The sequence below is a fragment of the Lontra canadensis genome, unplaced genomic scaffold (genome assembly GCF_010015895.1).
Source record: "Lontra canadensis isolate GAN:19392208 unplaced genomic scaffold, GSC_riverotter_1.0 scaffold16, whole genome shotgun sequence".
Taxonomy (NCBI): domain Eukaryota; kingdom Metazoa; phylum Chordata; class Mammalia; order Carnivora; family Mustelidae; genus Lontra; species Lontra canadensis.
In genome coordinates, this window is record NW_022631010.1 from 8,805,250 (window position 1) to 8,947,794 (window position 142,545).

Genomic DNA, 142,545 nt, shown 5'->3' on the forward strand with positions numbered 1-142,545 from the left:
GCCTGCCTGGGAGTTGATGTACTCTAATATTCCCCATAAATAATTAAAAATTCACCATCAGCAGAAGAAAGCCTCCTCCTAAAGCAAAGAGGGTTTTATTCAGTCTGCCAGACCGCTCAGAATCACAGAGGCAGAACCAACTTACATTTCATGACTCCTGAGGATGAGCTGCAGAGAGAAGGGCCAGGGGAATTCAGCAGGCAGCACAAGAGGGAGACCTTAGAACACCCTGTGCAGGACTGGACCAGTGACAGCCATGCTGGCCTGAAGCTGGTGTGACTTCAAGGTTATGACCACCATGCCTGGCTTGGTGCTGAAAATTCCACAAATGGAAATATATGTTTTGGAATGAGACCAAATTTCACAAATCCCTATGAAGAGTACCATAGAGAGAAGGCTTTTTAATCGGAAAAGGACAAAGAGGCTGTGGGCATCAAGGGGAGTTGGCACTAAGATGGGAAGGACCCAACAAAACAGGGTGTGGGTCCCGGCATCTCTGCTACCACTGCCTGACACAAGTGCTGGAGGGAGGGCCATACAACCCAAGTGCTTCTCCAGGGGCACCCCTTAATACCCTTAGGGGTGACCTACATATTCCCTCTTGTTTCTGGGCTTGGAGGAATTCTAAAACTCATCCAATCTTTCCCATTAGTTCTGTCTTAGGGACTGTGAATCTTCTCCTTCACTCGGAACCCATCTGCTTTTATTTTGGGAAGATTCCTCATGATCTCTGGTCCAGTTGGAGCATTCCCTCTTATACCACAGCACTCATATAGGTAAGCAACGTGGAAGCATTTTTCAATCTTATGTTACACATATATCATTTTGAACAAGCTGAACTTGGAAGGTACACTCAGGAAACAGCTTCAATCTTCTCTCACAACTGCCTTCAGGCATGCTCTGTCAAATCTCCTTTCCCGATCCTTGAACACTATCAGGCAGGAACAACAGCTTTTCATTAACTCTGGACCGTTATAACAGTCCAGACTTCTATTTTTCACCCACTTCAAAGCTCCTCCAGCACCCAGCTGCTGCCTGACTCAGAACCAATCATGGAAAAGAGGAAAAGGCTGGCTCATTCTTTTGTTCTCCTTGTTTCTTTCTTTCCTATCATAACCAGCCCCTCTCCCAACCCCCTCCACCCAGCTCCTTCTGGTTTGGAACAAGGCAGAAGATCAAAGAAGACTGAGATGGGATCAGAGTTCGCCAGTGTTCTCTGTAGTTCTCCAGGGGACCTCCAGATGCTGGCTTGCCCTTTCACAAAAGATCTTTCTCGATTCTTTAGTCTTCCATGGTAACCTCCTCACTCCACCAATCCCTGACAGGCATGATGCTCCCTGTCTGATCTTTCACAACGCCTCTCAGCTACCATCATGAGTACATCCCTGGGTTCCCTTGCTCCATCAAGCAGGAGCCTTTTTTGGGTGACTCAAGACGAGTAACATTTCATGCAGTCCACTTGGCCCAGGGAAGCTCTCTAGATACACAGATGCTCCAGCCACTGTCCTTCTCCCTAATTTGCAAGCTGCTCCAAGGGACTTGCCACTGTCTCCATCTTCATTTAACTCCTGAACTATTGACTAAAATTGCCCTTTGGTCTCCTTCCCTTTCTCCTCAGAGCTTTATAGGAAGTCTTTGTTATCTGCAGCTTAGCAAGCTTCCAGCCAGGAAATGAGATGTCAGTCTCCCTTCCTGCAAACAACCCCACTTTTTGTGAACTTCTCTCGAGGGGCCTCTCACTTGGCAGAGGTAGGAAGCAGCATCATGACACAGTACAGGGCTCCCTATCAACTAGATTCTTTCTCCAACCAGTCCCCTTTGCATTTCTAAGTTCTGACAGCCACTGCGCCTGGGTTAGTGAGTCTCATAGAGAAGGGCCTGACTCCTCTCTTTGGAACATGTGGGCACTTAAAACCCATGTTCTCTAGTTGTGAGGCTTCAGCCAAAAGTCAGACATAATAAGAAAAATTCTATTTAACAGCTAGTAATAGGTTTGTGAATATATGTGTCATCATTCAATTTCCTCCAGGAGCCAACCCTGAGACAAAAATCTGACTGGAAATAATTTATTCTGGAGATAATGCTAAGAAGCAGAGACAAGGGGTGGAGAAGCAAACAGGAAGGAAAGGCAGGTCCAAGGAGCTTGGTATCAGGAACGTTCCATTGTGGGTCACTAAAGCTTAGTCCCATTGGAAACCTCTCAGAGCCTCTGTGGAACACACACCTCAGAGGGATCTGGGAATCTGGGGGAAGTCTCAGCACTCTGTAGAGGTACATTTGCAGGGCAGCAGTTTCCATGGTATTACCATTTTCCTGACATGCCATGTTTTCTCACCCTCCTCTGCAGACCTGGAGTCTACCCCACGCCGCTCCTACCTTTCCTCCCTGGCTGGCTGATGAACTCTGCTAGAGTAGATGGGGTATAATTCCTTTCACCATTAATGTTGGGATTGACTGTGTAATTTGTTGTAGGCAAATATGCATGAACCACGGTGCTTGATATGTAGTGAGCATTTATATATGCAAATGAAATTGATGAGTTTTGAGAGAAAAGCTAAATTCAGTACCTGTACTGCTAGGTGGTTTTGACCTATATGCCCTTCATTTGTTTGCTCTCCGGTTCCTTGCTCTATTCTGTATCATTAGAGGGGCTGTTCCTTGCAAACCATATTGCTCTGGCTTCCCTGCTGGTCATACCCAGGTATGTTAGTCAATAAGAGGCACAGGCACTGAAAGAAAAGAGAAGCCAAGAGAGGTCTCCCCCTTTTTCTCCTTGGGAAGTAGAGGATGCATTGGTAGAAGTGGCTGCTTCTCTTCTGTGTTTCCGGCTCTTACCAGACAATTCTCCCTCCATGGCCCCAAATTCTGCCTTTCTAGCCTGCGGAATTTCCCACTCTTACCAAGTGGCTCATGTTTCTAGGCTCCAGTGAGGATACAACATTTCTTTATCCTTCCATTCCCTAGAGGTACAGCAGCTGCCTGCATTTACTAATCTCTGCGTTTCCTCTTGTTCCCCTATTTGCTCTTTCAGCTTTTCTAATCCCTGTGTATTATTTCCTTTATTAAATTCCTTATAGTGGTTTCACTTTCCTGGCTGGACGCTCATGGATAATCTATTTCAGGAGCCATGTACAAAACCATGCTTTTTTCTAGACCCTGGTTCCTAAAAGAGACCTGCTTTCCTTCTTAATTTTTTTTTTTTTGAGAACATTCCCGACAAATGCTCTTCGCCGTGGCTTCTCTTCTTTTCCTATGGTAATAGTATTTTATACTACTTGAAAAAAGATTATATCCAAAACATTATCAGTAATCAAAAAGCTAAGTCTTACCAATATTGTAAAGACGTCAGCTGCCCGCAAATTGATCCATAGATTTGATGCAATTCTTCTCAAAATCCTAACAGATTTGTCACGTGGCAATTGGCAACAAATTCTAAAATTTATATGAAAATGCAAAGGTCAAGAATAACCAATGCCTTCCAGAAGAAAAACATGTAAGTTGGTTTTAACCAGATAGCAAGGCTTATTAAAAAGCTGTGGTGAAGGGCACCTGGGTGGCTCAGTGGGTTAAGCCTCTGCCTTTGGCTCAGGTCATGATCTCAGGGTCCTGGGATCGAGCCCCAAATCATCGGGCTCTGCTCAGCAGGGAGCCTGCTTCCTCCTCTCTCTCTGCCTGTCTTTCTGCCTACTTGTAATTTCTCTCTCTGTCAAATAAATAAACAAATAAATCTTAAAAAATAAAAAAGCTGTGGTGATAGAGAAAATGTGGTGCTGCTCCAAGGATAAATAAATAGACAAATGAGACAGATCAGTATTATGGAAGAATCTAGAAACATACTTATGTGCATATGAACTCTAGGGTTGGTTTTTTTTTTCAGTGACACTATGCAGTAGGTAAGAAAGGATGATCACTTCAGTAAAAAATTCTCAGGACAATTAAGTAGCAATGTGGTAAAAAGTGTGACTGTACCCCTAACTCATACCAGGTTTATTCTAAGCTCTGGTTCCTAAGGAAAATATTGGTTTTCCTCTGTCATTCTGCTTTGAAAGAATTCCTTAGAAATGTTCTTTCCAAAAGCTTTTTTCCCCTGGTACATGAAGATCTAAATATGAAAGGCAAAATAATAAAAAGTTTGTAAAATAATGAGAACAAAGAAAGGTCAGTCTGAATATAGGAACTGGTTGTGAGCCAATTCACAATAATGAAAAGAATTTTCTTGATGAGTAATAAACTCAGCCTAAGTCCTATCTGAGAGACCATGAGATGACATTAACATTTTTAACCCTGTGCTTTACAAGACAGCAAGACTAAAGGGAAATTGCTGAAACACAGAATTTAGATTGTCCTGGAAGGTGCCAATTTCTAAGTATTACTGGCAATCAGTGTATTTTAAACAGCAGTTGGAACCCTTATACAATTTCAATAATAGCTAAAGAATTTCCCCCAGATCAGCATCCAAGGAAGGGCCTTCCCTTAACGTCTTCTTTGTCTGTAGCCACTTCTTTCTAGAGGTTTTATACAGACTCTTTTGTACAAGAACATTCTTTTCTGTTTGTTTTAAAATAATATCAGATTTCAGAAAAATGCAGAGTATTAAAAATTCCCATATACCTTTCACCCCAATTTCCAAATGTTGCCCTGTTTACCTTAATATTCCCTCATTTCCTCTCTCTATCTGTATTTTTTTCTAAAACATTTGGGGTAAGTTGTATATATGATACCCTTTTATCTCTAGCTACTTCAACATGCATTTCTTAAAAACAAAGATATTCTCTTACATAATCACAGTATAATCCTCAAGATTGGGAAATTAACATTGATACAATATTTATTATGTAATCTTTAGATATTGTTTAAATTTTACCAATTGTCCCACTAATATCCTTTTCAAGACTATTCTTTTAAATATTCTGTGGCCATGGTCTTGGTGAAATAATTCCCCGCCTTTTCAGGAAGAGGTACTGCATGCTTAAAGGATTTGAGCATCATTGATTTTCCAGAAAAAGACACTGAAATAGACATCTGCCTTCCCTAAAAAAGACCCCAAATGAAGGTTCACTCTATTCCCCAAAGCCTGTGTTATCAGAGAAGATTCTGGATGGCTTCTCTTTGTTGCAGGGCACTTGCCTGCTTCTTTTTCCTGATTCCTCATTAGACTGAGAGAGCTCATGTTAAAAATATCCTGGAAGATGTTTTTACTTTCCTCTCACACATAATAACCTTCCTATTTCAATTTTAAAGCAAGACAGGAGGCACAGTGCTTACGGGATGTACTAGATTCTACAAGCAGGTTATTCCATTACCTGCACCTGACACTAGGGCTCTGTTATAAAGGAGTAATTAAAGGCCAAAGGGTAACAACCTAAATAAATGCCAGTCAGAAAGGGGACTGGTTAAATGAATTCTATTAATACAGTCAATGTAATATAGTGCAGCCTTTCAAAAGAAGATGCAGCTATGTATGTTTCAAAATAAATTAAGCCGAAACAACAGAAAATGGTTAAGTATTGTGCAGAGGGCATAATTAGAAAACTTGAGGAAATAGAGGGAGATATTTATAGTAAACTCTTTTGTACCATCTGACTTAAAAACTGTTTACCATGTGTATATGTTATGTGTTCAGAGAGAGAAAGAGAGAAAATCACGAATAGCACATAGGTAGGTAGGTAGACACAGATAGAATAATGGGTAGGTAGACAAATAATAAGACTAAAAATTTGAAGGAACAGCAGGCTCCATATTCTCCAGCTGCACCTTTTTTTTTTTTTTAAGATTTTTATTTATTTATTTGACAGACAGAGATCACAAGGAGGCAGAGAGGCAGGCAGAGAGAGGGCGGGGGGCGGGGGGAAGCAGGCTCCCTGCTGAGCAGAGAGCCCCATTTGGGGCTCGATCCCAGGACCCTGAGATCATGACCCGAGCTGAAGGCAGAGGCTTTAACCCACTGAGCCACCCAGGCGCCCCGCACCTTTTATTTTTAAAGCCATCATTCCTTTTTCCACGTCCCCCTCCTCCCTTTAGTCCTCTTTAGTTATTAGCAGTTTTATCCTCCGCTGGATAATGAAGACACAAACCAGACTCAGTCCCAGATACCCTCTCACCAAAACCGCACACCATACACAGCCATACACACTAACACACGCTTTCAGATTTGGAGGTGGGGTGGAGGAGATGAGGAACAAGCTTGAGCAAACTCAGAGGGACCTCGGTCTCTCCCTTCGCGTCAGATTTGCACTACCCCCCGCTTAGCCCTTCATTCCTATGTCCGTCTTACTCCCCACCCCCGCTCCAGACCCCAAGCACCTAGGAGACTGGACTCGCGTAAATTTCCTCCTACTTGCGCTGCGGCCCCGGGGGCCGCCTCGTGACGTCAGGGCTGAGCGAGGGGGCGCCGCCTCCTGGGTTCCCACCCCTCCTGTCCCTGCGGCCCGGCTTGCCCTTTAAAAGAGAGGGGGCCTGCGCCAACCGCGCCACACCGTGGGGACCCGGACCCGCAGCTGCTTTCCCGGAGCACCTTTATCTCGCCTTGGGCCCGCATCTCACTCACCGGTCCAGCTCCCATCCTCTTCTCCGTGCAGATTCGGGCGAGCGGAGCCATGCAGCCGGCGGTGTTTCTCGGCCTCCTGGGAGCGGCGGTGGTGGCCGGTGAGTGGGCTCAGCCGGCTGTTCAGCACCGTGGACAGAGCTAGCCTCGGTCTTCCTGGCCCCTGGGAAAGCTTGGCTTGTGTATACACTGGGAGACAGGAAGGGTTGAGTGAAAGCGTTCTCCTTTTTGCTTGACAGTCTTAATTTCTGAAACTCCCTGCTTCATCGTCTGACTTGGAAAAAGCCAGAGGGCTTCCTAGCCCAACCAGAAGAGTCTCAGTCTTTTCATATCTGAGTCTTCCTGTAAATAGAGAGAAACGTGCCTGTACCTCTAAGGAAACCCCACATTTTGTGCTCACTTCTAATATGTCACGTTCTCTCTACCTTCTAAAACCTTAATATGTAACTGGAATTAAGTATTTGTTTGGTTTTTCAAAGCCAGAGGACTATGGAGACATAAGAGTACATGTATTATGGTATTACTTGGCACCTGCATAATTTCCTTTGTTATTATTTAAATATGATGAGATGAAAGTAAGTCTCATATGTATATCAGATATCTTTCTCTTAACATGTTCCTCTATGTGTTCACATATATGTATGTACAAGTTTAAAAATTTTTTTGTATTTTATAATTCCATTTCTGGGGAGAGGTAATTTCATACCCAAATTCATGCATTTTAAAGTTATGAATGGAAACTGCAGTAGATATTTTGACTTTTGTACTCCAGGAAAATAACAATTATAAAATAACCACAAAGATATCCTTGAAAAAGTTAAAAAAAAAACAACCAAAAACATCATTTCAGTCAATTTGGGAGAATGAAATTTTAAGTAGCAGGTATTTGACAGTGTTTCTTGATGTGTGGAAGACTATAGAATTAATCTTTCAAACTACTCTGAATCGTGAAGAAATAATCTCTGGAGATTTTAAAAAAGTGTGTGTCTGTGTGTGTGTGTGTGTGTGTGTGTGTCTGTGTGTTTTGAAGTAAAATCACTAGACCATTGGGAAGTAAATATGCTATCACCAGATTAAACTGGAGGTTTTCTGTGGCTGTTTTAATAATCTCATAGGATATTGTTCTTATCTGAGATTGCAATTCCTAACTGGAACTGAGGTATTGCCACCCATGAATATGAAGCTTTCATTGACAGCAAATGCTGGATCCCAAATATAAAGACACAAGATGAAAACCAATGATAATTTATCTTATTGCAAGCTACACACATTCAGAATTTTCTAACATTCTTGTCACTTTTATAAATTGTCTATAAATGTTCTTAATCTAAAGAAAACTAAATGAATATTTACAGTCTTTTCCAGTCAAAAATATTTTCAGAAAGAGATTGCTTAAAGTGCTATAGCTATGCTATACATTGACTTTGGACTACACAACAGTGTCATTTGTGGGTCTTATTTAACTATAGTGGTAAAATATTTATAGCTCCTTTATGCAAGAGAATATTTTAAGAAAGGTTCACATTTTAATATTGGCTAAAGTTGAGACATTATTTTTTGAGACCTTATATATTCTTTTAAAAAAATATTGGGCTATAATTCACACACGATAAAACCCATACTTTTAAAGTGTGTGACAGTATATTCACAGATTCTGTAATCACTATCAAATGTCAGAAGTTTTTCATTACCGCAGAAAGAAACCCCTATACCTGTTAGTAGTCATTTCCTGTTCCCACCTTCCACAAATGCCTGGAAAGGAAACATGGTAGCCTTCCTGAAAAGCTTGCTATTTAGCAAAATCACAGGGCTGAAGAAACCCTCAGGAAACCATCTGGTTCATATCCTACCCTTAAGAGATTCTGGAGGGAGATCCATACCTTTCTACAGTAGCTACTGGGCACTCTAAAAAATTAATATGAGTGAAGTAACTCTGTGATATCCACATTATACTGGGTAAAATAGTTTCTGCATTCAGATGAGGTTGCTTAACTTTTAAAATTATAGCTACATTTTTATTCTGGAATCAAACCTTAGTTTGATAGTCTTATGATATAGAATACTTTGGAAGTTATTCTCAGGTTTATCATACAATACAATTTGAAGATTTTCTACCATCTGAATACTTCACTTCTATTATAATCTTTGGGTTTTCTTTGGTGCCTCCTGAATCTTAATTTATACAAAAATAAGTCAAAACTACCTTAGGGGGATCAACACATCGTTGGTTATTACTGTGCTGTTACAGATTCTATTGGAAGAAATACAGTGGAACTTAGATGTCTCACCAAGATGCATAATGCACCTTTATAAGGAGACCTTAGCTCCTTTCCAACAGAAACAGGTCGGAAGAGCTTTAGTCATAGAAACAGGACTGTCCTGCAATAACAAACATCAGCTATAAATTGTTTAGAGTGATAAAAATATTTCTCTCCACCAAAATCTGATGACTGTAAATACTTTGGCAATGTCAGTAGTTAATAAAGCACCTATTTTTACATTTGTGGGGAAAAAAGTTATTAGCAAGAAAATACATTACAAAGAAGGTTTAGTAAAGGAAGATTTTTAAAAGGCACCTGCTAGTTCATTAGAGGAGTAATTCTCTCAGTTATTTCTTTCTGGGGAATTTTACAGATTTAGGTCCAAAGAATAAGTGCCAGAGTGGAAATGTTCCCAAATAACAGCCATTTGGGGGATAAAATAATGGCCTAGCATAATGGACCCTGGGTGCCAAAGGTAGGCCATCCGGATCTTCTCTGAACTACATTTCAGGAAGATTGGGGTCTTCTTACCTTGTTAACCACTTCTCAAACAGTTTACACATGAATTTAACATGCTGGATAGCTTTGGGCTTCTTGAAACAATTGAAGTAGATCGCAGGCCATGCTTGAAAAAGGAAAATTCAGTAAGGTGAGTGAAATAGGTGTTGTATTTTGAGATTGAGCCCTATGATCTGTAACTGATTAGAGGCAGGCAGTTTAAAAGACTTGGAGAGCAAACATTTTGTGAGAAGAGGTCAGGTCGCCAGTTAAAAATAAACTGCATTTGAGTAGCTTTCATCTCTGCTGTCTGAGAGTTTCACTCTTGCTGGTTTCATTTAAACTAAGTTTTAAACTTTTTATTGAAGTGTAATACACATTAAAAAACTGCATAGATCATAAGCACACAGCTTAATGAATTTTTCATTCATTGAGCACATCTGTGTAAGCACTACTCTGATCAAGAAACAGAATTTGCCAGGATACCTGGGTGGCTCAGTTGGCTGAGCATGAACCTCTTGGTTTTGGCTCAGTCATGATCTCAGAGTCTTAGGATCAAGCCCCACTTTAGGTTCCATCCTCAGTGGGGAGGCTGCTTGAGATTCTCTTCTTCTCCTTCTGCCCCTCCCCCAACTTCTTCCCTCTCTCTCTTTCCCTCAAATAAATAAATAAATAAATCTTGAAAGAAAGAAAGCAAACATAGCCAACATCTCAGAAGCTCTCTGTGTCTTGGTCTGGATCTGAATTATACTCTATATAAGACGGTATTCATTTCCAAATCATGTTTAAGACATTGCTAGGGAAAACAGCTGTGTCTGTGTCTGTGTGTGCGCGCGCGCGCACGCGCGCGCGCTCGTGCCTGCTGGGGCAATTATGGCTCCTGGACCAATTTTCTTCAACTATTTCCATTCTGCTCAGGTGTGACTCTGCCCCTCTCTTCAAATAACGTGCAAGGGGGGGGGGTGATTTTGTGAGTTTGGGGCTACACAGCTTCCAAAAATCAACTGAAGTCTTCCCATTTCTTTTTCTCCTTCAAAGCAGTCAGTTCTGTGCCAGTGGATAACAGGAACCACAATGAAGAAATGGTAAGTTTAATTGGACGTCCAGAATCTAGACTTTTACCTAGACTCTAGATTCTCCCACTCCTTATCATACCAAACCGAACCAAACAAACAAACAAACAAAAAAAAACAAAAACAAATACAGCAACAGGAAACCTACAATATAGTCTTATAAAGCCAGGTTTTTATCCCTGAGGGAATTGAAGGCAAAGAATGTCCCCCCTGCTCTGGGCTCTCACTTCCTTCCTGGTGTCTTCAGTGCCCCTAAGGATAGCTATGATCACCATTTTCCTTCCAACCTGCAAGAAATGGGTATTTATGTCTCTTCTCTGGTGTAATCTCGACCCATGCTATTTTGCATTGTTCTGTGGAGAAGCCTACGAAATTTCACTGTAGTCCTATAAATCTACATTTCTGCCCCAAGGATCCCACACCAATACAGGCCACAGAGCCAAGTCTCTTGCTATAGCAGCTCTGGGTTGAGTTAGTCTGTCATCCCAGTGACATCAGCTTTTGCCAACCTGCTCTTGGGTTTCCCCTCAGGTGACTCACTGCATCATTGAGGTTCTCTCAAATGCCTTGTCGAAGTCCAACGCTCCACCCATCACCCCTGAGTGTCGCCAAGTCCTGAAAAAGAGTAAGTGTCCTACACTGCAGGAAATCTTTGTCCTTCCTCCTGCTTCCATTACCTTCCAATTTACCTCCAAATGAAAGGGCAAGGGAAGGGCATAATGCAATGGGAAGAGTGCAGACTGGACTAGGATCTGGGGAGATCAAAGATAATGACTTCTAGTCCCACTCTGCCACTTCACAGCTATGTGGCTATGGGGAAGGACCTCTTGCCTTTCTGGGCTTATTTTCTCAAAGTAAAATGAGGGAGTTGAACTCAATGATAGCCTTTGAGTTACCTATCAGTTCTTAAATTCCTTGGTTCCAGAATGTGGATTTTTAGAACAGCTTTCACTTGGGTGGAACTGTTCTGGGAATGCTGGAGGATGAAAGGTTAGAAGGAGACCTTAAAATTATTCTTCTCTTTGCCTTCTGCTCTTCTGACAGTAAGATGTTAGGAGCTTGAAGAATGACTTGGGAACTTCTGGCCCTTTACATGACAGATTGTTGAAGCCATCTTAATTTAGAGCTGATTAGAATGGGAGGTACTCCCAAATGGCAGAGAACTAGAAGAGGGAGGGTAGAATTGGAGCAGCCAGTGAGTCAGAGCAATGACCTTCTGAATCTAGAGTGGGATGCATTCTCTATACAATCAACTTCTGTTCAAGACAAAACTTGAAGAGAAATGCAAGCAGTATCCATTGGGAGTTGATATTGAGATCAGTTGCCATCTCTAATTCATGAAATCAACCTGACTCAATCGAATCCAAAAACCACTGTTCTCTTCAACACCTTCTCTGCTTTTAAATTTTTAGTTAGGCTGGGAATAGCGGATTTGTTTTTCCTGTCATCTCCAAAATCTCTCATTGCAAGATAGTACTCTCCTGCTAGTGCCACACATGAGCCCTCGTGCATAAAATGGTAAAAGTAAGTATTGGCAATTGACCAAAAGAGTAACCTGGCAGGACTCAGTCCACCGCTGGGGGCTTCAGGGTAATCACAGATGTGGGGACCTGAAACTCTACAGACCCCATGAACAGTGGGAGGAAGCTTCCTTACCAATCCCAGCTTACACGTCTTTCCGAATTTCTCCCCAACTTTCTTTTCCAGCCATTACAGGGAATTATCACAGACAGAATGAGTCTTCAGGCAGAGACTAAAGGGAGCTCCTCTGGGCAAGCCTGTCTCACTATCTCCCTTCCCCTTCCTTCGTTTACCAGATGGATGCAGAAGTGTGGGGTCTGCCATAGTAGGTCACTGAAGAACTATGATTGCTTAGGAAGAGCTGTTGAATGCAGGGCTCTGCTTGCCTGCCAAGATCAGATTTAGCCTTTAGGTCGGTTGAGGCCATAGTGATTCTAGCCTCTGATTAACACTGACTGTGCCCTGGAGTCTTTTGATGTCTGTTCGGAGAGACCTGGGGAAACTGGTTAAAATCAAATGACTCCTGTCTTCAGGAAGGACCCTGGTGACACTCTACCCAGAGAATTATACAATGCTGAGATCGGGAGGGTTTAAGAGCTCCCCCTGGTGGCAGACTCAGAGAGCAGCCAAGGCCAGACAGACCGTATAGGGAGTAAGGCAGGACAGGAGGATAGGAAGTGACTCACAAACTGGAAGAATACATGTCCTGGGGCCGGGGGCCGGGGGAATGGGATTTCTCAGTTCTAGCCCCACTGTGGAGAAATACAGACTTTGTTATCAGATTTGGGATTTTTCAAAAGAAGTTAATATTTGGATTTGTAAGCAGTATCTCCTGGTATTTAAGCATTGCCTCTGAATTTGAAATGACTAATAATGCTATTTAGGCCATGCAGAACTCACCTCTGGATTACCAATTTGTGGCTTCTGCCCAGTTCTAGTTTTCTCTCCTGCTGATATGTCTTAAACTGACCCCAAGACTGGTGGAGCTTTTTGGCCAGCTGGAAGGAAAAATCTCCCTCCTGCCCCTGGGGCATCTTCATCTCTACTTCCCATCCTCTCCAGAGTGTCTGTGGAGCGAGCATACACTTGTTGAGTGAACGAGCATTTGGGGAATAGAGAATCATTGTTTTCTGGCTTGAAGAGACTTTAGGACATACATAACCCAATTTCCTAATGGGTGCAAGAATCTCTTTGTCCAGGTTAATCTGGTCATCCTGGCAACGGATAGTTAAGGATGGAAGGTACATTTCCCCCTTTTTTTACTTGAAAGTCAGGATGAGCTTCATTCAACACCTTGGTTTTACAGACTGACAATGACTATGTGTTGCTAATCACAGTCCTGGGACTTAAAGCTAAATTTAGGAAGAAGTGCTAAGACTCACGCACTAGCTGCTACAGGGAGCACACATTTAACTGGGAAAAAATAAAAATACTCTGTTCCTGACTAGTAGGCAGTAGGAAAGGGGTGTCACAGCCCCTACCCTGGAAAACTGAGATCCTGTATGATTAGGGCTATGTCAGATGCCTCTCAGAATGATGTCAGTATCTGCCCAAAGCCTCCTTGCTCACCTGTGCCTACCTGGATCGATGGCCCCACCTGCTTCAATGCTGCAATGGCTCTTAAAAGACAAAATCACTGGGGAGGGACCAGCTCTCAGGTGTCTGGGTGTGAGAGGTCAGAGATATTTCAGTTGATCTGTGAAACATGAGAATATTATCATGCTAGGCTACCCTTTAAGGAGAAAGGTACAGACCATCCACTATTTCTTGGACATTTTTACAATGACCAATTTTTTCCATTTTGCAAATGTCAGTTCAAAATGACTCATCAGTGCCATTCAGTAGAAACATAATGTGAGCCACAGATATAATTTCAGATTTCTTAGTGGCCACATTAAAAAAGTAAAGAGATAGGAGAATTTAATTTTAATAGTATTTGTATCCAATGTATTTTATTCAATATATAATACTTACATATTTACTTATATACTTATATACATACTTATCGATTTATTTATTTATTTATAAAGTTTATCTTTTTTTTTTTTTTTAGTAATCTCTACACCCAATGTGGGGCTTGAACTCACAACCCCAAGATCAAGAGTCACATGCTCCTCTGACTGAGCTAGCCAGGTGTACCCACAACCAATATATTTATAATATATATTATCTAATACATCCAAAATATTATTTCAATGTATAATCAATGTGAACAATTGAAGTATTTCCATTTTTTTCATACAAAGTCTTCAAAATCTAGTGGGTGTCTTGGACTTACAGCTCATCTCAGTTTGGACCAGCCACATTTCAAGTACTCAGTAGCCACAAAGGGCTGGCAGCTCCCACAACAGACAGTACAGATCTGCACCCAGAGCTATGAGAGACCTTGGCTTCAGGAGTTCTCTCTGAACTCAGTGACGTAAGTTGAAATCCAAGCCTTTCTGGCTAACAATCAGGCAATGCTAGCTGCATATTTCCTTTCATGAAACGCCCTTGAATTAAGGAGGGCTTAGTAAAGGAGCTATTGACATTTGGAAAAGATAGGAGAGAACACATTCAATTAAAGTATCAGTTATACCATCTACTGTTGGCTAATGAAACACAAAGATAACTCAGTATACTGATTGATCTTCATCCTCAGCACCTGAGATGCGTGGGCAGATGGGACCTGAGCGATGGAAGAAATGGTTCTTTCTACTGCTGTGCAGTTTTCTCAGGGAAGAAATACACATCCTTCTTATGACCAGTTACTAAATTATACTGCCACTGCTACATTGAGCCTACACAGTGGATTGGATTAAAAAGGCTGATAAACTAATAATTTAAAATTTAAAATCCTCCTTTGAATCCTGATACTTCCCATTTTGGCTATTTAACTTTATTTAGCTGGATTCTAGTTAGAACTATTCACGTAATGCTGATTTGTTTTGTCCTTACTTAGAGCAAATATGGAAAGAAGTGTCCCTAATTGTATTTCTCTAAGTCTCAATGTCTTTGTTTGTAAAAAGGGGAGGTTGAATTAGAGGAATTCTAAGGTTTCTTCCGATTCTTAATACTAACATTTCACAAATCTCTATTTGGATTTTAATCTGATCATTAATAGTACCAGTGAGAGGGGCACCTGAGTGCTCAGTCAGTTAAATTCAACCTTTGGCTCGGGTCAATACCAGGGTCTTGGGATTGAGCCCACATCAGGCTCCCTGCTCAGTGGAGAATCTGCTTCTTCCTTTCCCTCTGCCCCTCCCTGCTGCTTGTGCGCTCTCTCATTCTCTCTCTCTCAAATAAATAAGTAAAATCTTTTAAAAAAAATCGTACCAATGAGAAATGCTGTCTGGCTGTTATGACAAAAGTAAAAATAGAGGTTTGTTTTTTTTTATTATAGTTAAACAGAGCCAAGGAACTTTCATACCATTTTCTTTTAAAAGGAATCTGAGTATAATTTTTCTTAACTTAAAAAATTATCCAAGTAATTCAGGCCCTTTGGTTTTGTAGTGATCACTGACACTGGTGCTTGTTGAACCACAGGCAATTCTGAAGTTACACTTATATTTCTTTATTTTCATTATAGGTAGAAAAGAAGTCAAAGATGAAGAGAAAAGTGAAAATGAAAACACACGGTTTGAAGTAAGATTGTTAAGAGACCCAGCTGATGCCTCAGAAGCCCATAGACCTTCTGGGAGGGAGGAAGCAAGAGCCCTAGGAGAGGAGGACACCCAAGGCCCCACAGTGGCAGACACAGAGGGAGGTGGGCACAGCCGAGAAGGAGCGAGCGAACCCCAAGGGGACCTCTTCCCCTCTGACAGACAAGTCTCCAAAGAAGCAAAGCCACGCCATTCTGAGAAAACCGAGGAAGAAGACAGGAAGGAAGAAGAGGGGGAGAAATATCAGAAAAGGGAGCATGGGAAAGACAGCAGTGAAGAGAAAAACGTGGAAGATCTAGGAGAGACACAGAATGCCTTTCTCAACAAAAGAAACCAGGCTACAGCTAAGAAAAAAGAGGAGTTAGAGGCCAGATATGGTCTACACTCTGCTGGGCCCCCTGAGGAGAAGACACACAGCCGGGAGAGGAATAGCCAGGAGAGTGGAGAGGATACAAGGAGCCAGGAGAAACACACTCAAGAGTCTAAAAGCCAAGTTGGGAGCAAGGAAGAATCTGAGGAAAGTGAGGAAGATGCTGAGCCTGATGTGGACAAACGACGCTGGAAGCCAAGACACCACCACGGGAGGACCAGGCCTGACAGGTCCTCTCAAGAAGGGAAACCTCCCTCCGAGGAAAGGGGACACCTCCGTGAGGAATCTGAGGACTCAAACGTGGGCACAGTCAGTTTAGGGGAAAAGAGGGACCGCCATCCAGCCCACTATAGGGCTTCAGAGGAAGAACCCGAATATGGGGAAGAAGTGAGGAGTTACCAGGCTGTCCAGGCTCCCAAGGATCTGGAGCAGGGACGATATGGGGGCAGAGGAAGTGAGGAGTACAGGGCTCCAAGACCTCCCAGTGAGGAGAGCCAGGAGGAGGATAAGAGAAATCGCCCCAGCTCAGAGCTTGACAACATAGCACAGGGATATAACGAAGAAAGTGAGGGAGAGAGGGGCCGTGAGGGGGGACATCTCCACAGAGCCAGGGGAGGGGAACCAGGTGCATATTCCATTCTAGACAACAAAGAAGAAAAACGGTTCTTGGGTGAAGGACACCACCGTGTCCAAGACAACCAGATGGACAAGGCAAGGAGGCACCCACAAGGCGAGTGGAAGGAGCAGGACAGAAATTACCTCAACTATGACGAGGAAAGGGGTGAGGAAGAAGCCCAAGGGAAATGGCAACAGCAGGAGGACCTAGAAGATGCTACAGAGAGCAGGGAGGAAGCTAGGCTTCAAGGCAAACAGTATGGTCCCCATTACACCACTGACAAGAGGAAGAGATTAGGGGGGCTGCTCAACCCATACTATGACCCTTCTCAGTGGAAGACCAGCCGTTTTGAGAGGAAAGACAACATGGATGACAATTTTCTTGAGGGGGAAGAGGAAAATGGGCTGACCTTGAATGAGAAGAATTTCTTTCCAGAATACAACTACGACTTGTGGGAGAAAAAGCCCTTTGAGGAGGACGTGAACTGGGGATACGAGAAGAGAAATCTCTCCCCCAAAATGGATCTGAAAAGGCAGTATGACCGAGTGGCAGAACTAGACCAGCTTCTTCATTACCGGAAGAAGTCAGCCGAATTTCCAGACTTCTATGATTCTGAGGAGCAGATAACCCCACGCCATGCAGCGGAGAATGAAAAGGACAGGGCTGGCCAGGGAGTTCTGACAGAGGAAGAGGTACGGTGCGGGGCTTTTGTTTAAAATTAAAATGCTTAATGTTAATATCTTCAAGACTATCTGCAAGTAATGTGGAGAAACTGGTGGGAATTGATTACCATGAGGATACAGCCCTAGTAAGAGAATGCCGACCACCTCTGGGCTGGAGTTCCATTGTCTATATCCCTACCCACTTACCCTACTGCAGTGCTTCTCAACCTTGGCTGCATGTTGGAATCACCTGGAGGGCTTGAGTAATTAGTGACATTTAGGATCCACCTCCAGGGATTCTGTATCTTTGGTGCTGGGTGCTACTTGGGCCTCAGGATTTTTACAAGCTTACAGGTGGTTTCAGGGTTCAGCCAAGGTTGACAATCATTCTTTTGGTGCCTTCTTGGTCATTTAAATTTTCATCACTATTTCCCAGGGTAGGAAGGAACAGATGATATAGAAATTAGTTGCTGCTTTAGTCTATCTTTTTCAGCTACCAGACTATAAAAATTAGTTTACATCTCAGAAAGTTAACATGATCAGAACCATACCTGCCTAAACAATCATTTTTTCCTAATATTGAATTATGCTGATTGGCATTTCCCAAACTTGAATGTGTATCAGGATCTCAAGAGATTCCTAGCTTCCGAGTTTCTGATTGAGTAGATCCTGGGTGCGGCCCAAGAATATGCATTTCTGGTAAATTCCTTGGTGATGCTGATATCTCTGGTCAGGGGACCACACTTTGAGAACGACCAATGTAGGGTGTCTCGTATGGCTTCTAACATATCAAAAATCCCCTTCTGTTCATACTCCCTCAAACCACAATAAAATTAATCGATCTGGGACCTCATGCCTCCACTTTTCCATTTCTGTATTTTCTAGGAAAAGGAACTTGAGAACTTGGCTGCGATGGATCTGGAACTACAGAAAATAGCTGAGAAGTTCAGTGGTCATCGAAGGGGCTGATGGCCACTGGAGCAAAGGGCAGTTTTAAGAAGCAGTCCTCACATTATCTATTTTCCACCATTTCACCGAAAGACACCATTTATTTACCCAAAAGCAGAAAGTAGAATTTTCTGTTCATTCAGTGTTTGACACAATTGGAAATGCTTTAATTTTTGCCATAATGCTATTGAAAATATGAATAGCATGACTTGTAACATATCCTTTCTCGCAAAACAGACACATTAACATGCTCGTGACAATGACTGTGCTTTAATCCTTGAAAAAGAAATACATTTGTCTTGGTTTGAAATAATAAAAGATTCACCTAAGGCCAAAGTTTCATGTTCTTAGCTTCCTTTGTGCTAATAGGGAAGAGTGTGATTTTCAAACCCATTCTCTAAAGTAAATTTTAAAAGACAGCATTAGGATTTGTTGGTCTTTGGATGCAGAATAGGCAATAAAGAAAATAAAGCAACAACAAAAAAACTTTGAAGTAAAAAGAACGTCTGGGATATAAAGCAAGAGTACAGGAAAAGACATCTGTTCCCCCAGGGTAAAGAAAGATTATTAAATAGACTTGAAGAACCTATTTCAAAAATGACCATAAGACATTTACTTTTTTTTTTTTTAAGATTTTATTTATTTGTTTGACAGACAGAGACCACAAGTAGACAGAGGCAGGCAGAGAGCGAGGAGGAAGCAGGCTCCCTGCTGAGCAGAGAGCCTGATGTAGGGCTCGATCCCAGGACCCTGGGATCATGACCTGAGCTGAAGGCAGAGGCTTTAACCCACTGAGCCACCCAGGTGCCCCAACATTTACTTTTTAAAAATCCTGTTATCTGGAAAGCTCTGGGAGTAGCCAGCCACAGGTCATTTTTCAGGGCTAAGGAGGAGAGAGTCTGGACAACGGGAAAACCTCTAGACTGGGAATCAGAACAGGTAGGCTGATCCAGACAGATTCCTGGACCCTCAGGGCCGGTCTCTTATAAGTTTTCACCATGTCATTTCGGAGGACACAGATCAACCCACTATATGCCTTTCAGGACTACTTGATGTTTGACTTTGGACAAGTTGCTTTCCCTCTCTGGACCTCAGGTTCATCAGTAAAATAAGGATACCTGCCTTACTGGGTTGTTACAAGGATAATGAGTATGCAAAACACTTAGAATAGTGCCTGGCATATGGCATGGTGCAGGAAATGTTGGCTGCTACCATTACTAACACCGCAGCTAGCTTCCTATGGCAAGACAAGTGGAAAGTGTCCTCTTCTCCTTCCTTTTACCTGTCATCTCATCCCTCACCAGTGGTGCCTCTCAAGGGACTGAGCCCCAGGTGCCACAGCAGTGAGCTGCTATGGTAATATACCCTTTCTAGGCTGTCTTTGTCTCCCTGTACTACTTCTTACTGGTAATCTCAGCAGGTATTTCCTGGAATCAGATCCCAAATAAACAGCTTGTCCTCAACTTCTTATTTCAGGGTCTGCTTCTGGGGGACCCCAACCCAAGAAACCATCCAAAGCTAGGCTTGTATTATGGCAAATGTTTTTAATGTACTGCCATTATAACCCTTTGTGTTACCTCATCTTAATACACGTTACTAAGAAATGCTTAACACATGGCAGTAGACACATCTCTCCTTTTTTTCTATTGCAGCTCTGCAGAAAACAAAATCGCTTCCTAATAAAAAGGATTCAAGGGCCCAAGATGAATAGCGATTTACTCACGGGTTAAGGAAAGACAAAACAGTGCAATGCACCAATGCTAGCCTGGCAAACACACACACACACACACACACACACACACACACATACACACACAGGTGTGCACACATGCACACGGCCCTGCTCATGAGAAGCTGCTGGCTTCTGGCAGATGGAGCATAGCACTGCATGGTCCTGGCCTCCTGGTGATGTCCCGTGCACTAACACATCCTTTTGGTTTAGTTTGCAAACACTTCAGGATAGGGCAATGTGTAGACACAGATGACCTATCAAGGATACAGGAGATATTCAAGAAATCCCACCTGACCCATGGTGCCAGCAAAGTGCAATTAGGATCTCTGGGGATGCCATGCCACCATTTCTTTAAGATGAACTCAAGGACTACCCAGGCCATGGTTTTCTCCTCTTTTGATCAAAGTCATGTATGTTGATGGCAAAACATCAAGTAGTCCTGAAAGGCATATAGTGGGTTGGACTGTGTCCTCCAAAATGACATGGTGAAGACTTAACCCCGGCACCTGTGAGTGTGACCTTATTTGAAGATTTTCTGTAGATGCAATCAAGTTATGATGAAGTTGTTAGAGTGGGCCCATATCCAATATGACCAGTGTTCTTAAAAGAGGAGGGAAATGTGGATAGATACGGAGGACAATGTCATGTGAAGACATAGAGGGAAGATGGCCACGTGAAAATGGTGGCAGAGACTGAAGCTGGGCTGCCACCAGCCAATAAACATCTGGGGTCAGCAGAAGCTAGAAGAGCAAAGAAAGATTCTTCCCTAGAACTGCCAGGGGGAGAATGGCCCCACTGACACCTTGATTTGGAACTTCTGGCCTCCAGGACTGTGAGACAACACATTTAATTCTCCCTTTTGGGATACTAGCAGGTCTTGGCACACCCTCAATTACTGGGGATCACTAAGAACAAAGATGGTGGCTTAGACAATCACAAAGTTTTTTTTTTTTCTTTTTTGTGTGTGTATGGTGGGGGGTGGACAGAGGGAAATAGAGACTCTTAAGTATGCTCCATGCCCAGTGCAGAGCATGATGTGAGGCTCTATCTTACAACCCTGAGATAATGACCTGAGCTGAAATCAAGAGTTGGATGCTTAACCAACTGAGCCATCCAGGCACCCTGACAATCACAAAGGGTTGACAGACAACCAGGAGTTCAGAGTCAGCTGATTGGTGAGGCTTATCTCCTACACAAGACCAATTTGTCAAGACTGGGAGAGGTTGCTGTCATATCCAATATGTAAGCACCAACATACAGAGTGAAGAAAAAAATAAGGAAACAGAAGAATGTGTTCCAAACAAAAGAACAAGATAAATCTCCAGAAACAGATCTTAATGAAACAGAGGTAAGAGATTTATCTTATAGAGTTCAAAATCATGGTCATAAAAATGCTCACCATGGTCATGTCATGAACAAAGTAAGAATTTCAGAAGACAGAAAATAAAAGTAAGTACCATAAAGAAATCATAGAGCTAAATAACACAGTAAGTGAACTAAAATATTCAATGCAGGGGTTCAGCAGCAGATAGATCAAAGAGAAGAAGGGATCAATGAAATCAAAGACTGGGCAGTGGAATTCATCCAATGAGGGGTGCAAAAAATTTTTAAAAACTATAAAGAGTGAAGATAGCCTAAGGGACTTAATGAGACACCACTAAGTGGACAAACCTACACATTATCCGGGTCCCAGAAGGAATGATAAAGTAGAAGAAAATTATTTAAAGAAATGATGGCTAAAAACTTCCCTAACCTGGAAAAAGAAACAGACATCCACATCCAAGAAACCCAAAGAGTACGAAATAAGATGAAGCTACACTGAGACACTTTATAATTAAATTGTTAAAAATTAAAGATATGGAGACTCTTAAAAGGAGCCAGAGAAAAGCAACTTGTTACCTACAAAGGAACCCCTCTAAGACTACTGGTGGATTTTTCAGCACCAATTCTTGTCAGAAGAAAGTGGGATGATATATTCAAAGTGCTGAAAAAAAACAAAAACTGCCAATCAGGAATCCTCTAAGTTGTCCTTCAGAAATGGAGAAAATTTTCCAGACAAAAAGCTGAAGTTCATCAGCACTAGACTAGCCTGACAAGAAATGTTAAAGGGAATTCATTAAACTAAAATGGAAGCTACTAATCAGGTAACTGAAATGAAAACAGTATGGAACTCACTGATACATAGTTAAATTCACGATATTGTAATGGTGGTGGGTAAATCACGAATAATTCCAGTACAAAGGTTAAAAGACAAAAGGATTAAAAATAACTGTAAATACAAATATACACAGTATGAAAAAAATAAATTGTGCAATCAAAATAATAAAACACAGGGAGTGTAAACATATAGACCTTTTGTATATGGATTATATCTGAAGGAAACAAACTCAGTATCTCAAAGAGGTATCTGTATTCTCATGTTCACTGCAGCCTTATTCACAATAGGCAAGATATAGAAACAACCTAAGTGTCTGTTCATGAATGAATAAATATGTATCTATACACAATGCAACACTAATTAGCTCGATGAGAAGAAAATCCTGCCATTTGTAACAACTTGGATACCGTGAGGGCATGGTACTATATGAAATAAGTGAGACAGAGAAAGACAAATAATGTGTTAACTTACTTGTATGTGGAATCTAAAAAAAAAGAAAAAAAGAAAAAAAACTCATGAAAATGGAGAGTAGAATGGTGGTTACTGAGGAGATATTGATCAAAGACTATAAACTTCTAGTTATAAGATGAGTAAGTTCTGGAGATCTAATATACAGCATAGTGATTATAGTTAACAATACTGCATTATATACTGAAAGTTGCTAGCAGAGTAAATCTTAACCATTCTCACCACAAACAGAAATGGTAATTATGTGCTGGGATGGAGGTGTTAGCTAAGGCTACGGTGGTAATCACTTTGCAATATATAAATATAACAAGTCATACACCTTAAACTTACAAGATATTGTCTTTTTTAAAAGATTTATTTTAGAGAGGGACGAGGGCAGAGGGAGAGGAAGAATCTCAGACACCGCACTGAGTGCAGAGCCTGACGCAGGGCTCGATCTCAAGGCTCTTGAGATCGCAACTTGAGGCAAAACTAAGAATCAGATGCTTGACCAACTGAGCCACCGAGGTGTCCCAGCTTACCCAAGGTTATATGTCAATTCAATAAAGCTGGGGGGAGGGGTGTGCTTCACACAATTTTAGTGTACCTCTAAGCTAAAAAATCATCTAATTGGCACCACTGTATATTTCCAAGTATCCTAATCCAGTCAAGAAATAAGGTAGACATCATTGAATGACTTTTGTCTTTATTTTTTGACTGCCACTCATTAAAGTGTTATTTCACATAATTCTGGTGGCTAGATGTCCAGAAGTCATAGAATTATCCATTCATCTGCTCCAAAGGTGGATGTCCACTTTACAAACAGGACAACAGCATCATGTATTTTGCTGCATTCTTGACGTGAGTGCACACACAGGAGTGTTTCTCAAGCAGTGGTGCCTGGGCCAGCAGCATCACCTGGAAACTTCCTAGAAATGCAAATCTTCTGCCCACCCCAGACTACTGAATCAGAAACTTGGAGGTGTTAAACAATCCAGATTTAATAAGCCCACCAGGGAATTCTGGCACACACTAAGTTTTCAAGTTTTGAATTAAGCATCAGTCCTCAAAGATGAAGTACATTATATGCAAGAGAAAAAAAAATAACACACGTTAAGGTTAACTTTTGCTGCTGGCACATGACAGGAGTTCACAAGTCAGCTCCAGGGGTGGCTCCATGGGCACACGCCTTGATAGCGCTGACGTCCAGAATGGATGAAATGAGATGAGCCTTGAAAACTGGATGAATCCCGAGGAGAGGATTTAAACAAGAGCAACCAGTGGAGACCAGCCACTACAGAATCCAGTCTGTGCACACATGTTCTCCTGGACAAACCGGGACAGGTTGTATGTGGGTGGCAACTGTTTGCAAGGACATGTTCAGTGAGGTGTCGATTTGGGCCTGTTTTCTTATATAGACCACGTGTCACAATCAGCTGAAAGCCAGTGATTGCAGTGTCATTGACCCCATCATTAATGTCAATCAGACAACTCATAATAGGAAACACTTTTATTCTTTAAAAGCCATTGTTTTAAGAAAAAGGAATCAAAACTGTACTGGTTGGTGATCACATTGACCATTATCAGGATAGTACATGCTATTAGGAAAATGTTATTTCTTTTTGTCTGAGATGCTCCTTGCTGATCAGCATCTATGCTATAGCGATGTCAACGATACACATTACGAGCATATTTAGTGAGCAAGACAAGGGCCACGGCTTACTCTAAATACTTTCCTTGGCTGTAGCAGATGACCAAATTTGATTATACATTTTCAGAGCTTAGAAAGACTAACCACTTAATCATGCCAGAGCTTAACAGACCAGCATTAATAATCACCAAAAAAAGGCACTTTAAAATACACTTGATAAGGAGTGACGCTAATGCAATGAGAACTGGTCAAAGCCCTGTACTAAACTTTGTCATAGATCATATAAATAGTGCATTCTCTGTTTCCATACGTATATATAAATATATATATGTGTGTATAACCAACAACCATAAACACGAGTGTGTCTATCTCTGTAAGTCTCTGGATGGGGGAAAAAAACCTTTGCTGTTTCCTTTAACTTAATAAAACACAAAAATTCTAGGCATTTCACTCGGAACAAAGAATGAGGAGATGGGCAAATTAACGCAAAAAAGTACCCTACTACCCCTTTGTGTATTGACCCAAAAAAGCAGTACAATAAATACTCAGAACTTTCCTAAGTTGTCAACTATTAAAATAAAAAAATCTAGTGTTTTAAAAAAGTTTATTCCACTGGAGGGAACAGGGAGGGTATTTTTGGTGCTGTCAATCTCATACACTCACACATCCACATTGCTTCGACTGAAGAGAGTGGAATGAACACAAGAAATCTTTTCCACAAATTCTTTCTTTCAGTACCCAAGTTTTGGATACATTGTGTCATTCCACTTAGTTTAACGTATAAACGAAGTCTTGTATAAAGATATTTTTAGGATGTCTAAATTCTCAAGATATTTTCACAGAGTACTACAAGTACTTAGAGGATTTTGGTGAAATAAACAGAATTGGCCACATACACACTAGTCCCACTGTGTACACCCCAGGCTTGGGTGTTCTGGCTCGATGTTCTCATAGACCAAATTGATCTGTTCCAGAGGTGGACAAAAGGCTTACTCGTCCTTCCCAGGAACAACTGTATAGACTTACTTTTAGAAGATGAGAAAACAATTAGTGATGGCATTTAAAGTTTAATTACTAACTGTATAACGCCTGAGGAAAAAAATCAGAGCAATTTCTGAAAGGTTAAGAGTCAGACTCCGGGCATTTCCGTTTTTTAGCTGCTGGCTCTTCAGTCTTGTGTGATTCTAAAGTGCTTGCGTTGGATTTGAGACTGGGGTCGGCTTTAAGGTTATCCATGGCGACAGTGAAGCCTGAGAGAAGGTAACCCCCACCTCCGCTCATCAGTAGTTTGGGATGACTTCGATCTGGCAAAACCTAATCAAAACAGAAAGACATTCATGTTTTCCTAAGCAGATAAAGCACATGCTAACAATACACATGCCAGAAATCAGAATTCAAATGACAGAGATTCTCTTGAAGATTTAATCTGATCAATCTCTAAAGAGCGCCTTCCTTCACGTGCAGATTAAAGTGTAGAAACTGGTTTTTAAGGATTTTCTTCTGAAAAATAAAATTGAAGCCGCTGCTCTCAAACCTGAGGCAAGTTTCTAGTGGCGAACAAGCAAATGTCTGTGTTGTACTCTGGACCTGCACATAGCTTGCTTCCTACTGGCTCCAGGAAGCTTCACGGCCAAGAGTGGAGTGTGGGTCCATGGAGAAGTAGCTACTGGACATATCCAGAGCTTCCCTCCCCTGATACCTTGTTAACTCCGACACAATCTCTTCTCTGCTGTTACCATAGCTCAAGAAGATCACTGCCATGTAGGGCAGAGTCTGCTCAGGGCCTCGAGTATCCTGGATCAAAGCAGTAGCTGTGCAAGCAGCAGGGCAGGGCCTGTGGCGGCCATGGAGGTACTCCCTCAGTTCTCCCTTCGAGAGGGACCAGCTGTGAGGAGATCGCGGGGCACAAAGCCTCTAGCTGCTGCTTCTTTGGGATCCTGAGCAGCATGCATACACAGGGAGGCCATGGGCTGCTCCAAGTCGATTACTGAGCATGGGTACCCAGGACTGCAACACTTCTGCCCAAGACAGGGCTCCTTTACTGGGCAAGCTTTGCTCTGGGGTTCCCCATCATCCTGGCCGAGACTCTCTGGAGGCAGCTCTGCAGGCTCTTCCTCCCCATCTGCCTTTCTCCCCCTCCTTTTGCAGCAGTCAGACCTCCAACACGGTCTGAGGGCTTTCCTACCTGGCTCTGCTCCCTCTCCTTCTCCTCTTTCAGAGGCATCTTCCCCCATAAATCCCTTATACTTCTAATTCCATCTTAGCGTATGCCTTCCAGAGGACCTGAACTGATGTTGGACCCACCAGTAAATCCTGAAAATCTGCTGCAAAGACATCTCAGCTGAGAGGGCAGAGTCACTTTCTTGTTGGCCTAGGGATTTTGCTATCATCCGTTATTCCCTCCACAGTGATCTTGAGGCCTTGGAGAAACACGAATCCTAACTGTTTGCATTTTAAGTGGCTCTGGACTGGAGTTTCAGAGTAACAGACCCTGACATGAAGGAGGAAAGAGGGTCAGAAGAGCCAAGGCACTTTGTCTGAGTTACAAGCAGGAGATTCTTTCATCTGTAGATGGAGATACGGGCATCTACTTAACAGCTTCTGGCACCACTGCAGAGAGCCAGCGACTCAGGAGAGCAGCCCCCTGGAACCAGCTGGAAGAACACGTACCTGGTAATTCCTGAGCCAGGTTTCCGACAGCCTGAGGTTGATGACCCCTCCTCTTTCCCGCAGTTTTGTGTAGCATTCCAACAGGGGCTAAAGGCATAAACAGAATTCTGTTAAGAATGCCTGTGAGGGCTGTAATTTGAGTATTAACACACAGATGCAAGAACTCCCAGCTCTTCCATGTCAGCATTACCTCTTTATACTGACAGTAGACCACAAATGGTCTCGAAGGGGCCACGAAGTCCAGCAAAGACAGCAGGAGTGGAGTGGGATGGAAACGACTAGCAACAATTAAACTGCAAAGAAAACGTTAGACAAATTATTTCTCTCCTTGGCAAGGTAGAGCATAGATTTTAAAATGCATTTAAAATGACCATCTACTGGGACGCCTGGGTGGCTCAGTTGGTTGAGCGTCTGCCTTTGGCTCAGGTCATAATCCCAGGGCTCTGGAATTGAGTCCTGTGTCAAGCTCCCTGCTCTGAGGGGAGCCTGCTTCTTCCTCTTCCTCTGCCACTACCCCTGCTTGTAGTCACTCTCTCTCAAGTAAGTAAAATCTTCAGAAAAAATGATCATCTATTCACTTGCCATGACTCACGCAAGGAAGAGCTTTAAATACCACATTCTACAAATTCCCCCCCCAAAATAAAATCATGTGTTTCTAAGAAACACAAAATGAACTAAAAGCTCTCTTGGTGCTTGGCAACTCTAAATAGCATTTAATGACATTCTTGACTTTAAAAAATCATCTGGAAACAAATCTAACATTGTAATTCTGCCTTTGCAGATATCAGAATCTACGTCTCCTGTCAGGTTTTCCTTAGCCTTTACCATTAGCCAGAGTCGTATCAATTTGAATGTCCTACCCCCTGCATATAGCAGGACCACACAGACTCATCCGATACACTATCACTGGAGACACTTCAAATTTATTCTAGAACTCTGAAACCAACATAATTTCCCACATCCACCAGATACAGCCTCCTGTCTTAAAAAACTTAAGATAGATTCATCATCTCTGCTCTGACTATAATCAAAGCAGACACACGAAGAATTCTGTGTGAAGCACAGCCCACGGATCCCCAGGTATCTGTATTCCTTCATCAACGTACCCATCTGAGTTTCTTTCACTCAACAGAGCAGCAGCCTCTAAGTGTCTTTTCCTTTGCTCTTCTTGTCTCCTCTGCTTTTCCTGAATCTTCAAGAAGAAAAAGAAGAAATTAGCATACTGAAGTCATTCAATCAGGTTTATGGAAATGATGGTCTGTCAAAAATTTCAACAGTATTTATCAACCTGGACTAAAGCAACAGGAGGTCATTCATGAGGAAGCTGGAAACACACAAACCCGTTTGTTATAGAACCATCAGTAAGCTACCTACACAATGCTCCTGGATCCCAAAGCTCCGTCCCAAAGAATACATGACACACGTGTGCACACCCATGCACACATTTTCTCCGTCTGCTCTGATATTTATTATCTTGGGCACTGATGCTCCAAAGCCACACCAAATCTCAGTGCCAAATGAAACTCGAAGAGGAATATTACAAAGGTAGGGGGACTCTTAACACTTACATAATCCTTTTTGCTTCCTCTCTCTTTAGACTCCTTATAGTCTGGATCTTGCGAGACAATTTCCACTGTTTCCTGTTCTGGTGGGTGACGGCTCTCCTGCGTTTCTGCCACGTTGTCTTCATTCTCCTGTTCCGAAGTCTGTTTTTCCTCCAGGGTGCCATTACTTTCTTCAGCAGAAGCACCGTCTTTAGGCTCTGAAGATAACATCTCCGCAGAAAATGTTCCATTTAGGAGACTGTCCACTTTGTTGAGTGGGAAATCATAAAGACCACTGAGGAAAGATTTGGGGAATCCAAAACATGCTGTTGCTGCCCGAACAGGTCCACCTCCAGGGTACAGCTGAATAATGGAACCAAAACCTGAAGAGATTAAAAAAATAAAGGTCTGCTGGATGGAGGGGATTCTAGACTCAGGACACCCTTAGGGTCCTCCACTGTAAGAAGACTGAATGTCTCTACTCTTTGCAGGGGCTGTGGGATAATGCAGCTCCCCCTGGCGGTCGTTTAACCCATGAATATTCCCAATGAAGGAAATAACAATTCCAGAACACATGAACCTCCACGTGACGCTACGGTAAAACCGTATGATCTTGCAAATTTGGGTGTCACGTGATTGGCGATTGGCTCTCAGCTTTCCCCCAGTCTGAACCTCAATCAGGGCAGCTCAAAGTTCTTACCTGCCACAGGGTTAGAGGGAGGGCAGGCAAACCAGGCTGTGTGCGTTCCTCCAGGACAAAATATACCCCACGTAGTCTTCTCATCCAATCCCCTCAATTCTGACCAATAAAATGAGAACCAGCTATCCAAGAATTTACTGAAATCACTGTCCTGGAGGTCCAAGCCGGCCAAAGGCTTCTTAAACATCCCCACTGATACTGAAGTTGGGGAAAGGGCAACTGCCATCCAGCGGCACCGACACAGCACTGGCTGAGAGATGTGGACTCTACACGAAGGTTGCAGGGACTAGGGTGGTGTGGGCCCACCCAAGTCATTTCGTGAATCTTGCAGTAATTCAGCCTCACTTTCTGTACCCTCACATTTTTAAGCCCTTCTACTCACATCATGGTAGTGCTCTAATGAACTTAAAAATGGTAAATCTTACCTCCCATCCGTTCCATCATTGCACCCAGCACCAAGCCTGCACAGGTTTCCATTACAATCATTTTATTGCCAGCACGGACATTTCCCAAAGTCAACATCTGGGCTAGTGTATCATATCTCATGTGGCTAAGGAAAAAAGAATGATTTGTTTATTTTTAGCTAAGCAGAAGCAGCTATTTTAGTCTTTTTTTTTTAAGTTTTGTTTGTTTATTTCATAAAAATTATGTTGATAAGATTATAGATTGTTTTGGAGGCAACAGTAAAAAGAACTTACAATTCATGAGGTAGGAGGACACTTTATGCAGGTGAGCAAGTTTTTCATTTTACTTAAAATCATGACTGTTCTTAAAGATATATTTTCCCCCAATTATACTTTTGAAAGGAAACAAAGCGTACTTAATTTTTCCAGGTTCTCTTGCATAATACATAATTGAAAGAATGCGGGTGGATGGCTTCACAACAGTAATGATGGCTTCATACCTGGGGGAAGAAAAAAGAAGACATCAGTTTTTAAAAACTGGCTTAAAAATACTTTATTTTAATAATAAACATTTTATAAACCTATAAAGATATAATACTTTCATCCTTTTCGAACAAAATCCACTTACTTCTTTTTCTTCTTTTTTATATATTTATCTTGAGCAAATTCTGTCTTGTCCCGGAATGTTGTACTATTTTCAATTAACTGCTGAACTATTTCCTATAAGAAAAGGAGCAAGCAGATTTCCTGAAACTTTATTTCCATGGAAATGATAACTTCAAAGATTTGTTACCCTAGAATGTATCCAAAGGTCTGATTTTCCAGTCCCTTTTCCACAGAAGTCTAAATAAATAAACTGCATTTTTTTTACCTCTACCTAGAACTTGTATTAAAATACAAGTACTTTGTAACTGTACTTAAAACAGGATAAAAAAAAAAAAACAGAACTACATAATAAAGGGAGAAGAGATATAAAGGAAATTGTCCTTCCTGAAGACACTGGCTGAAAACATTACTGAAAATGAACCAAGTTAAGCTTTGATAGTCACTAGTTATTAAATTCTCTTTTGCTAATAATATCAGTTGTCACTCACTTACATTCCTGTATATAAGAAATGAAATCTTTCATCTACTGAATGGCATGTACAGGTCAAGCTGTTGCTAAGAGAAAAGCAGTATTTTTATATTTCACCTTAAGTAAATCCTGCTTTAAAATCCAAGCAATTTCCTCAATACCAAACAAAAACAAAACACAACATCCTTTGAATATTACCTCTCCTTTAATGCCTTTGTCCTTTAAAGCTTTTATGTCATCTTGAGTAAGTTTCTGGGATTTCCCATCATCAATTATATTTCGATTATCAGTGCCTGCTTCTTTGGTCTCTAAGGAAGGAAATTGCTTAATGACATTGATGATCTGAAATTATGTAAAATCTTTCTTCTTCTAAGTTCATGTCCACATCCAGCCCATCCTGTACACGCTCTGGCCCCCAACGACCTTTTCTGACCTCCTTTCTTGGCCCCTGTGCTTCAGCCATGCTGCTCTTCTGTTCCTTAAGCACACCAAGCACGGGCTCACTGCGGGGCTTTGGCACCTGCTGCTCCCTCCACTTGTGAGTGCCCTCATGACAGAGGTCTAGCTCCTTTCCAGCCCTTAGGACTGAGCTCATCCTCTCAACCACGTCTCACCCAGGCAGCCTCCAGTACACCTCCTGCTTTACCATCTTCACAGCACACATCCACTATCTGCAAGTGTGTGTTTGCTTTTCTACTTATTCTTGGTGTTCCCCACTGCTCTGTACACTTTATGAGATGATTTAGACAATGCCTAATCATGCCTGGCACAGATTTGGTGCTCAATAAAAATATGGAGGTTAGTTTAAAAGTAATTTTAATTAATTAAAATTAATAAAAATAAATTTATAAATTTATTTATTTAAAATTAATAAATAAATTTGAACCAAAACTTCAACAGCATTGTAGTTATTTGATTTTAAAAATGAATTATTTTATTTTTACTAATAAACTATTTTACATACATTTATTTCAACAAATATTGAAATATTTAATTTTAACTAACAATAACCACTAAAATTACGGGGTCTTTGCTATAGACAAGGCACTGTTAAGAACTTCCTATATGTTATGTGACTGAAACTGGCTACAGCCTAGGCATTAAATGTATTTATGGCTCCATTTTACAAATGCAGATAGAAGACCCAGAGAAACCAAGTAACCTGCCTAAGATTACAAGGCAAGTGATGAAACTGGAATTAAACCTAGTCAGTTAAATTCGAAGCCAGATTCTTAACTGCCTGCAGCTGTTATGGAACTTCGGGGCATTGAAAGGAGTCTACCTGCCCTTACACTGAAGTAGCAAGGATTCTTCTAGGATTAAAAACTTGTCCCAAAGTCAGAAAGCCAGTTAATGATGGGCTGGAGCCAGAATCCAGGTACCCAAAGCCAAAGGCAGACCTTTCTTCATTCCACTAAGCTCCAGTTCTTAGATTACAAGTTTAAAATTTCTTTGGGGATAGCCTGAGTTAGCATTTTAGAATTGGGGTCAACAGGTTTCTGACTAGCCAGCTCGAGAGCACCTATTTCATATACCCAAAGTAGTGTACCTGAAGCAGGCTCTTCCTTCTTCTTCTTAGGCTGAAGGCTTCCTCCATTGGTCACTTCAAATGTGGTTCCATAACTATGGCCAATGACGTTATCCAGATAGAACCACTGTTTTTCAAAAGTTACTTTTCTAGGGAAGAAAATGCAATTAGCTGAATCTCATTTGCATTCAGTATAGAAAAAAAAAGGTTTAATCAAGTTTATTTCAAAACTGGTCTTCATAAAGAATGATCAGCAGCATTACCTCTGAACATAAACTGACAAATGAACTAAAGAGAACTGGGTTGGGGCAGAGACATAAAATTAGTAAGAACATATAAAAACACTGAATTTGGAAGGAGAAACAAGGACAGAAGACCTTCTTCTGAGGCATTGGTCTGGCTCCAATTTTGCACTGACAGGATGTCCAGACTCGCAGCTTTGTGGATTTCCTGTACAGCATAAAGGGTCACCGAGACTGCCAGGCCACTGGACACACACCGTCACACTACTTGCAACTGTAACTAGAAAACTCTTGAAACTGAACTATCATTGGGAGGACAGGGATTCAACAAATTCCCTGGTCTAACTGGCTATTTTCTTTCAAAATTATCTAGTAAAAACAGAGTTGCCTAGTTGGCTTAGTCAGTAGAGAATGAGATTCTTGATTTCAGGGTCATGAGTTCAAGCCCCACACTGGGTATGGAGCCTACTTAACATACAAACAAATTATCTAGTAAAGGCAAACTATATTTACAAGTAAATATCATTGACAATCTATACATTTCGAAATGGTGCTTAACACTGACAATGCTCTACTGAGGATCGGGCAACATCAGCTTTCCCCATTACCTGGATTTTTATATTATCATTTAAAAGGAAAATCCCACAAAAGCAAAAAAAAATTTTTCTCAAAAAAGAAAACTAATATCCACTGAGTGTTGACCAGTGGCGAGGCAGTATGTGCCAGTGTGTTTCATACTTTTTTATTTAATTCTCACAGTAATCCTAGGACATAGCTCCTTCCAGAAGAGCAATCTGAGCTTAGGGAAAAGTATCTTGTCCAAGATTCACAGTTACAAAGTGGAAGCTGGGATTAAAATCTGGGTCTGCCTGACCCCAAAGCCTGCTTCCTTCTACCATACCACACAGTCTGCTCCAGAAAAGGCTAATGGATCTCAGGAAGCCCTGACTAATTTTAGGACATGACCCATGTCTACAGAACTCTGAATCCTGGAAGACACATACTGTTTAATTTTGTTTGTCCCCTACCTACACGTTCTTCTCCTTTCTCTGTGCCCCAGGAGTCTATGACAGATACACAGACCACATCACCCAGACTCCATTGCCAGAACTTTCCCACCATTACTAGACCCTGGGTGCGTCACCACTCTCTGCTGGTTCTCGAAACCTTCCCACCCACTGTATGCGTATGTGTCACATCTTCATTAAATCTCCTCACTTGAGTCATCCAAGCGAACTCCTGTGAGATCCTAAGTGATCCAGATAGAGTCAATTCTTATTCTTTGCTAGGTGCCCAGTTTCTATAACATAACAGAATATAACAGACTTTTAAAATATTTGCTGACATAAGTCCAGTCAATTCAGTTGAAACTCAGTTCAGCCCAGACGTGCACTCCATACGCTCACCCCTTGAGCACCCTGGTGCTAAGGAAACACTGAGCTGGGTGGGGTTTACCCTTCTCGAGTCTGGTCTGATATTCAAAGAAGGGTGGGTCGCTCAAACTGATGCGTGGCAAGAGGTCACTGCCCCATTCAGGAAAATGGGGCCGGCCGAAGAATGTGATGCCATGTCTTCACTGAGAAGGAGTGGGATTTGCAGAGTATTCTTCTCAAAAAGTCAGATTGCTTCTGCCCATCCAGATGCATACAGACCCAAAAAAAAGTGAAGGGAGAATCTGCCCTGGGATGTAGACGAGCTCAGAGGGTCATATACTAAATAAAATGGTAACTAATGCACTGGCTTCTGCCAAGAAAAGTAATGAAAAGTGTTTCCAAAGAAGTATGTCTCGAGTGCTTCCAGATAGCTTTTTGAAATGAAGATATTATTACCTGCCTTATTGTTAATGGAAAAGCTATGTCTTAAAAAAAAAACAAAAACACATTAACAACCACATTTTAAAATTAACCAACTTAAAAGTATGAGAAAGAAAAGGAAGAAAAACCAAAAGTTCACCTGCATGGTCATTATACAGCTGTGTAAACTTTGGTATCATTTCATCAAACTTACAAGGACTGTGCTGCACCGCTGTACTTCAATTAAATAGTTTAAATAATTAGCACTGGCTCTTTCCAAAAAGTATATACTTGAAGGCTGGCCCATATTTTTAATCAGAAATTCTAAAGAGAAAATGGTGCAGATATTATATTTGTGGACTAAAGGACCCCCCCATATTTCTTTGTCTTTACTAAACTGATTCTTCTTCTTCTTTTTTTTTTTTTTAAAGATTTTACTTATTTATTTGAGAGAAAGACAGTGAGAGACAGCATGAGAGGGGAGAAGATCAGAGGGAGAAGCAGACTCCCCGTGGAGCTGGGAGCCACATGTGGGACTCCATCCCAGGATTCCGGGATCATGACCTGAGCCGAAGACAGTTGCTTAACCAACTGAGCCACTCAGGCATCCTCCTAAACTGATTCTTATGCAATGGACTTGGCTGTTACCAGCATCCTGCTTTGGGGACTGTTACTTGACTATTTTCTAATGACACCTGTTTCACTTTAAATACCAATCAACAGTTTGATTCACAGAGGAGTAAAATAAGTCACCTCATGTGCGCACTTCGAAATTCCCAATCTACCACTACATGGCCTATGGTCTGCAGAAAGCTGTTCTCTTGACACTGAACTCAACTTATTTCATTGTCAAAAGTACTGTAATAACCTAACTCAAAAGAAAGTTTGGTTGTACTTTTCAGATAATTAACGGAAACACCTCAATATATTTCAGCATTAATGAGCTGTTAGGGTGTAACAACCTCACCACCCCTGCCAAGAAGCTACCAAAAATTTCCACTTTTCTAATATTAAAACAGAGCTGTAACTAATCAACAGGATCAAAAATCAAGCATAATTTCAAGTTTTGAGACCTTGAGCAAACTGCTTTTGAGAAATATAACTTTCCTAGACCTGGCATCCCTTCCTGTAAAGTGAAGGAACGCTAGAGTGATCCTATGGGCTATGAGAAGTTGTTCTCCAACATTATTACCTCTAACAGTTATTCCAGTTTGGACAGAGAGAAGAGCCTGAGGGACAGAAAAGGTTGGAGAGGTTTCATTTTTTGTGGGATTGATCCTGCTCAGGAAATAGGGAGAAAGGATGGTCTGTAGGGAAAAGGCAAGGGAGGGGAGGACCTTGAGAGGCAAGGATATCAGAGAATGATTGATGGGTTCTTTGAGTAACAGGAGAGAACATCTCACGGACTTGGAAGAACCCTAGGACAGAAGGAAATGTAAGCGTGGGGAGCGGGGAGGGCACCTGAGCACCCGAGGGGCAAGAATGGGAAAGAGACCCTGTGGAAAGATTGAGAGGGATGTTGAGGGCAGAAGGCCAGATTTGAAATCATGGAAGGAGTACTCTGCGGGAAGACAGGAGTGATAGATGAGACCCCAAGGGCCGAGAATGGGATGTTGTGGGAAAAGGCCTCTCTGTAGGAAGACTAAAAGGAAATAACGAAAGAGGAGGTTGGGAATCTACAGAATCAAGAATGGGACTCTGGTGGAAGGGGCTCTGTGGGAAGACCTGGGGGAAGGAGTAACGAGAAAATGGGGACGGGGACGCCTAAGGCCAGCGACCTGACTTACTTTCTCCGCTGGACTTGCACTGCTTTGAACACATCTTCCCGTTTCAGCACCACGAAGTCGCCGTCGCGGATGCGGTGGTCCCCGGGATGCGGTGGCTGTGGGCCCGGCAGTTCTCCTGAGCCCTCCATGGAGCTTAGCCGGTCTCGGGGTTCTGCAGCGTCTCTCCGGCCCCCAGCGCCCCGCCCCTCGTGCTCTGCTGTCGCCGCGGCCAGCCTCACTACCACAAGCCGAGTGGACGCAGAACCCTCCGACCGGCACCGCCCCCACGTGCTGCGCGCCTCTTCCGCTTTCCGGTCGGAACCTCCGGACGGCTTCCGGCAGCCACACGGTTTCCGCCTGGCCGAACTCCTGCATTGGCTGCACTCTGTTCCGCCCCTCTCATCTCGCCGTCCCTTAGACGGAAGTTGCGTCACAGGCGCGCCAAAAAAGAATTTGGAAGCCGACGAGTTCAGGTTGAGTAGCTAAACATCTTCCCGCGAGCCTCTGAGGTGTAGGGGGAAACAGGTCCCCGAGCTGCTCCAACAGATGAGACTTGGTCCCTGAGCGAGGACGTCAGGAGGACTGCGACCGAAGGGACTTCGGCAGGAGTCACCCGAGGAGCTCAGACCTCAGTGTCGTCTTGTCCCCGTCTGTCTCCCCCCACCCCTCTCCGGAACGAGGGGAGAGCCAGGCGGGGCGCACCAGCTGCCACCCAGGGCCCTGCCCAGCTGAGAACCGAGAAAGCTCTGGGACCTCTATTTTTTGCAAGTAAGAACGGCGTGAGGAGACCTAAATGAAGTAGGATAATTAACGAAGCACAGCAGACGCCGGGTGGCTCCTTTACTCAGTTCTGCAGTCGTATTTCTTGCATTTGTGTTGGGATTTTTACTAGTTGTGCTCACTGTTCTCATTTGGGAAAGATAACGGTGTGTAGCGTTCTGGAAGGGGCGCTTCGTCTCGAGTTTGTGAAGACGGAGTTGGGAGCTCACTACTGCCACCAAACAACTTGAATCTTGATCAGTTTCTTGGGGCTTCTGTTTCCTAACTTGCCATATGGTCTGGACGATTATCAGTTTTGTCTTGTCCCAACATCGTGAACTTGTTTGGGTATTAACTTATTTATTAATTAAATCCCTTCAGACAGATTTGGATACAGTCTTTTGTGAAGAATTGCACCCCAGTGTTCTGATATATTCTTCTTTTTTTTTTTTTAATCCTTGGGATAGGAACTGTTTTTAAAAAATAGGTTTTATTTTTTAGAACAGTTTTAGTTTACAGAAATAATGGCACAGAAATTGCAGAGAGTTCCTTATAATTTTCTCTTCTCTCCCCTCAGCCCGGGTTCCCCTTGTTAACACCCTGCAATAGTGTGCTACATTTGCTGCAATTAATGGACCAGTATTGGTGCATTATTACTAGCTAAAGTCCAGAGTTTATGTTAGGGTTCACTCTTTCTGTAGTGCAATTCCATGGGCTTTGACAAATGCATAATATTGTATATCCACCACTAAACGATCGTACAGAATCATCTCACTGCCCTAAATTTGCCCTTTGCTCCACCCATATGAGTTCTTTCAAAACCCATTTTATAGGTCACTTATATTTTGAATCTTTGATAGCCAGAACTATCTTTGAGTTAAAAAAAAAATGAGTATCTTGCTATGTACAAAACAAAATGTGAAGAGATAATTAGCAAAATAAAAAGGATTATATTAACAAATACAGATGTATTATCAAAAAAACTATTGCATTTCAGCAAATTTATCTAAAAACTAAATTTATCTAGTCAATATTCACCTAGAAGTGATCTTTCTTCTGTTGTCTTTTTAAGAAGTTAAGGTCCAGAAAATTAACTTCTCTCCCTACAGAGAGAAAAGATCGAAATGTGTATGTACCATGTCCCACTCCTATGCTTCTCCAGAAAGGTCTACATTAGTTGCCTATGTAAGAATACCCTTGTATCTCTGATAAAAGTGGATAGGACATGCAGGATTGACTATGTATAAGGGGCTGTGATGGCGATGTATTCCCAGTGTCACAGGTCAGGATATGTTCAGCCAGTGCTGCTCTTTAAAGTCTAAAACACTATAAACAAGTCATCTCAGTGTTATTGTGTTATTTTCATTTCTATAGTAGGCACTCCTTGCAAACAGGTACAGTACTTTGTTTTTATACCATGAACATTCAGTATACTTGGTGAAGCACCATGGATATACCTTAAAAAGAGATGGGGCCATTTGCAATGATATGAATAGAGTTAGTATAATGGTAAGCAAAGCAAGTCAGAGAAAGACAAATATCATTTCACTCATATGTGTAATTAGAAACAAATGAGCGAAGGTTGGGGGGGGGAGAAAAACCAAGAAACAGACTCATATTAACTAGAGAGAACAAACTGATGGTTACCTCAGGAATGTGGGTCGGGGGATGGGTGAAATAGGTGATAATGGGATTAAGGAGTACACTTGTTGTGGTGAGCACCAGGCTTGTATGGAAGTGTTGAATCACTTTGTGGTACATCTGAAACATATTACACTGCATGTTAACTTATTGGAATTAAAAAGAAGGAAAAAAAGAGAGATGGGAATTAGACGGATATCCGCGGATTGTTTGAAGCTACATCTCATATTACCATAGTGTACACCGTTGCAGGCCTGTTTGCTAATCTCAAACTAGAATACATTAATTTTTGGGGCGCATGGGTTGCTCAGTGGGTTGAGCCTCTGCCTTCTGCTCAAGTCATGATCTTAGGGTCCTGGGATCGACCACCGCTTCTGGCTCTCTGCTCAGCGGGGAGCCTGCTTCCCCCTCTCTCTCTCTCTCTGCCTGCCTCTCAGCCTGCGTGTGATCTCTGCCTGTCGAATAAATAAATAAAATCTTTTTGAAAAAAAAAGATTTTAGAATACATTAGTTTTCTCTTATTTACTATGTTAATACATTTTGAGCACTGTTTTCACTGTTATTTTGATGAAGATTTTTTTCTTCGTCTTAGAAAATATGAATGGAGACTATAGAGGCAGAGGATTTGGACGAGGAAGATTTCAAAGCTGGAAAAGAGGAAGAGGTGGTGGGAGTTTCACAGGAAAATGGAGAGAGAGAGAACGTAGACCTGACCTGAATAAAACCACAAGAAAACATACTTCTGGTAGGGGAGGTTAAATATTGTTCAACTTTTTTTTTCCCTCAAGAGGGAAACTATGCCTGTCCTACAAAGTAGTTTAACTTAAATTTCAGTTTTATTTGATGTTACTCATTAAAGTAACATTTAACCGTTAAGATAAAATGTTTTTACTGAAACGTGTAACTTAACCTGTAACTACTATATATTTTGTCAGCTTTTCATTGCTGGAAGGAGAAGCAAATTGGAAAAAAATGTAATGTATTTCTACTGACATAGCGCTTGCTTCGACAGCACATATACTATTTCTGCTAACATAGTATTCTGAGGGTTTTTTGTTTGTTTGTTTGTTTTTCAGAACAAACCCCACAGTCTTTGCTACTGCAATCAACATTGGACCAATTAATACCATATAAAGGCTGGAAGCTTTATTTCTCTGAAGGTAGAGTTAAAAGTGCAAAAAGTACCATAAATTCTATTTTCATAACTTGTCTTTGGACAGCTCATATTATTATAATTCATTTGGCTTACTGATAGGTACCACCTTCTTTAATTTTAGTTCACCCAAACAAATCATGTTTATTTCAAGAATATTTTTAGGTTTTATATGAGGAAAGCAGAAACCACTCTAAGTATTTCAGAAAGAGGATGTAATACAGGGAATTGAATATACAGATGGAAGTCTAAAAGAGCAAAAGGGAACACTGAGGTAAGCCCCCAGATAATAGTAGCTTCTGGAAGCAGCAATCATCCTTATGGCTGAGGGTACAAAAGGTAAGAAGTTCTGAGGTTGCCAGGACCTAGGAATTCAAAGACAGGGCTGTTACTTCATCCTCTGAGGGCACCCTGCAAAGCTGTGTTTGGACCTCTGAAGGTTACCCTTCACACCTGTGCTCAGACCACCGCAGTGAATGAAGCTGCTTGTGGCTGGTAGCTCTGGTGGGAGGACTACATGGCTGATGTGCAGAGCTGGAGGCTGGAACTACAGCTATTTTCTGCAGCTGGAGAGATGCTGAAAAGAATTAGAAACAAAAATAGAATCCTTTTTTGTTGCAATCTTCCAGTCTTTAAAGTGCCTTCAGTTGGCAAAACCTAGAGGAAATCTGGGAAATGCACTGTGCAGATCTCGATCATAGCATCACAGAGCAGAAAATAGAACAGCAGGCTTGGAATGGAGAGACCATCAACAGTGGTTTGTGTAGAAACACACTTAAGGGATCTCCCTTTTAATAATCAAGAACATCAGCTAACATCATATACCTGTTTTTTTGGTTTGGAGACTAGCCTTTTCTGCATTCTTACAGTTTCTATGTTATATCTTTTATTAGTTATGGGTTACATGGTCATATATATTTGTGGGTTATTTTCCCACTAGGTTGTGTATTTCTTTAAGGCAAGGATCTTGGCCCATAGCAAGCATTCAGTATTCATTTGGTGAATGAATAAAGCACTTTACAAATGTTTTCTGTATTGAGAGTCAAGGTTTTTTGTTTTTTTTTTCTATTATATACACACATGTGTTTCATAAGTAGTCTGTCTTTTGTTGCTTTAGAATGCATTAGCTACCAGCACCTGCAATATGTGCCTAGCAGTTAGCCCAGAACATTAGAAGTGATCTCTAGACTGGTCCTAAAGATGAGTTCAGGGGCTGCCTTAGGTTTAATCATCTGTACTTACAAACTGCTTCACAGTATTATTTCTCTGTGGAAGACCAATTTGAAAATGTTCTAGAACTTTACCCTGTAAAGGTTTTAGGAACAGGGTGAAGTGTAGTGATCTCTCTCCCTGATTTCAGGATGTGGCAGTTTGGACTAGTAGAATTTACTTTGTAAAGACTTACTGTCTTTATCTCTGTTTCTGAGTAAGAATTTATTAATCATGTGTCTAGCTTTGGCTTTGTTATAATTATATATATATATAATTATAAAATAATTTGTTATAATTGTTATAAAATTTTAATTTTAAGCTTTATTATGTAACCTATTTGAACTACTAGGTCCTATTAAGTGTCAAAGGTTCAGTACAAAGGTTCCCAGTTGTTGGTGCTTTTAGAGAGGGTCACTTCCTATCTGCATTTAAGATTATACAGATCTAAACTTGTTTTAGAATCTTAACTATTCACTCAGTACTTACCTATATTCTTACGAAAATGTAATCAGAATGCAAAGTAATTGGAAAAAGTCTTTTAGCATGTATACACGTTTCTTCCATCTCATGAAAAATACATCTGTACACGTGATGATTAGCGCTAATGCCATTTTGTTTGGATTAGTTTACAGCAGTAGCTCTCCTTTGATTCAGAAGATTCAAGCGTTTGAACATTTTTTCACAAGTCGTATTGATCTATATGATAAGGTAAGATTCCTGTACAGCAAATCTACTAGTCCACATTTATGTGTTGTTTCCCTGAACAATGTATTTGAGGTGCTATGATCAGTAGATGCTGCAGCCAGACTGCCTTGATCCAGATCCCCAGCTCTGCCACTTACTTGCAGTGTGGACTTGAGTGTATTTCTTATGTTCTTTGTACCTTGGTTTTCTCATGTGTCAGTTGGGTATAATAGTATTAATACCACCAAGGGCTGTTAAGAGGCATAAATAAGGGACGCCTGGGTGGCTCAGTGGGTTAAAGCCTCTGCCTTCAGCTCAGGTCATGATCCCAGGGTCCTGGGATCGAGCCCCAAATTGGGCTTTCTGCTCAGCAGGGAGCCTGCTTCCCTTCCTCTCTCTCTCTCTCTGCCTGCCTCTCTGCCTACTTGTGATCTCTGTCTGTCAAATAAATAAATAAAATCTTAAAAAAAGAAAAAGAGGCATAAATAAGTTAATATATTTTAAATACTTTAAGTGGTACAAAGCTTACTGTACTTACTCATTGTTATCACTGTATAAACATGCTTTTTCAAAGTATGTAATTGAATGTTTAGTTATGATAGTTAACTTAAAAAAACCATCATTGCTTTCATGCCTTAATATTTTCTAGGATGAAATAGAAAGAAAGGGAAGTATTTTGGTGGATTTTAAAGAACTGACAGAAGACAATGAAATGGCTGACTTGATACCAAATATAGCAAATGAGTTGAGGGATACACCTGAGAAAACCTTGGCTTGCATGGGTCTGGCAATACATCAGGTAAAGACTTATCTTGTCCGGACTCTGTCAAAATTTTAAAGGAAGATTTTACAATAACAGTACACTTTCTGAAAGATACCATTCATTCTGTATACAACAGCTTATCTAAATACAACATTTATTTTATTTGATTTAGTTTAGTCTATTGAAGATAATACAGAAATTAAAGAGCTCCTTGGGGGGCGCCTGGGTGGCTCAGTGGGTTGAAGCCTCTGCCTTTGGCTCAGGTCATGGTCTCGGTGTCCTGGGATCGAGCCCGGCGTAGGGTTCTCTGCTCAGCAGAGAACCTGCTTCCTCCTCTCTCTCTGCCTGCCTCTCCGACTACTTGTAATCTCTATCAAATAAATAAATAAAATCTTTAAAAAAAAATAAAAAAGAGCTCCTTGGAAACAGTCTCATAGGGAAGATAAGACAAGGATTGTGTTATCAGTTATGAACTTGGAAAGCAACCTCAGATTTAGGTTCTATGACATGAGGCAAGTCACTTATTCTCCCTGAGAGTCTCCATATATAAACTGAAAATGATAGTATGTGCTGTGTTTGCCTGACTTTTTCCCAGGCTAGGTGACAAAACACATGTGAAAGTATTTAGGCTGCCAAAGAGGTAAATGCTTCAAAGTAAAGAGTAGTAGATCTCAGAACAGGCACGGATAAAGTATTGTCTGTGGATAAAGTACTGGCTAAATTCAGAGATAAAGATAAGACCCTCAGTGAGTGGGGAGGAATGGGGAAAGCTCAGAGGAAGACTTTGTAGAGATGGTACAGTTATGATGGGTCTTAAAGGTGTACTGAGAAGTGCACATAGAGCAGAGGAGGTAATGGTAGCGAGGTGCAAGGAATAGTTCATTACAAAGATGTGTACACTGCTGCTACCGGAGACCAGAAACCTTGGTGTTGTCTTCAGAGTCCTCTCATTAGTTTTCTATGTCCAAGTCACCACATTCTTTCATTTCTATTTCTGAAACATCTCTTAAAATCCCCCTCTTTCCACCTTTACTGCGTCAGTCTTAAACCTTCATTATGTTTCCTAAACTTGCTGGACCTGGTAGAACATGATCTGTCTTTGGAAACTGGTGACTTTTCTGCAAAGTGAAATCTAAATCCACTCTGTGGCATTGAAGGCCTTCCATGATCTAGTTCAACTTCCTCCTCCACTTTCACTCACTACCATTCAGCTAAGCTGAGTTCTCCCCAGGATTCTTTCAGTAGTCTGATCTCTTACACATGCTGTCCCTTAACCATGGAATGCCCCTTGCATTGCATGTCCAAATTTGGGGGGTGTGATGCTATTGTCTCTCCATGAAACCTTTCTCATGGCCTTTTCTTCAAAATTTGCATAGTATTTTGTCTCTAAATCTTTATGGTCTTTGTAACAATCAGAGCTATGTATGTGCATCTCATTTTCACTCTTAGATTGTCAGCATACTGCTTTATATACAAGAGATTATTAAATACTTATTTAATGTCAATGCCAAGGGAGCAGTTATTGAGTATTTCAAAAGTCATCTTTATCTTCTCTGTCTTAATAAATCACTGAATATGGAGAAATAGAAAAATGTTTTCACCAGAGCCTGTCCAGGAGGTAATAATAGCTTTAGGGCCCACTGTAACGACTTTTACTGTTAAGCTTAGTTTGGACAGAAAGTAGTAGATAAGGATGCTGGAGTTTTCCAGTCCAGGGACCACAAAATCCCAGGTAAAACAATCCACTATAAAGTAAGTAGTCATAATTAAGTATCAGAGTTTTAGAGGGCTGTTAGCGTTCTGTTAATATTCTGCTCTGAACTGTTTATATTCATAAACTTTGTATTTTCTGTAAAAGAGTTCTGCTTCAAGAGGATGTTTTGTTTTCCAACTTTTAAGTAAATACTTATCCTGTTTAGGTGTTAACAAGGGACCTTGAAAGGCATGCAGCTGAATTACAAGCCCAAGAAGGATTGTCTAGGGATGGGGAAACAATAGTAAATGTGCCACATATTCATGCAAGGTGAGGATTTGCTAGTATTGAATTATTATTTAGAATCTCAAATTTAAGACTTTTAAGAATGAGAACCTTGTTTTATAAAGCTAAAGAAATTGGTAAAAAGTATATGAGTTCTTTGCTGTCTCATTGGTTATAACACCCAAGTGAACCCCCTGAGCATTCTTAAGAGATCATGACAAAAATAAACTTTTCCTTTCTAAATAAGGTGTTTTCCCAACCTTCATATCTTTATAAACATTGATTTTGGGTGTATACTTATCAAGTCCCTGCTATTTAATACTCTATATAATACACTAAATGGTGTGATTGTATTTTGTTGCATTTACTAGGTTTCTGTTAGACACAGAGCAAATTGCATTTTGTTTTTCTTTAATTCATTTTTATTTTAAGATTTTAAATTCTCATTAGAAGAATAAGATAATTACCAGGGTTTTTTTCTTTTCCGGAATTTATAGAAGACATTGTGTTAACAGTTTTTGAAAAAGAAGTTAGAAACTGAAAAGTCACTTTTTTGTTGCCAAAATTTTTCTGTTATTATTTTTTTCCTTTTTTCCCTTAGAGAACAGCCAATGAAATAAGAAAAGGGAAGATTTAGCATTTTTTAATCTTTAAGAATGATTTAATTCTTGTGAAATTTCTGATGTGAAGGGATAATACGGTTGGAGTACTCCAGTTGCTCCTGAAAGGAAGTTGTGAAGATAGAGATAATGTCCACTGTTGGTTCATTTGTAAATTCACAGATAAATACATTCTTATTTTTGTTTCTAGGGTCTATAACTATGAGCCATTGACACAGCTCAAGAATGTCCGGGCAAATTACTATGGAAAATACATTGCTCTGAGAGGGACAGTGGTTCGAGTCAGTAATATAAAGCCTCTTTGCACCAAGATGGCTTTTCTTTGTGCTGCATGTGGAGAAGTTCAAGGTTTTTCTCTTCCAGATGGAAAATATAATCTTCCCACAAAGGTAATATGTTCTTTAACTTAATTATTTATTTTGGCAAAGAAGGCAAATCAGTTCACAGAAAACATTTTCCAGTGTTTCTGAACACAGAGTTTATTTTTATTTTTAACTTTCAGTTTTTAAACTATGAAATACTTCAGGGTATAGAAAATAAAGAAATAAAACATTAATCACTACCCAGAAATTACATTTTGCCAGTTCCAGATATATTTTTAAAGATATAAATAAAGCATTACTGGTGGTGATTAGTGTCTCTTGTAGCCCCTTGCTTATACCATTCCCAGAGATAATCATTATCCTGAAGTTAATGTGTATTCTTTCTATTCATATTTTTATATTTTGACTTTAATAGGTATACACATCAAGTTTTCTTTACTCTGCTGTCTGAAAGTGAGGTGTTCCCTTTTTATTAATTTTTTTAGACTATAGATCTTAAAACCATAGAAAAGTGAAGAGAATATCTGTATACCCATTTTGAATTGACAAATATTAATATTTTGTAATTTTAGCTTAAATTTTTAAACATAAAATACCAAGTATTAGAGTTAAAGTTGAAGTTTCTTCTTTGTTGCCCTCACCAGTTCCACGCACTTTTTTCCATCCTCAAAGGGAGCCACTTTCTGAAATTAGCATGAGTTCTTCCAGTTTGCATTCTCATACCTGACTATATACCTGGAGGGTTTGTTTTGTTGTGTTTGTTTTTACAAAAATGATAGACTGAATGTAACATTCTGCCAATTTTTTTTCACTTGGTTATCTTGGACTTTACCTATCTTAATACACACCTAGTTCTTTCATCTTTACTATTGTGGAATATTCCGTTGAATGAATAGTCACTATTTATCCATTCTCCTGGTGGACATTTGTGTTGTTTCCAGTTTTTTACAGTTATATGATGCTGCAGAGACATTCTTGGACATGTCTCCTTAGCAGAAGACTTTCTCGGTAGTGGGATATACTTATTGTTAACTATGAGATGTTGCCAAAAAACTTTCCAGAGTTGTTGGTCCCAGCTTACACCCCTCTTGGTAGTGTTAAACAATTGCCATTTCTCTGTATTCTCATCAACACTTGGTATTGTTAGACTCTTTAGATTTTGGCGGGCTGATTGGTATAAGTAGTATTTATACCAATTTCTGTTGTAGTTGAACATCTTTTCACATCTTTATTGGCATTGAATTTCCTTCTTTCTTGAATTTTCTGTTTAATATCTTATTTTTCTGTTTATACTATTCATGGGAGTTCCTTATGAATTCTAGATACTAACCATGGATTATATATATTACGGATGTCTTCTTCCAGTATTTGCTTTATCTTTTAACCTTGTGGTGTATTTTTTGTTCTATACTTTTATATTTTGATGTGGTTAAATTGATCATATTTTTTTTCCCTTGTAACTTTTATGTTTTAAAAAGCCTTGCTTAAAAAGCCTTCTTCACTTGAGCATTATAAACATATCTCTTATATTTTCTTTTAATATTTTTAGGTTTCATATTTATTTTTATTATTATTTTTAAAGGTTTTATCCATTTATTTAAGAGGGAGTGAGTGAGTGAGAGCACACACATGAGCAGGGGTAGGGGCAGAGGGAGAGGGAGAAGAAGGCTCTCTGCTGAGCAGGGAGCCTGACTTGGGGCTCGATCCTAAGACCCCAGTATCATGACCTGAGCCAAAGGCAGATGCTTAACTAACTGAGCCACCCAGGTGCCCCAAGTTTCATTTTTGTATTTAGATTTTTGTCCATCAGGAATTTAATCTTAGGAATGGCATAAAGCTGAGGATCTAATTTTGTTCTTGTAAGTGAAAAGCCAGTTGTCATCATTTATTTATTAATTAAGCCCTGTATTCCTACAGACGTGTATTATTTCCTCTATGGCACACTGTCTTGTAGACATGTGAATGCATTTCATTTCACTGGTCCTATACTAGCTCTATACAGTCCTATTTACATTGATCTCATTAAAACTTTTGAAATGGCAGGGAGATTTACTGTATCTATTCTTCTTTTCCAGAGTTGCCTTTATCATCCTTGGACTTTAAACAAGCCTAAATATTTTTTTTTAATTTATTTTTATTTATTTGACAGACAGAGATCACAAGTAGGCAGAGAGGCAGGCAGAGAGAGAGGAGGGGAAGCAGGCTCCCTGACAAGCAGAGAGCCCGATGCGGGGCTTGATCCCAGGACCCTGGGATCATGACCTGAGCTGAAGGCAGAGGCTTTAACCCACTGAGCCACCCAGGTGCCCCCATCCTTGGACTTTAATCAATTTTACATTTATTACATTTTTACACAAATTGAAATTTTTAAGGGTTCCTTCTCTTACAGGAAGAACAGGGTATGTGAGATTTGGCTATTGTTTCCAGTAATCAGTGGTATTGGTAAATGAGTGTCATCTACTATTTGTCTGGGCTTAAGGTTCAGGCTCTGCCTTTAGTTCAGAGGCCAGAATTTCAATCCTGACTTACTGGGTAATTTCTGTTAACTGTATTTGATCAAGGTATTTCCAGGCCTCCCAATATAATGGGTAGTAATGCTGACTGGGAAGATGAGTGCTAGTGTGAAAAGGGTTCTGCATGTGTCTGAACTTCCGTGAATTGAAGTGACCAGAAAGATGGTTGTTTAGGTGATCCATGTTTTAGTCCCTATTACTGTATAACAAATCAGCCTAAAACCTAGTGGCTTAAAATAACAACAGTCATTTAATTATTTCTCATGGTTTCTGTTAGTCTGAAGTTTGGAAGAACTGCTTGGCTGGTTAGTTCTGCATCTAGGTCTCTTACAGAGTTGTAGTCAAACGGCGGATAAAGCAGAACAGCGAGAGGCGGGGGGCTAGCTGGGCATCTCTTCTCCATGAGTCTCTCTGGGCTGGTTTTGGCTTCTGGTACACAGTACAGCAACTTAGTCTGCTCACATGGCTGCTGAGAGCTTCAAGAAATGGGTCCAGCTCTCATGAAAAAATGGCTTTGCCTCTTTTGACCTAGCCTCAGAAATCAGGTGACATCACTTCTGTTGGTTACAAAGTGAGTCATAAGCCTGTCCAGATCCCAGAAGAGGGAAATTAGACTCTATTTCTTGATGGGGGAGTGGGAGTTCTAGAAAGGCTCATGGGGAGATACTGTTGCAACCATATTTGGAAAATACAGTCAACCACAGTCTCTGAATTTGTAAATGCATCTTGAGGTCCAAATAGCAAACAAGTGACTTTTAAAAACTTGAACACAATTCACTTGCTTTTTGAGGATCATCTCTGTGTGCAGTAAATATTACACAAACAGTGCAAAAGGAAGTGAGATAGGAGAGCTAGGGATTAAAGGAGACCCAGGAAGACTTTGGAAGAGGTGAGGATTGGGCTGGATATGTGGGACTGGATGCAAGAGGGCATTCAAGGATCAGGAGACTGCACACAAAGGAAGGAATATGTGCTCAGTGTGAGAGGCTTGTGAGGAGCCTTGCACACCCACAGCCGAAAGAGTAAGAGCAGTGATCAAGAGGGACCAGCTGAAAAAATGCTTCAAAAGCTTATAATTCAGAATTGGTGCAGGTGGAAATAGAAAGTCATTAAGCTTGTAGTGCATTTTATTATAACACCCTTCTGGGACCAACTTAAAACAATATTAAATGAAGCATTTTAATTTGCATTTTCCTGAGATGTAATTGTAGTTTATCAAAATCTGGATGTGAATTAATCTTGTTGCAGTGTCCTGTGCCCACATGTCGAGGGAGGTCATTCACTGCTCTCCGTAGCTCACCTCTTACGGTTACAATGGACTGGCAGTCAATCAAGTAAGTAATCAGACTAAATAAGACACAGGTTTTAGATCTCTCATACTGCCAAGTAAATCTAGAATATTCCTGTATTATACAGTGAGTCTTATCTATAGACAATGATAAAGTATATAATAATGGATTTATTTGGTTAAGGGTTTATATGTTGAAATTAATGCCTTTATTTGAAATTTGTTCTATATTAGATTCCAGAAAAGATTTTAAGTACAAGTATCACGTCCTTTTACTACTGAGGGATAGTTCATTTTATTTCTCACTTATGTGATTCATTGAACTGGATGTATACCAACAAAGTTGTATGATTCTCTTTCCATGCTGTGATAGAAATGTTGTTTAGAAGTTTTAAAATAAAGAATCCTTTAGAAACGGGCATGTGTTTTATTTCATGTTCTCACTATCTGTGAGGCATTTTACTATAGGTTTGTTTTTTTTTTTAAGCTATTTTTTGCAGATTATATGGTTGTGTGTGTGTCTATTTTTTTTTTAAAGATTTTATTTATTTATTTGACAGAGATTACAAGTAGACAGAGAGGCAGTCAGAGAGAGAGGAAAGGAAGCCGACTCCCTACTAAGCAGAGAGCCTGATGCGGGGCTCAATCCCAGCACCCTGGGATCATGACCTGAGCCGAAGGCAGAGGCTCTAACCCACTGAGCCACCCAGGTGCCCCGTGTGTGTCTATTTTTAACCCAATAATTTATTCCATTTTATCTGGCTATAGTCCCATAACTCATCCCTGAATATGAAATAATGGGTAGTTTTTGTTTTTAAGATTTTATTTATTTATTTGACAGAGAGACAGAGATTACAAGTAGGCAGAGAGGCAGGCAGAGAGAGAGGAAGGGAAGCAGGCTTCCTGCTGAGCAGAGAACCCAGTGTGGGGCTCTATCCCAGGACCCCGGGATCATGACCTGAGCTGAAGGCAGAGGCTTTAACCTGCTGAGCCACCCAGCCCCGATAATGGGTAGTTTTGAAGTCAGAGTGCTACCAAGAAACCTAGCTAAAACAGGTGATGGTGTTAAAAAAACTAAGAACCTAGAGAAAAAGTAAGATGGATTGCTACAAAGCCCCGTCCTACCTCCCTTCACCTCTTTCTGTTCTGTAAAAACTAAAACCAACATATGTAATTCTACAGTATGCTGAGATCTTCACAAATTCTCCATTTTATAAAAGAAATGTTTGAAAATTTTTTTTACATTTTATTTTAAAAAATTTTAGTTCCAGCATAGATAAGTGTTATATTTAGTTTCAGACGTACGATATAGTGATGCTCAGTGCTCTTCACAGTAAGTGTATTCTTAATCCCCTTCACCTGTTTCACCCATCTCCCACCCACATCTCCTCTGGTAATCAACAGTTTGTTCCCTCAGTTATGAGTCTGTTTCTTGGTTTGTTTCTTTTTTTTTTTTCCTTTGTTCATTTGTTTTGTTTCTAAAATTCCACATATGAGTGAAATCGTATGGTATTTGTCTTTCTCTGATTGACTTATCTCACTTAGCATTATACCAGATAGCTCCATCCATGTTGTTGCAAATGGAAAGGTTTCATTCTTTTTTAGGGCTACGTTTAAGACTCTTGAGCGTGATTTGTGCCCTTTTAGTTCACGAGGGTCTGCAAAGACTGTAGGGCTTTCACCACTGAAGGGGGTGATAAGGGCCTCAAAGGAGCTATGGCTCACAATAGGTTAGGTGCATAGAAGGTCCATGGTAATTCATTTATTTGAACAAAATCTTTTTGCTTTTTGGTAAAAATAGCAGACAAGAAAATAGGCTTAAATATTTTAATTGGATTTGAATGATGATCTCTTGACATTAGATCAGATTTAGAAAGGGAGGCCATTTAGGGGTGCATAATGGCACAGTTGGTTAAGCTGGTTTTGGCTCAGGTCACGATCTCAGGGTCATGAGAATGAGCCCCAAGTCAGGTTCCACACCCACTGGGAAGTCTGTTAGAGATTCTCTCTCTCCTATTTCCCTTGGTCTCTCCCCACCTTGTAAAATAATAAACTTTAAAGAAAAATGGAGGCCATTTAAATCCTTTTCTGGAATCTTTAAATCATTTTCTTTTTAAAATATTTATTTGTTTGAGAGAGAGCATTAGCAGGGTGAAGGTAGCGGGAGAAGCATATTTCCCACTGAGTGGGGAGCCCGACACTGGGCTCAATCCTGGGTCTCCGGGATCATTGCCCGAGTTGAAAGCAGACGCCCAACCAACTGACCCACCCAGGCACCCCTTTTCTTGAATCTTTAAATGTAAGGTATTGCTAAAGTTCATTTTGATTGAGTTATAGTAACACTTTGTTAGTATAGTATTAGCTTACATTATGGTTTTATTCTACTAATGTATAGATATATAAAATGACTCCATACCCTAGGTGAAAGGTCTTCCTGCACTTAGAGTAAATTCAGTTTCATTTTTTTCTGAGGCTTAGTTTGGAATGGTCATAAAGAATTATCGTTTCTCGGGGCGCCTGGGGGGCTCAGTGGGTTATTGCCTCTGCCTTCGGCTCAGGTCATGATCCCAGGGTCCTGGGATCGAGCCCTGCATTGGGCTCTCTGTTCGGCAGGGATCCTGCTTCCCCCTCTCTCTCTGCCTGCCTCTCTGCCTACTTGTGATCTCTGTCTGTCAAATAAATGAATAAAATCTTAAAAAAAAAAAAATTATTGTTTCTCAGCTAGTGCATTGAAATATTTGAATGCATCAAAGTGAAAGCTTTGCATTTGAAGCAATCCCAGTTCTAAAGGTTTACCTGGTAAAAACAGTCACAGTATGTGAAGAAATAGTTGCCGAAAGTGTACGTTTTCACTGTGTGTGTGTATGTATGAATGGGGAACAGCCTAAACATCTGAAGAAAATGTTTTAAGTAGGATGGTACAAGAGTATTGTGTAGCCATTAAATATGATGTTGCAGGAGAATATTTTGAAATGACATTAAAAACGTGTACAGTGTTTTCAGTGATAAAACTGGCAAGAAATACAAAAATATGTTGAGAAGATACTCTCGGAAATGAGATTAGAGTAATTGTTAATTTTTCTTTCTGTTTATCTGTTTTAGTAAGAAAAGTCTAAATTGGGAGGTTAATCCAGATGTATAATGAATGTATTCCAAAGTTATTATTTTAACATTCAGGGTTTTTACTTACATTCATTATTTAAAGAAGTTTTAAAGACTTCTGGAGAAGATGGCAGAGTATGAGGATCCTAAGCTCACTTGGTCTCATAGATACAAGTAGGTAACACCCACATCAGTGTAAATAATCCCAAAAGCAACATGAAGACTGGCAGAAGAGACTCTCCACAGCTAAATATAGAGAAGAGGACACAAGAGTGTGGGAAGGGTGAAGTGGTGATCAGGAGCCGAACGGATCCACGGGACTATGTGGGGGAGAGACTCAGCAGCAGTTGTAGGGAGGGGAGAGAAGCAGACCTCCACAGCAGGCACCCAGGCACAGGGAAGTTGCATGGGGAAGGCAAACACCCATAACCAGAAAACCAGAGGGGCCTCATTTTGTGAGTTCTTACAATCAGCTGGGCTTAACACCTGAACTTTAAAAATCAGTGGCTCAGCTCTGGGAGAGCTGGATGGTGAGAGGAAGTGGAGTCCCTGCCTTTAAACAGCACAACAAACAGCCCTGCTAAGATGCAGCATAGAAGCAACAGTTTAAAAAATTCCTGGTTATCCCTGGGGCTAATAATACATTATATGTTAATAAAAAAATAAAAAATTTTTAAAAATTATTGAAAAAAAACCTAGACAAAAAGGCGCTTCATAAAAAAGTTCCTTGTTATACAGGAGGGAGATTTGTTTACTAATCAGAGCATGTACTGGAGGGGCAGGCGTATTTGGGAGACTTATCGAAGAACAAAAGAGCTGGTGGGTGCTATTTCCCCTCCCTGATCCCCAGCCTAGATACAGACACACCTGTGGGAACCAGGACAGTGCAGTACTCTCCACCTTCCACCTAGCTTGCTAATGGCACGCCCCACCCCTATACTTTTCTGTGGACTCAGCCCCTCCAAGTAGAGCAGGAGTTTTCCCAGTGACTACAGCTCCCCTCGTGCAGCCAGCTGGTGTGGCCCTTGCTGGCACTGTGCACATAACTCCTGCATTCTCCTGCCGGAGAGCATCCAGAGTGGCACCACGGTGTGGCAGTGAGCAAGCAGCCCTGACAAAGGCCAGCACCACTCCAAAGTGACTCCTACCCCAGGGAGAGGGGAAGATAACCATTCGTATCAATCCAGCGGTGTCCCCAGCCGTGGGCTGGGACAGACATCTGATCTGACTGTAGGCCCTGCCCACCAAGAGAAGCTTCTCGGGGGATAATACAGGGAGAGCACCCTGCAGTTTGGTGTTCCTGCAGCTCTGGCAAACACCTAGCCTCAGTCAACTCAAGCCTGGGGTGGCCCAGACTGGCCCACTAACAACAGGGACCAAACCCTGCCCACAACAGGCAAAGAGAACCATTATAGACTACTGGACTGAAGACAATATGTGTCTCAGCCATAATAGGGCACATGGAACACACATAGAAGATACCCCTGAAGGGCCAAGTTCTTAAGAACAGGCGCCATTGCCCTGCAGGGCATCACAGGACCCCTTCTTCAGAAAGCCACTACTTTCAAGAGCGGGAGACATAGCTGACTTTTCTAACACAGAAACAGAGTCAGTCAAAATAAGGAAGCAGAGGACTATGTCCCAAGTGAAAAACCTGGAGAAAATCACAGCTAGAGACCTAAATGTAATGGAGATAAACAATATGCCTGATAGAGAGTTTAAAGTAATGGTCATAAAGATACTTGTTATAGTAGAGAAAAGGGTGGAGGACCTCAGTGAGACCCTCAGCAAAGAGAAAACACAGAAAAGAGTAAATCAGAGATGAAAAACTCAATAACTGAAATTAAAAATACACTAGTGGGAATAAATAGTAGACTAGCAGAACAGGTCGGAGACTTGGAGGACAGTAATGAAAAGCATGCTGAACAGGAGAGAGGAAAAAGAATAAAAATGAAAATAGACTTATGGAATTCAGTTACACCATCAAGCATAATAACATTTATTATAGGGATCCCAGAAGAAGAAGAGAGATAAAGGGGTCAGAAAATTACTTGAAGAAATAGGAACCCAAAACTTACCAAATCTGGGGAAGGAAAGAAATAGGAAGCACAGAAGGCACTAAAAAAAATCAAATTAAGGAGGTCCAAGACACATAGTAGTTAAAATGTTAAAAAAAAGAATAGTGATAGAGTTTTAAAAGCTGTGAGAGAAAAGAACGAAAACATTTACATACAGAGGGAAAGCCCATAAGGCTATCAGTTGATTGTTGAACAGAAACTTTCCAGACATATCTTTTGGGAGTCATAATTCAGCTCACTGCCATTGTGAAGTAAGTTAGAGAATTAAAAATAATTGGTAGCGGCCTGTGTCCATTGATAGATAAATGGATAAAGATGTGGTGTCTGTGTGTATGTGTGTATAAATATAATGGAATGTTACTCAGCCATAAAAATGAATGTGATTTTTGCAACAACATGGAGGATCAAGAGAGTATAATGCTAAGTGAAATAAACCAGTCAGAGAAAGACAAATACCATATGATTTCACTCATATGTGGAATTTAAGAAACAAAACAAATGATCAAAGAGAAAAAGAGACAAACCAAAAAAACAGTGTCTTAACTATAGGGAACAAACAGATGGTTACCAGAGGGGAGATGAATGGGATGGGTGAAATAGGGGCTCATCGAGATGAGCACTGAGTCATGTATGGAATGGTTGCATCACTATGTTGTACACCTGAAACTAATATGACAATGTATGTTATCATCCTGGAATTAAAATTTTAAAAAAAGGCTAGGAACAGATCACAAATGCTGGACTGGTAACTGTTGGGCTTTCAAATCCATGGTTGGTTTAAAGCCTTGGTTCCCATCATATGCCAACAAAAATCCATTGACCCAGAAGATTTTATGAAGTCCTGTGGAAGCCATCAGGATGGCTCTGTGAAATGAGAAAATACATGTGCCACTGGCTTCAGCAGATGGGCTCCAGGTGGCCGTCCCCAGGGGTTGGGGGCCAAGCGGCACTTACCGGGGGAGATACTAATTCAGTTGGTGAAAAGATGGATGAGAGGTCCTAAGCCCCTGACCTCATGCTATATAATTGCTATATAATTAAATTGGAATGTGAGTGTGGCCAAAAAAAAAAAAAAAAAATGTTTTAAGGAAATGCCTGTAAATATTCTTAAAAATCAGTGTAGTAGGTCACAGTTCCCACAACTGCTTATTGTGTTATACATAACTTTAAGTGACATCTTTTCATGGCTTCCCTCTCTTTACTCACCCACTCTCTGAACCAAGGATATTAGAGATGATGTACTTGCCTTTACTTCTCCCCCTTCTACTGCTAGACTTCTTTCTGCATGATGTTAATTTTACATTGTCAAGGTTTACTTCTCTTTTCCAATCATAACTGTCTTCCTTTAATCTATAGGACATATCTAACAAAAACAAGAGCATTTATATTTTTAAGATCATCTTTTGTTTAACAAAGAAACAAGGAAGGTGGTCAAATGCCAAGAAAAGGAAATGTAATTTATGTTATTGTGTCGTTTTGTTTTTTTCCCTTAAAAGAAATGATCCATGTGTCAAAATCAAAGCGATTTCTCTTTTCTTCTACTCTCTTGCATTCTTCCCTATTTTAGTGTGCTTCATATTTGGACTGTGTTGTTTAGCGCTTTTCCCACTTTTTGAAATCTTTCTGTCTGTGGTGTTCTGAAGTAATGAGAGTACATCTAAATGTCTTCATCCTGCTGGACAGTGATCAGTTCTTCTGGAGTTGTCTTGGACTCTAGAACATCTCTTTTCTGTCTTTGAGTTTCCTATCAGATACATTCATTGGACTGTTCATCTGTCTTTTAAACTTTTTTCACCCTTTGCTTTCTCTTTGCCATTTTCTAGATTTCTTTGGCTTTTTTGTTTCCTATAAATATTTGATTTTTATATACATGTTTTTAATTTTCCTGATCTCACACTTGTTTTCTCATAGTTCCCTTTTGATAGCCACTACTGTTTTATGATGGTAAGATTTTCTCAGAAACTCTTGGGCAGCTTTTTGTTTGTTTCTAATGCTCTTCTTTTCCCTGAATTATTGCCATTTCATCCTGAAATATCTGATGAGCAATGAGAAATTTGGGGGGTTAAGTAGGATAGATTTCTTTTGCTTATTATAAGTAGGAGTTTTTCCTCACAAGGCATCCCTCCTGGTAAGAAGATAGGGGTTTTGACTATCAAATTTTGCTCTGTGAATATGTTTTTGAATCAGAATTGAGTTTCTCAGATGCCAGAATGAGGAGGCTTTCTTCTGGAGCTTTGATGCCCTCTTTAGATGCTGTAGCTCCCCTCACAATGGATGAATCCATTACTCTAGAACAGTGCTCTGGTTTTTGTTAAACAGTAAAGCCTGGTTTGCTGGAATGCCCTCATTCTTCGCTTACCTACCCACCTACCAAAGAATTCTGAACAGCTATTTTGTGACTTGTCTTTCAGTTGATTATCCTATTTCCTTTTAGCCAGCTGCTGAAAGGATGTTTCCCTCTGTAAGAAACAAGAATTCCCTACTCTCCATTCCTGTCAACTCCAACCTAGAGGCTCCCACTTTTCTTAGATCCTTGTAACTTTTTCCTGTGTATAATTTTGGACTTTATTTTATTCATCTATACTTTCCCACTTGCTGTTTTCTAAAATGTCAAGAGGTCTTATTTATTGGTAACACCTCTGCACACCCTAAAACTTCTCTTTACCTATATAGTAACTGCCATTTTGGTGGACATTTTGGAGAGAGGGTAGGCAAGTGTATATGCTCATCCTGCCATCCTTAATGGGAAACTGCTGAAGTAATGTTAGATACACCATTGAGCTTCCCCCCCACACACACACTAATCTGCTCTTTATCTAGCTTGGTACCTTGTGGGTCGTGAATAGATGACATGTTGAAAAAATTAAAGTCAGTATCTATACTCATTGAAAATTGTTTAACTTTTTAGAATCCAGGAGCTGATGTCTGATGATCAGCGAGAAGCAGGTCGGATTCCACGAACAATAGAGTGTGAACTTGTTCACGATCTTGTGGATAGCTGTGTCCCAGGAGACACAGTGACCATTACTGGAGTTGTCAAAGTCTCAAATGCTGAAGAAGGTATTATGTAACTCTTGTCTCATTTTGATTGTTTCTTAAAAATTTGCCAGCATCTTTTTTGAAGATACCTTTGAATCTCCACTAATACAGGGAATTCCTTATTTCTTATATGGGTGAAACTTTTCCTTTAAAATAAAGGTTTATTTGTAGCTTAGTGTGCCTTTTTTTTTCCCATTCCGTTTAAGTCTTTGTAGAGAAAATGAAAATACCAATTATTGTATTTCGTACTTTGAAATTTACAGGTTCTCGAAATAAGAATGACAAATGCATGTTCCTATTGTACATTGAAGCAAATTCTGTTAGTAATAGCAAAGGACAGAAAACAAAGACTTCTGAGGATGGGTGTAAGCATGGAGTGTTGATGGAGTTCTCACTTAAAGACCTTTATGCCATCCAGGAGATTCAAGCTGAAGAAAACCTCTTTAAACTCATTGTCAAGTATGTATGAGATTATCTGAAGTTTTATTATGTTATGTACGCCATAGGGGTGCTCTTGGCTATAAGTAACAAAAACTAGTCAAAATGGTTGCAAATTAAAGTTCATAGGTCAAATCCAGCCAACTGCCCATTTTTATATGGCCCATAAGCTAAGAATGGTTTTTACATTTTTTAATAGTTGAAAAAAAGACTATTTCGTGACACACAGAATTATATAAAATTCAAATTTCACTTCTACAAATAAACTTATTGGAACACAGACATAATCATTCATTTATGAGGTGCCTGGCTGTTTTCCAGCTGCAGCAGTAGAACTGAGTAGTTAAAACAGGGAACGGCTCACAGATATTTACTATCTGTACCTCTGGGGAAAAGTTTGTTGATCTTCGTGTTTAATCCATAAAGGAAATTTACTATCTCACCCTAGAAGTTGGTTACTGAGAAGTGGTGGGACTGTGAACTCCAGTCATTTCAGTTAGCTGTATATAAGGGGTTGTTTGTTTACTTTTAAAAAGCAATTTACTTATATTCAGTAAATATTCATCATATTCTTTTATAAAAAGATGCAAATTGAGGCAACTTTTGCTTTAGTGGTTAAGAGCTTTTTTTTTTTTTTTTTTTTAGTTGAATCTAAATTAGAATCCCACTTCAAGCACTTACTTCCAGTGTGGTTGGAAGCATGTTACTTATTACCTCCTTCATTTTTCTCATCTTAAAATAGAAATAATTCCTGCCTCAGAAGGTTGTTCCAAGGATTACATGAGATTTTTTAAACACATTTAACACAGTTAACACAGCATGCTGTTATTTTAAAAGCTTTTAAACAATATTTTGGATGATTTTGAAGAAATAGAGGAAAACATGAGAGACTGAAAAACAGATGTACCTAAAAGTAGTAAAGAACTGAGGTTTTGAAATGTGTTGTGTTAGAACACATAACCCCGTTGTGTTTTCCTTACTTAGGCTTAGGACACTAAGAGAATTTGACTGTTTCTTCCTTTAATATGTTAGTCAGCTGAGAAAAGTATCGAATTCCTCAGGGGGTCTTTGTCCTTAAACCCTCAGAGACTTGTCTGAATAGACAGCCATCCATACCTACTCTGGTAGAAGGGGTGCTCTGAGCTAGAGTGAGGGTGTGATTTGTGGAGCATGGACATTGTGGTGAGGGGGCTGTGAGCAGGGGGGGAGGAGCCACCTGGCTGAAGATCAAAACACCTCTTCGATTGGTCCCTCTTACCCATTTTGAATAAGGAAGACCTTTGCAGTGGTCTCTCTGCCATACTAGAAAGGTTTTCCCACAGGTTGTTTTTACCCTTTAGTTCTATATTTGGGATTTCAGCATTAAAACTAGAATTTTTCATGGCTGTCCATTTGTTAATCTTGGAGGGCATGGCAAATTAGGCAGGCTGCCTGGTTTTATAAATAAAATTTGATTAGGCACCTGTGTAGCCTAATTGGTTAAGCATCTGACTCTTGATTTGGGCTCAGGTCATAATCTCAGCGTCCTGAGATTGAGCTGAGCCCACGTTGGGTGTGGAACCTGCTTGAGATTTTCTCTGCCCCTCCCTTCCCCTGCTGTTGCTCACTCTTTCAAAAAAGTAAAATGCTTTACAAGTATTGTCTCCCTTACACAGCCACAATTTTTAAAGCATTCTTCCCTTTATGAATTAACCAGAATTTTGAGAAACTTACTGTTAGTGTAAAATGTCTTGAGTTGTTTGAGGGATTTAAATTTTATGTTTGCCTTTTCCCTTTTTTGATGCTGAATAAAGCAAGTTAAGCAAGTTATAAAGTAGATCTTCTAATGGATTGATGAAGCATAAATAAGAATTTATAAGTTGTATTCTGTTTTTCAGCTCACTTTGCCCTGTCATTTTTGGTCATGAAGTAAGTACTTCATCTTTACCCAAAAATATATAAAGTTGGCAAAAAAGAGCTAATTTTTACAAGCCATTTATTTGTATTTCAATATGTCATTACTCTTGATAAGCGAATGATATGAAAGGCAAACTACAGCTTCATTGTATGAACAAGTTTCTTACTAATTTGAGCTAATGGGAATGAGGTACCTTTAAAGTGACTTTGGGCACTAAGTGTTAAAGCAGAAGCTAGCAAGTATTTCCCAGTTTTGTGGAGTAGATTCATGCCTTGCAAGGTAGGTCTTTACTCACTGACTTTTAAAGGTACTTCTTTAGTTTTATGTGCTTCCTAGCTTTTGCTTTCTAATCATTTACCTTATAGAAGTTTATATTGTAAGTTAATTTCTTTAGAGGAAAAAAGTAAAGATCAATCATGTTTAAAAAAAATTCTCAAGTAAATGTAAATATGGAAGGAGAAGCATCCCTTTTTAGCTATTCATCTTTGTGTCTTTCTCAGTTTTGAGGTTTTTCTCCTCCCCCCCCCCCCCCCCCCCTTTCATACTTGAGCTTGTTAAAGCAGGCTTGGCATTAGCACTTTTTGGAGGAAGCCAAAAATATGCAGATGACAAAAACAGAATTCCGATTCGAGGAGATCCACATGTCCTTGTTGTTGGAGATCCAGGCTTGGGAAAGAGTCAGATGCTACAGGTAGGAAATCAGTCATCTAATATTTGATGTATTCCTTATGAAATGTATGACTGATTCATAAGTGAATTTTCTCAAAGCTTCTAATATTTGTGTTCCAGAGGATAGAGTTATTCTGGTGGTAAAAGTGAATTGGGGTTTGTGTGGGTAATGTGTCACTTCTCTCTGGCCATCCTTTCAAATAGAGTCCGCTTTCTGTCACACAGGCTGTGTAGACATGGGGGTCTGTTGAGATGTCAGCTATTGTGAACTGTTAACCATTTCTCTAACCCCTTTTTTTTGGTATCAGCTTTGCTAGCCTATTTTGTTGTGGCTTCACCTATGAACAGAATAGTTTGAGAAAGTAAAGAGCAGGGAAGCAGGGTCATGCCTTCTTTCTTCACAAAACTACATAAACACTGTATTGAGCTTTAGGAACCATCTGATAAAGATAAGAGAACTGTGTGCATCTCCACTGCTTCTCTGTGAGTTTTAAGTAAGGCAGCTTCTGTGACCAACTTCTTGTTGGTGCCTAAGAACATTCTGCCTCTGCCAGTGAGAGCTTAGTGGTTCTCCCACCAGGGCTTATGATGGCCCTAGTAGGTTCTGCTTATTGGAATACTTGTGGTTGCCTGGGAATGACACCTGGTAAGCCAGTCATAATGTCCTTTCTGAGAATGCCCATGTGTCCCATTCCTTCTGACCATCCCCAGTGTAGAAAAATGTGAACAGAGGGGCGCCTGGGTGGCTCAGTCATTAGGCGTCTGCCTTCAGCTCAGGTCATGATCCCAGGGTCCTGGGATTGAGCCCTGCATCAGGCTCCCTGCTCTATGGGGAGCTTGCTTCTCCTCTCCCATTCCCTCTGCTGTGTTCCCTCTCTCGCTGTGTCTCTGTCACATAAATAAATACAATCTTTAAAAAAAAAAAAAAAAAAAAAAAGGAAGGAAGGAAAATGTGACCAGACCAGGGATCTCTTTGTAAGTAGTCCTGTGGCTACTGAATCTTTGTTCAGGGGAACTCTGACTGCATATCAGAATCATCTTTGGAACTCTGAAAATCCTGGAGCATGCCCTAGTCCAACTAAATTAAGAACCTCTGGATTAGGGTTCTGGTATATCTGTGTGTGTATAACCTTCCACAGGTGATTGCGCTGGGCAGCCAGTATTGAGAACAACTTTGACCTCATCACTGCATTTATAAGCCCACTGTCCTTCAGCTTGGGTCTTGATCCCAGGGTTCTGGGATCGAGCCCTGCATCGGGCTACCTGCTCAGTGGAGAGTCTGTTTCTTCCTCTCTCTCTGCTGCTTGTGCTCTCTCTCACTCTCTCTTTCAAATAAATAAGATCTTTAAAAAAAAAAAAAAAAAAAGAGTTACTTTTTTAGGAGTGGCTGGCTCAGTCACTTAAGTGTCTGTCTTTGGCTCTGGTCATGATCTCAGGGTCCAAGGATCAAACCCCGCATCAGGCTCTCTGCTCAGCGGCGAGTGTGCTGCTTCTTCTCCCTCTGCCCCTTCCCCTGCTTATGCTCTCTCTTGCTCACTCCCTCAAATACATAAGTGAGACTTAAAAAAAAAATTTTGAGAGAGGAGAGCAAACTAGTGCACCTGCTAGCACGGCAGGGACGGGCAGAGGGAAAGAGAGAATCCCAAGCCGACTCCTGTCCAAGTGCAGAGCCTGACATGGAGCTCAGCCCTGCAACCCCCGAGATCATGACCCAAGCCAAAATCAAGAGTCAGAAGCCCAACCAACTGAGCCACCCAAATACCCCTCTCTTACTCCTTTTTAATTTAAGAAATAGTTCTTGGCAGATGATGGTTTCAAAATACATTTAATGGTACTGAAAAAAAATTTAATACCAAGGAATGACACTGGCAGTTTTTCATGTTTTTTAAAACCTGGGATAATGCCATTTAGTTTAATTTAAAAATAGAAACTGTAATATTAATAGAAATTAAATGTTGTAGACAGTGGAGTGTGTTGTATGTAAGTGGTCTAGCCTTGCTAAACCAGAGTTTTAAAAAATTACGTTAACACTAACAGTTACGAATTGTTTACTGCCTTTCATTGGGTATGTGTGCCAGGTACCAGATTAAGTGCCTTACATATATGATCTCACTTACTCCTCAGGGATGTAGGTGATAAAACATAAACTGAGGCTCAGAGAGATCTGAGAGCAGCATAGCCAGTATACAGTAAAGCCAAGATTTAAACAGTCTTCCTGACTCTGAAGGTCCAGGCTTTTAATTCTTGTGCTATTTAACCACTTTTCTGACCTGCCATAGCTTGTTTACTCACAAGGTAAGCATTATTGAGCTGTTTTATTACCTGCTATACAAAGAAGCATTGAAACCTTTGAAATTAAAATTGGCTCTCATGTATTTTCTGTTTGAACTTGAAAATGAAGCATAAAATGAAACTGCGTGTTCATATGACCACAGACATCAGAGGCAGGCTGCCTGGGTTTACACCTTCATAGCAGTGTGAGTTACTCTCTGCAGGCCTTGGTTTTCTATGTCACAAGATGGGGGTGTAATCGTACCTTGCTATTAACTGTGGCAGTAAAGATTATACAGTAAAGCTGTTAGAAGAGTACTTGGCATATAGCTGACATTTGTGAGCAGTCACTATTAGCTGTTTTTCCCTTTTACTTTGTCTGATTCTTTTTCTAATTTTTTTTTTTTTAGGATTTATTTATTAGCACACGGTGGGTGAGGGCCATAGGGAGACAGAGAGAGAATCCCAAGCAGACCCCATGCCCAGTGTGCAGCCCAATGCAGGGCTTGCTCTCACAAACCTGAGATCAGGACCCGAGCCAAAATCAAGAGTCCATTGCTCAGCTGCATCACCCAGACACCCCTGGCTGATTCTTTTAAACCTTCTGTTTCCCTAGGCAGTATGCAACGTTGCTCCCCGTGGTGTGTATGTTTGTGGTAATACCACAACAACCTCTGGCTTGACTGTAACTCTTTCAAAAGATAGTTCCTCTGGAGATTTTGCTTTGGAAGCCGGTGCCCTTGTACTTGGCGATCAAGGTAAGAGACCAAACTCTCCACTGTTGACAACATTTAATTTCCCTAATATTACAGCTTCTATTTTTAAATTGAGCCAAGGGTTTTAAAGGCATTATTACAGGTCTAAATAATTAGTAATTCTGGAGCTTTGGGCTGTTTTTTTAAGACTTTCTCTTTCCAGTTAATTTCTTTACATTCTGTTCAAGAGGCATTTGGATAGCACTGTATCAACCAGTGAGTTGAGAATGAGTACCAGAAAAGAGTAATTGGAAATACAGTTTATACTGCAGAATTGAAACTGGTACTTAACTGTCATTCATTTTCAGAATCCTGCAACAGACACAATTATATATTGCTCCTTGTACTTCCCATTTCATAACAACCATCACATTTGTGATCATTTATTTAAAGCCTGTTTTAAAACTTTACATTAGGGGGCATTTGGTCATCCTATTAACTGCCATATTCACATTGCCCAATACATAGGTATTTGGATCAGTATTTGCTGAATGCCTTACTATTACTTAGCCCAGCATATCATCTGGATCATGATAGTTCAAGGTTAAGGTGAATGTTACCCTTTTAGTCACAGAGGACTTAAAATAAGAAATTAGAGCTATTACTTTATAATTAGAAGTTTTGCTGTATTTTTAGCCCATCTCATTGGATGTTTTTCAGAATTTGACTGCTAGTTTATAAGAAATCCACTTTGAGGCCTCAGCAAGAAGGGATCTCTAATTGAGCTTTGCTACCCAAGTTTCTCTTGGTATGCTCTAACCCTACTGAAAAGCATGTTCCCTTGCATGTGTCAGGCAGTGCACAGATTCCAGTCAAGGTCCTTCATTCCTTTGCTTGTCAATGACCTCCACATTTCTGAATCCTCTCAGCACCCTCACCGGCCTGCCACCCCCCCTGTCCCCTCCCACCTTGATACTTTACCTCCTTGGTTTCCAGGACATTAAACTCTTCTGGTTTTCTTCTCATTTCATTGACTGTTCCTTCTCAGTCTTGTTCTTTATCTCCCCACCCTTAACTGGTTGGCACCTCCAGATGCCTCTTTCATGCGCCTTTATTTTCTTAGTCTGTGCTTACCTTCTTGATCTTATCTAGTCTCATGGCTTTGCCTAGCTATTTGCTGAAAATTTCCAAATTTATATCTCTTCTTCAAACTTACCATGTCCTAAGCTGAAATCCTAATGTTCCCCTTCAAACTGATTCTTCTTAAAGGCTTTCTCATCTCAGTCAGTGATAATTCCATCCTTCTCTTTGCTCAGATCAGAAAATGTGCATTCATCCTTGACTTTTGCTCATACCCCGTATCCAGTCTATCAACAAATACTGTGGGCTCGACCTTCTGTATATGTCCACCATCCAGCCTCTTCTCCAGGGCTGCTGTCATCTCTTACATGGATTAGTAGTGCAATCTTATAGTGCCTGTGACCACCCTTGCCCTTCCTGTTGTTCTTAACAAGGCAGAGCTATCCCATTAAAACTCCCAGATCAAGGCGCCTGGGTGGCTTAGTGGGTTAAAGCCTCTGTCTTCAGCTCAGGTCATGATCCCACGGTCCTGGGAGCCTGCTTCCCTTCCTCTCTCTCTCTGCCTGCCTCTCTGTGTACTTGTGATCTTTGTCTGTCAAATAAATAAATAAAATCTTAAAAAACAAAACAAAACAAAACAAAAAAAACCAGATCAAGTTATTCTCCTGCTCAGACCTTCCAGTGGCTTCCTGTCTCACTCAGAGTGAAAGCTCAAGGCTTGACAGTGGTCCAGGGCTATTCACATTCTGGCCTTCAAATCACTTCTTTTGCCTCATCATCTACTTCTCCCCTCTTATTCTCCAGCTACATAGCCTTCTGGCTATGCTTGGAACACAACCAGCACTCCAGATACATCACATTCCTGCTTTAGGCCTTTGTATTCATGCTTTCTTTACCCCAGATAGGTCTGCAAGGCCTGGTCCCTTTCCACCTTGAAGTTTTTGCTCAAATGTCCTCTCCTTACCCAGAAAACTGAACTTACATAATTATGCCTATTCTTGCAGTTGTTGAAATAATACTATCTTTTGAATATGACTGTATCTTATCTCACCTGTTTGAATGTAAGTCTTTGAGCTTTTTTTTTTTTTTTTTTAGTCTTTGAGCTTTTTGAGGGTCACTCTCATATCTTCATTTTTATAGCCCTCACAACACTTGCCTATGGAAAATGCTGAATGAGAAAATACTGAATAAAAGTTAGTTAAGAGGAGTGTTTTGTTTGCTGTAAAACAGGCACAAATTCTTAAGAGTATGACGGTTCATAATTTTTTTTTTAAAGATTTTATTTATTTATTTATTTGACAGAGAGAAACAGCCAGAGAGGGAACACAAGCAGGGGGAGTGGGAGTGGGAGAAGCAGGCTTCCCACAGAGCAGGAAGCCTGATGCAGGGCTGGATCTCGGGACCCTGGGATCATGACATGAGCTGAAGGCAGTTACTTAATGACTGAGCCACCCAGGCACCCCGACAGTTCATAATTTTAACTGCTGGAAACATTCACAAATAATTCTTTATTCTTTATTCTTTATTATGAAACCGTTTCCATCAAGATTTGGTCAAGATTTGGAGCTTGACCAAAGAAAGCTTTTGTCTGTATTATTTTACTGTGATTATAGGTATTTGTGGGATAGATGAATTTGATAAGATGGGGAATCAACATCAAGCCTTGTTAGAAGCTATGGAACAGCAAAGTATTAGTCTTGCTAAGGCTGGCATGGTTTGTAGCCTCCCTGCAAGAACATCCATCGTTGCTGCTGCAAATCCAGTTGGAGGACACTACAATAAAGCCCGGACAGTTTCTGAGAATTTAAAGTAAGTCTCTTCAGATATTTATATTTATACCTTTATTTTATTTTTTTTAAATTTTTTTTTAAATTTTATTTTTTATAAACATATATTTTTTTCCCCAGGGGTACAGGTCTGTGAATCGCCAGGTATACACACTTCACCGCACTCACCATAGCACATCCCTCCCCAATGTCCATAATAACCCCACCCTCCCCAACCCCCCTCCCCCCAGCAACCCTCAGTTTGTTTTGTGAGATTAAGAGTCACTTATGGTTTATCTCCCTCCCAATCCCATCTTGCTTCATTTACTCTTCTCCTACCCCCTTAACCCCCATGTTGCATTTCCTCTCCCTCATATCAGGGAGATCATATGATAGTTGTCTTTCTCCGATTGACTTATTTCACTAAGCATGATACCCTCTAGTTCCATCCACGTCGTCGCAAATGGCAAGATTTCATTTCTTTTGGTGGCTGCATAGTATTCCATTGTATATATATACCACATCTTCTTTATCCATTCGTCTGTTGATGGACATCTAGGTTCTTTCCATACTTTGGCTATTGTGGACATTGCTGCTATAAACATTCGGGTGCATGTGCTCCTTCGGATCACTACGTTTGTATCTTTAGGGTAAATACCCAGCAGTGCAATTGCTGGGTCATAGGGTAGTTCTATTTTCAACATTTTGAGGAACGTCCATGCTGTTTTCCAGAGTGGTTGCACCAGCTTGCATTCCCACCAACAGTGTAGGAGGGTTCCCCTTTCTCCGCATCCTCGCCAGCATCTGTCATTTCCGGACTTGTTCATTTTAGCCATTCTGACTGGTGTGAGGTGGTATCTCATTGTGGTTTTGATTTGTATTTCCCTGATGCCGAGTGATATGGAGCACTTTTTCATGTGTCTGTTGGCCATCTGGATGTCTTCTTTGCAGAAATGTCTGTTCATGTCTTCTGCCCATTTCTTGATTGGATTATTTGTTCTTTGGGTGTTGAGTTTGCTAAGTTCTTTATAGATTCTGGACACTAGCCCTTTATCTGATATGTCGTTTGCAAATATCTTCTCCCATTCTGTCAGTTGTCTTTTGGTTTTGTTAACTGTTTCCTTTGCTGTGCAAAAGCTTTTGATCTTGATAAAATCCCAATAGTTCATTTTTGCCCTTGCTTCCCTTGCCTTTGGCGATGTTCCTAGGAAGATGTTGCTATGGCTGAGGTCGAAGAGGTTGCTGCCTGTGTTCTCCTCAAGGATTTTGATGGATTCCTTTCTCACATTTAATATAGTGAATCCTTATAAATCAATAAGAAAAAGATAACGGAAGACATAATAGTTTACAGAAATGAAACCTTCCAGTAAATGTACAAAACCATGTTGTTTGAGCATCACAAATTAAAACAATGAAGTACCATTGATAGCTCTTAGATTGTCAGACATTTCAAATATTTATAATCATTGACAAAGGATTGGAGAAAAGGGTTCTCACATATTCAGGTTAGCATATGGAAGGACAACTGGCATGTTTATCACTATTTCTCTTGAGAGAGCAAGCATGAGCAAGTGGTGGGGGGTGCAGAGGGAGGAGGAGCGAGAGCTCAAGCAGGCTCTATACCCAGTGCAGAGCCTGACTCAGGGCTTGATTTCACAGCCCTGAGATCATGACCTGAGCCAAAAATCAAGAGTTGGATGCTTAAACAAATGAGCCACCTAGGTGCCCTGTTTATCAGTATTTTAAATGTACATTCACTTTGTTTTAGTCAGTTCTACTTTTAGGAATCATACTCACAGAAATAGTCATGCAAGTGTACAGAGATATATTTACAGGTGGGGTATGATGGCATTATCACAACCAAAAATCGGAAACAACTTAAAATGCCCTTTGATAAGGAAGTGGTTAAACTATGGCAAGGCTGTATGGTGCAAAGTAACAATTACAAAAACGGAAGTAGCTCTGTGTATGTGCTGAGAGCTCTGTGCTTTACTGTTAAAAGAGCACATTATAGGGGCACCTGGGGGGGTGCTCAATCTGTTAAGCATGTCTTCAGCTCAGGTCATGATCCCAGGGTCCTGGGATGGAGCCCCGTGTCAGGCTCCCTGCTCAGCAGAGAGCCTGCTTCTCCCTCTCCCTCTGAGCATCCCCTGTTTGTGCATGCATGCTCTCTCTGTGTGTCTCTCAAATAAATAAAATCTTTAAAAAAAAAAAAAAAGCACATTATATTCTTATAAATGGGGTATGATCCCACTTCCAAAAATAACGTTTGTATATGCTTTCTCTTCTAATTTCTTCTGTGTACGTTGGACAAAAAGTATAGGAAGGGGGAAATAGATTGAATGATGCAGAAGTGAGTAAAAGGACAAAAGGATGCCTCATGTGAAGAACTGGAAGGTTTGACAGATAATGGATAAAGAAATGTGGTATAGCTACATACAGTGGAATATTATGCGGCCATCAAAAATGAAATCTTACCATTTGCAACGATACGTATAGAACTAGAGGGTATTATTACTAAGTGAAATAAGTCAGAGAAAGACAACTGTCATATGATCTCACTGATATGTGGAATTTGAGAAACAATGCAGAGGATCATAGGGAAGGAGAGGAAAAAATGAAGATGAAACCAGAGAGCAGACAAACCATAAGAGACTCTTAATCTCAGGAAACAAACTGAGGGCTGCTGGAGGGGAGGGGGTTAGGGGATGGGGTGGTGTGATAGACACTGGGGAGGGTGCGTGTTGTGGTGAGCACTGTGTGTTGTGTAAGATTGATGAGTCATAGACTTGTACCCCTGAAACAAATAACACATTCTATGTTAATTTAAAAAAAGGAAAAAAGACCAAAAAAATTGGAAGCTTAAATTCTAGAGGAAAAAAAAAAAAAACAGATTTCCTAATGCCTAATGTTTGATGATAATATATACCTTTACTATAGAAATGATACATAGCAAAATGTACAGTTATACTTGGAGAAGCTATACCACCACCACCAAAAAAGTCCATCTATTGGTTTTTCTTAATAAAATGAAAAACTGCTATATTGGAAAAATCAGAAAGATGCTGTTGAACAAGGACTTGGATTCTGGTTTTTAGAGGTATCCAAACCTGCTCTGGGGCCTTGGCCAATTCTTTAATCACTCTGGATTTTAGTTTTCTTGTCTCAAATAGAAGGATTATCTGATTGGTGGGATCAGGGAAGACGACAAGATGACTAGGCAGAACACAGCATTTTTATTATAATGAATATAATGGCTTGGTGGTTTTTTTTTAAGTGAGGGGAGGAGAGAGGGAGAGAGAGAATATTAAGCAGGTTCCATGCCTATGGAGCCTGATGTGGGGCTTGATCTCACAGCCTGAAATCATGACCTGAGCTGAAATCGAGGTGGCACCCAGGTGCCCTGATTATAATGACTTTTAAGAAAAGTGGGCTTTTTTTCTAAGTGATCATGGATGCATTGAGAGACTCTTTTGGTGAGAGAAAAAGTACAAAAGATTAAAACCACCCAATTAGAAAACCTCTGGTGAATCATATACCATGTATCTTAGAATTCAAAGTCATTGTGAAGCTCACTATTAGGTAGTAATATGGAAAACAGAGATTGTATACCTGGGTGGCTCAGTCGGTTAAGCATCTGCCATCAGCTCAGGTCATCATCCTAGAGTCCTGGGATTGGGCCCCATTGGGCTCCTTGCTCAGCAGGGAGCCTGCTTCCCCCTCTGCCTGTAGCTTGTGCTTTCTCTCTCTCAGACAGACACACAAATAAATAAATATTAATTTAAAAAAAAAAAGAGATTGAGAAGGGGCCTTACCTCAACTTATGAAAGGTAGGTACATTTATGGCTTGTTTACATGTTGAAGGGTGTGTGGCCTGGTGTCTCTTCAGAGTTGGTGCGTGTTATCGAGTTCAAAAGCTATTGCTTGTTTCTTCAACCTAAACTTCATTTTTTAAAAGTTCTATTGACATGGAACTTGAATAGTAAACAAGTGAGTAAACCATTTTCTATTTGTTTTGATTCTAATCAATTTCTTCTTTCTTTTATACCTCTTAGAATGGGGAGCGCCCTGCTGTCCCGATTTGACTTGGTCTTTATCCTGTTAGATACCCCAAATGAGGATCATGATCACTTACTCTCTGAACATGTGATTGCAATAAGGGCTGGAAAGCAGAGAACTGTTAGCAGTGCCACCGTAGCTCGCATAAATAGTCAGGATTCAAACACTTCTGTACTTGAAGTGGTGTCTGATAAGCCCTTATCAGAAAGATTAAAGGTAAGCTTCTGTTTCTTAATCATTCAGATTGGTTGTGTTTGAATGTCAGAGTTTGGTATGTTGCTTATTGTAGAGCAGTGGTATGTTGCTTTCATACTGAAACCTTTTGTATTGCAATAGTAGGGTTCATGTAAACTTTAATTGAAATAATCTAAGCCAGCTAGACTCAGAGCTAGAACTACAGTGTTTGTCTTATTTGGAAAGTCTTTTAGAATTTTTTATGTTATCTAAACAAGTTATTTTAATAGAAAGATTTTATTTGCTATCCTTGTAATGTTGGGCCTTTTTATCATGCTTTAGGTAGTTCCTGGAGAAACAATAGATCTAATTCCCCACCAGCTGTTGAGAAAGTACATTGGTTATGCTCGGCAGTATGTATATCCAAGGCTATCCACAGAAGCTGCTCAGATTCTTCAGGATTTTTACCTTGAGCTTCGGAAACAGAGCCAGCGGTTAAATAGCTCACCCATCACCACTAGGCAGCTGGAATCTCTGATTCGTCTAACAGAGGTTTAAGTTCATGCCTTTTTTTTTTTTTTTTTTTTTACTTAAAAATGAGGGGAAGAAGTGATGTGATTTCTGTCCATTTCCTGCATATAATTAACTCAATTTTTCTTCGAACTAAAAGACATTAGAAATGGATGTATAAAAGTTCTTAAAAATGTTTGGTCAGGGGCGCCTGGGCGGCTCAGTCATTAAGTGTCTGCATTTGGTCCAGGTCATGATCCTGGTGTCCGGGGATCAAGCCCTGCTTCAGGCTCACTGCTCAGCAAGAAGCCTGCTTCTCCTGTTCCCTCTCCCCCTGCTTATGTTCCCTTTTTCGCTGTCTCTCTGTCAAATAAATAAATAAAATCTTTAAAAAAAAAAAAAAAAGGCAACAAAACTTCCACACCACCATTTAAAAAAAATGTTTGGTCATATCTCTTTCATAACCAAAGTAAAGCCACTTCTTTCCAGGCATGGGACTAGCACCTCCCCTGCAATTTTTCTTTTTTCCCCCTTTTATTGACATTTTAGACTCTTGGAGTATGACAAGTGGTTAGGTTAATTAAGGATTCTGAGATTCTAAGCTGAATATATGGAAACATGGAATGTGTCGGTATTTGATTTGATACATGACAGATCCATAAGGATAGTACCTATTTTTCTAACAGCAGTAACATTTATTCACAGATTCGGAATGCTAGGAGACTCTGGCAATTAAAATTAGCTGGAGTTTGGGCTTTTTGCATTTAAAATCAGATTATCCTTCTGTGTTGTTTTAACAAATTGGTTAGGCATGATTTCCTGAAAGTAAAAGACAAGGAGAAACCAAATGTATTTCATAATCAGTTTTTCTGAAATGAACACTTAGAAAGATATATGTTAGTAGATACAAACAGATTTTCATCCAGATTTTAAATGAGTGATTGTTTTCATACTCAAGTTTTCAGATAATTTTATTCCGACTTTTCATATTTTAGTCCCCCCCCAAATTAGTTTTTGTGTAAAATGAATAAATGAAATAAGCTTTGATATACTATCTGCTCAGTGTAAATATACTTTTGTTATGTAAAAATGCTTGTTTTCTTTCAAAGGCACGAGCAAGGTTGGAATTAAGAGAGGAAGCAACCAAAGAAGATGCTGAGGATATAGTTGAAGTTATGAAATATAGGTAAGATTAGCTGCTGTTTTAAATGAAATACCAGTCATCTTTTCATCTCCAATTATATATTTAATTAGGCAAAGCAAAATTATTTTTATCTAGCCCATTTGATTCTCTGAACAAACTATACTTTCTTGGTTTAAAATATCTGTGTAAATCTTTATATTAAACGTGTTTTTTGAATGGGTAATACATTCACATAGTTCTAAAATAAATGCAAGAATACATATTTTGAGAATGTTCAAAAGCAACATCATAATAGGTAAAATCATCAGCACTGAATGACTACTAACCCTTTCAACCAATTCCTAACATATTATCTTTTGTCTGGTGCGTCGGTTTAGTATTACACAGTGCCTGCACTGTCCATTTTCTTTTACATGATTCAGTACTGGTTTTGAGGGGTCTTGTAGATGAAATTTTTACCAAGCTGGCTTCATTCCCTCTCCAGTTGACTTCAGTGTGTTGGAGACTCTCCAGTTGCCATTTATAAGTAACCAGGTAGTCTAGGAATTACAAGACTGTGTCCTACAATGTGCTGCCCAAGGTTCAGTGTACTAGCATATGACATAGAAGAGTGCCCACAAATACCGGTTGTCTGCCTGACTTCTGGTAGACCAGACCAGTAAGAAACCTAGAGATTGCCCTAACAGAGATCCTTTTTTCTCACTAGAAAACTAAGTCAGTGAATCTAACCAAACTTACAGAAAATCTGGATTCTAAGCTTTTTCCCCCCGTTAAAAACAAGGTCAAGCAGTAGGGACTTCTTGTTTAATGACAAAAAGTTGCCTCTTTGTTTACATTCTTTCTGAGCATCTTGCTCTTAAACTCTCCATCTGTGTGGGTGGGGCTAACATTTCCTTTTCCATTTAATGATCTCTCAGCCTTTGGGCCTTCTGGCCTGACTCTGTGAAACAGTGTCCTGTGCTTCTACTTCCTAGACTTTTGGCTATCAGGCACATCAGGGATAAAACTACCTTGTCACCCTCTTTTACCTGTAACATTCCGTTTTTGAAGCTTCACCCTTATTGAGTTTCCATAGGCCTCAGACCCCAGCCATTGCCTCAAGCAGCCATCTGGTATTTCTCCACAATAAGTCCACTGGTCTGATTTGTTCTCATATCTGAGCATTACACTTAAGATAAATTATTCTTTCCACCTTTTCGATAAAAACGGTATATTGCTAATTTGTAATTGGTTCTGCATGTCTGAATCTTCATCTTGGACAGTGTTTACATGTACTTTTCCATCCAAGAGGAACTCTGTGGCATTTCTTATAGAACTTTATATTTGTTTCTACTTCTCAAAACTGCCTTGCTGGTAACTCTGAATTAGCCTTAGGCTGTCGCTTCAAAAAAACTTACCTCGTTGTTAACTATAAACAATACCTACGTGACATTACCAGGTTGTTTCTGTGAATTGATTGTGCTTTATTGGCTTTCATAAAAATTTTCAGATAACGAGAATAGGCTGATTCCTAGTGATTGGAATTACCTGCTGTTATCTCCATAGTGTATTTCAAGACTCATTTAAACACATTGAGACTAGATTGTGAATTAAACTTTCCGTACTTTCTGACCTTAGTCTATTACTCTGTAAGAGCAGGGACTTTATCTGTTGTATTTACCAGTGTACTTCCAGGATCCAGAATCCTACCTGCCACACAGTATGCCCTCAGTAAATATACTGTATTGATAGTAAAGTTAACTGTAGTAAATCATTTTTCAGTCAGTAACTCTTCATTTCAGAGTTTCTTTCTCTTGAGTTTTTGAATGTTTGCCCTTAATGTGTTTTTGAACCGGTAAAATTACATTTTAACTTGGAAGCAGTAGTCAAAATAAGAAAAATCTAAACTTTGATACAGTTGATCATAGCTATCAAAGCACATAGCTACAAAAACTAAATGTTTATGGGTAAAAGTTTACATAAGTTTTCTTTAAAATTAAAAATATACTTGTTAGGGTTCGTGATCAAAGGAACGAGACTGATATAAAGCGAAAATCAAACAAAGCTTTATTTCACGCCAAGCATCAAAAATCAAACTGACTGGTCAGGGCTATCTCTTACGAAAAGATAACAACGATGATTCCAACAAGGTCACTCCCAAGAAGGCCGCTCCGGACGACGCTGCTCTGCAGATGAGGCCGCTCCCCGGCTGGAGCCGCTCCCAAGAAGAGGCCACTCCCAAGAAGGCCGCTGCTGGTGAGGTCGCTCCCCGGACAGGGCCGCTCCCAAGAAGAGGCCACTCTGGAGGAAGCCGCTCCCAGGACGAGGCTGCTCCCGGTGACGAAGAGGCGATGACCGCGACGATGACAAGGAGGACAACACCGATGACAGACTCTGCTCCCCATGACGCTACTCTGACAAGGCTGCTCTGGCAAGGCTGCTCTCTAGACAAGGCTGCTCTGGCGAGGCCGCTCTGGAGGAAGCCTCTTTCCAGACGATGCTGCTCCCGCAGGGCCGCTCGCCGAGGAGGCCTCTTCCCAGACGAAGCCGCTCCCCGGAATGACACAGCTCCGGCGAGGCAGTGGCTCAGGGTTCCCGGCGAGGTTGCTGCCGGCTAGGCCATTCCCCGCGGCGCCACTGCCGAGGGTCGCAGTGTGTGGGCGGGGCCGCTGGCATCAGGGCCACTGGCGTCTCGGTGCTGGTGGCACAGGACCGCTGGTGGCGCGGGACCTCTGGCGTCTCAACCGCTGGCAGCTGGACCGCTGGCGGCTCGGGGCCACAGGCGTCAGGACCGCCGGCGGTGCGGGACCGCTGGCACCTGGACCGCTGGCGGCGTGGGTCTGCTGGTGGCTCCGCTGCTCCCCCCGGTGCCGCTGCCGAAGCCACGGTGTGGGCGGGGCTGCTCGCGTTTGGGCCGCCGGCGGCTCAGGACTGCTGGCGTTGGGACCGCTGTGGCGCGGGGCCGCCGGCGGCACTTATAGCTCTTACAAGAGCTGTTACAGCTCTTCTTCTTCTCCCGCTGACTCTTCTCTCTGCTGCTCCCGCCGACTCTTCTGCTGCTTCTTCCTTTTCTTCTGACAGCTCTCCTCCTTTCCTTCGCCAGCCTCCCCAAACCTTTATGGGGGTAGTTGAGCCCCGCCCCTACACAGGTAGCCAATTGAATCCTAATTCACACAGTGGATATACCCATGCCACACCGATTGGACGTCTCCACCCAGCCTGCCCCGCCCCTGCTTCCGGGGTCCACAAGCTAGTTCCTCTGGGAGGGGCAGGCCCTTACAATACTAAGAAGGGGGCACTCTTGGGTGGCTCAGTTGGTTAAGCGACTGCCTTTGGCTCAGGTCATGATCCCAGGGTCCCGGGATTGAGTCTCGCATTGGGCTCCTGCCTCAATGGTGAGCCTCCTTCTACCTCTGACCCTCTCCTCCCTCATGCTGTTTCTCACTCTCTCTCTCAAATCAATCTTTTTTTTTTTAAAAATATACTAGGAAGTACCGGAGAATAGAGCCATCTTGAAAGATGAAAGAAGATTGAGTTTTTTCTCTTTCAGGAAAGTGGCTCAGATATTTATAAATCTTCACATCTGAACCCATATAGCTCAGATTCACATCCTACATATGCCACTCATTGGCTCTGTAACCTTTGGCAAATAACTTACCTTACTAGACTTTCCTTCTTCATCTGTAAAATGGGAATAAGAATAGTCCCTAAATCAGAGGGTTGTTGGGCTAAATGGGATAGGATATGGTGGTTAAATATAATTAAGGTGAACATAAGTTGTTAATAATTAACACAATAGCATAAAGCATTTTTGAAAAGTATCTTATGAGAAATAAGCTCTTGTTCTGTTATGGAATGGGGACTGGATCCTGGACAAAAAAACCAAGCAGCATTCGGAGACCTTGAAGGATCACGGAGGTTTATTTTATGCTGGCAGGCTCAGAGGAGAGTAATCTCTCTAGGTCTGAGCCCCAAGCACAAACAAAGGGGGTAGGTTATACACTTTTACTTCCATATCTGTGCCACTCTTATGGCTGTGGCCTGTGGGGCTAGGTGGGGCTAGAGGAAAATCTGGAATGGCCCTAGGGCCGGGACTTGGATTCCCTTGCTGGATTGGTCGGCCACCTCAGAACACAGGTTTATCATTCCCCCCCTTTGATGCCCTTTTAAACACCTGGTTTAGAGGGTATCATTTTTATTATCTGTGGGGCAATAGTAAGGAGCAGCTGGAGTCTGATCTTGGCAATGTGTGATAAGCCTGGTAAGGGCATTAAAAATACAAGGACCAAATGCTACTGTGAGGAGGAGCATAAGGAGGGGGCCGATGAGGGGGGTGAACCAAGGGAACCATTTGCTAGTAACGGTAATGCGAGAGTTGAGAGGTCCCCCCACCCCCGCCCCCACCAACGCCAGGTCAGGCAAGCTAAAGGCAGTGAGGAGGAACAGCACACCACGTAGCAGAAAACGAGGACTGACTAGGGTCAGGAAAATCATGGTGAAATGTGTTTAGGAGTAGACCTCAGTTGTGGGTCCACAACCTTAGTTAGAGGGAGCCATTGTGGCTAGCCGGACAGCAGATAAAACCTGTGGACAAAAAAGGGCAGTAAAACACCCTAGGGTTACTCAGTAAACAACAATAATGGCAAGTCTCTGGGGGAAAGTCCAGTCAGAAGGGGCAATAGTATAGAGTCCAACCCCTAGGATGAGGAATATGCTGATGAGAGCTAGGGACCACGGCAAGCAGGTGTTCATTATTTGGTGGGGTCTCGTCAGAGATGAAGCCAGAGTGGATCTGTAGGGTTTGACTGGACTTACCACTGGTGTGGCTCGTCATCTGAGTGATGGGCTTTTTTTCATTCTGGAGTGTTGGACCCATAGGATGATACCAGAAATCTTAAGGGTAGTAGAGGTGGTTAGAACAACAGTGTGAGACCCTATCCACTGTGGTTTGAGGGGGTCCTTTTTTTAATCTTTGATCTACACTGCCTAGAAGGAGTGTACCTGGGACCCTAAGGAGATTGGGGCCCTCTCAGGGCCTTTGTAATTATTTAAGGTGGCCCCAGGGCCTGAAGGTGTGTTTTTTTTTGTTTGTTTTTTGTTTTTTTTAATCTCCAATTTGATGTAAGTTTCCTGGAAGGCTCCCCAGGCATGGTGGAGGCCATCCATACGCTAATTTGAAAGGGGAGTAATGTAGAGTCCCAGGTGTGCAGCAGGCATGTGGGAGGCGGGTAGCAGATTTGGCCATGGGAGGCTAGTCTCCTGACAAAACTTTGCTAAGGTTCCCTTGAGGGTGTGATTCATTTGCTGTTTTCCCTGAGCTTTGTGGCTAGTAGGCAGTGTGAAGTCTCCAGGAGATGCTGAGACTTGGTTAAGACCTGTACAGTGTCTGCTACAGTGCGGGCCCACTCTCACTATGGATTGTTAATGGCAGGCTGAACTGGGGCACGATCTCCCACAAGAGGACTTTGGCTACTTCCTGGCTTCACTCCATCCTGGTCGGGAAGATTTTGACCCATCCAGAGCATATGTATACTTTTATTAGGAGATATTTGAATCCACTGCTTGGCTGCACGTTTGTGAAGTCTATTTCTAGATCTTTGAAAGGGGTTACTTACATCCCCGGACACCTGGCGGGCGGGGGCTGCGGTGCAGGTCGAGCATTATTTTTAGCAAATGTTATGCATTGCTCACTGGCTGCTCCACATAGTGCTGGCTGCTGGCTGATGTAGTAGTACTTTTTGGAGGGCCTGTAAAGCAGTTTTTTCCAGGTGGGGGAGTTTGTGGTATTTTTTGACTAGATGTCTTCCTGTTGCTGTTGAGATGAAGACATGCCCATCTGGCATCATCCACCAACTCTTTTTAGTCCAGGTGGCCCCCTCAGCCATGTCCTTACTGGCTGTGGTCTTGGCAGCCAGGTGATTTCCCCGTGCTATGGAGTTGTCTCCTTTCAGGTGTCCCTTACAGTGCAGGATTGCTATTTCTCTTGGAAGCCAGATGGCTTTGAGGAGTTTTAGTATCTCTTTGTTTTTGATAGCTTTTTCTGAGGCAGTTAGAGGCCCCTCTCCTTGTAGATGGCCCCCTGTATATGCACAGTAGCAAAGACGAACCAAGAGTCAGTGTGGATGTTGACCCACTTGCCTTCATTGAGGGTGAGGGCTCCGACTAAGGTGTATAGTTACGCCTGTTGTGCTGACTGTGCAGCTGGTAATGCCTTAGCGTTGAAGACTTCCGTGCTTGTGGTCACTGCATAATCTGCTTTCTGGGCACCTTCTTGTAGGTAACTGCTGCCATCACTGAACAGCACAAGCTCTGGGTTTTTTATGGCTTGATCCTGTAAGCCTGGACAGCTTGCATAGACTTTATCAGTTACTTTGGAACCCTTATAGTCTGGTTCCCCTTCTTCCGTGGGGAGAAAGGTTGCTGGGTTTAATGTTCTTACTGTTTTGGATTCTCTGCAGAGGAGCCTTTGGTATCGTGTTAGCCGAGAGCTGGAAAGGAAGCGGTGCCCGTGTGTTCATGAGGGTCACAACTGTATGAGGAACCTTGACATTAAGTTTTTACCCTGGGGTGAGCTTGTCTGCCTCCTTAATGAGTAGGACTGTGACTGCTAGCACCCTGAGGCATGGTGGCTGGCTAGCCTGCTGCCACAGAGTCCAGTTGCTTTGACAGATATGCAACTGGCCTCTGCCAGGGCCCAACAGTCTGGGTGGGTACCCCGAGTTCTTTTTTGTGTATAAAGAGATTGAAGGGTTTTTCTTACGTAGTAGGCCCAGGGCTGGAGCCCACCCCAAGAAAGCCTTTATCTCTGTGAAGGCAACCTTTGCTTCCTCAGTCCAGGCAGGGGGTTCTCGATTTGGTCCCCCTGAGAGATCACAGAGGGGTCTTCTTATTGCTGAGAACCCAGGAATCCAGATGCGGGAGACTCCTGCAGCCCCCAGGAATTCTTGTAGGCCCCCCTTTTTTTCTAGGGTTATGGCAAATAGATGACTTTCTTTTTCTCTGGCCCTAGTTCTCTCTTCTCTTTGGTGAGGAGGAAACTGAGAGATTGGACCTGTTGTTGGCAGATGTGTGCCTTCTTCCATGAGGTTAGGTATCCCCAGTTTGACAGGAGCTGTGGAGGGCCTTTGTGCCTTTTGTGCAGTCTTCTTGTGTGTCACTAGCGAGGAGGAGGTCATCCACATACTGGAGGAGGATGCATGGATTTGGGACCACTGTAGGGAAACAGCTACCTCATTGATGGCCCGCAGGACCAGGTCCTCACCTGACAAGTCTCTTTTGAGTCTGGCAGGAACAGCAGAGCAGGGCTGGTCCAAGGTGACCAGGTGGGAGACTGCCAAAGATTAGGCAGGGTGCACTTTCTCCGTTACAACCCCTTGTTCCGTCCCAAACTGGTGGCAACAATGGGCCAGTGCGGTTGGGTTTCCCAGTGAGGGAACCAAATGTTACGGAACACGGACTGGATCCTGGCCAAAAAATCACATGAAACTCAGAGACCTTGAAGGATCAGAGCTTTATTTTACACCGGCAAGCTCAGAAGAGAGTAATCTCACAAGGTCTTAACCCCAAGCACAAACAAAGGGGTTATTTTGTACACTTTCACTTCCGTATCTGTGCCACTCTTGTGGCTGTGGCCAGTGGGGCTAGGGGAAGAACTGGAATGCCCCTGGGGCTGGGACTGGGATTCCTTTTCTGGATTGGTTGGTCACCTCAGAACAGAGATTTTATCAGTTCATTATATTTATTTACATTAATTAAATTACATGTATTATCTATTACAGTCTTATTTGGATGATTCATTCCTATTTGTACAGCTTTCTCTTTCATGTGGGCTCTTACTGTTCAGGGAGCAAAATGATTATGTTTTAGAAACCCTGTAAACTCATTGCTGTAAGCTCCTTAAGGGCAAGAATTATAACTGTTTTATTCACCACTACAAATCTACTGCCTAGCAGGTGACGAATTTGTATTTGATTAACCAATTCTGGATTTAAATAACATTTTTGCCTATAAGCCATGATCTGTTCCATTGTACAGGCAGGGAATCAGCCACAGAACTGGATTACAGATGATGGCTAATTTTATCTCTGGTGTTTTCAGACTTCTGGCTAAAATCTACTATAAAGTACATATGTCTTTCTTTGATGATACTGTGAAAATAAGAGGAAGCAGCAGAGAACTAGTGGATCCTTTCATTTCTGTCATGACTGCAAGTCTGCAGAACCCTTCTAGTTCATTCCCATGGTATTTTTAAACATCTTTCACTTGTCAGATGCTTCCCTAGGAACTGGGAACATATCTTTATCCTCTAGAGCCTAAATTTAATATGTTTAGAATTTCTTTTTTTCATGAATCAAAAAGAATGTTCCAGGTATTTATATCACAGTTTATCAACTTTGTATTCTTAAGCTTTTCTCTTCTCAAATGTACAAGTTTCTTAAAAGTGGTAACTATGTCTAAAAATGTCTTTATCTCCACATAGTTCAAACCATAGTGAATTTCATTGTGGCCATTCAGTCAGTACATGTTTAAATTTTTGCTACATGAGCCTCATGGTTATGTACACATTTTTCTTCTTATAACCTGAGACAAAAAATTTTGTAGCCATGCCACATTGTGTAACTTTGTTTTTCTCTCCTCTCACTAAGTATGCTAGGAACTTATTCTGATGAATTTGGGAACCTAGATTTTGAGAGATCCCAGCACGGTTCTGGAATGAGCAACAGGTCAACAGCAAAAAGATTTATTTCTGCTCTCAACAACATTGCTGAAAGAACTTACAATAATTTATTTCAATTTCAACAACTTCGGCAGATTGCCAAAGAACTAAACATTCAGGTATGATAAGCCAAATGCTTAATACATCTTTTTTATGACAATCCCATGAGGTCTTTAATAAGTATAGAGCTTTTAAATTTCAAAAGATTTGGGGGCACCTGGGTGGCTCAGTGGGTTATGCCTCTGCCTTCAGCTCAGGTCATGGTCTCAGGGTCCTGGGATTGAGCCCCGCATCGGGCTCTCTGCTCAGCAGGGAGGCTGCTTCCTCCTCTCTCTCTCTGCCTGCCTCCTCCTATTTGTGATCTCTCTCTGTGAAATAAATAAGTAAAATCTTTAAAAAAAAATTTTTTTTTCAAAGGATTTGGATGACTATGGAAAACAGTACAAAATTTCCCCAAAAATTAAAAATAGAATTATGCTATGATCCAACAATCACACTATTGTGCACTTATCCAAAAGATACAAAAACACTAATTGAGAGTATATATGCACCCCTATATTTATCACAGCATTATTTACAGTAGCCAAATTATGGAAGCAACCTAAGTGTCCATCTATAGATGAATGGATAAAGAAGAAACAGTATGTGTGTATACACACACACACACACACACACACACACACACACACACACCTGGAATATTACTCAGCCATTAAAAAATGACATCTTGCCATGTGCAACATGGATGGAGCTAGACAGTATAATGCTAAGTGAAATAAGTCAGAGAAAGACAAATACCATATGATTTCACTCATGTGTGGAATTTAAGAAACAAACAAAAAAAGAGAAGGAAAGACAAACCAAAAACAGACTCCTAACTATAAAGAACAGATGGCTACCAGAGGGGAGGTGGGGGGAGGGGATGGGTAAAATAGGTGAAGGGGATTAAAAGTACACTTTACCAGGTATACCTGGCTGGCTCAGTCAGTGGAGGATGCAACTCTTGATCTCAGGGTTGCATGTTCAAGCCCCACACTTGGGTGTAGAGATTACTTAAAAAAATAAAAATCTTTAGGAGCGCCTGGGTGGCTCAGTCAGTTAAGCATGTGACTCTTGATTTGGCTCAGGCCATGATCTCAGGTGTTCAGACTGAGCCCCAAGTTTGGCTCTGCACTCAGCAGGAAGTCTGCTTAAGATTCTGTCTCCTGGGGTACCTGGGTGGCTCAGTCATTAAGCGTCTGCCTTCGGCTCAGGTCATGATCACAGAGTTCTGGGATCGAGTCCCACATTGGGCTCCCTGCTCCGCCGGAAGCCTGTTTCTCCCTCTCCCACTTCCCCTGTTTGTATTCCCTCTCTCGCTGTCTCTCTCTCTCTGTCAAATAAATAAATAAAATCTTTAAAAAAAAAAATGATTTTGTCTCCCCCTTTCCCTCTGTCCCTCCCACTCCCGTATGTGCTCAATTACAGGTGCATTCTCTCTCTCAAATAAATAAGTAAATCTTTAGAAAAAATTAAAAATAAATCTTTTTTTTTTAAGTACACTTATTATGAGAGGACTAAATAATATGTGGAATTGCTGAATCACTCTACGGTACCCCTGAAATGAATATAACACTAGTAACTATTTCTGGAATTAAAATTTAAAAAATAAAATGGAGATTGAAAAAAATAATATTTGGATGAAAAGAATGGAATAGGGTTTTTTGGAGAATTTCAAAATATAAGCTTATTTTCTTTAAGCTATGAAATGAGCTGCTCAGAGCTTTTTTAAAAAGTTGTTATCTAAAACACACACTTACCTCTTTTTCAGTATCTTGACAATTGGGAGAAACACGGCAAGACTCACTTTCCATATTTCTCTGACCGTCCCATGTGGGCACGTCATCTTAACATCTTTGAATCTCAGTTTCCTCATTTGTTAAATAGACATATTCCACCTGCTCTATGTACTTAAAAGTTTTAGTGAAAATGTATGTAAGCACACAAAAGTTTACACAGAAAATTGCCCACTTGATTTCAGAATTGAAGCTTGTCTAATTTTTGTTTTGAAGCTAATCTAAAACAAAAATAAAAAATACTCTGGGGGTGCCTGTGTGGCTCAGTCAGCTAAGCATCTGCCTTCCGCTCAGGTCATGATCCCAGGGTCCTGGGATCGAGTCCTGTATTGGGCTTCCTGCTCAGCAGGCAGCCTGCTTCCCCCTCCCTCTCTGCCTCTCCCCCAGCTTGTGCTATCTCTCTCAAATAAATAAAATCTTAAAAATACTCTGGATCCTGGAGTTTTTATTTTTTATTGGCTCAGCTAATCAACTAGAATAGAATCTCAGAATTGAAAGCTCATATGTAAGCAGTTTTCTCTGAGGAAATAAAAATAAATTTATTTGCCCAAGAAACTTGAGATTTGTATATATCTGTTTGAGAGATTCATTTTATAAATCATATTTTTGCATATTACTTAATGGGCTGTTTTTTTTATATTTTATTCCAGGTTGCTGATTTTGAAAATTTTATTGGATCACTAAATGACCAAGGTTACCTCTTAAAAAAAGGCCCAAAGGTTTACCAGCTTCAAACTATGTAAAAGGACTACCAAACCAGCACCTCCAGGGATTATTAGCAGTTTAAAACCATCTCAGTAATAAAGAATATGTTAAAAAAAAAATACCGTTCTCTAGAAAATGACATGCTAAAAGTAATAGGAAAAGAGTGTTAATTTAAAAAGTAACAGAGTCAGGTGCTTATTTTTTACAGCTTTTCTGAAAGATTAAAAATAAATTGTTCATATTTTTAAATGATATGTAGTTTTATTTTTGAACTCTTATTCTTAGAAATATTTCATAGTTTTTTCTTTTTATATTAAATGTTCCATCTGGGTAAGTATTTGCATCTTAAAGTTTAAATAGTTCTGACATACAAATACTGAATATCTTTCCAGAAATAAATTGAAACCAACTTTCCAAAACAAATTGGAAATATTTTATATTGACATATTTAACTTAACATCTTAGCTACTGAAAAAAATCTTAAATGATATGTTCTATTACCAAAGTTAAATATGCACCTGTTTTAAGTCAGTAGCTGTACAACACTTATATTAAAAAACCAAGCAGCCTCATTAACTTACTTACTACACAAAAAGTGAAAATGCTCTTCTAAACCCTTCTGCATGCACACAATTTCCCATTTCGTTCCAATTTAGTTATATGTCATGATCTTATGTTAAATCTACATTTAGCCTCAACATTATTATGACTATTGAATATCACTCATTTCCTTTCTTGTACCAGACTTTTTTGTTTTCCTTAGAGTTAATAATCAGTTTTTCAACCATTTAACTTTCTCTGTATCTACCACTAATTTGGCCCAGAGGCTCCACTGCAAGGCTATGTCTCCTCTTAGAACATATAAATAAGAGGTGCCTGGGTGGCTCAGTGGGTTAATGCCTCTGCCTTTGGCTCAGCTCATGATCTTGGGGTCCTGGGATCAAGCCCCACATTGGGCTCTCTGCTCAGTGGGGAGCCTGCTGCTTTCTCTCTCTGCCTGTCTCTCTGCCTACTTATGATCTCTGTCAAATAAATAAATAAGATATTTTTTAAAAAAAAAAGGTGCGAACAAATCAAATAGTCTATTTTAATTTCTTGGGGACATTTCTCCTGGTTCTCTCTAGCATTTTCCAGTCTGAACTACATAGCTGTCATTTTGGGACTTCTCATTTTCTGTCTCATTTCCTAACTTTTACGTCTTTTTCTTGTTTCACTGCCTCCTTTTGGTAGAACCCATCTTCTAGTAGCTTCCTGAGAACAGTTCATTAGGCACATTCTACCCTTCCCTCTGGATTGATAGTTTGGGCATAAAATTTTAGTTTGTAAAACTAAAAATAGATGTTGCTCTATTATTTCTAGTTTACAGTGTTCCTGTTTAGAAATGCAAGGCCATTAATTGTTTTTATTCTTGCCACATGATCTTTTTTATCTTGAGAAGGTACTGGGACTTTCCCTTTTCCCAGGTATTCTGAAATGTTATTATGTTTCATAGCTATCCTGGTAGTTTCTTATGCCAAAAATATTGGTGTTACCTTTACCTCTTTTTTTCCTCTTACCCTCATATTAGTCCATCAAAAAATTCACTCAGCACTTTTAATTACTTCTAGTTCCATTATCCTGGACCAAACCACGTCTCTCATCTCACTTTGTAAGGACAAAGACTTTGCTTCATTCTGTAACCGCTGCCCCAACAGGTAAAACAATATTCTGATACATATGCCATGAAGTCAATACACATAAATGGGTGATTATAAACCTTATAAATAAGGACACAGAACTTAACCAAAGTACGTAAACAACTTGATTTAAGAAGATGAAAATTTTCAAGAGAATACAAAAGGTTTCTAGCAAGAGATGGAGGCATTTTCCCCTTTCTCTCCTGTGAAGTTGCTCACAACCAAAAAGGAGACTGAAAAATAAAAATAGAGAGTCCATCTTCTGTGAACTAGAAGACAACTAGTCCCCAAACCCAACACACTAGGAAAAGCTGCCAAAAGCTATCGGGATGACCCAGACAGCCTTCCAAGGGGGAGGAGGCTGAGATGGTGCCTGGTGGTGAATACTGTAGAAGAAACCAACAAAGCCTATTTCTTAAAACGTACTTTACACACATTTTGGGGTAGAAAAAAAAAAAAAAAACAACCCGTTTGCAGTCGTGCGGGTATGGCATATAGGTTAGCAGCAGCAGCTACTCCGGATCTTGCTGGAGTACAGAAATTGATGGAGAGAGGTTGTAGTACATAGTAGCCTATACTGTGAACTAGAACACACAGTATATATAGCCATGTAAATATACTGCATTGTGTTGTTCAAAGAAGAAGAAAATAGATACTGTTTAAAAAGTCAAAGGTGAGAACTATAATAGGGAGAAACTTACAGGGGAAAAGATGATAATTATCAGAAGAATCTCCTCTGGTTTTCTTCCATCTTTTGTTGTTTATTTTGTTTCAGTTAATCACAAGGCCAAACTAGCAGCCAAAATTGTTTACATCTCCTCTGTGATCCCGGCTTTTGCAACTAACAGCCTCCAACCACAAACCCCAACACTTGTGTTTCACTTCCTCCCCAGTAAAGGCCATCCCCACCTAAAAACTTCCCACAACTATAGCAATAAAGGCCTAGGGTTCCCCTCACTCTTGTCTCCTGACCAACCTGGGTGCTTCCCCATGTGGCCCTTTGTGACATGGTATGCCTCCTTCTCTTAGTAAATGTAATTAATGCTTTCCAAAAGTGGTTGTCTCTTGTCTGTCAACTCATACCTGATTAAAACAAATCTCAGGTACAAATTTTAGAACAAAAACAGCAAGAAAACATTACATCATGAAAAGTTTTTTTTTTTTTTAAGATTTTAATTATTTATTTGACAGAGATCACAAGTATGCAGAGAGGCAGGCAGAGAGAGGAAGGGAAGCAGGCTCCCCGCTGAGCAGAGAGCCCGATGCAGGGCTCCATCCCAGGACCCTGGGATCATGATCTGAGCTGAAGGCAGAGGCTTTAACCCACTGAGCCACCCAGGCACCCCTCATGAAAAGTTTTTAAAAAAAGAGCCTAACATAATCATGATGTTAACTTAAACCTAAGTATGTCACATTAATAAATGTAAATAGACTCATCTATTGAAACAAAAAGATTTTCAGATGGGTTCACAAACTGTTGTAAGCAAGATACACCTAAATAAATGTCATGTATTATCTGCAAGCTAACTCTAATCCCGGGAAACTCAGAATACCACTGTAGATTAGAGTGGAGTGGTGGAGCTATGGGGAGTAGCTACTGAACCGAACAATGCCTTTCACATCTTACCCCATGTTCACACTCTCACCTTGATTCCCACTGCTCCGCTGTTCCTCACTCAGTCTGCTTCAGTCATGATGGTCTCTGCTGGTTCTAGAACATCCCGGGTACATTTCCTATCTGAGGGCTTTTGCACATGCTGTTTCTACCATCCAATATGCTTTTCCACCAGAAAGCCACGTGGCTCATCCTCCCAACTCATCTGGGTCAAATGTCACCTTCGTAGTGCCATCTTTCCTAGACACTGTTTAAAACTGCACTCCGCCCCCTCCTCCCCTCCAACCTTACCTTCCTTCCTGCTTTGTTTCTCTGTAGCAATCAGTACAATCTAATATACTATGTAGTTTATTCATCTTTTTTATGTTTCTTTAGTTTGGCTAGAATGTAAGCTCCATAGGGATAGGAATTTTTTACTATTATCTTCACTGTTAAGTCTCCGGTCTCTATAGCAGATAGCCCAAAGCATCTGGCCTTAGGGAACACTGGAATGGACCATGAAGATTCAGTTATGGTACCAGCTAGGTGACAATACCTTGCAAGTCTGGGGTACCATCCTAGCGCCCACTTTATGGTTCTGTTTCTCCCACAGCCAGAAGACACGGGCCTAGGAACCAAGGTACAAATTTTAGAACAGTTTTACTGTTACTTCTAATGACCATTCATAAAGTTTTTCTTTTGCATCCCCATAAAATTGGGCTTTACTAGCTAGAGGTCTTACTATCTGGAGGAGGAATACATCTGTCAGAGGGACACAGCAATGGGCCCACTGAACTGCAAGTTGAGACGGAAGTAGAAAACAAAAAGAGGATTAATGGGTTTACCTGAGAATGAGGGGGAAACTGAGTCACTCCTCTAAATGGGGGCGTGGGGGACATTTCTGAATCTCAAAAAGAATCTTCTGGGGCAGCTCCTACTATATTCACATCCACCAGTAAGGGATGATGGAAGGCTACAGGCAAGAGCTCCGTAGGCTCAAACTCCTCAGGAATGAAGCTTTGAGTCACTCCACAAGGTAAAGAATTCAGAGCAGCTGAGATGCTGACTGAGCAAAAAGGGAGTAAGGAATGGGAATGGAGGAAGATAGTTCTAAACATTAACAACTACTTCATGGCCCTCATGACCAGTTGGGGAGAGCTCTGCACTGTACATTAACCAATTTACCTTCCCCTGTTATTTCCCTCTCGTGTTTTAAATGGATTGGTGATAATTAACTTGACAATTTAGTCCTAAGGATAGAGGTTATCAAGGTGAGAATGCAGCCGAAACAGAAGAGGAACATGTACCACATAGTCAGTGATGGGCCTGTATGAATAACTCTCCTTTTATAAAGGAGGGGAAAAAGGGTTCTTGCATTAATGTGTTATAGTTGCTATTATTATACAGAAGGTTATGAATGGGTGGAATTTTGTATATGCATATTGCCGAGCCAAAGAGGTGATGGTCGTGAATACAGAGATTTGATATCCAACCTTCATTCCTACCTCCTGGTAGGCTTTCCTATCACACAGAGACTAGGAAGCAAAGAAACCTGACATTTCCACACTCCTTTTGCAGCTAGCATTCTGAGTGAGAGCTGGCTTGCACTGATGAGACGTCCTGTGTGGGATTTGGAAGGTGGAAGTGAGGAGAGAACCATCTTCCTCCAACATGGCATATGCAGTCGAGACATTTAATTTCTCTGCACCAGAATCCTAGCAGTAGTTGTGAAGCAGCTGGGGGGTGATGGCAGCAGCCCCCATTCTCCACCTTCCTCACTGTCATGGGGGTAGTGGCTCCTGCAGCAAGCCAGACCTTCAACATTTTCCTGGGAGTCAGCTCTGGAGACCCAGCACAGAGCGCCCACGCCTCCACCCTTCCAACAATATGACAAGCACCCAATTCCATTGTGCATTCCTTCTTCTTACTGTGGTTACCGTCGTTTGTGTTTCCAGCAACTAAGCCCTCACAGATTCATCCTTATCCAAAGCATTCCACCCAGATCATTACACGATACTTATGGTTAGAAGGCAACATTAATTCACACAAACTGCATACTGGCTTTATTTAAAGTTATGGAGGTAACCATTAGAACTAAAAACAGACAAGATGTATTAGGTTTGCTCTAGGGAGTCGGCCTGGGGATGGAAAGGTAGAGTGTACCTATTGATTTCCATCATCAGCTTTTCTCCACGGTGGAATTAGTTACCATGTGTATATACAGCTTCGATCGTCAGGTTCTAGTCCCCAGAACCTATGACTATGTTGGCTTACATGGCAAAGGAAAATTAAGGTTGCTGATCCTAAATTTTAGCTGATCCTAAAATTGGGAGACAGGCCTGATATAATCAGACGTAACCTTGAAAGTGGCAGAGGGAGGCAGAACGACAGCGTCAGTGAGAGGAAGACTGCAGGAAAAAGGCACAACACATGCAACACATTGGCTTTTCCGACAGAGGGAGGAGGCATCAGACAAGGAATGTGGGTGGGCTCTGGAATCTGGAAAAGGCAAGGAAACAACCCCCTAGAGAGGAACACAGCCCTGTCAGCGCCTTGACGTTTAAAGCCCAGGGAGACCCGCGTCAAACTCTGACCTACAGAACTCTAAGGTCATAAATTTGTGTGAAGGCACTAAGTGTGTGGCAATGTATTGCAAGTAGCAACAGGACACTAATACAACATCTCATACATGATATTCTAACAGTAGCGGCCAAAATGTAGTCATAACGCTGAAAACCTGCTAGAGGAAAAAAAAAAAAAAGGCAAGTCATGTCATTCTGTTGTCTCCTGCTCTCTGAATGCTGAATAATTGCTCAGTGAAAAAAACTCTCAGCTAAAATTTCAGTTGTGGAAGTTTTTAACATTTTTTAAAAAAAGATTTTATTTATTTGACAGAGAGAGGTTACAAGCAGTCAGAGAGACAGGCAGAGAGAGAGGGGGAAGCAGGTTCCCTGCTGAGCAGAGAGCCCAATGCGGGGCTTGACCCCAGGACCCTGAGATCATGACCTGAGCCAAAGGCAGAGGCTCCACCCAATGAGGCACCCAGGCTTTTTTAATATTTTGTTATTGACACCTCCCCTATGACACCATGAGATGCCCCCTTCCCACCTCCCCACTCCCCACCCTTTGGCTGTAGTTCTGTGCCATCAGAGGTTACCTAAACAGCAGCAAGACTAGAGGTTCTTGAAAGGGACCAGATACCTCTCGGGCAGTTCTCAGAGAAAGGTCACATACCTTCACCAAGGCCAAGAACAAAAAGGGAGAATTTCTGGGTTGCTAAGTTTTGTTTTGTTGTTTTTAAGATTTTACTTATTTGACAGAAACAGAGACAGCAAGAGAGGGAACACGACACGGGGGAGTAGGAGAGGGAGAAGCAGGCTTCCCAGCCGAGCAGGGAGCCTGATGCGGGGCTCGATCCCAGAACCTCGGCAGATGCTTAATGACTGAGCCTCCCAGGTGCCCCTCTGGGTTGCTAAGTCAATTGCTCTAAAAGAAAAGTTGAGGTGGCAGCCCTGTGTTTTCTCCACCTAATATATGAGATTAGGGGCTGCAGAGACCAAGCACAACACCTGATTCCTGGGAACACGGTAAACGGCTCCTAAGACCACCTGAACTCTGAGCTCAGAGGGTTGAGTGAGCACTGCCTAGTGGTTCTTACCTTGGGGTTGGTGAGTGGGTCTCCTGGGTGACAGGAATCCTTTAAATTTTACACAAAATTTGTGTTTCAGATGTTTTATAGCTTTTACCAGATTCTATAGGAGATCTGGAAAACATTCCTTGGAAGACATTTTTTTTTATCTTTTAGGGGCTGGAATCTAGATAGTGTGCAATCATGTAAGTTCTCTGAGAACAGAGACATGTGCGGGTTGCCTAGAATCTAGGACATGACTGGTATACAACAAGTTTCTAAGTATTTGTGGAAAAAGGGAAAGAATACATTTAGGCTAATTTGCCTCCTGGGAAACGGGCTTGGAATTGATAAGAACGGAAGAGAGGTTTGGCTTTAGTACCAGAAAATCCATCCCAAACTCTGGCTGACATCTGCACAAGTTGACCTTTGGTAATATCTAGTTTTACTGGGTAAAATCTGCGTTTTAATAAGAAAGCAGTGAAAAATGTTTCAAAAGAGATCGAGCCCTGTACTTTGTTCATAATGTCCAAAGGGACCTAGTCTAACTGCAATTTTGCCAAGAAACACAACTGTTTTTAATGCTATCAGTACTGAGCTGCCCAGCTCTGTCCCCTCTTATCCTATGTATCAGCCTGTGCACCAGAAATAAGGTTATTAAATAACCTCATTTAACTGGGAAAAAAATTAATGCTGAGTTACACGGAGACATGGTTTATAAAAATATGAATAAATACTCTGCTCAATTCTTAAGGACTATGAAGTATGTGCAGGAAATTAATAGCTAAAGAATATGTACCATATTCAGAAACACTTTATTTTTTTAAGATTTTATAAATTTATATGAGAGAGAGACACACACACACACAGAGTGCAGAAGCGGGTGGGGAGGGGCAGAGGGAGAGGGAGAAGCAGACTGCCCACTGAGCAGGGAGCCCAATGTGAGCTCACCCCAGGACCCTGAGATCATTACCTGAGCCAAAGGCAGATGCTTAACTGGCTGAGCCACCCAAGTGCCCTCCAAAACACAAAACATAATTGAAAAATTCTCATATTTGCATTCCATTTTCAGTAGTTACATGAACCCCTTTATTTGTTCTTATGTAATCTCTACACCCAACGTGGGGCTTGAGCTCAAGACCCCAAAATCAAGAGTCACTTGCTCCACCAACTGAGCCAGCCAGGTGTCCCTACATGGACCCCTTTAAAATGAACTATAATGCTTAGGATTCTGTGGAGGAAAAAAAATTACCTTGTGCTCATATTTGAAGGCTTCTCTCAGAAGAAAATCACTGAAGGAGTCCACAGCATTGGTTTAATTTTTTTTCTGGTGGTTAATGAGGGTGATTTCTCACCTTCCAAAATTCAGCCACTTGCCCTGAAATAGAAATGTTAGATAAAAACATTAAAACAGAGTACCCTAAGCAACAAAAAGGACATCAAGATTCTTAAATCCTTGACAGGAAGGAAGACTAGAACAGAAATAAAGCAAGTCATACACTAAATAATGTTAAAAATCCCTTTGTTATTTTTAAACTATTGCAAAGGGAAGAGGGTAAATATATTGAAACCAACTTTTTTACTTCCTCGTTCGTAGATAATGCCTGTCTTTGTGAGCATTTTTATTTCTTTTAGAGGTTCCTACAAGAATGGACTGCCTAAAAACTCTTAGGTAAAGCCTTGATAGATTTAGTACCAGCAGTACTTTTGCAGGAAGGAATAACGAAAAATTAGCACTAGAAGTTAACAAAAAAAAGAAATAGTTTAGTTCATTTTTTTTTTTAAGATTTTATTTATTTGACAGAGAGAGGAAAAGCACAAGTAGGCAGAGCAGCAGGCAGAGGGAGAGGGAGAAGCAGGCTCTCCATTGACCAGGAAACCTGATGTGGGGCTTGATCCCAGGACTCTGGGATCATGTCCGGAGCTGAGGCAGCCACTTAACCGACTGAGCCGCCCAGGTGCCCCTAGTTTAGATCTCTTAATAATTTAATCTCTTAATAAATTAAAGAGTGAGCTAAATTACAGAGTTTTGTTGGAGCTAATCTCTGCAAGTCTTGAGGAGGTTGGCCCTACAATGAATTCCCTCTCTTGTGTTTTGAATCTAAATCAAATCATTTTATTCCTTTCTATTTAAGGCTGTTGGTGTATTTATTACAATGATTGAAACCTGTGCCTTACTAGTTACTAGATACTGGCTTTTGTGTCAATACTTAATGGCTCACTCCTACAAAATTTAACTTGATTCCTAGAGAAACAATTTCAATTTTCTGGTTTGCTTTAACTTCCAATCATTATTATTTATATTTATATAAGATCCATTTGCAAAGCTACTTCTTTGCATTATCACTATTTTCTTCTGGTCCCAAGAAACAGAAAGTGGCTCAAGTTTAGTGTGTCCCAGACTAAAAAAATTATTATAAATAACAAACCTATGCTTCATCGTATATCTGATATAAGGGGAGGGCAAACATATATCTAGTTTGTCAATTTATCAATAGAAAATATTAATAGATTTGGAATAGAGTCTTTTTTTTTTCAAAATCCTCAGATGTGTTGATCGTTAGCACAGCCAGACCTTTAGTGCTTTGCAATTTACCAAGGGAAGCATAAATGTGCCAAGATACTACTACTCTCTAAGGGCGGGATTTTTATTTTTACAACTTCCTCAGCAAAGGATCAGTTAAAGGATAAGGGCCAAACACAGTATCACTGTGATTGCACTATAGATATTAGTGGCTGTTAAAAGCATTTATGTTTTCACAGAACTAAAGTACACTGTCAACTTGGCTAATTATCCAAGGTTATTTATTTACAGTCCTTTTTCTTTTCATATTCTTTGGTTCTCTTAATGTTAGCACTTATATGATTGACTAGAGAAGTTGGGATAAGATACCTGACTAGCATATTTTCGCTCTTTAAAAAAAATAATTCTAATAAAAAAAGTAGAGAGATAAAAATTTGAAATTAATTTCAAGCATGAGAATTAGGGTTTATATGTGGATTTTTTTTAAAAGGTTTTATTTATTTGAGAGAGAGAGAGAAAGAGCGGGGGAGAAGCAGAGGGAGAAGTAGACACCCTGCTGAGAACGGAGCCTGCCAAATAGGCAAGGTTTGATCCCAGGACCCTGAGATCATGACCTGAGTGGAAGGCAGACACTTAACTGACTGAGCCACCCAGGCGCCCCTACATATGGATTCTTATTTGGATTTTTGTTACAGACTTCTCTAATTATTTTTTCCCAATTTGGGGGAAAAGTTCACTGACAGAGATTCCCAATCCCCTGACATGTAAGCTGCCCACCTATTTAATCTTACTGGATAGAAGTGAACAATTATAGATTTATAAAACAGAAAATGAACTTATTATAAAACAAATACTAACTGCAGAATTTTAAGGTTTCCTTTGCCCTCTTCCCAACTATATTAGGAAATATGTTACACTCTTTATTTACTTTATGTACCTACTATCTTATACCTGAAATTATTTTCCGGGGTTTCTGCATTTTCTACATCCTTCATCCCAGATTAACCTGTTAATTTATTGACACCTGTCATGTTCTAGAAAATGAAATCAGAGATTAATACTTGGATATTCTCCTGTCTTAAAATGTTAGGGAAATGCAATGCTAGAAGCACTGTTACTCATTATTATTTATTTTTTAAAGATTTTTAAATAATCTCTACACCCAATATGGGGCTCAAACTCATAGCTCCAAATCAAGAGTCGCACGCTCCACTGACCAAGCCAGCCAAGCACCCCTACTTTTTAGTCCTATGTATTAGCCTGTCATTGTCCTTTAGGCCAAAATGCCAGACCCTTTGCTGTTCTACTTTGTATTTCGCAGTACTATCAGTATACTGTTCATAGTAAAGTTGGCTTAATATATATGTATTTTATATATATAATATATACTTATTAAATTTTTCCAGTTTTACCTGTAATTGATATACATCATTGTATACACTTAACATGATCTGAAACAAGCATATCCTGGAAAATGATTACCATGATAAAAGACCACATAGTGCCAACTATTACAGGCAGACGCAGCATAGAGAAGAAAACTCCCGGAAACAGTGAGAAACTGTCTTAAATTAGGAAGAAGTGGAAAGAGTGAATAAAGGCAATTTAGTGAGTGAAAAGCACGGGAGAGATTGAAATACTGCCCATTCTCACTTCACAGATTATCCAGTGTCTGTCTATGAGAATTGTAGGTATTTGATTCCAATATGGTTTTCAAAATTTTTTTATTTATGGTTTTTTAAAAACTTTTCACATTGCTAGATCAGAAAGTTTAACTTTTCTCACAATGTCAGTATTTCAATATGCACATAAGACATTAAAGATTTCTTTTGATAAATACTCAGATCTACAATGATTTTCAAATTCAGGTGGTCTTTTCCTTTCCTAACTACCTGAACTAAGAGTTCAAAATCAACTTTAAAGCGGGTCTGTCATCACAGACAGGGCTGGGGTGGGGGGTGGGGGGTGGGGGCGAAACAGGCGAGGCAGCAAGACCCATTCAAATCCAATTTGACACAGAACTCAATTAAGAAAACAGTTCTGCAACATTGCAATATTAATGCAAAATATGTCAGCAATGAATATAATTGCAATATTAGTTATTAATGTATAATAAAATTGATCAATGATGAGCTCATTCTTATTTTGGATATTCCTCTAATAAGCAAGTTTCTTAACCTCTCTCAGCCTAAATTTCCTATTTTGGAGTTGCTGGAAGGATTAAATGGGAGAATGCACTAGAACCTAGCTGTAATAAACACTTTCCTGGTAAACTGTCATTTTCTAATACCCACATTTTTGGCGTATTAAACGCTCAGAAGAGGGAAAAAGGCAGGGAGCTTGTATTAATGACTTCTGTACCAGACACTTTACTAATATTTAAACCTCCCACGAGGACCCCCGGAGGGCCGCACACGCCTCGGAGTCGGGGGTCTTCTGCAGGCCACGGGCCTCGAAGGGCTTCAGGCCGAGACCCGAAACGGCTCCTCCGCTCTCGGGCCACATTGGCCCCACCGTCACTCAGCCCTACTGGTTCCTGTGCTCCCCTCCCCGCGGACCTCAGCTCCCGACCACGGCAGCAAGAAAGCCACAGCACCACGAACCTACGGCTCCCAGCAAGCCCACGGTGCCTAACGCAACGCTCCTTCTGCTACCGCCGGGGGCGCTGGGAAGGCCAGCGCCGAGACGGTGTCGCAAAAGCGTCGCGAAGGCGTCGTCCTTGGCGGCTCCGGGCCACCTGTATAAGCAAAGCGTGCAGGGGTTTGAAAACTGCTATGGAGGCGGCTGAGCTTCGCCGACGTTGTGGGCACTCTATGGAGAGGCGGCTCGCCAGTGCCCCAGGCTGCTGAGCTCTCGCCGCCTGTGTCCTCGCGGCGCGGCGGCAGGGCCATGCTGGCTTCGCGCGTGGCCCGCGGCTCGTGGGGGTTCCTTCGCAGCGCGGTATGGGCGCCAGGGGTGCGGCCGGGCAAGGGGCGCGCCCGCGGGGCTCTGCTGCGCTCGGTGCCTGGCTGCCTAGGCTGCCTGGTGGAGCGCTGGTGGCTGCGCCCCGCCGCGCTCGGTCTGCGGCTGCCTGGGGCCAGCCCACGGGGCCACTGCTCCGGCGCGGGGAAGGCGGCTCCCGGGCCTGCAGCCGGAGAGGACGCCGCCGCGGAGGCCCGGGGCAGCCGATGGGGCCAGGCGAGCGCCACCAGCCTGGTATGTATAGAGGAGGCGGCGGAGGGGCAACCCTGGGTGGGGATCGCGGGCCCTCACGGAGGTCGGACTTGGAGGAAAATAACGTGCTCTGACTACCCCAAGTTAGACATTTCCGTTCCAGAACTTGTAAACCGTTCCCTGAAGAGTAACGGGCAGGTCATTCAGTTGGGATGAATTTCAGAGGTGCCAGCCGAGTGCACCTTTAGTCTCGGCGGTCAAGTTAGAATTCCTCCTTCCCTACCCCCTTTCTGTCCGCACCTTAAGCGGGATCGGCCACAGGATATTGCATTGGTAAAAATAGCCTTCACTTGTCTTATTAAGTCTATTTTTAATTCTCTGAAGCCATTCCCCAATGTTTAGGGCAAGTCAGTAGGAATCTTTAGAAGAGTATACAAGCCTTTTGGCTTGTGCAGGTTTGGTTCACTATCATTTGACTTTTGGTAACCTTATGTATTACAAGATGAAGGATAATTAATCGTAATTAAAGGATTCTTTAATCTCTAATTATAGAAGAAGATTACAACTCTTTTTTTGAGGTAATAGAACAGAATATTTGTCCGCTTACCTTTTGAAATACTGCCCAAGCAGAAGACACCAGAGCGTGAATGTGGGAGAGCTTTTGATGTCATGTTAGCAAGGCTCATGCAATTATTACATCTTCAATTGTTATGTCTTCAGTGGGTCCTGTACTGCTTTCATCAGTTGTACAGCATGGGTTGAGGTGGCCACATCCTGGCCGGGGTCTCAGCTCCACTAATAGCTAAAGTATGTCGGGGTTTGAATGCTGGATGCTTTGAGGTTGCCATATGGTGGCTGAAGTCCTTCTCAGAGCCGCAGTAGTTGGTCGAGTATGCCACAGGTTATCTGGTTGGGTAATCTAAGATTAGCTCTCTTAATTGTAATTTAGAAACTTTTGCAAATGTAATGATTAGAAATTAATGAGGTACTTTAAAATATTTTATATGGAGCTAAAAATAAGTCTCACTGTTCCAACAACATTATAGTTCTGTTGATTAATTCGCCAAATGAAATGATCTGGCTGTTTGCAACTTTGTCTTTAATTTTGCCCTATGGGTATTTCTGACATTAATTTTGGGACTCTATTTTGACCTTTTGTTTTGTGATTCCTTTTTCTCAGTCATGAACTTCCCTCCCCACCCCCACCCCGAGTTGCTGTAATATTGGATCAGTGTTTGACTTACTCGGTACCACATTATGGTAAACAGACCATGGTAAACAGAGTTTTTTCTCTGGGTTCTGAAACACTCTGACCTTTGAACTTGAATTTGGAATATGTTCCCAGAATTTTCCCATTTCATTACATAATGTGTTCTATTTTCAATAAACGGTCCTTGAGAAGAGATTTGTACTGCTTCTTGTTTGGTGATTTGTTTTGGTGATTTGTTTCCGGAGAATTTGAAGTTTTTTCTGTAGCTTTCAGTGGCAGTATTCTGCCATAACAACCCCATTCTCTTTTCAAATTAAGGTAAACATTTCTTACCAGTTCGTTAAAATAAACACAGACTTAGTATCTTTAGAGAGCTGCTTTTTCTTACGGGGTGGTTCATGGAATTTGAAAAGATTTCTTTAGAAATGGAAACTGTCACGGTTTTAAAAAATCAAAGTTAAGGTTCAGATTAATTGGTTACTAATTAAGAGTAGGGTTAGTCTTGTGAGGAGATAGTCCCATGGGGTAGGAGTTGGCAACCTTCACCAGTAGAGAAAAAGTCCAGGCTTTAGGGAGACATTTTCTTGGTATTATTTCTGTATCCTGTTGGGCAGGGTATCTTAGCTCCACTAGGGTGGGGCTTTTTAAAGTTGAAATATTCTCATGCAACATTTTGTTTGGCAAGTAAGTAATGTTCTTCATAGTAGCTGCCAAAGAGCCCTTTTGTTAGTGCCAACTTCAAACAGCTTGGCTCCAAATGAAGTTTCAAGGAATATTAAAGCCCTCAGATTCTAGGTGGAAATTTTAACATTTCATTTTCATGGCTGTTTTGAACAGATTTACATAATTTCTCTTTATTTCCTAAAAGTCTCAATCCCTATTTCTATCTCCATTTTGTTCCAGCAATTATCCATTCAGTGATGAGATCATGGAATTAAATTTTTTTTTCCCTCTTCATCATATGTCCACATACTGTATAGCATTTAGCCTTCCTTTGATGGGTATGTGCAGGGGAGGGAGAGAAGTTATTTGCTAAGCATTTTAGGCCAAAATGCCTGGGGTTGATGATTTGGCTCGTTTTTGTTTGTTTGTTTTTCCCTGACACCCATCTAGGCTTTCTACTTGAAGTATAAGATCTTCTTGAAGTTACACTGTTAAAAGCAGAGTGTTGTAAGGTTTGAATTCTAATCCTGAAGTCCTATATTAAAGCCTTGACCTATATGGTAAATAATACATATTCTTTTCTCTCTTTAGGAGATGTGTGTGTGTGTGTGTATGTGTACGTACACACACTCTATTTATAGCAGACACTTTATGGGCATATGACATATCTTCATCTTCTGTATTTCTGACAGTTTTAGAGCTATGGTCTGTAAACAACAGAATGGATTTTAAAAGTCAAAGTATTAAATTTAAAGTTTGTATAGTTTTTGACTCCTAAGTTGGTGTAAGCATATTTTTCTAATATGGTTAAAGTATGAATTCCTAGCATTTAATTTAAATTTTGTTGTCTTTGTGTTTCAGTATGAAAACCCATGGACAATCCCAAATATGTTGTCAATGACAAGAATTGGCTTGGCCCCAGTTTTGGGCTATTTGATTATTGAAGAGGATTTTAATATTGCACTAGGAGTTTTTGCTTTAGCTGGGCTAACTGATTTGGTAAGTTGTAAATGCACTCCTGCTGTTTTGCTCCCCTTTCAAATCCCAGGGTCTCTGGTACACTGAAATAGCACAGACTTAGTCTGCTTTTTCCTGGAAGGAAATCCTCAAGATGCGTTTGACCGTGTACTTTGTATAAGGACTTGTCTTTAACGTCTGTTTGGAACTCTTTATTTTTTAAGTGATCTAAGGAAAGAAGTGAAAGTTATTGGGAGGCATAGGAGGAGTGCTTTTTACTTTTGGTTTTTAACTTTTTAGTTAAAGAAAAACCCTTAGAAATTCCCAAAAAGCCAAGTATTTGCTTTAGGGATAGAAATAAAGGAGAGAAGTTATGAGACTATTTTTCTGTTTATTGTAATAGAAATACTCCGATCTTTAACATCAATTGGTTTGGCTGGTGGGGGACGGAAACAGTGGGTCAGTTCTTGTGACCAGGTAGCTTGTAGAGGTCAGAGCTCTACTCAGGTTTATGCTGGTGGGAGGCTTTAAGCATCCACACAGATTTGGTTTCTGATCCCTCCTCTGCAATGTCTGTCTGACTAACCCAGCAGAAGATCCTGCCCTGGGCCAGGCATTAGGCATCCTTCCTTCTTCCACTCCCCCAGTAGATGGACAGATGAAAAAATAGCCCTTTTATATCACTGTGTCAGTTTCAGAGGAGGGAAGGATTTATTCGGGTTATATCAAATTAGAACTTGGGAAATAATTTTATAATGGAAGGCAGCATATGTGTGAAATAGGCTTTTGTGGACTACCAGCCATCAGCATGTGTGACTTGTATTTATCACCCACCTTGTTGCATAAGGGATTTAAAATGACTTTTTAAATTACACGTCCTCCAAAAACGCAGTTGAGGAAAGTGGTGGAAAGATAGAGGAGAAGTTTAAGATCAGGTCAGAGTTCGCATGTAGAAAGAAATACATTATATCCTCATACAAGGCTGGTCTGAGATCTGTGTGAGCACCCAGACAGGCAGTAATGGTTTGGTGCCTCTTCAGACTGATTTATGTTTGGAAAGTATTGCTTGATATTTACTTAATGAGAGTGAAGATAAACTAATTTTCTGTAAATAGCAGTTGTATAGTATCTGTTATGTCAGCTATTCCGTTTGAGGTTCACAGACACAGAATTCCACCTGCCCCTTAGCTCCGGTGAACAATACAGGATTAAGTGAAGAATTTGCAGGGTAAACAAATCAGGACATTTGCATTATATAGCATTTCCAAATATGCATCTCAGAATGGTTCCCACTTTTTTTTTTTTTTTCAGAGTTTAGCTCCTATTTGTCACTCTTTCTTCCCATTCTCACAATTTCTTTCTTTCTTTTCTCTCTCTTTTTTTTTTTTTCTTTTTGTCCTTGCTTTTATCTCTGTAACCTGAAGGTCTTTACTCAGACACACTCCAGGTCTGTCAAAGGCCGTTATATTGATAATGGATTTTTTTTTTTAATGTGAAAAGATCTTTTTTTAGTTACTGGATTTGCTCTTTTTTTCCTCATACCTTTTTTTAGCTGCCACATGAGATTGCCGTATTCACTGAACTCAGACGGGCCTCATTTACATTTTTCTAAATATACAGTGTATGTGAAAACTTGAGCTATCTGGCACCATATTTCACATTTACTTCATGGAGGTTTTGATGCCTCTAGATTGGCCACTGGGCAGATAGTGGGAGTCGTGGGGAATTTAAGCAGGGGAATGACAAGGCCTGATTGATGTTGTATATGGGAAATAGGTTGTAGGAAGGCAAGAATGGAAGCAGAGAGGCTGGTTAGGAGGCTTACAGTTACCTAGGGGAGTGGCAGTGGTAGTAGCTTGGTCTGGGTGTGAGTTTGGAGAGAAATGAGTGAGTTGGGATATGTTTTGAAGATTGAGTTGATACAGTGGATTGCATATGTGCAGTGAGAGAAATACGTCTGAAAGGCTGTTACTTTTTGTTTTCTTTTCAACAACTAGTGCATGAAGGTAACAATTTCTGTGATGAGCAACACTCAAGGTAGGACAGAATAGAAAAGTACCAAGAGTTGCTGTGCCTGTCAACGTAGGTAGTCGTAGTTTGGAGTTGGAAGAAGTCAGGGTTAGAGATAAATTTGAGAGTTATCAGCATGTGGATGGTCAAGTCTGGGTGAAGTGATTTTTGGCTGGATTAAAGAAGAGAAGGGGTCAGAGAAATGAGCAGTAGGTGAAGCAATAGAAAAGGAGCCCGTGAAGGACACTGAGAAAGAAGAGCTGGTGAGAAAGGAAAATTAGACCATCAGGTGTACCAAAAGTTAAGTGAAGACAGTGCTTCAATTGTGTTGAGGTCACGTATGCTAAAAATGTTAAATTCATTGGTGATCTTCATGAGCACCATCTCTAGAGGAGTGGGGACAGTCAGAGTGGTTTGGCGACAAATGTGAGGTATGATGACAATATACATGGCTTTGAGAAGGTTTTGCTTTATAGGGGTATAGGGAAGTAGGTCAAGGAAGGTAGTACTGGGGAAATTTTTGTTGTTAATTACCTGGTTAATTAAATGACCAGACAGAAAGGAGGAGATCGATGATGCAAGAGAGATGGGGGAGTAGAGAGGCAAATCAGAGAAGGTGAGAGGGCCTAGGATCATGAATCAGGGAAGGCAGAGAATGTGTCTGGGTACAGCAGGTAGGTGGTGGATTTGTGGGTGGGAATATAAGGGAGTGCTAACAATCTGTTTCTGTTTTTCAAGGAAAGTATAGATATGATCATGAGTTAGAGCGAGAGGCTTCGGGAGTGAAGGAGGAGTAGGCTTGAAGTGCGAACAGACAGAGGTAAAGAAAAGAAAAGGTAAACAGTCAGGTGTGGGATTGCCAGGCAGTACTGAGTGCCCATGGGAGATTTATGATTCCGAATTTGAAGTGAGACCAGTTTAGCCCACTTACGTGTTCTCGAGCAATGGTCGGTTGATTAGGTGCAGGCCTGGAGTAAGTACATGGATAGTTTTGTGTAAGGGTGGATAGAGTGTGAAATGAGAGAGTTACAGATGTCTGCAAAGGAGCGATGATGTTGGTCACCTTGGAATCTAATGTAAGTAGAAGAACAGGGAGGACCAGACCAGAATGCTAGTGAAAAAGTGGAAGGTTAAGTTCCTTGAGATCAAAAGCTGAACTGAAACCTGAATCTTCCAAGGCCCCAGTGCCCAGTTCTAAACATTGTTACATGTAGTATATTTACAAGAAAATAGGTTCTTTCAGTGGCTGTAGTAAAAGCTAGTAACTGCTTTTTTTTTTTTCCTTGAGGATTTACTGAGTACTAAATAGTATTAATTCCATTATGTACTGAAGACAATAAACCCTTTGAGGTGGGTTATACAGATGAGGAAAGGGAAGTTTGGGCCAAATAATTTCCCCAAGGTCACATAGTAAAGGGCTGAGCCAGGACTTGAACCAGTTATGTTCTGCTGCCAAAGAGCAAGTTCTTAACCATAGACCTCTAACTCACTCACTGGAGTACTTGAGATACAGAGGACTTATTTATCCTTTAAAATGTACATGCTAAATTATGTCTAAGTTGATTTCTCTTTGGTTCTTTGTCCTCGGAAATAGGACTAGAAAATTCAAACATTTGTTGAAGCTTGAAATTAAATAAAGTGAATGAAAGCCAGGTAGAGACTTGAAAAGCCAGAAAATAACCTCCCTTATTTAATGGGAATAGGTGATAGATAGTTGCTTTCAATTCATCTTGTGGCCCCAGGGTAATCAGATCTTTCCATTTCTCAAATGAAATTAGAGATCTGGACTTTTGTGGTAAGACTTGAATATTTAAATATTGGCAACTAATTTATGGTTTTGAAAGCTCTGGACAGGTTAAGCAGAAAGCTGCTTGCAGGCCCCATTTGGCCCATTGATAACCATGTATGACTTCTGCTTTAAAATATGATTGGCTTCCAGGAATAGTGAGTAAGTAATTTTCATATGAAGATTTTTAAGTAGAAGGACTGATTTTTTTTTTTTTTAAGATTTATTTATTTTAGGGGCGCCTGGGTGGCTCAGTGGGTTAAGCCGCTGCCTTCGGCTCAGGTCATGATCTCAGGGTCCTGGGATCGAGCCCCGCATCGGGCTCTCTGCTCAGCGGGGAGCCTGCTTCCTCCTCTCTCTCTGCCTGCCTCTCTGCCTGCTTGTGATCTCTCTCTGTAAAATAAATAAATAAAATCTTTAAAAAAAAAAAAGATTTATTTATTTTAGAGGAGAGAGAGAAAGCACACCCATGCAGGTGAGTGGGGAGGGACAGAGGGAGAGAGTCTTACTAAGCAGATTCCCCTCTGAATGTGGAGCTGAATGCAGAGCCCAATACAGGGCTGGGATCTCATGACCCGTGAGATCATGACCTGAGCCAAAAACCAAAAGCTGGACAACTGAATCAGCTGAGCCACCCAGGCGCCCCTGAGGATTGAGTTTTTTATTCACATACAGTCAAACATGGAATTAACAGTTGCACTAAACAATAAATAACAGTGAGAACTGTTGTGTTGGTTCTTACCATAGAAAAGTAGGTAGGAATGAAAATCGAAGTCTTAGAGTTAACAGGTAGTCCTTGCAAGCAAAAGCAGCTATTTTGGCTGTAGTGAAATAACCCAAGGCTCAAAGGAGTGGCTGCCAGTCCGGGTTCTGTCTGCCATGCTTTCTATGGCTTTGTTGGGGGTCCTTTAAATCTCTAAGTTTGTGTTTGGATTCAACCCACAACAGGGCCTTATGAAGATAAAAGAAATACTGGAAGGCCTTGAGAAAGAAAAGTACTGTAGAAAAGTGAAATTGTTTTTAGACCAAACCAGTGAAAGAATGAGAAGGTTTGAGGGTAAGAAACAGAAGAGGTTTTATTAACATTTTATGAAAATATACTTGTTATTCTGGTATCTATTAACCTTCAAGATATCTACTCTGTATCTATTATGACATTTGTTTTAAAAAAAACTTCTATTTTCAGTTGGATGGATTTATTGCTCGAAACTGGGCCAATCAAAAATCAGCTTTGGGAAGTGCTCTTGATCCACTTGCTGATAAAATACTTATCAGCATCTTATATGTTAGCTTGACCTATGCAGATCTTATTCCAGGTAAGAACGCCATCCTGCGTACTTTTAAATAGCATAGGGAAGAATAACATTAGTCAGTTTAGAATTTTTCTTGATTGAGAGACAAATAATTTTTGTTTTAAAAATATATTTTTCAAATTTAAACTGTTTCCCTAATTTTAAACCATTGAACTGTTCTGATTGTCAAGCTGTTATTTTACTTTAGAATTTATGTCCTTGTTTTATTAGCAGAATCTGTTGTTTTAGATTGTTTGAAGTTAAATTTAAGCAAATACTATTTTGCGTTGCCAATTCATATTTAGAATTTTTTGAAATGGTATTTTATATTCCTACTTAGTGCCTGGTTTTTTAAAGCAATTTAAAGTTTTCTTAAGTCTGTTGCTTATTTAGTACAGTTTAATCATAAAAAAATGAGAGCTCTGAAATCCTGAAAATGTTTATAAAATTTCACATTACTAGTTTTTCTTAGACATTGTTATGTAACTTGAAATCATATATGTATATATATATATAAAATATATATATATAAAATATGTATAGTTTGTACATTATCTGAATACTCTTTCTAACTAAATTTTACGATCTTTTGCTTTTTATTTTGCATGTGCTTTTCTGGTTGTTCATTTTCTACTTAAGCTGTATTTGTTCATTTTTCTCCCTTGGTTTAGATTAAACTGTTAATTTCCAAGTGTTAGAAATGGAATCCGAGAATAAAGCAAACATTGCCGCATGGTCTTTCCATAGCATGTTGTTATTGCCATTTGATAGGAAGAAGTGTAACGGCATTTCAGTCTAGTATAGTCTTCTCAATCTAGAGGCTCTTTTTCTCTTTTATTTTTAGGCTTTTAAATTCCCATGCCAAATTAAAAAATAAACTGGATTAATGTTTATATTTATGTGTTTCTTTGAAAGTCAGAATTTTGGTCTATATACGGTTGGGGATGTTGAAGGGGCAAGGGTACTCTCATTCTAATATAATTTGTGGAGGGGAAAGGAACCTAAGCAACATTCTGTTGATTTTATTCAAGATCCAAATGATCTTGTATGTATGTGCATGTGTGCACATACTTTCATGCCTCCAATTTTTTAGAGTTATTTTGTATTTTGTTGTATTACTTTACAAAGGTTGATCAGATATTTCCCTTTTGAACAAAGAAATTGTATCCAGGTTTTAGCATAATAGATAATGTTTCTGTGAGGTTTACCTGAATAATTGGTATATGTTGTTTTGTAAGCTGAGAATTCTTTTTTGCTATTATTCTGGGAATTTCTGTTGTCTCTCTTCTGTGTTGGGTCTATTTTTCCAAGTTTCCGTGGCTTCCTTGTTGAGAGTTTCCTTTTGGTGGAGTGCAACCTTCTGTTGTTTCCTATGTAAGGATGTACTTCCAGTTTCCATCTTGCTGTTGAGATGTCTCATGCCATTCGGGTACCTTTTCCTGTATGTGATTATGTTTTGTATTGGAAAGTTTTTAGATTTTTTTGTTTGTTTACATTTTTTCTCGTTGATATTTTAGAAAAAAATTATCTCTCCTAAAAATTAATTTTCTAGCTATTTCTGTGGGTATCACATTATCCCAGCACTTTTTAAAAACACATCTTTTCTTTTCTTTTCTTTGCTGTTCTTTTCTTTTCTTTTCTTTCGAGAGAGGGAAAGCAGGGGGAGGGGCAAAGAGAGAGGAACAAGTGGATTCTTGTGTGTGGGAGCCCAGCTTGGGGCTCAATTCCACAACCCTGAGATCACGACCCAAGCCAAAACCAAGAGTGAGACTCTTTCATCAACTGAGCCACCCAGGTTCCCCGTCCCAGCATTTTTTATGGAAAAGTCTGTATTTCCAGGCTCACTGCAATGTCCATATATACATGGGTCCGTTTCTGGGTTGTCTTAGTTGTTCCCCATTGATTTGTCTGTTTCTATACTAATACCATCCTTAATTGTTACTGCTTTGCTAAAAGTCTTAATACTTGGTAGAGCAAGTCCTTCCACCTTTGATGTTCTTAACCCTTTCCATTTTGTGTGTAAATTTTATTTTTTTAATGTATTTTAAGTTTATTTATTTAAGTAATCTCTACACCCAATATGGTACTTAAACTCAGGACCCTGAGATTGGGAGCCCTGAGCTCTACCAACTGAGCCAGCCAGGCGCCCCTTGTATGTAAATGTTAGAATCAGCTTTTCAAGTTCCCCAGAAATGCCTGTTGGAATTTTAATGGGGATTGCATTGAGTCTATAGCTCTATTTGAAAGAATTGTCACCTTTATAATATTGATCTTCCAGCCCATGAGCATGATACATCTACTCTATTTAGTCTTTTTAAAATGTCAGAATGGGGGTACCTGGGTGGCTTAGTGGGTTAAAGCCTCTGCCTTTGGCTCAGGTCATGATCTCAGGGTCCTGGGATTGAGCCCCACATCAGGCTCTTTGCTCAGCAGGGAGCCTGCTTCCCCCCGCCCCCCTTCTCTCTGCCTACCTCTCTGCCTACTTGTGATCTCTGTCAAATAAATAAATAAAATCTTTTAAAAAAAATGTCAGAATGTTAGTTTTCTTCAGAGAGGTAATAAACAATTTTTTATTAGATTTATTACATGGTATTTATTACTTGGTAATTTTGATGCTTTTCTAAATGGTAGCTTTTTACGATTTCATTTTGTAATAACTAAAATCAGTACTATTTCTGTTGTTGATTTTTGTGCTAGCAAAACTTGTTAAACTCTTATTCTCGGGGTGCCTGTGTAGCTTAGTCAGTTAAACATCTGCCTTCAGCGCAGGTCATGATCCTGGGATTCTGGGATCGAGCCCCATGTCGGGCTTCCCTGCTCAATGGGGAGTCTGCTTTTCCCACTCCCTCTGCCCCTCTCCCCCCATTCCTGCTCTATCAAATAAAATATTTTTAAAAACTCTTACTCTAATAATGTAATTCTCTTGGATTTTCTACATCCTCAATTATGTGTTGTCTGTAATTAATGATAGTGTATTTCTTCTTTTCCAATTCTTTTACCTTTTTTCCCCCTTGCTTTTCCATACTGCACAGTACAGTGTTGAATAGGAATAGTGTCTGTGTTTTGTTTCCAGCTTGAAAAGGAAAGTTATCAGCATTTCATTATTAAATGTTTCCTCTAGGGTTATATAGATATGAAAGGTTATGGAAGTTCACTTCTGTTGGGAGTTTGCTAAGAGTTTTTATTACAATTAGATATTGAATTTTATCAAATTCTTTTTCTTCATGTATTAGTCATTTACTTTCTTTTTTAAGCTCTTAATGTGGTATGGATTACATTAGTGATTTTCTCATGTTAAATCAACCTGAAATTCCTGGTATAAATCTAATTTGCTCATGATAGATTATGAAAATATTGCTAACTTTAGTTTCTAATATTTTGTTGAAGATTTTGTATCAGTACTCAAAAGATTGGTTTGGAATTCTTTTTTCTGATTATCCAACAAGGATATATTAGGTTTTACTATTAAATTTATACTGATCACATAATAAGAGTTAAGTCTAGGGTTCCCCCCCCATTCTTGGGAGATGTTTGTGTGAAATTGCAATATTCCTTCTTTAAATGTTTGGTAGAACTTATTGAAACACTGAGGACTGGAGTTTAGGAAAGAGTTTTCAAATAGGTGATTCATTTTTTTTGTTATAGGATGACTCAGATTTTCTGGCTCATCTTTTGTCTGTTTGGTAAGTTGTGGTGTTTTTCTAAGACCTTGTCCATTATTACAACAACATTTATAAAGATTTACCATTAACTATTTATGGTATCCACATTAACTTTTTGATGTCCTTAGGATATGTAGCAGTGCTGTCCCCCTTTTCATCCTGATTATTAGTTATTTGTCCCTTCTTTGTTTTTTTCCCTTGAATTGTCTTAACAGAGGTATATCAGTTTTATGAATCTTTTCAAAGAACCAACTTTGGGCTTTGTCTGATATGTTTACTGCTTCATTAAATCTTGCTCTTTTATTTCTTTCTCCAGGTTTCCCTTGCTGTTCTTTTTCCAAATTCTTTAGATCGGTTCTGTTTAGTAGAAATATAATGGAAGCCATATATGTAATTTAAAATTTTCTAGTAGCTATATTAAAAATAAAAGGGAACAGGTGAAAATAATTTTAATAACATTTAACCTACTAGATCAAAAATATCATTTCAATGTGTAATAAAAAATTAGTGAGTTTTTCCTCATACTATGCTCTCAAAAGCCAGTGTAATTTTCATTTTACAGCATCTCTCATTCAGACCAGCCACATTTAAGGTGCTTTATTTTCCCACAACAGCACAACTGTAGATGAATATTTAACTCATTCCTTTCAGCTTTTCTAAAGTTAGCATTTAGGGTTGTACATTTTGTCTTAAGTATCCCTTTTACTGAATCTCCTGTGTCAATAGAAGTATTTTTGCCATTATTGAGTTCAAAATATTCTGTTTCCATTATAATTCTTTCTTTGACTTAGGGGGTTAATAAAAATTTATTTGTGAGGTTTTCTAGGTATGTTTTCATTACTAATGTCAAGCATAATTACCTTATATCCAGAGAACATGCTCTGATTTTAGCCCTTCAGGCGAGTATAGGGTCAATTTTTTTTTTTTTTTTTAAGATTTTATTTATTTGACAGAAAGAGTGAGAGTGGGGCACCTGGGTGGCTCAGTCGTTAAGCATCTGCCTTCGGCTCGGGTCATGATCCCAGGGTTCTGGGATCGAGCCCCACATTGGGCTCCCTGCTCTATGGAAAGCCTGCTTCTCCCTCTCCCACTCCTGCTTATGTTTCCTCTCTCACTGTGTCTCTCTCTGTCAAATAAATAAATAAAATCTTAAAAAAAAGAAAGAAAAGAGTGAGAGTGAGGAGAGTGAGAGAGTACAAGCAGGGAGAGCAGCAGGCAGAGGGGCAGAGGGAGAGGGAGAAGCAGGTTCCCTCTGAGCAAGGAGCCAGACCTGGGGCTCCATCCCAGGACCTACTGAGCTAAAGGCAGATGCTCAACTGACTGAGCGCCACCCAGACACCCCTACAGTCAAATTTTATAAACATTTTACATGTGCTTCAAATGGATTTTTGAAGTTGTAGTGGTTGGGTGTGATGTTCTCTGTATATCCATTTGGTCAAATTTTAAATCCTGATATTCAAATCTTTACTGAGTTCTTTTTTGTTTGGTCTGCTTGTTTGTCAGTTACTAAGAGTAGGTTAGTTTCCTTTGTGTTTAGTTTTCCATTATTTTTCTTTGTAGTCTGATATTTGCTTTGTTTCTTTTGAAGTCCTGCTGTTAAGTGTATATAAATAAGATGTTTTTGTCTTTTTGATAAATTGAATGTTTTATTATGAAGTGTGACCCTCCATATCTTCAATAATGATCAAGTCAGTGTTTGCCTGATAAATCACTTTCAACTTCTCTGTGTCTTTATATTTTAGATATTTCTTATAAATAGCATGAAGATAGTTGGTTTTCTTTATTTTTATCCAGTCTAAAAATATTTTATCTTTCCGCTGGAACATTGAATCCGTTAACATTTACTGTGATTACTAATATTTGTATAGCAGTCTTCCATTTTATGTGTTTCATTTGGCTCATATGTGCTTTCCTACATCTGTGTAGATGTTTTATCATCATACTTGTTTTCCCTGTGGCCAATTTGGCTGTGTTATATTCTGTTTCCATTTGGTTTTTCTTAAAATTATTCATCCTTATCAAAGTTTGGTGTTTGACCTCCATTTACTCCTTTCTCAACTTTGGTTATTGTTGCCATACTTTAATTTTATATACTTCTTAAACCCACATGATATTGTTTTAATAGTATTCATTTAGATGTATCTTTGTATTTACTTTTTTCTGGCTTACATTGTTTGGTGTATCTTAAATCCTTTCATCTGGGAACACTTTCCTTTCATCTGAAGTACATCTTTAGAAATCCTTTTAATATTGGTCAACTAGTGGTACATTCTTGTTTTTATTTGTCTGAAAATAATTTTATTTTGCCTTTATCCTTTTGTATTATGAGATCATTTTATTCTTTTGTATGTGTGAGGATATTAAGTTCTACTCTTCTAGCAGATTTCAATTAATACAATACAATACAGTGTTATCAACACCAATGATACATTAGATCCTCAGACTTTATTGATCTTAAAAGTGGAAGTTAGCACGCTTTTACCAACCTCTCCCTGTTTCTCCCATCCTCTAGCTTCTGGCAGCCACTTTTTTACTTGCTATTTCTATTTCAACTTCTATTTTATTTTTATTATTTTTAAAATTTTACATATAAATGATACTGGGCAGTATATATCTTTCTCTGATTTTGCCTCTGTTCTTAAAGGATATTTTTATTGAGTTTAGAAGTCTGGGTTGGTAGTCATTTAACATATCATTCAATTTTCATGTTTGTTGTTGGTATAAAAGAAATCAACTGCTAATCCACTTCTTTTTTGAAGTTAACTGTTTTTACTCTGGCCTCTTTTAAGATTTTCTCTTTGTCTTTGGGGTTTTCTGCAGTTTCATAGTAATATATCTTGGTATGAGTTTCTTTGTTTTTATTTTATTTTATTTTTTATTAACATATAATATATTATTTGCTTCAGGGGTACAGGTCTGTGAATCATCAGTCTTACACAATTCATAGCACTCACCATATCACATACCCTCCCTGATGTCCATCATCCAGCCACCCTATCCCTCCCCCACCACCTCCCAGCAACCCTCAGTGTGTTTCCTGAGATTAAGTCTCATATGGTTTGTCTCCCTCCCCAGTCCCATCTTGTTCCATTTTTTCCCTCCCTTCCCCTCATTACCCCCTCCCTTGCCTCTCAAATTCCTCATATCAGAGAGATCATATGGTAATTGTCTTTCTTTGATTGACTTATTTCACTTAGCATACCACCTTCTAGTTCTATCCACGTTGTTGCAAATGGCAGGATTTTTTTGATGGCTGCATAGTATTCCATTGTATATATATACCACATCTTCTTTATCCATTCATCTGTTGATGCCCCCTTCGGATCACTTTGATATGAGTTTCTTTTTTATTTATCTTGCTTGGGATTTGTTGGGCTTTTAAAGGTATCTTTAATCAGTTTGAATTAAAGTAGTTCTTATTAACAAATGTGAAACTGGGAAATTTGTCTTCTCTTCCCATTCTCTTTGTGACTTTGTCTTTTCATTCCTTCACTGTCATTTTAGGCAGGTTTTAGGGGGAGAGCTGTATATATGCTATCTTGCATCTTCTTACTTTTATACTGCCTGCATTTTTGTAAAAGTTCTATCCACCTTGATTTGAACAGCTTTGTTTCCTCAAGAGTAAGAAATGTGCTTTCTTCCTCAATTAGGATAATAAACAATTCTGCTCTTCTTCTTGCTCTCTGTGGGAGGAGAGATAAGGATGAAAACAACTTACTTGGTTTGTTACATTTGTAGCAGTCTGGGATGTGAGTCCCAAGTTAATTTGTACTTAGGTGCATTTGTTCTGCCGCATTTACTAAGTAACGATTCTTTTCTGTATCTTGTATTATTTCTGGTTTACTGTATAGCAAATTCTTATTGCTGGTTTGAATCAATTTCTGTAATTCTGTTATTCTCAGTGAAATAACCTATGATATTGAAATGACCACTTGTGATATGTAAAAGTAACTTTGTTTTATTTATTTCTCTTGAATCCTAATAAAATTAGTCTGTAATGTGCCTCTTTGTTGCAGACATTACCTATTTCAGATAGGGTTAGCAAGTAGGGAGGAAAACCTTGGTGCAATCCCTGATACATTTTACACCCTTCTACCCTCATTAACACACTGTTATACTCTGATAAGCAAAATGAAAACTGTTTTAGCCCTGGAAGAAAAGGAAAGGGAAGGCTGGAGAGAAAGGAAGAGCAGTTAGAAAATGCAGAAGCCAGGGAACCCAATAAAATTGCCCAAAGAACCAAAGTAAAAGCCTGTATGTATACTGTCAGTTGGCAGAGGCCTTAGAGACCACCCGGTGAGGTAGGGTCCCAGCATGGCTGTGCATGCGAATTCCCCAGGGAGCGGTCATCTGTAATCCTGTGAATCTCTCCCATGGTGATTCTGTGGTGGGCAGTTTGGAGAACACTTGATTTTTGTTAACTTTCCTTTCCTCCGCCAGGCGGTTACAGATAGTAAACGGAATCTGGAGGTGCTAATCATGACTCACATGGCTGGGCTGGAGCCTTGCACTCTGGCCTGAGCATAGGCTGGGAATTTCATAGACCTAGGTTCTACTCCTCAGTCTCCGGCTGTACTGCTTACTGTACTGTTGACTAGTGGTACAGCACTAGTACTGGCTGTACTACTCACTAACTGACGACCTTGGCCAGATTATATAATCTGCCTAAGGCTTGCTTTCCTTATTTGTAAAATGGTAATAATGATGGCCCCTATTTTGTGGAATCGATGTATAGATTAACTGACAATATGTATGAAATGCTTAGAACGGTGCCAGATACTCAATAAATGGTAGTGTGGATGTTACTGGTTAGAACAGGAACTCAAGGCTTTGCAGTATATTGAATTGCCTCATCTCTTCTGCAGAAACTTATTATTTAAGACTAAGTCCTAGTCTCTTTTCCCTTGTGATGATGAAATACACTAACAAGTGTTTCTTCTAAAGTTGTGTTTAGGAGGTTTACTCTATGTAATTTGCATGAGTGTGCTGCATCTTAAAATCTGATGGTTAGATTTTGCCAGCTAATGACTGCTGTAGAAAAGTCTGTTTTACAGACACAGAAGTCTCCTAAAAATCATGGCTGTCTTGTTTTGTTACTTGGCTCATACAGCAGTATCTTCTGTGTCCTCCAAATGCTATTACTTAAGTGGTAGATAAGTGTTTTCTCTTTCAAATAGTCTTGTCATCCAGGACTAGGCCAAGGAGCTACACTTACATCATAGCCATAACCAACACAGATTTAAATTGTAATCTCTAGTTAGATTTTGCTCGAGTTGCAGAATGAATAGAATGTCAGAACTGGGTTATGGACATTGGGGAAGGTATGTTCTATGGTGAGTGCTATGAAGTGTGTAAACCTGGCAACTCACAGACCTGTACCCCTGAAGCTAAAAATACATTATATGTTAATAAAAAATTTAAAAAAAATTTTTTTAATTAAAAAAAAAGAATTTCAGAACTGGAGAGGACCATAAATATCATCTCAAAAGTAATTCATAAAAGAGCTGTTTGAAAGTATTATGGAAGGGGGATACACATGACCCTGTTATTTTAGTTTGAAACAATTTGTCATGATTTTTTTCTTTTTAAAAAAAATTTTTTTTTCTACTAGAAGCAATATATGTTCATAGTTAAGACCTCCTGTAGTGTAGAAGGATGTGAAATGAAACAGGACCTCTGCCCTCCCATTGTTACTCAACAAGGGAGCAGTGATTCTTTGGGTATTAATCTATATTTTGCTGGCTCTGGCTTTGGGGCCATTTTATAGAATCTTTTGGAGGGGGTGAGGAGGAGCAGAGGGAGAAGGAGAGAGAGAATCTTAAGCAGGCTCCAGGCTCAGCACAGAGCCTAACATGGGGCTCCATCGCATGACCTTGAGATCATGACTTGGAACTAAACTCAAGAGTTGGACTCTTAACCGACTGAGACACCCAGGCACCCCCATGCTATAGAATCTTAAGAATAATGAGAAAATTATCAACTGATTGGATTCTTTTTAAAATTAGAATTCATTGAATGAATGGGGCAGCGAAAAAAAATAGCAATTGCCTGGATAGGAACTGACCAGACAAGAATGAAAATATTTGTTTTTTTTCACAAGTGTTACATCAAATTTTACTCTTTATAAAATAGCCTAGAATGTGGAAGCCATCAGAGCTCCGGAGTTGGCATAATGTTTGAGTCTTCCAGTATCTTTTCCAGTCTGTACCATCTCATTAATTCCATATTAAGTATAGTGAGCCTGGTGATCATTTTTCCAAATTCACAAGGCTGAGAGGTCACAAAGAGATAGTGGGGGCTGAGTAGGGCGGACACTAATATTAATAACTACAGCTTAAAAACATGGGCAAGAAGGAAAAAAAGGCAAGAGGATTGACATTCTGAAAGGCAGACATAGTCCTTCACTTGGTTTGAGGGTGGGTTAGAGAAGAATATAAAAATCAGTGGTTCACTATAAGGAACCGCAACCATCAATAAGTATTTACATTTTTACTTCTGTGAAATACCAGTTCATAAGGCTGAATGAGGTTTTATTGTATGTGTAATATCAGTAATTTTCAAAATCCCATTCAAAATTATTTTATATTTGATTTTCAGTTCCACTTACTTACATGATAATTTCAAGAGATGTAATGCTGATTGCTGCTGTTTTTTACGTCAGGTATCGAACTCTTCCAACACCGGTGAGTCTGTTTAAAAAAAAAAAATTCTTTTATTATTACTTATAACTTAATGTAAAAAAAAAAAAAAAACCAGACCCACTCCATTGTATCTTGAGTTTCACTTTATGGGAGTAATTTATGGCCATTAATTTTTTTATACTTTTTTCAAGAATTTTTTTAAAACCACACATAACTGTCATCTTGCTCTTTGAATCACCCACGATGAATTGCCCTGTCCCTAGTAGCAAACTGTTTGGAATGTTTGTGTGACCAAGTCCCTCTGCTGCCTGATTTAGCCTCAACCGTGGATTGTCTGGAACTAGATTTTTATAAAATCACAGTTGTATAAACGCAGAATGGTTTGTTTGCATATTTGTTCATTGTTGTACAGATACTTGAGCACATAGGCCTGGCATAATCACTTCATCTTTTGGTTCTCAATCCAGAGAAAACAGCAGGATCTTATTCATTTTCATGTTTTAGTCTGTGAAAGAAAATAGCAATAAAGGAGACTTACTGAGTTTATTTAGAAAACAGATGTCATCAGGCAGGCTTCAGGATAGTTACTGTGTTAGAGTTTTCTAGGGATTGAGTAATCTATAAATTAAAAAAAAAAAAATCTGTTTTCAGTAACCTGTGTATGATTTACAAGGAATATAGACACCGCTCATTTAGGGTGATAAAAGAAGATGCAGATAAAGGGCTTATCTAGCACAGAGCCCGGCATATGGTGAATATTCAGTAACTGTTAGCTACATATAATAAGATGTTTGTTTTAAACGTGAATGATAACTTGAATCAACTTTATCTTTTTGTCCTCTGCCAGCGAACACTTTCTAAGTATTTCAATCCTTGTTATGCCACCGCTAGGTTAAAACCAACCTTTATCAGCAAGGTAAGACACACGCATCCTTTTAAGTTATTCCCTTGTAAATGTTTATCATAATGAATAGAAGCCTCAGTCAGCAGCAGCTGCCAGCGAGATTTATTTCCGTGTGTGGACTATAGGAGACAGGTCATTCACCCAATTCTCTTGTCCTTTGCGCTCTTTTGGGTCCTTAGTATATGCATATGTTTTGCATGGGTGGCCTGAGCTTTTAAGCGTCCGAAGGAGGTATTAGGGTCACTGTTTTGGGAAGGAGGATGAGGTGGAAATACAGTTGCATCTTGATGAGCTACAGAGAAATTATGGAGGTTCCTTTCATTACCCTCCTTTCTGTGGGGAAAACACCATAAAATCGGGCCCTTCGTTTTCACCACTGATGATTATGTGGAAAGGATAGGAAAACGAACTTACTAATAAACAACTCCTACTCTTAGTTGTCCATCTGTTGTCTGTTTTCCTGAGCCCCTTTCAGTACGGCAACTGTGCCAGTCTTTGCATGCAGAGAACACACCATTCATTAATGCCTCTCAAGGCACGTTTGTTTTCCTAGTAGCCTTGATAAGTTTGTTGTTATCATCCTTTTGCCCTGTCCCTTGTGACAGTACTTTAACAGATTAGAGACACCGATCATCTGTGGGACAGATGGGTTGTTACTATTATACGTAAAACTCCCTGGGGTGGAGTTTATAGGGTTTTTGTTTTTCTGTTTTTCTTCAGATTCCAGTGACTTACTTTTGTATCAAGCACTGCTTAGAAAGGAACTCAAAGAGGTGTAAGAAGTTCTCGAGACAATTTTATTTAATTTCTTAAAGATGAAGTAGAATCCTTGTTTTTTGGTTGCAGAATGGACGATAGGGGTGCTTCTGTGCACATGTCCCCCTGCTACATCCTTCACACCCTCTTCCCCATCGCGCTTCTCAGGATGAGTTAGGCAGTCTCCAGTGCCTTTTTGGCTCTGTTTTCTTCCTTCTGTCCTCCATGCTGTCTTGTAGGGTCGGGGAACATATGCCTTGCCTCCAGAGTCTCTTCTCGTGGAGATGAATGCATTTCAATTTTCTGACCTCTTAGGGTTTGACATTTGGGCAAGCCAAGGGCACTGGATGAAGGGCTAGAGAATCGGGGTTCTGGGTTCGGCCCTGTAACCTGCTATGACTGCAGGCAAGTCACTTAGCTCGTGACATTTTCACCCGTGAAGAGGTAGCTTTATTATTTCTATTCCATGGGGCTATTTTAACAGACAACTGAAAAAAAGGCCAAGAACATTGCAACATTATTGAATTGCTATGGAAATTCAAGGTAGTAGTATTTTCTGACAGATGCCCTTAGCCTCACTGTAAAGGGCACCTGTACAGATAGATGTGCCAGTTAGTGAAGTTCCCCCTTGGGTGTGAATGCCCGCTTCTTTGGCAAGGCTATTCCAACACCGGGCACACCGAGGATGTCATGTTACCGCATGATGGGCTGTGCCTTTGTTTCTTGAGCTTGAAACAGGATCTCCTTGGCACTGTTCATTTATGACTTTTTTTTTTTTTTTTAAAGGTAAACACAGCAGTCCAGTTAATCTTGGTGGCAGCTTCTTTGGCAGCTCCAGTTTTCAATTACGCTGACAGCATTTATCTTCAGATACTATGGTAAGCTAAGTGTAGAATTACTCTCTGAGAATGTCAGCAAAATGGCTTACTGCGACGGTCTTAGAATTTACCTGGTTCTTACCGTGTTTGAGGAGCACCAGCTGGGTAAAGTTGGGGGCTATATTTTATGACTGATACTGTTCTGAAGTTTAGTACCATGCATAGGATATAGAAATTACAGGAGCTTTCATGCAAATTAAAAGGAAGGAGAGGTATAGATAAAGTATTGGGGTTTTGGAGGAGGGAAGGATACTTGATCCCGGGTAGGGAGAAGAGGGAAAGCTTCAGGGAGGAAGTGGCATTTGAGCAGGAGGCCTAGTCAGTTTATACAGGGAAAGACTGGGGGAGGCCTCTGAGGTGAAGGACAGACCTGTTTTTCTTTAGATTCCAGTGACTTACTTTTGTAGGGTGTAGGAGAGTGGGTAGGGAAAGTGCATCCATCCTGGTGGTGCAAGGGCATAATGGGAGGGAGACTTGGGAAAGGAGTTTGAGTTTTATGTTATTATTCTTATAGCTTTGAAATGTATCTCCTTGAAAATACATCAAACTGTCAGAGTCCAGATGCGCCACACTGAACTTGAAGCACTGTATTTTAGTGCACTTTAATCACTTTAATTAAAGTCTTGCTTGATGCAGTCTGAGCCCAAAAATGGTTAGTTAACGAAAGTCAGTTCAGCTAAAGAAGCTTTAAAGATGATACACGTTCTAAACATTTTATTTTCTAAAATATATGTGTACTTTTTTTTTTTTTTTAAAGATTTTATTTATTTATTTGACAGAGAGAGATCACAAGTAGGCAGAGAGGCAGGCACAGAGAGAGAGAGAGAGAGGGAAGCAGGCTCCCTGCTGAGCAGAGAGCCCGATGCGGGACTCGATCCCAGGACCCTGAGATCCTGACCTGAGCCGAAGGCAGTGGCTTAACCCACTGAGCCACCCAGGCGCCCCATGTACATTTTTTTTTTGATTCATGCTACATCTTTTGATAGAGGACCAGTGCCCCCTTTTTTGAGTATCAGTCTAACTGGGAGTTTTCACTTTCTTGACTAAACTACATCCATAATACAACCTCTTTGACTTTTATTTTCTGTTTCTTTAAAGTGATATAAGAACTTAAGACATTTACAAAGCAATCTAAGTATAGAAACTTTCTAGATTTTGACCATTTTTCTCTAGCCTTTCAACAATCATATTGCCTTTGACAGTAGTTCTTAGCAACTCATCTTGATTTATAAATTATTTCCAAAGTATTCCACTTAGTTCTCAGAAATAGCGGCTCTTCCTACATGTATGTTGCACTGGTTCAGGTGTGAATTTAGATGATTTCTAACTGACACAGCTTTGGGATCAAACAGAAACAGAGTTTCCGTGACCTTCGCTCAGCTGGTGGAAGCAGACACGCACAGGTGCACCAAAAAGTAACCTGGTAGGCCACGAACATTCAGCAAGCCATGAGCATCACTCATGGAACTTCTAAGAGAATCTGGTGAATCTGGCAGTTCACTTAAGGAAAAATCATTTAAAACAAAATAAACAAAAAAAGCCAGATTTTATTTAAAATGACTCAGATGCTCGAATTCTGCAGGAAATAAAAGCCCAGTACCATCAGCAGCATGGAGCAGTGGAAAGAGCACAGGGCTCTGGACAGGGCTCAGTCTGCTGCTCGTAAGAGAAGGTTCTTGTGAACATAAAATGATGGCATAAGACACCTAGAATAATGGCTGGGTAAAAGTGACAATTGCTAGTATTTTTTTCGGGCTCATTAACTAGATTCTGTTTGACAGTTTTCTTAAAAGCAGCAGCTTTAGATTCCTGGAGCTAAAAAAGAATCACATGCACGGCCTTTTTGCTTTTTAAATAACTCTATTACATGTATTCTTTGTGATTCTCACGGTTACTGTGTTTCAGACTTGACCACTAAACCTTTCTTTCTTTCTTCCAAAAAAAGGTGTTTCACGGCTTTCACCACAGCTGCATCAGCTTACAGTTACTATCATTATGGTCGAAAAACTGTTCAGGTGATAAAAGGCAGATGAAAGCCATCTATCATTGTTAGCAAGGAAGCAATATACATCATTGGTGGCAGGGCAAGTGGAAATCTACAGGAGTTTCAGTAATTCGGGGTTCACCTTGAAAAAGGACTTGTCAGAACAAACCATGTCATCAAAATTTAAGTAATGTGCATTGAAAATGAGCTTGATCATGGGCATATGCAGAATTTCCAATGTATTTTTAAATACAAATAAAACTATAATTTAGAATTTTGTATCTTAGGGTTCTTGATTAATTTCTAAGGTACCAAATTATTCCAATTACCGTCAGTCACTTTTTAATACCTTTTTAAGAAACATAGTCCAGAGCATGGAAACTAAAGAGATGCCACTTCTGTTCAACAGAGTTGAGATTGCTTACAAAGCACCAGGGAATTTAGTGGGTTTAAGTATCTATTGGATACAACTTGGCTACACAGTCTTATGTTTGATTTTTAGAACTGTGTACACACTAATAGTTTGCGTGGTTACTATTTGATCATTTAGGATAATGACAATAAAGGTAGCTTAGTGATGGATGAAATAGAATTGTGAAGAGATTTAAAATGCAGTAAATTTTGAAAATAATAAGGTCACAGCAGAAGGTATTGAAGTTCAAATTCAGTAGTCTTCCAGCCTCTCAGGTGCCTAACAGTCTGTGTATCAGGTTAGCAGGTGACACAGGGGGTTGAAATAGGAAAGCGTGGCCATTAGGCTGCACCAGCCAGGAGGCAGTGAGTTATATCCTGCCTTTTGCCATTTCTAACGTAGCAACGTTTGTATGATGTTGGAACCTGTACTTACATGTTCTGTAAATAATATGAAACTGTATATTTTTCAAAGGTTTTTTAAATTTTGGCTATCTTTTGTTAAGATATTAAAGGAATAAAAGAGCTGGAAAAGTGCCTTCAGTGCTGGTGGTCTGTTTAACATGCTGTGATCCTCACTGTTGAAGTTTTTTGATTCCTAAAGTCCATTCAAGTACATCACTTGCACTTGCATTGTAAAAATCATTTGTTTGGGACCATCTGACTTAAGTCCTTACTCTCACTCCACCGTCCTGTTTGGAAGGGTGGGAGACACAGAGAGAGGGACGAGGAAGACGATGGCTGTTGCTGGTTGCTTCCTCTTAACCGTGGAGGCCTATTGCTGCCCACTGTCCCAGGTGTCCTGTGGAATTGTGCAGTGAGCTTATCTAAGCTGTGTTAAATTAAGCTGTGTTAAATTAAGACGCAAAGTTATAAGCAAAATACATGCCTCTTGGTAGTGGCATCCTGGGATCAGCATGCCCCTCTGTTGCATTCGTCCTAGCTTCCTTGTTCCCAGGCTTGAAATGCACTGAAGCCTGCAGCCAGGGACAGTGTCACTGAATCCAGTCGAGGGTATATAAGGGAAGAGGAGGATGACCTGTGGCTGGCCATTCTCCCCTTCTGGAACCCCCTGTGTAGTCTCATAGCTTGGGTGGCGGTTAGGCTGGAGCTGGAATTCCCACCCAAGAGGCACATTGAACACATCTTGGCACCAGTAAAGTGGGAGCACAAAGGTGTTTTAAAATGAGAGAAGAGAACTCAAGATAAAGTAATTATGAGAAAAAATTGGGATTTTGTACTTCGTTATGTTTACTTCCTAGTTCAGTGTTGATGCTATTTGGAGTTACTCATGTCTTGGGCTTATAGTCTCTTTAGTATGAAGGTCTTAATCTGGCTCTGGTTAATAAACCTCAACCCTTAGAAAAATGGTACAAGTTTCTTGAGGGTTTTGGATATTGGACTGTTATACAATGTGAATTCTGCTAGTTTACAAAACACTGGAACTGTATTAGGCATGTTTGAGTGTATATTCATATGGAGCCAAGCACGACAAATTCATTTTGGTGCCTCCATATAATGGATTCAATCCTGATAGTAAATTTAAAAAGGCATTCAGATGATTACGTTTCTGAAGTCTCTGGTAGTCACATTTTTGGCTTTTGCTTTCCAGTTTTTAATCAGGAGCTGGTAGGTATCTTAAAAGATTGCTTAGTCCAGTTTTCTTGGTTACATATCTGATGAAACTTGGGATCCATCTTAGAATTTTGGAAAGCCTTTTCAAAACTTTAGACACCTTTTGAGGTGAGATTTGGGTATATTGAGTTTCTGCAGCATGGTTTTTGTGCCTCTGCACATTTTGGAAGCAAGATATGTGGGAATCAAACTTGATTTTTGTTTTTTTAATTAAAGATTTTATTTATTTATTAGAGCACAAGCAGGGGGGGGGGGGCAGAAGCAGACTCCCCACTGAGCAGGGAACCAGACACAGGGTTCAATGCCAGGACCCTGGGATCATGACGTGAGCCAAAGGCAGACACTTAACTGAGCCTCCCAGGTACCCAAACTTGATTTTTTTTTTTTTTTAAAGATTTTATTTATTAGAGCATGAACCTGGGGTGGCGGGGAGGGAGGGAGAGGGAGAAGCAGCCTCTCTGCTGAGCAGGGAACCTGACCTGGGGCTGGATGCCAGGACCCTGAGATCATGACCTGAGCCAAAGGCAGACACTTTACCCACTGAGCCACCCAGGTGCCCAAACTTGATTTTTTTTTTTTTTTCTTTAACAGAAATAAATGCTGTTTGGGATTGAATTGTGTCTCCCCAAAAGATAATGTTCAAGTTCTAAGCCCTGGTACTTGTGAATATGACCTTACTTAGAAATGGGATCTTTGCAGATGTAATCATGTTAGGATGAAGTCCTACTGGATTTGTGTAGGCCATAATCTAATGCCTGTTGTCCTTATTAGAAGACAGAAGTTTGGAAGTTATGTGCTATGGTGAGTGCCGTGAAATGTTTAAGCCTGATGATTCACAGACCTGTACCCCTGGGGCACATAATACATTATATGTTAATAAAAATAATTTTAAAAAGAGAAGTTTGACTTCTGGGTATATCCTGGAAGGAAATGAAATCATCTTGAAGATATGCACTCTGTGTTCACCGCAGCATTATTTACAATAGCCAAGACATGGAAGGAACCCAAGTGTCAATGGATGAATGGATAAAATGTGGTATAAATAGAGACAGAGAGTGATGTTTATTATCCAGCCATAAAAATGGAAACCCTGCCATTTGTAACAACGTAGATGGAACTTGAGGGCATTATACCAAAGTGAGATAAGGCAGAGTAGGACAAATTCTGTATGATTCCACTTGTATGTGGAATCTTAAAAAACCCAACTCCTAGAAACAGCAGTAGATTGGTGGTTCATACGGGTGGGAGACAATGGGTGAATGTGGTAAAAGGGTACAAACTTCCAGTTATGAGTAAGTTCTGGAAATGATAATGATCCCCAGAAGACAGCACAATGATTATAGTTAATAATGTATACCTGAAAGTTGCTTAGAAAGTAGGTCTTCAAAGTTCTTACCACACACAAAAAGGTACCCATGTGAAGTGAAAGGAACCTTTTTATAATCATTTCCCAATATATACGTGTATCAAATCGGGTTGCACACCATGAACTTACACAAAGTTATATGTCAGGTATAGCTCTGTAAAGATGGGGGGAGAAATATTTTCTTAAAGAGGGAAATTTGGACGCAGAGAATGCCATAAGATAATGAAGGCATCGATTGGATTTATTTGCAAACCAAGGAGCACCCAGGACAGCTAGCAACCAGAATAGGCATGGAACAGTTCTGAGTCTCCAGAAGAAACCACTCCTGCTGACACCTTGGTTGTGGTTTTCTGGCCTGAACCCTAAGAACAGATTTCTGTTGTTTTAACCCACCTAGTTTGTGGTAATTGTTCCAGTAGTCACAGAAAAGTGAAATAAATACTTAGAAAATTAAAATCCAGAAGTAATGACACACATTGTAATTTTATAAAAAACGCTTTTTTAACATTGGTATACAAGTGAAAAGGGGTGTTGAAAGGTGTTGCCCACACTCATACAAATCATGAAGGCACTGTTTGATGCAATGGAGAGCAAATGCTTTGGCTTCTAGCTAGAGCCTTGACGTTCTTTTTTGTTCATCTCTTAAAAGACCAAATCCCGGAAGTGATCCTATCCGTCTTTCTTAAGAAAAGGAGTTCACAGTTTCTTTGACCACTTACACTATGGAGAAGTCCAGTAGACAATGACTTTAAAAAGGACAGCTTGTCCTTGTGTTTCACAGAGGTTCCCAGAAGACTGCAGTTTTAACTACAAAGCTAAAAGCACATTTTTTTTGCCAAGAGACGCAGTAAACCCCAGGCAGCCTCAGGAAACATAACCAGTAGTTCTCCCTTACCCCAGTTCTCAGATTAAGAATCCACAGGAGTTGATTCCTTGAATACCACCTGCTTTAGCCAGAAGCTTGACCTGAGGGAACGTCCCTGAAAGGACTTGAGGATGTCACTTCCCGAATGGCAAGAGACCGAATTGTGTGAACTCTTTTATCTCTTTTTTATCTCTTCCTACTTACACACCCAATCTATTCGACGGGACACCGAGGGGCACGGGCTGCTGGAAAACACAACACACAAGGCTGCGCCGTGGCAACGGGAGCGGTCTGGTGTGAACTGTAACGTTTCCGGGCACAGAGAAGGCGGCAGGGAAAGCAGTGGTTCCCCGGACAGAGAAACCGCATGGCAAGTTCCCTTTGTGCCGCAAGAGTGCTGGCTTCACAGAGATTCACAGAGGCATTCTGAGCTGACAGGGTCCTCTTTGACCCTCTGTCTCTTCTTTTCTAAACACGGGCGGCTAGTTCTTAAGCTCCGGTGGAGGAGGGGGTGCAGAGCTAATTGAGTGTCTGGAGCTTCAGCGGGTAGTCGAAGGCTGGGTTTTTGTAGGCCACCAGGTGCGTGTCGTAGCGCTGCGGGCGTGCCGTTCTGCTGCGGTGGCACAGACATGCGGCCAGCAGCAGGGTGGTGACGAGCAGGAGGCCGCAGGCGGCGCACAGCCCCGCGAAGACCAGCACAAAGCTGGGCTTGGTGGTGAAGGCGGCGCACGCCCGCGTCCAGCCCGAGGCCTGGACAGGCTGGCTCAGGCCCGCGCGGTTGGCGGCCAGGACGCACACGCGGTACATGGTGCCCGGTGAGAGCCCATACAGGGGGTGCTGCCGGGCGGTGGCATAGATGTCCGCCACCACTGTCACGGATTGGTTTTCCGCCCAGCCCTCAGGAGAGTAGTGGATCTGGTAGCCGTGCACCACCGAGTTGGGGGCGCACCAGCGCACGAGGGCCGACGTGTCGGTGGTCTCGGTCACTGCCTGCAGCCTGGGGGGGTCCGGGAGGGTGTCCTCCCCGCTGAGCCCGGGGCATCGACACCGCGAGCGCCTTTGCAGCTCTGCGCATGGGGTCTGCAGGTGCTTGCAGGGGTGGTAATCACAGGGGACATCCTGGGGAGGCGCTCCCACCTCCTCCTTCTGCCCCTCTTCCTCCTCCTCACTGGAGTCGTCCAACAGCAAGACTGGAATCGCACCCTCAGAAGGACTCGGGTGAGGCTCCTGCAGAGTGGCCTGTGCCCTGTAGTCTGGCTGGGGCGTCTGCAACTGGCTCCAGGGGGTAGGGAAGGGCCCAGGGTGTTTGCCAGCCGAGGGGGTGGAAGCAGCTGACATGTGAGGCACATGGACCAGAATGTCAGCGTGCTCTTGGTGCTCTGCCCCAGCTGTGCTTGCAGCCCTGCGCAGAGCACTGGAGGTGCTAGAATCTGCTGTAGGGATGGCCATGGAGCGAGCAGTCCCCACCTTGATGCCACTGTGGGACCATGCGGTTTGTGTGGCGGAATCTGCGGGGAAGGAGGGGGGCTTGGTGACACTCTGTCCAGCTTCCACAGATCTAGTGGAGGGGGCTGTGCTCCATGGGGTGGTGAGACCCTGCGTAGATGGTTGGTGGGTGAAGGGAACAGCCTGGGGCGAGCTGGAATTGAGGGTGGTGCTTTGGTCTAGATGGCACACAGTGGGCAGCTGGGACAGCGAAAGAGGGGCTGAGAAGGTGTCTCGGGATCCTGAAGCCGGTACACACACAGTGTCTTCTGCCCTAGAGGGGAGACCAACCAGTTAGAAGGTGTTTGAGTCCTCAGTGCAGACAATCCCTCTCATCAAACCCAAACATGTCTGCTAGGTCCCACCGGCCACACACTCTCCATCCTTCACTTCCCTGACCCCTAGGGCAACCAGTGGAGTAGGCTTCCCTCATCATTTCCATTGGGCAGAGAAAGAAACAGAAGCTCAGCAAAAGCAACTAACTGGGATGCCTGGGTGGCTCAGTGGGTTAAGCCTCTGCCTTTGGCTCAGGTCATGATCTCAGGGTCATGGGATCAAGCCCCATGTTGGGCTCTTTGCTCAGCGGGGAGCCTGCTCCCCCCAACCCCCTGCCTGCCTCTCTGCCTATTTGTGATCTCTGTCTGTCAAATAAATAAATAAAATCTTAAAAAAAAAAAAAAGGAACTAATTGCCCAAGATAGCAAATGGCAGAACCTAAACCCAGGGCAGGTTTGTGAATGGTAGTTCTAATTCTCCAAGTGTAGTCTGCCATTTTGTTGTCACCTATCTACTTCCGGGCTGAGTACTAGTAATAATACTCATACCAGCTAACATTTTCTGAGTTCTTGCCATATGCCAGTAACTACTGTTAGCATTTTACTGTATCAACTAATTGAATCTTTATAGCCTTATGAGGTAGCCACTATTCTCCCGATTTTACGATGCGGAACAGAAGCACAGAGAGGTTCAGTAATGCAGCCAAAATCAACAGTAGTAAGTGGTGTGCAGAGGCTACATTCTCAGTCTCTTCATTAATACTGTAATGAGACCCTTCCCTGCAAAGGGCCTGGGTCCTTATCTTTGGAGATAACATGAGGGGGTGGGGGGGTTGACTGATCCCCACTTCACAGCTGGGTTTGGGTGGGACATAAAAAAAAAAAAAAGCACAGGATGGAGGGAGGTGTCTCCTCTAAAGTGTGCTAGAGGGGCTGGTGGAGCTGGTTTGAGTGTTTTCTGGTAGCCAGCCTGAGCATGGCTCCCCATGGCAAAAACAGCTCTTCTAGCCAACAGTCAATGGGAAGTCCTTGAAGGACTTCTTTTTCCCTGTCCCACAAGAGCTCTGTTAAGCCCATTGGCCTTGGGCTGAATGATTCAGGGGACCAGGCTGCATCTTGGGGACTCACTAGTGGGGCCCAGTAGTTAAGAGCACCATTTTGGAGGCAGATAGATCCTGCCTCCTCCACCCAACAGCTGCATGAACCCAAGCAAGCACTTCATCTCTTTGGGCGCCAACCCACCCATCAGTAAAATGGAACACAGATAAGCCTGTTTCAGCAGAGACAATCTAGCTGTTGACTTAGCCCATTTTCCCCCGCTACTGGGCACAAACCTAGACTACATTACCCAGCCTCCCCTGTAGTAGGTGTGGCCTGTGACCGACATCTGGCCAATGAGATGCGAGTGGAGATGAGAGGCCCCACCTCCTGTCTTGATCCATTAAAACCATCCTGTCTGTCCCTCCATGTTCTCCCTGCCACTCTGCCAACCTGCTCAAGAAGGGCAAGCCATAAGCTGTGAGAATTTCGGCTCACCTCTTAGTCATCTGCTTTGGAAATGTGTTACCTGCTTAGGACAGTCCTCTTTGCATCCCTGAGGAGCCAGGACAATTCACAGCTGCAAATGAGGGGGTTGCCAAAGAGGCTGATGGACAGGACTTGGGAGGAACGAAGGCTCCACGGAGGGAAAGAACTCAAGTTGCAGCTGAAACATAACAAAATCAAGTCAGGCTTTAAAAACCTAGTCAAAACTATTGCCAGAGAGCCATGGTGGTGTCACTGCAAAACCATTCTGTTAGGGCTTAGAGGATACTACTTTGGACCAAACTCTTAAATGACCTTGGACTACTTTTTTTTTTTTTTTTTTTTGTCATCTGTAAAGCGGAGATACCAACCAACTCAGTCACGCTCACCCCTCCTATCAAATGGAGACAGTATTCCCCTGCCCATGTGTTATATCGCCAAGAGTCTATGACAATGAAACCGTTTATAAGTGTACATCTCTACCCGAAAGTAAGATATTGTTATTATAGACCAGTCACAAGAAATGGCAGAAACTCTTAATGAGAACACTCTGGAATATGGGCTATTGCAGTTAAGCTATTGCTGATGGTACTCAACACTAGTCCTTTGAAAGATGCCTTGCTGGAGTGTATCAAGCTCTTGCTGAGAAGAAATTTCCCCAAAACTTAGTAGCTTAAAACAACAATTATCTGTTCTTTCTCCTGGTTCTGTGGTTCTTGTGGTCCAAGCCAGCTCAGCTGGGGCTGGAAGATCTAGGATAGCCTCACATATATGGAGCCTCAACTAGGTTTGCTGGGGTCTCCCTCCATATACTCATCATTTAGGAGGCTAGCCCAGCCTAGTGCACAGGGTGGTAGAGGGGGGTGAGGGAGGAGGGCTTCCAGGTGGGCTTCCCAGGAAGGGAAAAGCTCCAATCCTCAACTGCTTTCAAGCATCTGCTCGGGTCACTTTTGCTAATGTCCCACTCGCCTAAGCAAGTCACATGGCCAAGTGCAGCTTCAAGAGGTGGAGGATAGACTCCAGTTCTTGATGGGAGGAGCTGCCAAGTCACATTGCAAGGGGTATGTCCACATGGAAACGTAAAGCACATATATGAATATATACATATATGCATGCTTGCTTTCAGCCAATTTCACAGAGCCAGAGTGGAAATCTTAGAATCAGAGATCACTTAGCACTTCAGCATCCCAAGGAAATATTTTTCATTTTGCCTGAAGGGGGAGAGGGGAAAAGGATTGTCATCTTTTTGAGCAGGTAAGGTTCCCCAGGGCTTTACAGTCATTATCTCAGTGACATCATTATGACAAATCAGTGAGAGAATGATATTCTGTTCATTCTACAGATAAGGAAAATGAATCCTTTCCTTATCCGGCAGCCCTTTCTGCCACCAGGGCAGCTTGCATGCGATGAAATCAATTTGAATCACCACCTACATGGAGGGACGGGAGGGCCTGGCTCACATCCTGCTGTGGGTCGCATTGTAACTTACAGAGCCCTAGTGTGAACGAAGGTTCATTTGCTCTCCTAAATAACCTATTTTTGATTTTTTTTTTAAGATTTTATTTATTTATTTATTTGACAGAGATCACAAGTAGGCAGAGGCAGGCAGGGCGGGGTGGGGGGGCGGGAAGCAGGCTCCCTGCTGAGCAGAGAGCCCGACGTGGGACTCGATCCTAGGATCCTGGAATCATGACCTAAGCAGAAGGCAGAGGCTTTAACCCACTGAGCCACCCAGGTGCCCACCCTTTTAAGATTTTATTTATTTGGCACAGAGAGAGAGAACAATTAGGAGGAGCAGCAGGGAGTGGGAGAAGCAGACTCCCCGCTGAGCAGAGAGCCCAACATGGGGCTCAATCCCAGGATGCTGGGATCATGATCTGAGTTGAAGGCATCTGATGCTTAACCAGCTGAGCCACTCAGGTGCCCCCTCTTTTCACTTCTTTGCTGAACTATTGCCCCTCCCTCCTGCATGTCAGAGGGGACTGTGGAAGGCTCTGGGCACACTGGGTGGGCAGAACAGCCAGGAAGGTGGCCATCCCCTCACTGGTGGGCGGTGGCCATGCCAGGGCACCCAATATGACTATTTAACACAGGCCCCCCAGGGAAGGCTGTGGGTGAGCTAAGGAGAGCAGAGAGTAGGCCAGGCTAAAAGTGGGGAGAGGGTCCAGCAGGGCAGATGGAGACACTTGAGAGCACCAAGAAAGCAAGTGGCTGGCTCCTTCCCCACCCCCTGGCTGGAACACAAGTGTTACAGTGGGGGTGAGGGAGCCTAAGATGAGCCAGAGGGATTAAACCTTCTCCTTCGGCCACAGAAGGCACTGCAAGGTTTTCATTTGGCAGGAGACTCAATCAGATTATGATTTAGACAGACCTCTTGGCTGAATGTGGTGACTGGATGGTAAGTGTTCTTACCCTGGGGTCCGTGGAGGCGGGGTGTGTGACCAGGGATGGGGTCAGGATTTGAGCCGGGGCAGCGTGGTTCCACATCTGATACCTTCCATATGAGTCTGAGGCTCAGAAGAGGAGTCGGAGCCCGAGAGGCTAATAACCCTCTCACCAACAGCACTACCACCACCATCATCATCACGATTACCCTCACTGTCCTCAATTCACCATCATTACCAACAACATCACCGTCACCACCATCACTGTCATGGCCATCATCCCCATCACCTTCTTTACCAGCACCGTATCATCTTCACGAATGGTACAGCAAGTACCGTAATATGTCAGGCACTGAGCTAAGTGCTCTGCGTGTTCTGTTTCCTTTGTTCCCACGCCAAACCCCAAAGTGAATACTCGGGTTATGGCTGGTGCTAGCAGAGAAAAGAGAAAATTGGCTACTTTGAAAGTGATGAGGGGCAAAGTTGCTTCAGGGGTCCAGATGTGGGCCCCCAGGAAAGGAGGTGGTCTGGGCTCACCTTCTTTTTTTTTTTTTAAGATTTTATTTATTTATTTGACAGACAGAGATCACAAGTAGGCAGAGAGGCAGGCAGAGAGAGAGGAAGGGAAGCAGGCTCCCTGCTGAGCAGACAGCCCTACTCGGGGCTCGATCCCAGGACCCTGGGATCATGACCTGAGCCGAGGCAGAGGCTCTAACCCACTGAGCCACCCAGGCGCCCCTGGGCTCACCTTTAAAGGTATGCTGCCCTTCCTGCAGAAGTCAGGTCAGGAGGGTGAGTGCAGTGACACTTTGGACAGCCAGGCCTGAAGGGACAGACCCTGGGTCCCAACTGCAAGTAGGACCATTCTGTCCTCTCACATTTCCTCCCTAGACCCATTCAAACCTCGGAAGGGCTGAACTGCATAAACCCCTGCAGGTGGGTGGGGGGAAGCAGGTGGATCCAGTAACAGAAGACCCTGATGCCTCCTGCCCTCCTCCCACAGCAATTTCTCAGCTTGGGCTTAAAGGAGACTCGACACGCATGAGAGTTTGGAGTTTTACTCTTACTCTGGACAAGACTGAGTTGCATGTTTATTAGGCCAATGGACTATCTGGTACCCGATCAAGACATCACCCAAAGGAGGAAGAAGAAGAGAAATCCAGGGAGGATGCAAAGGAGAAGAGGGAGAGAAATGAAGTTCTGGTTAGCGCTATAAATGGTTACATGTGTTCAATTTAGTGTAATGGGCAGAAATCAGTTACGGGATCCACATGTGTCTTAGAAAACACTTCTGGGGAGGCGCCTGGGTGGCTCAGTGGGGTAAGCCTCTGCTTTTGGACCAAGTCGTGATATCAGGGTCCTGGGATCAAGCCCTGCATGGGGCTCTCTGCTCAGCAGGGAGCCTGCTTCCTCCTCTCTCTCTGCCTGCCTCTCTGCCTACTTGTGACCTCCGTCTGTCAAATAAATAAATAAAATATTTAAAAAAAAGAAGAAGAAGAAAGAAAACACTTACTTCTGGAATAGAAGGACCTGTAGGCGAGGAGTGTCTTGGAAGAGCTGTGTGTGGACAGAAGTCAGGGCAGACGAGTCTTGACAATCCAGCTGCTGCAGGTTGGGAGTCATCTTGAAAACAGCCGCCTCCAGGATCCGCAGCCTGGGCATCTTCCTCAAGTAGAGAGATGTGAGCTTCGGCAGGTCGCTGATCCACCCTGACCGAACTGAAATACAGAGGGGTAAACTGCCCACTACCCAGGAAGGCACAAACCCGTGAGGCCAGCACAGCATTAAGGAAAGAAGGAGACGGAGGAGGAGAGTCATAAAGGTCATTAATGAGCATGGACAATTAACAGCTTTGGGAATCTCAGAAGCATAGACCATTTCAGTTGGAAGAGCCCTCAGAGACTCACTAGGCTGCCTGCCTGCCTGCCTGCCTTCCAGCCCTGGGGTAGCTAAAGTCAGAGAGGAGGAGGACAGGCCCAGGGCCACACAGCTGGGGAGAGATGGCGTGAGGACTTGAACCCAGGAAACTGTCTCCAAGGCCGCTGTTGCCCATCCTCTTGTTAAACTTCACAGGGAAATACCCCAGATTTCACTCTGATGGCTACCAGAAGTGGGGATGATTTTGAGAGGGGTAAGGGAGGGGGAGAGGAGATCAAGGCCGAAACCTAATTTTGTGGCTCCCCTAACAAATGGAGAATGTGCTACTTTCCCTGTTTTCCGTTCTCGCTCTTTTTTTCTGTCCACGGTAGAATAGGCATATATAGTGTTGTTGCTGTTGTTGTTTTTAAATAAAACCACCCTAGTGAATCAGTCGAAACATGCCAAGTGCATGTGTCTTGTTTGAAGATTCAACGTTCACAGAAACCACTTGAGCCAAACCAAGTAGAAAGATCAACGAATTCATGCTCAGGTTAACTGCGTGTTTGGTGCTACCTTCATTCATTACTCAGCCTCGAAGCGATCCCACTTCCCCATTCTACAAGCGTTTGTCAGCTCCGCTAGGTAGCAGTAAACAGAGTGGCTAAGGCTGGGCTCTGGGCCCGAATGCCCGCCCGGGCTCAGATTGGAGTCACCACTTAAACCGCGGGCCGCTCTCATTCCCCTGTCCGCGCCTTGGTTCCCTCCTAAGGAAAGCGGAGATCCCTACTAACAGTCCCCACCTCTCGGGCCTCCAGAAGTTAACCACCCTGTGCCCTTCGAACCGGGCTGTTGGGCTCTGCAAACCGAGGTGGGGCCCTTTCTGAGCCACACGGGGAGCTCGGTGCCCTGGTCGCCGCCCCAGCCCCCACCCCGGAGGAAGCTCATGGCCCAGCACTGGGAGCGCCCGCCCAGCCCGGTTCCGAACTCCCGGCGCCGCCCGGACTCACCGCGCTCCAGGAACGTGCCGCTGAGGTCCAGGACCTCGAGCGCGCCGCCCGCTCCCGCGAAGGCCCCGTCGGCGATGCCCGCCCCCGGGTCGCGGTCCAGCGCGGTGCCGGAGAGGTTGAGGAGGCGCAGCGCCGGGAGGCAGGCGAAGGCCCCGGGCTGCAGCGCCTGCAGCGGGTTCCCGGTGAGCGCCAGCGAGCGGAGGCCGGGCAGCGCGGGCTCCGCGCACGGCGGCAGCGTGGCCAGCCGGTTGTAGCTGAGGTCCAGCGTGTGCAGCGCCGCCGGCCCGCCGGGGCCCCAGCGCAGCGCGGCGATGCGGTTGTGGCGCAGCGTCAGAGCCTGCAGCCGCGGCAGGGCGCCGAGCTCTGCCGCGCTCAGGGCGCGCAGCAGGTTGTGGCTGGCGTCTAGGCTGCGCAGCGCGGGCTGCAGGCAGTTGGGCAGGCGCTCCAGGCTGCGGTTCGCCAGGGTCAAGGTCGACGCTCCCGCGGCGGGCAGCCCCTCGCAGGGCGAGACCGTGGCGTTGGCGGTCCCGCTTTCCCGGGAGTCCTGCCGAGTCAGCCGGAAAAGAGGGCCCCTCTCCTGGGGAGGCCCTGCCCAGCAGAGGTGCAGCGCCGTGGGCAGCAGCAGCGGCAGGGGCAGCAGGACCCACCACATGGTGCGTGGCTGCGGAGAGAACAGCGGGACAGTCCCTTCAATGCGCAGAAACCCGGAACGAAGGGGCAGACGTGGCGCTCTACCCTCCCGCTCTGCGGCGAAGCACAAGGGCTGGCTGTTCCTTGAAGGACGGGACAGGGATGAGGGGGTGTACCTGTGGCACCTCGTGCCCTTCCCGCTCCCAGATGCCTTTCCCTCTCCCAGATGTCTTTCCCTCTAATTCACTTGTGGGTTAGCATCCCCGAGTGACTTCTTGCAGAGGCCTCCTACGTCTGTCCCCTCGGGCCCGAACTTCCAAGTAACCTCCTCCCTTGTCCCCATTGCATGAGCTTCTGGAGGGAAGAGACTGTGTTCTTTACTGCCGTAAACTTGCCCCAGGTGCACAGATGCTGCTCCAGAAACGTCTATTAATAATGAGCCGGTGAAAGACCTCAGTCAGGAGAAGCTCTGCCGGAACAGGAACATGGGACTTACGGAAGATTCTGTCAATTCCAACAAAACTGTTGCCTCAGTTTTTCCCCTTAGAACGAACGGGCCAGCCACAGGTGAGTCGGATTTGCGTTTGACCTGGTTTGCAGGTCATGGTTTAAAATGAGTTCTGAGGGCAGAACTTTCTCTTCAGATGGTACTTGAGATGGTACTCCGAGTTCCCTTTTGGGAGGAAAAGAGCCCCCAGAAAGCTGGGAGGCTTGGAAACCTGGACTCAACGGTCATAGCAACAAAAGCCAGAGCCCCTGAGCTCAGCCTTGCCCTGGAGGGGTGGGTGAAGCCTTCTGGGTGTGGAGTTTCTAGAGTCCTCAGAATTTCTTAGGACAGTTGGGAGATCAGGTAGGGGTAGATCAAAAACCCTTTCACATGGCCCCATCTCTGCAGGTGTGTATCCTTTACCACTGTCTCTCCCGACCTCCAGGTTTCTGAGCAGCCACCCAGGGAGGGGCCTCTCTTGCTAGCTGGGGGTCCAGGCAATGAGAAGGATCCTGGAAACTGGGGCCAGGAGTCCATGCGTCTGGCAATATGTCATACTCACCCTAAGCTGTCCTTTTGGAATGTGGCACCCCTTTGCAGTCCTCTATCTTATATATTCCAGAGGTCCGTGACTTAGACAGCAGCTCTGCTCCGAATTCCAGAGGAATTCTGTTTCCCAGGTACCCCTGCTCCAGGCCCCACCCACTGAGAGGGCCTGAGATACTCCAGTCCCTGCAGCTCCTCCTTCCCCACCAAGACTGTGGTTCTTAGCCAACACTTTTCAAGGCCTGTTTCCCTCCTCCCCTGCGCTGGGCCTGGGCCTGCCCCTTTCTAGGCCTGGCACTTCCTTCCTGCCCTCCCCCATCTTTACTGTTCCCTACACTGCCTTTCCAGAGCCTGACAAAGGGAGGGAGGCAGCTCTCCCTGGCCAAGGAGACGGTGCTAAGGGGTGCAGTGAGGGAGAGGAATCTGATCTTCCTGCCCTAACACAGCTGATGAAAACCCCTCAACTTAGAAACCCCAAGGGGAAACTCCACTGGGGCCACCCCTCCCTCTCCGGGAGCTTTGTACTATCGCTGGGTAAGCTTTGCTGCCCACTACACGTCATCTGGTCGACCTCTTCATTCTTCAAAGCAGTGGGACCAAGAACCATGGACTCTAAAGGCAGAGAAATCCCACAACTAAACCAGATCAGGCGTTCCCAGGAATCATTAGATTGGTTTCTCTGGGCCCCAGTTTGGTGACAGCGTGGGTGTGCGTTTCTCTGTTTATCTTGTGAAGAGAAATAAAGATGGCAGAAATGCAGAAAGAAGGTTGCTGCCCTGCGCATGGCTGGGGCAATTGATACTGGCTACCAAGAGGTCTCCCAGGCTACCCAGGTCTACCCAAAGCAGTGCTGATGTTAAATATGCTTTGTTTAGTGCAGACAGAGCCCTCCTCCCCCAGAGATCCAAGACTGGTCATTTTGTCTGAGAGCCTTTGAGCTCCATCCCCCATCTCTTTTTCTGACCTCCCTCCTTGCACCTTCCCCCCCGCCCCAGCCGGTTAATCATCCCCAGCCTTGTGTACACAGACAAGGACCAGAACTTCATGGATCTTTCCTCCTGTCAGTCCTTATCTGAGAAGCCCTGAGGAACTCCAGGACACCTTGGAAACTGGCATGTTGTGTTAATTGGATAATTGCAAGTCCCCTGGGATCTCCTTTGAGGATTTCTCTACTGAAAGCCTCAAAATATCAGCCTAAGTGCCAGCCCGGGTCTTGCTGCTCAGAAGCATTCCTTCATCTGCCCTAGGTGGGGGAGGGGAGAGGCCTGTTCTACACAACCCTGTCTGAGGCAATGCAAGTCCAGGGTCCAGGCCCCAGAGCCCCTCCCTGCCAACCTTCTCTCAGTTAAACCAGCCAGGTCAACCCTCTAGGCCAGGAGGGGTTTGGGGAGCACAGGCAAGGCTCTCAGATCAGAGATGAGAGGGGTCAAACTGAATGAAACAGAGACCCTGAAGAGAAAGGAAGCTGCCCCCCCCCATAAGCCTATAAAAGAGGATCCCAGGGAGCAATGCTGGGTCTTCCTCTGCACACCAGTGGGGCAGGGGGGCTGAGGAACCCCACTAAGGTCATTTCCCTCTACTTGCCCAGAACCCCAGGCCTTCTGAGCCAACATCTTCTCCCTGCGGCTTGCTGGCTAGCTCACCCATGGTGACAAAGGCCCGGCCTGGGCAGGATGACTTGATGTCTGAGCTTGGCCATCTGGTTTGCTCTTGTCATAGCCAACCCAAGCAAACACACCCTTGGTGGGCTGCCCAGTTGGGATTTTGAACCGGGGAGGTTGGTGGCAGGCTCTTCATGGCAGAGTTTGCTTCCTGATCTTGCCCAGGTGGCCAGTTGGCTTTGCCCCAGTGGGTACCACAGCTTGTCACCACAGCCATCTTTTAAAAATCCGGCATCTAAAAAAAAAAAAAAAAAAAATCCGGCATCTACTATAGTGAGAGCCTAGTGCCATATGCATGTACTATTATTCCCATGGTACAGATAAGGAAACTGAGGTTCACAGGTGCTGCCTAGGTTCTGGAGCATGCAACTAGCTAGTCTGTCTGGCTTAACCACTGCTTTATATTGCCTTCCATAGGCCTCAGCATTTGACCATGTAATATGCCCTGTAAGCACAAGAGAACATTTTCCAAATATTTAGATAGCCCCAAATCATGCAAGAAGCCAGGACAGCTGGGAAATTCCTTTTCATAGGTGAGCAGCTCATTTTCAGAAGAAACAGAACCAGCTTCTTGCACCCCCGAGGGCCCAGGACAGAGGCAGACATCTGGCCAGGGCCTCTGGGTACCTCTCAGGATGCCCCGGCCTTCTCCTTCAACCCCTTCTCTTCTAGCACCTCTGGGAGGTTAGGAAAAGATGACTGAAGAGTTCATCACCCCACAGACAAGGATGCTAAGGTCCCACAACAAAGTCCTGGGACCAACAAGTTTGCCATGCCACGCCAAATGCCACGCCATGTCCTGTCCTCCATCACTTTACCCAGGTGGCTCCCTCTGCCGAGATGCTCTCCGCCTTGACCACCTGACTCCCCATTTAAGCTTACCCTTCCATATCTACTGTGGGTTCTCTTGAGAGTTGACCTTGAGGGGCACCTGGGTGGCTCAGTCAGTTGAGTGTTTGCCTTTGGCTCAGGTCATGATCGCAGGGTCCTAGGATTGAGCCCCATGTAGGGGCTCTGTTCCGAGGGCTGTCTGCTTCTCCCTCTCCCTCAGTGATGGCTCCCTCTCTCTTTCTCTCAAATAAATAAATAAAATCTTCCAAAAAGAAAGAGAAATGAGTTGACCTTGAGATAAGGACCTGGGGGCAGGTAGTTTATTTGGGAGGTCACCCGGAGGATCATGGAGGGGAGCAGGAAGTGAGACAGGGAAGGGAAGGCACTGCAGCTGTGTTAATGAGCAGCACAGTCAATCCCACTGGGAAGCCCTGAGAGACGTGAGGGGAAGCACCCCGCAGGAGGAAGTGGTGAGAAATTGGGGCTATTTACTCACTAGCTTCTGCTTCTTGTTGGCTCAAGGGTTCTTCCTGTGGCTTTAAGTCCCTGACACTCCTGGTTTGTCCTGAGCACGAGTTGAACAAATCTGATAGGAGTGGGCATCGACAACATCAGCAATAGCACCCTTCATGATTTTGCCCGGGCAGGCTCTCCCTTGGTGGGCCTCTCCCAGGTGACTCAGGCTAACTGCCATCAGGTGGGTTGGCAAGTCTTCTCCTTAATATAGGCATTAAACTTCCTGAGACTTGAGCCACGTTGTTGTTCTCAGCAGCCCTGGTGCCCAGGACTGAACCTGGCGCTTGTGAGAAACATTGCACAAATGCGTAAGAAGACTACTCAGCGAGTCACAGTGTCCTCCCCAGTCACCAGGAGAGGATGGGACAGGACTCCAAACGGTAAACACTGAATTCCCAGGCCTCCCAGCATCCCAGCATCAAAAGAGCTCAGGTGAGGGTGGACAAGGGGTCTGGTGGGTGGGATGGGGGTGGAGAGAGAGAACGGAGTCATAAAGATTTTTCCAACCCAGATTCCCCACACTCTTACGGATTTGGGGAGGAAAGATCTCATGGAAGTAGATCACAAGGTCAGAGTGTTAGTGAAACCAAAGCCTGCAGGGGGAAAAAAAGAAAAGAGCCCCAATTAATTATACACTTGGCCACACTTGTTTTCTGGACTTAGTTCAAAATCAGACATGTGGATTCTTGGCCTTAAAGTGCCTTTACAACTTGTCTGGTTCCACTCTTCCCTGTCCATTTTAGAGGGAGGAAACTGGGCCCTAGGGAGGACAATTGGCTTGCCTGAGGTCACATAGGTGAATCCCAGTAATCCAGTGAGAAGGAAGGGTGGCCTGATTCTCATTCTAGACTGGGCTCTGGGCTCATTTGCATAGTGGACCGGGTCTCACCAGCCCTGGCATTAGCACTGTGGGTCTTTCCCACCTTTTCAAAGGTATGGCTAAGTGAACACACCTGATGAGTGTCAGGTTGCTAGGCAGAGTTTCTGGACGTTCTGATCCTGCTCTCCCCCTTCCCATCCCCAGAACTCCAGAAATAAAGCCCATAATATACGTTGGCCCTGAGATCCAGAATTGGTGCTTCCCCTGCAGCTTCTTCCAGCTCTGTTCGAAGCTGCAGCAGCCTGGGATGGCCTGAGGGGGGCTGGTCTGGGCAGCAGGTGACTGTTCAGACAGCCACCCTTACCCCGCTTTCCAGATGCCAGACGGCTCTGCTGAGGGCCCTTCCCCTGAGTGCTGGAGCCGGAATGTAAAAGCTTATGAGAGCCGGAGGCTGCATTCTTCTCTGACAACAGAGATAAGCTGGAGGAATGGGAGGGGGCTTGAGGGAGGAGTCGGTACCAGGTTATGGAGTCTCCGGGCAGCCAGCTCTCAGGGAATGGTATGCAGAAAAGAGGCCTTCAGGTGGTGGGGACCAAGACGTCCGTGTGGACTCTGCTGACGCGGCCCACCTGCCTATGAGGAAATGATCTTCAGGGAATAAAATAGTCATGGGTTGAACTCATGGTATTTTCCTATTGCTGCAACCCTCAAGAGCAGTTAGGTTTTTAGCATAACGACTAGTAGAATGCTTAGAATTAGAAATACATATATCATTTGCGATTCTGTAAAAATCCACAGTGGTAAAATCCCACCTGAAATGAGAGGTCAGACTTGAATCTGCTGCTTTATTTGGCAGGTAGCACATGGAACAAGACAGTACCTGGGCTTTATTATAAAACACATTCTGGAATTTATTACAGCCTGAGGCAGCACATGAGGGGGAAGGTCCTGAAACTGGGACAAGATACCGGGTTGGCATTTGAATGCTGCTACTTTTAAAATCGGGTACAGTATCTGTACTCTGAAGCTTCTAGCTCCTATTTTTCATCTATAAAGTCAACAGATGGGTTCAGCTACCGAGCATGCCCCAGGTGCTCAGTGAATGAAATGGGGTCTCAGAGATGAACGGGACCTGGACTAGAAGGGGCAGTTCTCAGGCTAGGACAGATAGAAGACGGAGAAGAGCCACCAACAGCGTGAGCATGCTGTCTTGTCCTGAGAGGCTGAGATGCAAGCTCTGGCCTAGGCTGACTAAGTCTCTAGCTTGTCCTCTGCTGAACCTCAGCGCCTGGCCGTACCTGGATACAACGTGTGTTTTTAAGAAATATTTGTTGAGTGAATGAATGTTTATTAACTGTGTCCTCCCCTTCTTTGGTTTCCGATCAGCTATATTTCCTTGATTGGGATTTTGCACAGAGCAGCGACGGTTCGCCTGCATATTTGTGTAGATTTTTAGTACGTTAAAGAAAATCCTTCCCAAAGCAAAAGCGTTCAAGTTAATCTTGCAGAGCTTGGGTGGTGTTTCTTTCCCATTGCCGCAGTGACCTACACACACGGTTAAGACTTTGTTGAAAGGGAAAATGCCTGCTGTCCAATGAGCGTATGGGCATGCGCTACTTACCGTGGAAATGCGAATTCAAACCACAGTGAAATACGGCTATGCACCTGCCAAAATGGCCAAAGTTAAAAATGTGATGCCCCAGTAATGGGTCCATGATTAAAGGAGCGAGACTGATACAAAGCGAAGGTCAAGCAAAGCTTTATTTCGCACCAAGCATCAAGAATCTAACCGAACGTTCGGGGACGCACCTCTTACAAGAGAGGACGACCCTTCTGTTTCACAGACTAGCTTTTCAGGGCAAAGGCCATGCGGTTGGGCCTGGCCACGCACAGATGACCAATGAGATTGTAACACACACAGGAAACTCCACAGTGATGCTAGGTGACCAATTTAATTACAATTTACCTTAGTAGACATTTGAACCAGCCTATTACACCTTGATTAGGATTGGTGCCAAAAAGGGTTCCCCAAGGGTGGGGGCCCCTACTCCTTGGTAGCTAGGGAGACAGTATGCATCCCCCTACTGATCGGATGTCTCCACCCGGCCTGACCCACCCTTGTGTCTGGGCTTTGTTACCTGAATCTGGTTTCTGGGACTTGTCTCCAAGTAAATCCCCTGGGGGAAGGGGAGCAGGGACAGTTTCTAAATAGGTCCTTACAAAAAAGACTGTACCAAGTTTTGGGAAGGGTGTAGAGCGACTACAGGGCTGGTGGGAGTGTCAAATGGTACAACTACTTTGGAAAACTATCCATTTTGATGACTGCTAAGCATATGTCTATGTAAGGACTCAGCAGATGCACACTTTTTTTTTTTTTTTAAAGATTTCACTTATTTATTTGACAGACAGAGATCACAAATAGGCAGAGAGAGAGAGAGAGAGAGAGGAGGAAGCAGGCTCCCCACTGAGCAGAGAGCCTGATGCGGGGCTTGATCCCAGGACCCTGGGATCATGACCTGAGCCTAAGGCTGAGGCTCTAACCCACGGAGCCACTCAGGCACCCCAGATGCACTCTTTATAGTCAAGAGAAAGGAGCATATATATCCACCGAAAATATGTTTGTAATAACTTCATTCAAAAAAGCCCCAAACTGAAAATAACCCAAAGGGCTGTAAATAGGAAAATGAGTACAAAAAGTATGGTAGAGTCACACAGTGGGCTACTACACAGTCACAAAACAACCACCACCACCAGCCAGATGAATGTCACAGACAACAGAAGGCAGGCGCAAGAGTACATTCTGTATGGTTCCATTTATGTGAAGTTCAAGAACAGGCAAAACTAATCCATGGTCAGAACAGTGGTTATTTTTGAAGAGCATTCCAAGTACAATGGTCCAGTAGGTGTGAATTGGAGATATGACAAGACATGGTGGGTTGAAGGAACAAGCAGTTCAATATGGCAGGAGGCTAGCGGGGGCCATGGTGGAGTAGTGTAGGGAGAAGACATTGGAAACATTACTTGGGCTTATTTTGTAAAAGGCCCTGTGGTGATTATTAGAGCTATCTGCCACATATGTTAGCCTTTCTCCCTCTGGTCACTCAGTAGAATTGTGCTTCCTGATCCCTTATGGTTAAATGTTTCCATATTTTGTTCTGCTCAATGAGTGGTAATAGGAAGCTATGTGCGTCACTTCCAAACAATGCATTTAATTGCTGGTGTGAGACCCTCCAGGGCAATCCCCTTGGGTATTAGCAGTATTTGGGAAGGTGACTGCTGTATCAGCCTGGGTCCCTGGGAAGACCAGAGCTCCCCTGCTGCTGCTGTGCCTGTATTGGGGAATGGACAAGAAGTAAGTGAATAAGATAATTACAGATTGCAATTAAGAATTATAAAAGAAATCAGGGGAGCCTGGGTGGCTCAGTGGGTTGGGCCTCTGCCTTCGGCTCGGGTTATGATCCCAGGGTCCTGGAATTGAGCCCCACATGGGCCTCTCTGCTCGGCAGGGAGCCTGCTTCTCCCTCTCTCTCTGCCTGCCTCTTTGCCTACTTGTGATTTCTCTGTCAAATAAATAAATAAATAATCTCAAAAAAAAAAAAAAGAATTATAAAAGAAATCAAAAGGCTGATGTCATATAAAGGAATTGGGGAGGAGTGTGGGGGTGGCGGTGGGGAAGGATTGCTTCATTTGCACCGAAGCCTGAGGATGAGATGGAGCTGACATGCAAAGGGCCAGGGGACTGATGTTCCAGGGAATAGCATGAGCAAAGATTTGGAAGGGAAAGAGCTACAGAGCAGATCTTTGTGGCCGGAGGATAGTGGGAGACGGGAGAGGTGGGCAGGGACATGATTACGCAAGTGGGTTGTGTTAAAGTTCACTCTAGTTGCTTTGTCTGTTGTAGGCCAGAGCAAAGCTAGACTGCTCCACGAGGGAGATGTTGCAAGTGTCCCTGGGGGAGAAGATGATCCTGGTTCAAGAGTGATGATGGTGAAAGTTCAGATAAGTGTTCACATCTGAAATATGTTGTGTTAAGTGGAATCCGTAAGACTTCTTAATGGATTGGAAGTGAGGTGTGGTAGGCTGAATCATGGCCCCCAGAGATACACATAGCTCAATTCCTAGAAACTGTAGATATTACTAATACGGCAAAAGGAATTTGCATATGAGATTAAGGTGAGGATCTTGAGATGGGGAGATTATCCTGGATTATCTGGTTGGGCCCCCAGCTAGAACAACAAGTGTCTTTATGAGATGAAGGCAGAGGGAGATTTTACGACAGAGAAGGCCATGTGGAGACTGAAGGAAGATGCTATGTCGTTGGCTTTGAAGATAGAGGAAGGGGCCTGGGAAAGCAAGGAATACAGTGTGGAAGCTGGAAAGGCAAGCACATGGGTTGTCCCCAATCCCTCCCGAGTTAGTATGGCCCTCCCGGCACTTTGTAGTTGGCTTGGGGAAACTGATTTCAGAATTCTCACCTCCAGAACTCTGAGAGAATAAATGGGTACATCGTTGGTGTTTTTATTGTGGTAAAACGTACAGAACAACCGTATTACTTGAACCACTCCTTAGATGAACTATTCAATGACACTAAATACATTCTTAATGTTGCGTAAGCATCACTGTTATCTATGCCTGAAACATTTTCATCATCACAACAAAAACTCTACCCATTAAATAATAACCCATTAAATAATAATAATCCCCCTCCCCAACTCCCGCTAACCTCTTTTCTACTTTCTGTCTCTATATTTATCTATTCTAGATACTTCCTGTCAGGGGAATCATGTGGTATTTGTCCTGGGTTGGCTTATTTCACTAGGTATGATGTTTATGCCAAGGTCCAACATGTTTTAGCATTTATCAAAATCTCATTCCTTTTTAAGGCTGACTAATATTGTATGTTGTTTTAAGCCACCAAATTTGTGGTGATTTGTTATAGTGGCCATAGGAAACTAATACACGAGGGATGAGAGAAAAGGTATCAACGATGATCCCTACGCTCTCAGAGCTGAGGACTGGATGGATTGAGATGCCATTTACTGGGAAAGACAAGCCTAAGAGAGCAACAGATTTGGGGGAGGAAAATCACAGACTCTGTCTTGGTCATGTGAAGTTTGAGATGTCTGTTAGACCTAGGGAGATGCTGAGGGAGATAACAGGACATCCAGCTGTGGAATTCTGGGCAGAGGTTAGCGTGGGGGAGTTACACTTGGGAGGCATCCCCATAGAGATGGTTCTTAAAGCCAGCAGACCGGTTGAGACTCCGTACGGCGGGTGTGCAGAGAGAGAAGAAAAGAGGACCAAACCAGCATCTGAAGGTGAAACAGAGGAAGAGGAGTCAGCCTAGCAGGCTGAGAAGCAGCAGCCAGGGAGGTGGGAGGAAAATCAGGAGAATTTGGAACCATGAAAGTTGGGAGAGAACAATATTGTATTAAGGAGGGCACAGCTAACCAGGCTGTTGTTGGTTTTTTTGTTTGTTTGTTTGTTTGTTTGTTTTGTTTTTAAAAATTTTATTTTTTTGACAGAGAGAGACACATTGAGAGAGGGAACAAAAACAGGGGAGTGGGAGAGGGAGAAGCAGGCCTCCTGCTGAGCAGGGAGCCCAATGCGGGGCTCTATCCCAGGATGCTGGGATCATGACCTGAGCTGAAGGCAGACACCTAACTATGGAGCCACCCAGGCACCCCTAGCCAACCAGGTTTTGACAGAGTGAGTAATGGAGGACATTTATGATGTGGACAAGTGTAGGGTTTAATGGGGGTGGGGGGAGACAGAAGCCAGAAAGGAGTGAATTAAGAGCATGAGAAAATAGGTACTAGCCTTCCTAACTCTTTGAACTTTTGCTGTGAGCGGGAGCAGAAAATGGGGGAAAGTAGAGTGTGAACCTTTTATAATGTGGAAAATATTGTTGTAGTTATCTATGGCTACCCAATCAGTACCTCCGAAACTTAGTGGCTTAAAGAAATGTTATTATATTCTATTCCATGAT

General features: G+C 42.0%; 5 protein-coding genes and 1 long non-coding RNA gene across 13 annotated transcripts; 3 read left to right on the plus strand and 3 right to left on the minus strand.

The window, feature by feature from the left end:
* Window positions 1-6,441: 6,441 nt before the first annotated feature.
* CHGB (chromogranin B) lies at window positions 6,442-18,470 on the plus strand. Of its 2 annotated transcripts, none has more exons than XM_032859146.1 (5): window positions 6,442-6,645; window positions 10,342-10,388; window positions 10,908-11,001; window positions 15,466-17,216; window positions 18,072-18,470. In XM_032859146.1, exons 1-5 carry the CDS (start codon window positions 6,597-6,599, stop codon window positions 18,153-18,155), a joined length of 2,025 nt encoding a protein of 674 aa, XP_032715037.1. In that variant the 5' UTR covers window positions 6,442-6,596; the 3' UTR covers window positions 18,156-18,470. The 2 variants fall into 2 exon arrangements, with proteins under 2 accessions (XP_032715037.1, XP_032715038.1); XM_032859147.1 differs by having other exon boundaries at window positions 10,345-10,388.
* Window positions 18,471-23,461: 4,991 nt separating this feature from the next.
* Window positions 23,462-36,151, minus strand: TRMT6 (tRNA methyltransferase 6). The gene is made up of 11 exons (XM_032859148.1): window positions 35,866-36,151; window positions 32,065-32,192; window positions 30,714-30,823; window positions 30,069-30,160; window positions 29,857-29,940; window positions 29,462-29,586; window positions 28,361-28,719; window positions 27,899-27,984; window positions 26,983-27,085; window positions 26,793-26,879; window positions 23,462-25,436 (listed from the first exon to the last, which is right to left on the minus strand). Exons 1-11 carry the CDS (start codon window positions 35,991-35,993, stop codon window positions 25,245-25,247), a joined length of 1,494 nt encoding a protein of 497 aa, XP_032715039.1. The 5' UTR covers window positions 35,994-36,151; the 3' UTR covers window positions 23,462-25,244.
* Window positions 36,152-36,294: 143 nt separating this feature from the next.
* Window positions 36,295-83,187, plus strand: MCM8 (minichromosome maintenance 8 homologous recombination repair factor). 4 transcript variants are annotated; one of them, XM_032859149.1, is made up of 19 exons: window positions 36,295-36,612; window positions 38,837-38,989; window positions 39,321-39,404; window positions 41,235-41,317; window positions 41,943-42,092; window positions 43,976-44,079; window positions 44,845-45,043; window positions 48,739-48,824; window positions 56,867-57,018; window positions 57,261-57,456; window positions 59,313-59,343; window positions 59,883-60,023; window positions 62,889-63,030; window positions 65,661-65,856; window positions 69,869-70,088; window positions 70,389-70,598; window positions 71,666-71,742; window positions 80,325-80,514; window positions 82,881-83,187. In XM_032859149.1, the coding sequence occupies exons 2-19, from the start codon at window positions 38,842-38,844 to the stop codon at window positions 82,971-82,973; spliced, it is 2,502 nt and encodes an 833-aa protein (XP_032715040.1). In that variant the 5' UTR covers window positions 36,295-36,612; window positions 38,837-38,841; the 3' UTR covers window positions 82,974-83,187. The 4 variants fall into 4 exon arrangements, with proteins under 4 accessions (XP_032715040.1, XP_032715041.1, XP_032715043.1 ...); XM_032859150.1 differs by lacking the exon at window positions 59,883-60,023; XM_032859152.1 differs by lacking the exons at window positions 80,325-80,514; window positions 82,881-83,187 and adding an exon at window positions 75,534-75,792.
* LOC116868625 lies at window positions 65,491-95,032 on the minus strand. The gene is made up of 3 exons (XR_004382870.1): window positions 94,961-95,032; window positions 91,086-91,211; window positions 65,491-65,531 (listed from the first exon to the last, which is right to left on the minus strand). It is a non-coding gene; the product is annotated as an uncharacterized LOC116868625 (long non-coding RNA).
* Window positions 95,033-95,120: 88 nt separating this feature from the next.
* Window positions 95,121-119,207, plus strand: CRLS1 (cardiolipin synthase 1). Of its 4 annotated transcripts, none has more exons than XM_032859154.1 (7): window positions 95,121-95,552; window positions 98,245-98,382; window positions 103,323-103,452; window positions 113,688-113,773; window positions 114,579-114,647; window positions 116,178-116,269; window positions 118,215-119,207. In XM_032859154.1, the coding sequence occupies exons 1-7, from the start codon at window positions 95,247-95,249 to the stop codon at window positions 118,300-118,302; spliced, it is 909 nt and encodes a 302-aa protein (XP_032715045.1). In that variant the 5' UTR covers window positions 95,121-95,246; the 3' UTR covers window positions 118,303-119,207. The 4 variants fall into 4 exon arrangements, with proteins under 4 accessions (XP_032715045.1, XP_032715046.1, XP_032715048.1 ...); XM_032859157.1 differs by lacking the exon at window positions 95,121-95,552 and adding an exon at window positions 96,258-96,317; XM_032859156.1 differs by lacking the exon at window positions 95,121-95,552 and adding an exon at window positions 96,391-96,411.
* A 3,590-nt stretch (window positions 119,208-122,797) lies between these two features.
* LRRN4 (leucine rich repeat neuronal 4) lies at window positions 122,798-132,866 on the minus strand. The gene is made up of 5 exons (XM_032859158.1): window positions 132,745-132,866; window positions 131,066-131,726; window positions 129,712-129,916; window positions 125,858-125,995; window positions 122,798-124,289 (listed from the first exon to the last, which is right to left on the minus strand). The coding sequence occupies exons 2-5, from the start codon at window positions 131,715-131,717 to the stop codon at window positions 123,050-123,052; spliced, it is 2,235 nt and encodes a 744-aa protein (XP_032715049.1). The 5' UTR covers window positions 131,718-131,726; window positions 132,745-132,866; the 3' UTR covers window positions 122,798-123,049.
* Between the last annotated feature and the right edge of the window lie 9,679 nt (window positions 132,867-142,545).

Coding starts and splice junctions, on each gene's coding strand:
- TRMT6 (XM_032859148.1), bottom strand. CDS start 35,993: ATGGAGGGCTCAGGAGAACTGCCGGGCCCACAGCCACCGCATCCCGGG. Junction 30,824..32,064: donor GAAGGAAGAGCCTGCTTCAG/GTACACTACTTT, acceptor TTCCTTCCTTAG/AGACCAAAGAAGCAGGCACT. Junction 29,587..29,856: donor AGAGAACCTGGAAAAATTAA/GTACGCTTTGTT, acceptor TTTTTTCCTTAG/CCACATGAGATATGATACAC.
- CHGB (XM_032859146.1), top strand. CDS start 6,597: ATGCAGCCGGCGGTGTTTCTCGGCCTCCTGGGAGCGGCGGTGGTGGCC. Junction 10,389..10,907: donor GGAACCACAATGAAGAAATG/GTAAGTTTAATT, acceptor GTTTCCCCTCAG/GTGACTCACTGCATCATTGA. Junction 17,217..18,071: donor GAGTTCTGACAGAGGAAGAG/GTACGGTGCGGG, acceptor TGTATTTTCTAG/GAAAAGGAACTTGAGAACTT.
- CRLS1 (XM_032859154.1), top strand. CDS start 95,247: ATGCTGGCTTCGCGCGTGGCCCGCGGCTCGTGGGGGTTCCTTCGCAGC. Junction 95,553..98,244: donor AGGCGAGCGCCACCAGCCTG/GTATGTATAGAG, acceptor TTTGTGTTTCAG/TATGAAAACCCATGGACAAT. Junction 114,648..116,177: donor AACCAACCTTTATCAGCAAG/GTAAGACACACG, acceptor TTTTTTTTAAAG/GTAAACACAGCAGTCCAGTT.
- LRRN4 (XM_032859158.1), bottom strand. CDS start 131,717: ATGTGGTGGGTCCTGCTGCCCCTGCCGCTGCTGCTGCCCACGGCGCTG. Junction 125,996..129,711: donor CAGGTCCTTCTATTCCAGAA/GTAAGTGTTTTC, acceptor GTTATGTTTCAG/CTGCAACTTGAGTTCTTTCC. Junction 124,290..125,857: donor AAGAGGACTGTCCTAAGCAG/GTAACACATTTC, acceptor TCTCCCCTCTAG/GGCAGAAGACACTGTGTGTG.
- MCM8 (XM_032859149.1), top strand. CDS start 38,842: ATGAATGGAGACTATAGAGGCAGAGGATTTGGACGAGGAAGATTTCAA. Junction 48,825..56,866: donor ATGGACTGGCAGTCAATCAA/GTAAGTAATCAG, acceptor TTAACTTTTTAG/AATCCAGGAGCTGATGTCTG. Junction 57,457..59,312: donor CTCTTTAAACTCATTGTCAA/GTATGTATGAGA, acceptor TCTGTTTTTCAG/CTCACTTTGCCCTGTCATTT.